This window comes from Chamaea fasciata, unplaced genomic scaffold (assembly GCF_029207755.1).
Source record: "Chamaea fasciata isolate MVZ Bird 193981 ecotype frontalis unplaced genomic scaffold, bChaFas1.0.hap1 SCAF_7, whole genome shotgun sequence".
Classification (NCBI taxonomy): Eukaryota; Metazoa; Chordata; class Aves; order Passeriformes; family Sylviidae; genus Chamaea; species Chamaea fasciata.
In genome coordinates this window covers 56,263,926-56,408,104 of record NW_027094092.1, presented here as the reverse complement: position 1 = coordinate 56,408,104, position 144,179 = coordinate 56,263,926, and the positions used below count along the sequence as shown (strand labels likewise).

Here is a 144,179-nt window from a genome sequence, read left to right as displayed (position 1 = left end):
ACCCTGAGACTGCAGCACAGCCAGACTCCATCAGAGAAATTCAGTGTAGGAAATTACTTCACACCAAGGAGATGTTTTGCAGGTGTTCACAGCTCTGGCAAAGAGTTTGTAGGAGCTTATAGATATTCTACGTGAGAAATCTCTACACACAGAGAAAGAGGGACACGTTGCTTTAAGTTGCTTTTATACTACGGTTTTGGGATTTATTAAGGACACAAAGCAGTTTGCAGGTTTCCCATAATAACTGTAATGCCAATTGACAATATTAGAGGTATCATGAGGTGCAATTTGAACCAAAACATGAGGACTTTTTAAAGGGTAGTTAAACTCTCCATCAGGAAAAAACCTGCTCCTGCTGCTGTTGGACAGAGCAGTCTCTATTCAGAATTACAGAAAGTAGGGTGATAAAATCACCTTCTTCCTACTCAGTCACAGTGCAGGTTTTACAGATAAGAAAAATATATCAGCTAATAAATTCCAAGTTAAATTTAATCTGTCTCATTGTGGACAGGACACCTGGGGAAGTTTCAAGCATGCATCCCTGTAGTTGGAGGTGACTGCATCCAGGAGACAAGACACTGAGTCAGGGGGAGACAGGTGCAGGTATACTCTGAGCAGCAATTCTCTCCTAATGGCTATCTGAGAAGGTGTCTTTGTTTAGTGAGCTCCTGTGGGCCTCTCCCACTTGAAAAATCTTCCTTCGTTCACCTAATTTCCCATTTTGCTCAGGGGAGAAATGAGGGATGAATGTGAGTGTGTCCTCCTGCAGATGGGAACCAGGGAACAAAGGCACTTGTGTGTGGCTGTGGTCACAGGGGGCTCTTGTGGCAGCTTCCAGGTGTCCCCCAAGTTTGTAAAGAGTGGGTGTGAGGAGGTGTGAAGTGTCCTGTGCAACGTCTGCTCTCTTTCCTGTGCTGGACTTGTCTCACCCAACATTACTGGACACTCCACAGCTCTCCTGCAAGCACATCTGGCTGTCCCCCAGCTCTGTGTGCACCCTCAGAGGAGCAGGTCTCCATGGAGCTGAGCAGCTCAGGGAAAGTGTGGGAACACCCTTCCTTAGCCCCCTCTTTCCCACCACCTCAGCCAGGGGCTCGCTGAAACCAAACTGTGATCGTTGCATTTTGGCTTGTCCCTCTGACTCTGGAAATTGTCAGGAGAGATACCTTGGGCTCTGCAGAGTCTCACTGATTCCACGTGAAGCCATTTCCCCTCCAATCCCTGGACAAAAGCAGATGGTTCTGCACATTTAATGTGTTTCTCTCCATTTTTTTTCTTTTTTTCAGGAATTAGGAATTGTCTCTCGTGAGATAATTTTATTTTTTTTAACGAAGTGACTCCAATTAAGCAAAGCACTGAAATACATGCTTAGCTGTAAAAGTCCACTGATATTAAGCAAAACACTTAATCATGAGCTTAAGTCCTTGGCTGAGTCAGGGCTGAGTATGCATTCCCCCTAATTTCAAGGTAGTGATCTGAATACTTATTTCCATTTCATCGGCCTTGAGACCTTTTTCTTTGCCTGTTATTCCTGAATGACTGCAGGGTAGGATTAACTAATGGGGCTGGGGGGAGGGGGGGGGGGGGTGGTGGAAGTGTTGGGGACTGCGTTTATGTTACTGGAAAGAAGCTAAACCCCAAATGAATCAGGCTGTTACGGAGGAGGCAATGCCTTTGTGGGGTGTTTCCACATCCCAGTGGCTGTTCTGTCCACTTTGTGCAGGGAGGAAGGTCACACAGAGTGAAAAACCTCATGAGGAGGAGGGGAAACTGCAGCATTTCTTTTTACCACGGGATTTGCTATTGTAAGGCTGTGGGTTTCTACAGCAATAATGCTTTGAGCAGCATGAGGAGAGGGGATTAAGCCTCACCTGCCCAGAGGAGTCAGTGATTGGGAGCATTACAGAGCAAGATCAAATTCTGGGCTGATTTGACCCCTCCAGAATGCGGGAGGTACTAAGGGTGAGAATCTGGGGGAGAACTGGTCCCCTCCTGGCCTGAGCTGTGCTGGGGGAGGTCAGTAGGTCTCACACTCGGTGGTGGCAGTGGAGCAGAGGTCACAGACACAGCGGATGGCCACGGGGTAGGTGTAGAAGGGGTCCACGTCGGGGGCACACCTGGGCAGCTTCACCGTCACCATCCTGGTCTCGTTGTAGGTGCAGATGCGGTGGTGGGACTCGATGTAAGGTGGCTCCAGGATTGGTTTCTGCAGGAGAAATGCAAGATGCAAGGCAAACATCTGGAGCCCCAGATTCCTCAAGGGGATTTTGTGTAAATAGAGGAGCTACCGGGTCAGGTGGATGGAAGGGGCCATGGAAATAAATTTTAAGCTCCATCCTTCAACGCTTGCTTCTTGGAGCCCTGCCATGGAGGGAAGTGGGTGCATGTACATGTTTCAGTTTGCTTAAAGCATAAAGTTCCAATTAAAACCTGCTTGGAGGAAGACAAAAGATTATCCCAAAAGCTGGGTTTTAGCAGAGTATGAGTGTTTCGACCAAATGCTGCCAAAAGCAACTGCTTTCTTCCAAAAGCATTGATTTTCCATTAAATACATTCTGCTGGAAACCCTTCATGTGCACAAGCTGCCTAAGAGCAGAGGTGCATCCAGGTGCCAAAGGCTGGGGTTTTTCCTCAGCCAGTCCAGTCTTCCCTGTCAGGCTGCACTTCCCAGATTTGTGTCAGGCCCACACAAATCCCAGTGACTGTACACTGCGGAGAAAGTTCTCGGCACAGCAGCCAGCATAGAAGTCTCCAATTCCTCCTGAAAAAATCAGCTTAGCCAGAGACCTCAGCCACCAGAAGATGATGGGAGCCTGAAGGCCAGGAAACCCACCCTGCCATGTGCTATCACAGTGGCATTGGCTTTGCTGAAAAATCAGTTTCTCCTTAACAGGGACACCCATTTTCCAAAGACTCCAGGAAAGGGCAGCACACACAGGAATGGGAGCCCACTGCCTAAGGTGACACATCCAGGAGACATTTTAATTTCTTCCTTTCCCTCTGTGCTGTACAAAGAGCCCTGCCTGGGAACCAAGAAGGACAGAGTGGAAGAGAACAGATGCAACACTGCAGCAAGAAGATGTGCAGACACCCTCCCTCTTACAAAGCCCCTATCCAAATACATCGTGGTGCCTTCTGGAAGCTGTTGAACCCACAGCCAGGTGCATTTAGCTGAACTCCACCCCAGGGGTACTGCAATACAGCAAGAGCCGCTGCAAAGTCTGAACTGCCAAAGGAGCTTGGGAGTAGGGGGAAGCAGGGGTCGAGACTCCTCAAAAGAGCCTCATCCCAGCGTGGAATCTGGCCACTGGTGGCCTCATCCCACCAAAACGTGAAGAAGAGGAGTCAGGACTGGCACCAGACCCCGACTCCTCCTCTGGTCATTTATGCAGAGTATTTGACTTCATGTGGACAAAATCCCTCTGAGTTACTCGAGGTTTTCTGAGTAAATTAAACAGGGATTGGCCCCTTGAGCTTTCCAGTTGCAGAACAGCAAAGAGAGTCAGAAACTTGTTCTCTGACATGTGTGTGGATATACTTATGCTCTTTCTTTCTCCCTCTGTACACCCCTAAAACTTAAGTACTTCATATTTATACAGGGTTGTGACTTAAAACTGGACCAAATTAGAAACAGATATTATCTTTGGGATTTGCTTTTTGGAACAAAATATATTACCCATCAATCGGGAGCTCCATCTTAATCTCCAAGGAATACTCTTTTTTTCCAAGCGAAGTAATAAACTCCCGCTCTCCTTAAGTGTTCAAGCTGTAAGAAGCTTTCAGGCTGCGTAGTAAGAGCATTACATAAGTGCTTCATTAATGCCATCACATGGCTTCCATTCCCCCGTGGGGCAGTGGGAGGAGGGAGGGGACAACCAACAACCAACACGGGCAGTGGCAGCCAGGGGAGCAGGACACTGCGTTGGGACCCTGGGCGCTGAGAATTTTAGACTTTCTGTGCGGACAGGTACTGACCCCCAAGAGAACACTACATTTGACCTGAGGCCTTGGAAAAGGCTTCCAAAATTGAACGACAGCACTGGGATTATGGGTGTGTAGAATAGAAGTGTGTAATATCACATGGTGGAAAACTTGCAGTTTAAGGTTTTAGACTATGGTAATATTTATAAAGCAAGACGGAGGTTTTAGGGTGGAGGCTAGTCCTTTCTTTATCACCTTCTTCTTCACGGCTCTGGGTGGTGTTTTGTAATTGGATAGAAAAGTCCGCATTGCGGGCCACGGGTGGTTGGTTATTTGGTTAAAAGTAAAAATAATTTAGGCATCATTTCATAATTGGACAGTTTGTCCTTAAAAGCCCTTGTAGAGAGATAGAGACAGAGACATTTTTCACTTTAGCTAGAACTCGCAGCTTGTGAGACTGTAACATAGATAAGAATTAATAAACACCTGACTCCGAGCACAAAACGACGTCTATCAGGCATTTAATCCCAGCTCTAACAGAAAAGAAGATAAAAAACCAACAAGTGAGTGTTTTTGGAGGGCTTTTCCTGGGGGGCAAGGGGTGTCCCTGGGGCACAGGCTCACCTCCCAGGTCTCACAGCGTCCCCAGCAGGCGTCAGTGGTGACCCTGAGCCCACGGCAGCCGGGTTTCCTGGCCAGGAAGGTGAATTCCCTCACGGCGCAGCCCACGAATGTCCGCAGGTCGATGGCCGAGGCCTTGGTGGCCACGTTCCCCCTGGACAGCAGCAGCAGCACCAGGAGACCTCCCAGGACCAGGCAGTGGAGCTTCATGCTGAGGGCAGAAAGGAGAGGAGGGGAGGGTTGGGAGAGCCAGCAACTCTCCCACTTGAGAAGTGCAAGTGGACGGGTGTTGGAGTTCTAGAAACTTAGAATTTGGGGGTTTGGGATATAGTAATACATTTAAGTCAAGATGGAGGATTTGGGGTGTCGTCTTTGTCCTTCTTCTTCACCTTCTTCTTCCTTCTTCTTCATGGGTTTAAGTGGTTTTCTGTAATTAGGTGAAAAAGGCCCACATTGCAGGCCTTGGGTGGTCATTGTTAGGTCAAGAACATAAATAATATAGGTGTCACCTTAGTATTGGGTGATTATCACTTAAAAGACCTTGGAAAGAGTTAGAAGCACTCCATTGTACCTCGTTTCCCTAGCTTGCTAGATTGAGCTCACGGTGTGTGAGTCTGCAAACACTATAAACAGATAAGATATAATAAACATTCCAAGTCCGAACTCAAATCTACGTCTCCCATGTCTTAATCCTGACCTTGGCAGAGGGAGAAAAAGAAGGTTAAACCCTCACAGATGGGCTCGGCTGAAGCCCTTCAAGGGGCTCAGCTGTAGCCCTTCCTCCCTTCAAACACAGAGTTATCCATCCTCACTCAGCCTGGGAGAAGAGGGGCAAGTGGAGGAATGAGTGGTCACTACTCCCAGAAGTGGGAAATCACAGTAAAAAGGTCTGTCACAGAACGCAGCAGTGGGAAGAGTTGCCCTGCAGAGGAGTGGGAGTGTGCCTGGAAGACACAAAGTCACCAGCCTGTGCTTCAGCCCCACTGAAATCTCTGTTTTGCAGATTTGTTTTGCAGCACATGCCTTTCTGCCACCCTGTTTGGGCTCTCCTGAGCTCACACAAAGCCAATAGCTGCATAGCTGGGAGCCAAACACCCCTGGATTTGTGCTATAATCTCAGCATCTCCCAGAAGTGTTACTTGAGTTGCCAGAACCAACATCCTGTGCCCTGGACTTGTCCCATTCCTCTCCCAGGGCTGCAGCCAGAGGGGCTGGCTGTCCCTTCTGTCCCTTCAGCACAGCTCAGACCCAGCACAGTTCAGACCCAGCTCAGGCTGCCAAGCCAGAGATCAGAGCTGGTCAGACAAGGGGGGACATGGCCAAGGTGACCAGAGGAACCCTGAACTCCTCACACCTAAGCAGCCCAGCATCCACCAAGACCCTCTGATGAGGGTTGACCTTCTGTCTCAGCAAAGAAAGCAAACAACTTCTCTGGAGCAGCTCCTCTCTCAAAGAAAAGTAGCTCTAAGCCACGAGATCCATTTTACAATTCACAGACTATCACTGCAGTTAAATACATCTATCTCAGAAAGTCCAGATTTGACACTTAATTTTGAGAAAGTCAGCTACTGCACGTGGCACAGACTGGTGTGTGCTGGGGTTTGTCCTCAGCTGGACAGACCAAAGTTAAGTGAGCTGGTACTGCCATTTGCCTGGCTGATGCTTGAGTCTCTAGGCTCCTGTTAAACAAGATGATTTAAATTTGCTAAATCAGAGCTTTAGATCAGCAGATGATGTTTGCATCATATATGTCACCATGTATACACTAGAGTCTTACATGTGACTAAGGAGAGTATGTTTACATATAACCTTCAACAGGGTAAAAAATGCTAAACATCCTTAATTCTAAAAGAAGATATGTAGAGCAAAATAGACAAACTTCAGAACAAATCAAACATTTATCCTTTGTCACTTTAGCAAATCCTGCTGCCTTATTCATGAGCCAGAGCCATGACAGGGAGCAAACACAGACGGGCACTCACCTAACTCGTTGGAGTCAGAATTCCTTTTGCAGTTTTAAATTGCAGATGGTGTTTCAGGATGTCAGAGTGAGCAGCAGGAGACCTGCACTGTAATCTCTGTGTTTGTGTTCAGTGGATCTCCCCAGCAGCTGCTACTGGGATGTCTAATTGCTCAAATTTATAGAAAGGGTCTTGTCAGTCAAGGCAGATCCTTACTTGCACTACCCAAAGCATCAAAGTCATTGACTGTAAAGCAAGGCTCCCCTTTCCAGCAGTGATTAGCTTCAAGGGAATTATTGTTCTTGCAGGTTATTGTTTCATAACCTGATCAAAAAAGGAGTTATCTCGATGAGTGAAATTATGAGCATGCACTGGGACAAAATGGATCTTCTTTTCCATGATGGAATATCAACACCTTTGAGAAGGAATTGGAACCTGGCTCTGAAATTAACATTACCCCTCTAATTAACAAGCCCTAAGTAAACCTCCTCAAGGGAGACTTCTCAGATACTTGTACCAAAAAAAAGCCTGGATTTTTGTCAACTGCTGAAGATCTTTTTTACTCGATTTCTCTGTACAAGCAAGGGCAAGGGCTGGGGGGAGGAGGTATGAGCTTGCAAGGAAACAAAGTGTTCTTCTCTTGGTGAACCAGGCAGCTGAAACACAGGTGAGCACCATTGTGAAAGGAAATTCAGAAATCATGTCGTCTGCCTTCACCGTGGAAACCCAATTTTCAGCTGTCCACAGGACAGGGAGCAGCTGAGGAACTTGGTTCTGTGAAAAACTTGCTGGCCAGTGAGTTTATAGAAGATGAGTGGGAGAGAGAAGTGCAGGCACAAGGTCACACCTGGAGAAAGTCACCTCCCTTCCTTTCCACCATGGATGGATGGTGACTTCCCAGCTCCAGCACCCAGAAAAATCCAGAAAAGACAGGGCAAGTGTCAGGGATTATGGACCCCTGAGGATGATGCTGTCAGAGGCAGCCGCAGCAATACAACCCAGCCATGAGAATAGAAAACACAGGGGAAACCTTGGCTCAAATAAAATCCATGCTACAATGTTTTAGAGGGGAAAACAAAATGAGTAGAGAGCAAAAAAAGAGTAGAGGAAAAAAACACAACAACCAAGCAAAAGAGCATCTGCTGATGTCCAGAAATGGACAAATCACATCTTATCCAATATGAAACAGTGATTACTATGAGCTTGTTAGTTTACCTTACAAACATCCAGTACATACTTCTGATGGATTGCATTCAAGCTTTCTGTAGTATGAGTTATGGAAAACAGCAAATTGCCATTGAGGAGATGAGATATTGAACCATTCAGGACCAAACGACATACACAACACTTGTCAAAGGTGCTGTCCATTTTTCAGGGTGAATAACCCATGGCTCGAGGTCCTTGTTTCACTGCCAAGGTCAGCAGCCCACTTTTGCTGCAAGAGCCGAGCTCTCACTTGTTCTCAAACCCCTGGGAGCCCCAGAGCACTTGCTGTGTTTCATTATTCAGCTTGGAGCAGCCACACAAGCTGGAATGTAAAAGGCTGGTTATTTGCTCTCAAGGTCTACCTTTGCTGTCTAAATTAGGAAACAGTGACTGGAACAAGTAAAACAGGGAAGGGATTGTCTGAAAAACAGAAAAGCGGCAGGCATTTAGTGCTGTTGCCCTATTGCCATCATGACATGGGAAACAACCGCTTCAAATAATTAATTCACTTAACAGGAACCAAAAGGAAAAAAAAAAAAAAGAAAAAAAAGAGAGACAATTTTCAATAAAAGATTTGAAAACTTAGGAGGGAGGGGTTGTTTAAAACCTATTCAATATTCTCCCTCATTATTGTTCCCAGTCTCACTGGCAGTAAGGGACTCCAGGTTCAAGTGAAGGGTGATCATCAGGTGAGACACTGGAGGAGGAATGTTGAATGAAGGTGTTGTAAACGTCTCCATCAGATCACCAGTCAATGTCTCAGACACCTTTTTCCCCCATTGAAACCGATAGGGAAAACCAGGAAATTCAAAGACAAATGAGATCACAGGGAAGTCAATAGGATCAGCCAAAACCTTGTCACTGATCTAAAACAATCAGCAACTTTCCACTAAAATAACCCTAAAACTACTTTTCTATAATTTTCACTGACCAAAAACAAAGCTAGAAAATAAACTGTTAAAGCTTTTTCAAAAATAAACAGTTTAAAAGTTTGCGACTTACAGGAAAGTATGTAAAAGTGAAAATACTGAGCTTAAGTCCCCTTTATTTGATTCTGGAAATGTGCCAGCAAAAATCAGCCCAAGATTAGAGGCAGGTACAGGAAATACATGCCAGATGGCAGATGAACCAACTTTGACAGATCCCTCTTCTTCTATGGATTAAAAAACCAGGTGCTGGAGTTTTTTGTGTAATTCAGCTTGGTTTCAGTGACTTCAGCTAAGTAAGATCCTGTTCTCTCATCTCCATTTGTACTGAACACCCTCTTGGAGTGAAACAACAGAGAAATTGCAGACTCTCACTTATTCTGTCTGCAGAAAAACCTGTCTCTTTGTGGGACAGACACCAATTCCCCAAGGATTTGCACTGTGTTTTGTGAAAAGCCCGAGTGCTGGCTTTTTCCCACGCAGAGTTTTGCTGTCTTACTGTACTGTGAGTTTATCTCATTTAAGTTAATCAATAAATATACCAGTAGGATTCCAATTTGGGTTGGTCATAAGAAAGGAGATGAGATGACATGAACTATTTAATGGGACAGATCCAGGGAAATTCCAGTGCTGAGTGGCGGCACACAGCAAGAACTGCAGAGAGCCATGCAGGCTATGGCAGGCCAAAAGAACCTGGTGACCACTGAGGCAAGAAAAAACAGTGACTAGACAGGAGATATTTAATGCACTGCACGTGAGAGGGGTTTGGAAAGGTGGGTGTTAGTTCAGAAGTGAGACAGAGGGAAAAATGGGTGAGGAGTCAAGGTGGTGTGGGCTGGCTGGCCAAGTTCACAGGAGGTGGCATCCAAGAGAGGTCAGGATTCAGTTTAGAACAGAGGGAGTCATAAAACTATCAGGCAGGATACACAGCTATAAATGTTAGATGCATTCTGATGAACTCACAGGAAAAAAAATAGAATCACTTTTCCCTATACAAGTTAACACCGGACTTCATGTCAGTAGCTTGTTTACTCTTTGCTGGTAGTTTTGGGGGGGGAGAAAAAAAAAAAAAAAAAAAAAAAAAAAAAAAAAAAAAAAAAAAAGATAACCTTTATGTCCTGAAAACAGCATTTCAAACAAGTGCATTCAGATTATTTAATCCATCCCCACAGCTGCTGCGTGTTTTTCTTGGAATGTGGCTTCCTGTCATTTTCTACGTTTTGAAAGAATGCAAAGAGTTGGTTTGTAAAGAGACAGACAAAGCAGGTTTAACCTTGAGAGGGTACGGCTGATCTGTAAATGAAAATCAAAGGCAGCAAGAAAAGCTCCTCGAAAGGCTCTGATAGAAACACTGCCAAGTGCAAGCACGGGGAGCAAAGTGCAGCCATCAGGAAATGTGTTCCCGGGCAGGAATTGGATCAATGTGGGCTCTCCCTGCCAACAATGGGACACCAGTCCCCGCCGAAGGGCTCGGGCACACAAAGCCATTTGTGCTTTAAAAGACTTTCGGCTCCTTTTGCTTCCTGGGCTTAACACAACACGAGCTGGCAGCGGCTGAATGAGCATTAGGGGGAGAAGGATGGAGTGAGGAAAGAGGATTTCTTGAGGCTGCTGTGGCAGTAAATCACAGCACGCTCAGTGCTCAGGGGAATGACCCCTCTTCCAGAGGAGATAAACACTTCTCGCAGCTTGTGGGGGTACCTGTGTTAGGCATGGCAGAACAGCCCAGCGAACACACCTGTAAAATGCAGCCCCGCAGGTCTGAAGTGCTGTGGAAAAGCTCTGTGCTGACTGCAGCAGAACCCCGGCTGTTTCAGCACAGACACTGCCTCAGCGGCACGGCTGTTATGAGGAATCTGTCAGACACCATTCTTCTCTTCCTTTTCCATCAGACTTGGAAAATGAAGTCCAAGGGTGAGGCTTAACAGTAACAAAAAACGCTAATCCACAGTTTGCTTGAGGCGCACCTCTCCTGGAGAGATAACACTCTTCTGCTAAAAAGGGCCTGTAGCTGTGATGGATTCAATCCAGGAGAGAACTAATGAAGGTCCTACAAGCACTAGGAGAGCTGAAGCTTCTAAAATTTGGTCGTGCACATCTCTAACATACAGGTATTGTACCCAAAACAAGGTAATTCCAATAAAGATAAATCCATAGCAGAACTGCAGGTTCACTTCAGAACCTGATCAGAATCTGATTTGGTACCATATGGACCCGATTTGATACTATAAAACTATTTGATACTGCAAAAACCTGATTTGATACTCTATGGACAAAAACTACAGTTTGAACACATTTACTGAAATTCCTTTTTTATGTGTTTATATGCAGGGTACCTCAGAAAATCTAATTTCCCAAACCTTAAACTTCGAGCAAAATGCTCCGCAAGTAAAAATCAGAAGGAAAAATATAAAGGCAAAAAAGGAAGTAAAGACTCTCCATTGTCAAGAGAATAACATGTTCCAACAAAATTTATCCTGACCCAATGGCAAAGGAAAGCAAAATATAAAATAAAAGACCAGACCAGTTTTTCTGATATCTGTCCCAGTCTGACTAGTGCAGATATTGATTGCAGACTCCGACTCTACTGTGGCTGTAAGTCACACGTTGCAAAGATTATCAACTGCTAAAGACACATTTCTCAAAGGCTGACTGGCAGGAAGAATTTACCTGCAGCAGGGGCATTCCTGGGGAGTTCCCTGAAGGTTTAGGGGTTGTGAAATATACAGTGGTAAGGGGGCAAACACCAAAACTCATCTCCAGAATGGGTGAGGAGGAGAGTACAGGTACAACACCGAGCCCAGGCTGTGGAACTCCTTTGTCGTGGTCCTTAGCAAAGTGAGGAGACTCATTTCTTAAGGCTGCTGTATCCTTGCTCTCAAAAGGTGTATTTGTCAAGCATAGCTGCTGACAATAAGCAATCAAACACCACTTCACCACACTGTTGGTAAAATTCTTTTCTCGGGCATTTTGGAAGCCTGTGCACCCTTACATTGTCATCAAACAGAGCCACATTTTCCTCCCTATTAAACGGTCCCTTCATGGTGATGATGCTGATCACATTCAGCCCAGAATCTCAATTCAAGAATTCAAATCCAATGTAATTGCTGAGTATTGATGTGGGAGAGAACTGGGCTCTCTAATTGTACACCAGGGAATTGCCTGGAGATTTGATCTGAGTTCATTGCAGTGTGGAAAAGATTTTTCCAATAAATACAGATGCTATGCAAACTTTCTGTGGCTGACAATAACCACTTTAGCTCAAGTCACTTTTGCATTCCATAGCTTTCTTCTAAAAGTCTTTTCTGAAAAGACATTTTAGTCTTTTAGGACAGACTAATGAGCAATGACACAGCTGGTCTGGGCCCAGAATTTGAAGATGAAGCTTCTTAATCAAAACTACAGAAATTCAAAGATACATTACCTTAATTCAGTAATTTCCCTACTGTTCATGGCCAGTGCACTGGAAAGCAGACACCTTGTCTGACTCACATCACCCCCAGTGCTCATGCTCCCTTTTTAACATCGCCTTTGTGATGAGTGAAGTTTGCAAATTAGACAAAGCTAGAAATGAAGTCTCCTTAAACAAAGCTACTGTCTCCTCCTGTGAATCCTGTCAGAATAAACTCATAGAACTATTGAACTAATCAAAATCCAGCCAGGAAAACAAACATGATGAGAGTCCCAAACCCCAGAGAGGCACTTGGCCAAATCAAACCTTGGCGCAGCAGAGACCCAGACAGTAACAGGCAAGAAGAGTCAGAAGCAGACGGAACCAAATCTTCCAGCCTCAACTCCTTTTACCCCCTGGGGAAATGTGGATCTCAGTCAACACTTTGAGTCCTCAGACTATTTCCAGTTTAGGTTCTTCACCCTGTTCCGACTGATCTTAACAAGCTCCTTGTGGGTGCAGATTCATCCCATGTCATGGGATGAGCAGAGCTCAAGAGGCCAGGAAGAAAAATAGGTTCCAGCAGTCAGAAACAAACCCCATCACCATACAGAGACAGCTGAGGTACCAGAGGCTGCGCAGGTTTCTGTTGTCTATCTTGAGTCACCAACTTATCAGCAACTGAAGGATCACCAAGGGAGGAAGATAAGAAGAGTGAGAGATAACAAAGTTCCATCTTTCACCTCTGAGCATCACTGGCACAGGCACATCACACTGTGACTGTCTCACCACCCTCTCAGGGAAAAATTCCATCCTAATTAACATCACAACATAGTTTACAGCTTATTTACAAATTTGATATCAGAGTAGTAACGATTTCACCTGAGCTGAAAGTTCAGGTCAGAGCCTGCACTCTCCTGCATATGGATTAATCAATAGAGATTAACTGGAAAAGTACCACAAATTCAATTTTATCGTGCTGATGCTACACACCTCTGCGTTGCTTCAAGCACGCTTTTTATTCTGCAGTCTTTGTAAGCTATGTCTACTTTAATTAGATCAGACAGATAAATCCTGATTAAAAAACCCCACTTCTGTCATTTAAAGACATTTTGAAACCAGACGTTAATTTATAAAGATTGGACAGTCCAACAAGACAAGTTTTGTGTTTCGCAGAGCTCCATGCAGTATTTGACTCTGACAATGTCAGCTATATCCTCTGTAGTTCAAGGGTCAAATATGTAAATCACGGCTGAGTATAACAATTTCTTGCTTTGCTTGCAGCTGGCATGTGGCAAAAAGATGCTGAAATCCAGCTGCTTAAAGCTTCGATCATCCATTTAAGTTTTAACCCAGCAGTGAAATGACTAAAAGGTATGTTTGCAGAGGTGTGTGCCAAACTGTACCCCGGGGATTCCCACTCGGCTCGAAGTACTCAAAGACTCTGAACTTCTTGGGCATGTAAAGAATACAACATACAGATGTTGCTCTATAAGGAAAATGCGCTACAAATGACTCACAGATTTAGCTGGAAAGATAATAACATGCTGGGTTTGACTAGAAACATAAGGTTAGAAAATTAAATTTAAGGTTTGCCTCTTTAATTAGCATCAGGGATCAGCTGCTCTACAGGCTCCAGTTTCTGAACACTTTATAAAGCATCACCCAAGAGCAACAAGCACTGTAGGTTAAATTTACCAGAGTTAGCAATGGCCAAATCTCCACTGACAGTGAGAGGGGAAAATTGCTGGTCTGTGCTTTCTTTAGAGCACCCTCCTCACAGAGATTGGCCACAGGATGCCAAGAAGACTCAGAACAAACTCCAGAGCCGCAGCCCAGCATTTACTGATTTTCCTGCTTTGGGGGACATTCCCTGCACAGCGTGAAGAGCACTATAATGTCTCTCTAAAGAGACTGGTACCAATGACAGCTTCTGGACATCACAGTTGCACAGCCTTTCTCAACTGAGAAATCACCTTATTTTTTTTTAATCCAAGGGGCCTGAGTGTTGACAGATAGATTCAAACTGGCTAATCTGCTCTCTTCCCCCATTTAAGTTGTTTAAGTGCATGCACAGGACCGTGTCCAGGCAAAGGTTTTCCAAATCTTCTAATTAATACATTAGAAACAGACAGTGGCTGCAGGCTGAGCAACACAGGTTTTGCCTGACCCAAGGGGAACTCTGGAATAAAAAGGATTCTTCATGTCACAGGAAAGTGGGAACTTCAAACCATGGTCCAAGGAACCCTGCCTTAAGTTTGGTGTTCTTGTCATCCTTGTCAAAGGGGTTTTTCTCACCAAAGCCATTGTGCACTAAATTTTCATACATTTTTTAAAAAGGTTCAGGACACTTCATCCAGACAGAGCATTATTCAGAATCTCTCCTCTGCCACACCTGTTTGGCACATGCAAATAGGAAATTACTGAAGGCATTAAATACAGCTCCCCACTCCTTCTGTTACCTTCTCCTCAGCACTGAAGAGAAGGACAAAAACCTCTCTAAACTCCACAGAGAGGTCAGCCTAAAATAGTCACAAGGACAGGTAAAACCACGGAATCATTAAGGCTGGAAAGATTTTTTTAAGATCATTGAGTCCAACTGTTAATCCAGCACTGCCAAACCCACCACTGAACCATGTCCCCAGGTGCCACAACCACAAATCTTTCAAATCCCTCCAGGAATGGTGATTTCATTTCCCCAGGCAGCCTCTGCCAGTGCTTGAGCACTCTTTTGGTGAAGAAATTTTTCCTCATGCCCAATCTAAATGTCCTCTGGCACAACTTGAGGTGGTTTCTCTTGTTCCTATTCCTTGTTATTTGGGAATAGAGACCGACCCCCACCTGGTAGAACTTCCCATCAGGGAGCTGTAGAGAGTGATCTCTCCTGAGTCTCCTTTTCTCCAGGCTGAGCCCCCCCAGGTCCCTCAGCTGCTCCTCACAGGATTTGTTCTCCAGACCCTTCCCCCCAGCTCTGCTCTCCCTCTCTGGACCTGTTCCATCCCCTCAAAGTCCTTCATGTAGTGAGGGGCCCAAAACTGACCCCAGGATCTGAGGGGAGGCCTCACCAGTGCCCAGCACAGGGGGACAATCACTGCCCTGCTCCTGCTGCCACACTGCTGCTGACACAGTCTAGGTTCCATTGGCCTTTTTGGGCACTTGGACACACCTGGCTCATGTTCAGCCACTGCTGACCAGCACCCCCAGGCAGTCAGAGCAAGAGATCCAGACTGAGCTCTTGACTGACATGGCTGAGACAACCCTACCCTGATGCTCTGGGCAATAGGAGTAAAGTGTTTTCTTGGACATAAGACATGTGACATCTTCAAAAATGCCTTGTCTCCTTAATTCCTTAAACATCTGATCATCTTTCAAGGCAGATAAATGTTTGACCAGATTTTGACTAGTCTTTTCACCGAAGTGCAGCACCTCCAGCTTTGAGACACCATTCTAAACCCACATTTTTCCCCAGTGTCCCCTGTCCTCTCAGGTCTGGGGCAGAGCAGCTCACTCCATGCAAGGTCCCTTTTTCCACAGTCTACAAAGTGCTGGTCCACTTCCATGACAGGGTGCCAAAACAGATGGTACACACCTTGCTTCTCAGCATCACAGTGACATTTACTGCAGTCCTGCAGTCCTGCATTTACTCTCCTGGATGTATTTGGTATCTTCTAAACAAAGCAAGTGAAGTCACACTGTTTACTTTCCATTGTTTTCTCATGTCAAACAATAGGTGAGCAGGTTTTTTTCACAAGACATCATGTTTTACGTAATTAATAACAATGGAGAGTCTCAAAGGAGAAAAGTTTAAGTAACAATGGTCATGAAATGACAACTACACCAGGAAAGGGCAGTTCCTTGCTCCTGAAAGAGGAGAAAAAAATCCTTTCCATTTCCCCAGTAGCAGAATAACATCTTTTGAACAATGCTGCCCTGTTCATAACCAAATTCTTTTGTAGGCAGACATTGTGTCTAGACAGCCTCAGAAAAACTGCCTCATTTAACATCCCAGGGCTGGGGTTCACTGCATGTGCTCAAGTGTTTACCTGAATGCTCAGGTACAGATCACAAATAATAAAATAACAAATAATCAGAGATTTATTCAGTTTTTTCCCTGGAGCTGATGGGTGTCATTGTAAAAATAGGCAGGAAGCAAACTGGGATCCCACATTCCCTCTGAAGCTCATATCCATAAAAGCTTTGTAGAGGTCACGCAGACAATGCACACACAATAGTGGGTGATATGAATAGGATCCATTTACTGCAGGAAGAGGAAATGAGTGCACGTCACCCCTCTTAGCACTGACCACTTTCCCACATAGACACAGCAGATCTGTCCAATCTCCTCACAGGTCTTTATTTTACTTTTGGTGACAGCAACAGGACTTCCATCATTGACTCTGGCAGGAAGAGAATTAAGTCCAGCAGTTTACAGAAGAGCTGTACTTAATCTGTCTTGTCATGTTTCTGTACTTGGAAAAGGCAAGATCTCCATCATTCAAGCTTGTATTAGTGCAGTCATGGTAAAAATAATATAATATTCTTTAAAAAAACCCCAAACCTTAGCCTTGGATAGAAAAACCTTAGCCTTGATTTATCTTTGAGATTTGAACAAAATCCCCTTCTGCCGAGAGACAAACTCGATTCCGGACTAACACAAACCTCTTTTCTGCATATTCTCCCCTGCAGGCACCTGATTCTTTGGGAAGTGAAGAACTCAGGGAAGTGTGTGGTGGGATGACACACCTAAGGACTGGGGGATCCAATGGAGAGTGGGTGAGGGTTACCCCACAGCCCTCTCTCCTCAGGGAAGGGAGGACCCATGCAGGGAGCAGGGATGTCCCCCCTGCATCGCTCACACTCCCACCCCACTGGCACAGGGATGCCAGAAACTCTTCTCCTCCTTCTCCTCCTCCACCTCCCCCTCTCACCTTCTCAGTCCTCCTTCTGAAGGTAAAGAGATAACAGCCCCAGCTCTGGAGAGAGACACTTCCAGAAAGTGAGATGCCTATTTGGAAAATGTATTAGCATGAACAGCCTGCTGGGGATAATGGATGGGAATGAGAGAACATGAACACATGGAAAACAATTCAAGGTTACAGTAAAGGAAAATACATTTTAAGGATGTGTTTTAGGGAGTTCATCTGCTGCCAAGTCAGGCAGCACAGAAGGAGACAAGCCAGTGTGGAAGTAAGGTCACAGAAGTTTAACTGGCTACCAGCATTTCCATAGCAAGCTTGAAATCACTGCTCCTAAGCCCTACCTGCATTATGCCCACCCTGGCTACTGGAAAAGAATGTTGTGATGGAAATGCTGTCCTTTCGTCTGATTTTTCTGTTTCTGGTCAGTAAAGCACTGGGATATAAAACTCAATCCATTTCTGCTTTGGACTACCCTGCCACAGTGAATGAAGTTTGGCCCAACAGCAATCCCATGAAATCAGGCTTACGTTGAAGCAACAACTTAAGCATTAGAAACCAAGTTTTATTTATTGCTGCAAGATCTGGATTCCATGCCCACACTCCCTGCTGCACTGATGATGAAATCAAAACAGGATATTCTACATCAGTGACTAATTGACACCCAAATTAAAACAAAAAAGCCACTATGACATTAAATGGCTTATTTATAGATTCTGTTTTACTAGATGATTAATTCAAGCATATAAATTTAATTATTTGATTTCAAATCCTAGTAATAGACTGGATATTGTCCCATGAAATTATTATATACAGCATACATATCATTGTCAATGACTTTAGAGGGGGTTGGTAAATTAGAAGAAGTGAGAAGCAGTTTGGTGGTGGATTTAGCTGCAACATAAATGATCAAAATTATTATTGGAAGGGGAAAGGAAAAAATGTGTCTGTGTGTGTGCTTACAGTCTAATTTAGTTAATCTCTTTTCCAAGCAACTGAAATCACAGGGCAAAGGGTACATTCTGGGCACACCTGATTCCGGCTGGAAGAGTGTTCTCTTGCACCTGAGTGCCAGGACGCCTTCTTGGTTTGGTCAAGTCTGAAGCACTCGATGTAAACCAGAGGGATTTTTGTTACTAGAGTGTATTTGAACTGCAGAGAAAGTCACTAGCACACACCCAGTGCAAGAAAGTCAGATGAAAAGCTCAGGCGAAAAAAACCAAGCTGAAAAAGTTGAAAGCTGAGGGACTAAAATTCCATGGGACAAGTGGCCACCTCTGCTCTCCCAAATTCAGAGAAAAAACTACAAGCAAGCAAGAACTCTTGCACGTGCTTGGCCTGTCTAAGCTGTATTAGCAGAAGAACCCAAAAGGCTTGTGCAGCTTGTGAGCTTCAGATTTTTGCAGATATTGATCAGAGAACTTTTTTACAATGGTGTGCAGTGAGAGGACATGGGGAAATGGCTTCAAACTGATGGAGGACAGGGTTAGACAGGATATTAGGAAGACATTCTTTATTGTGAGGGTGGTGAGGCCCTGGCACAGGCTGCCCAGAGAAGTTGTGGTGCCCCATCCCTGGGAGTGTTCAGGCCAGATTGGATGGGGCTTGGAACAACCTGATCTGGTGAAAGGACCTCTAAAAAAAACCCCATTTCTTTAGCTGACCACGTGGAAAGGCTTTTGCTTGGAAAAGGCTGAAATGCCCCCTGGCCTGTCGTTATGTTCCTCTTACAACAATCTCAACTAGAAGAGCACCTTTTGCTTACATTCAGCCCATTACAAGTCCTACACTTGTGTTTGCAAAACCTAGTGCAGCACAGGAGGGGCTGGGGGCACCACACTGCTGTAGGAAATACTCTTTTCTTTGGATTCCTGAGTCATTTCTGTCTGGCCAGAACTGATGTTTGAAATGTGCAAAACCACTAACCGTGACAATTATTGTCTGATGAGTGTCATGGAGAGCAAATAGCAATAATATCCCCTTGTGCTTGTGAAATAGTCTGTGGACTAACAAACTAATTACCACTGTCTGAATTCCACATTTCCTTCGTCCAGAAATCAAGAGTGTCCTTTGCCAAGTTGCAGTTTACTCCAAGATCTGGCACCTGCAGACCTGAGCCTGCTGCCTCCAAGATACCTGAAATGGAAGATTATGTAATGCAGATGCCCACATTGGTTGAAGACAGTTAAATAAATATACAGGGATTTTCCACTCATGCACATCATATACATTGCCAAACACCTAAAAAAGCAGGGGAGTTGCTGCATAGCCTTTAGGATGACAGATGAGCATAAGCTCAGTACACTTTGCAGAATTAATATTGAAACTTGAGCTGGATCATTTGTCCAGTTTGCTCACACAGCCCAACCACGTGTGCTGAAGATTCAAAAGGCAAAGATTCAAAAGGCAAAAATTCAAACCTGACCCGAGCCTGCTCAGTTCACAAAAGGTTTGCAGGTAACCTCTGCCTTTACTGCTGGAGGGCTGCACAAATCCTTGTCCAAACACAAGGTCTTCCCTTCCTGGCTGTCAGAGCCATTCTGCCCCAGTGTGCTCCTGCTGTGGCTGGGGCTCCAGGAATACTCACTGCTGGGTCACTGCTGCCTCTGTCAGGGAAGTGCAGAAGCTTCTTACACAAGGAAAAACTTGCAAAGTAAGAATTCTGACAAGATTCAGGTGCTGAATAGAATATTCCTTTCTCATTCTCGTTTTGAAAGCCATTCCTGGATCCAGGGATAATACCAAGTTCCCAGACACTTTCAAGTGGGTATCAAAGTATGAACCACTGTATAAAAACCAGGCATTGCTTTAAATGCATCTCAAGCTTTCAGTCCTTCCCAAGTGACCCCCTGACCTGCAGTGACTTCAAGGAGGGATAATACTGAATAGACAAGATAGACAGGGGGGAAACAAAGCCAAACAAACATAAAAATAGCGCAAGATAAAGTTTTTGTGTGACCATTTCTCATGTCATGGAAACTCCCAGAAGAGCCTGTAGTCACTGCTCACAGTGGGTTAGCACACTTGCTTTCAAGGTATTTACTAACAAATTCAGGATATTTGCTTAGGCTCCAGTGTTTAATCTTTAAAACCACAGATCAGAATTTGAGACCTTGTATAAGTGTCCAGTTTAACTCCCAAGCTTTTCCTTCAAGGTACACTGAGGCACTAATTAATGCAGCCTTAGGAACAGCCTTAACCTGCCCTAAACTACTTTTGTAGGCTACACACTTGGGATCTGAGGTCCAAGCTTAATGTAAGATAAACCAGACATTCTGCTGCTGTATGAGAAACCAAAACATCCCTGAGAAGGAAAGACCAAGACGAAAATTAGCAAAGCAATTATCGTAACTGCAAGTAGGAAACTAATTTAAGTTTTTCATTCCAATCCTGTAAAAGTTGATTTCTAACTTGCAAGTTAAGAAGACAAATCCTACCCTGGAGGCCAACTTACATGCTGCATGTTGGTTTTTTTTTAAAATTTCTTAAGAAAATACTTGGCTTGCAATAAGAAAGTAGAGAGACGTAAAGTTGTTAGGCAGTCTGAATATTGTCTTACAAGTATTTAAAGAGATTTGTGATAATGAGCTCTTCTAACAAAGACAGGCAAGATCCAACTGATTAAAGTTGGGGGGGAAAAATGGAAAAAAAATAGGGATTAGACTACGGGAATGAATAATGTAAAAAACGTATTTAAAAATCAGATGTTTAATAAATATTTTTTCATTTTATTGAGGCAACAAGCTCTCCTACTCTGCTGCTGAAGCCATTCACCTGCAGTGCCCCTTTCCAGGCTCTGTCCCTGGCTCTCTCCAGAGGGTTTCCCCCACGTATGTGACCATCTCCAGCCTTTCCCTTCACCTCCAAACTTCAACGCATAACAGCACAAGGACTGAAACACCAGAATGGTGCCATAAAGGAACAAATTCCGTCCCCAGCTGCCAAATGTAAGGCTCAGAGGGTTCCCAAAGAACACCGTGTGGCTTTAATGCCTCTCTCCTGCATCCACTGCTCCTGACCCCCCTCACCAGGGGATGTGTGAGGTACAAGGATACTCACCATCATCAGAGGACCTCTGAAAAAAAATGAACTTAATGAAAACTGAGTGTTTACTACAATAGTTCTGGCTGAAACTTAATTTACCACCTCATTGCTTCATTTTTGAGTTGGTTTTTTTTTTTTTTTTGGTCCAGACAAGTCCTTACATTTGATACATGCAGATGGGTACCTGACTGCTGCAAGGTTACTGTTGGAAATGCTCACGAGGTTTAGACGGGAAGAGGTGGAAAAAAAAGCCAAGCACCTGGAAAACACTTCATTGCTTCTTTATTTAGATGCACCCACAGTACAGAGCCTCTTGAGCATGTGCAAAAGAGGAAGATAACACATTTATAGCTGGGAGCACCATTGAGTTTGAGTTTCTTTGATACCATTTTTAAGAAAGTAAACTGTTTCCAAAGAATGACATTAGAATCCAAGAGTTTAAGACCTGCTTGTACTTTATCCAGAGGTGGAAGATATTTTTATTATTACTTGGATGTAGAGTAGAAGACATTTTCACAGTCTGGTTGGACCAGTCTATATATTTTCATATGCACCTTTTAATATATATATAAAAAAAAGTTTCGTTTTTCCCCCCTACCCACAGATAGTTAGATGCACCTAAGTTTAAAAACAGTAATGGGACCAGAGCATTCCTATGGGGAAAAATGAACTTTTGCTGCCCTCTCCTGCTTAAACAATGAAATGCTAAAATATTAAGATCTATGAATCTAAATGCTAACCTTGAAACAAAAAGCATGACAGGTCATTCGCTATACTACAATCAAAAATAGGACAACAACAAGAAATGTCTCGGTACTATTTATATTTGAAAACTCCTCATGGCTCCATGAGGTTATGAATACAACATATTTACAGCAGGTGATGCAAGTAACAAAAACTCTTACTCAGAGAAGTCGTGATAAAAAGCACACGCTTCTGTGGATGGGAAGCAACACTTGGATAAAAGTTTTCAACCAAAAGTCGTTCCATTCTGTTTCAAGATGCTGTTTCATAAAGTTCAAAATGGAAAACTGGGCTACATCAAATCTGCTGCACATACCAGCTAGGAAAAACTAATTCATGGCTCACTCCAGAGCTGCTAAGGGAAGCATATGAGCCAAATTTAAAAAGCTGTAAGTAAATAAAAACATTCTTCAACCTTGAGCATCATTACCTTTGTCTTCTTTAAGGGCAACTGCTTTGGGATACTGGTGTCACACAATTAAGAGAAAAGGGCATCTTTGTTTTCAAAGACAAAACTAAAAAGAAGTTATGTCAGTTTGACTTGGAGGGGGAAGAATCTCATCTTTCCCACTCCTTACAAAACAATAAAGAGCTTTTTAAAGCTCCTAATATCTTTTCTTTTCCATCGAGTGAGAGAGCCTAAGGCTGTACTTACGCACGCATAATGTAAGTACAGCTGCTGCATTTCTTACTCAAGCAGTTCTTGGCTCCAACACCCTCGATTTTTCCACATATGAGAACAGATAAAAAAATAAATTAAACCCTTTTACTTATGCTAACAAAACCAAGATTAAATTTACTGTAACCCTGCTAGCGAACGCTCCAATGGCACTAGAATACTTTTATTTAAAGCATTCCAACCTTTGGAAGAGAGACAAAAAACACTCAAAAGCAACGAAAGGTAAACAGTAAGGAAGACGTGCAAGATGAAGAAAGCAACGTGTGGTCAATTCAGAGTGCATGAGAGGAACTTTACTTGTACAGTTGTTACATCCCCATGACCCAATGCCCTCGCAGCTCTTTCCTGTGAGCAGACAGTGCTCAAAACCCTTCCCCCTGAGACCAATGTGGCCCAGGACACGCAGGACCACCCAACGCCTGCTGGACGAGCAGTCAAGAACAACACTGACACAAACAAAGGTGGTTGGTGGAACTCAAGAAGCAAACAAAAGTGTAATTTATGACGGCACTGATCACACTTGGGCCCACGGGCTGCCTTCCTCTTCCTCCTCCTGCAGCTCCAGTGGGAGCCCTGTGGGGCTGGACATGGCGCTGGCAGCAGGTGCTTCTTCAGGTGCATCACCCAGCCTTTAGAGTCAAGTGACTTCACAACAACAGCGCATCATCTCCTTCTCCTTAAAGGAACATTCCTTCTCAGAAGTGATAAATCATCTATAAACGTCAGACACTTCCCGCTGTCCCCGCGGCAGAGGCCACGGAATATTGCAACCCACCAGGTTCTCCTCAGGTTTGTATGATCAATAGCAGAATGACATGGCAAAACCAAAAGTAGTTATGAACAAACAACACTCACCTAAACTCTAAGTACAGGACAAGGTGCTTTTTCTAATTTCACATTGTTGTGTTTTACTCCACCAGGTGAAAAACAGGAAGTTTTATTCCTTCATTCTTTCTCAGTTTTTCACAATGGAACATAGTCTTTGAGCATGAGTTTGAGTCCACCCTCTTGTACTGTGAAATGATCATTTCACACAGAAATCACACTAGCAAGTTGGTTGTGGGTTTTTTTGTGGTAACAGAAATAAAAGACTGTCAAAATCAATGGGCTAAGGGACATGATTTGTTATAAATTTATTTAATCTTCAGTATTTCAGCTTGCACCTTTGCTTCAGCACTTTAAAATAAAATGTTTCAACTATGACAGTAACTGCCTAATTTACATTGCGTCCCAGTCAATGTTCTTAAAAGAAGCTCATAATAATCCCATAAAATCATGTCGTGTTTGGTGTTGCATATGACTAGTTCCACGTTTAGATTTTTTTTTTTTCCCAGAATTAACAGTGTCAAGTTCTTACAAAACCTTGAGTTTACAACATTTGTGTGTGCAGACCTAGGAGTACCAACTGTGACCTGATAATCCTGAAACAGTCAGTAGTCTGGGAGGGAATTCTTTTTTACCTTTTTTCCATGCCTGAAAAGAAGAAAATTTCAAATTCTACTGCATATTTAAATGGTAGGAAGAAAAATATACAAGCTTGTATTTATATGGTATTTCTATCAATGGCAACAGGTCATAAATTCATGTTTGCAACTATCACAAAGACTCATGAACACCAATTCAATTTTATACTGCAAATACTGCTGGATTGATGGTTTAGGATTATCAATTCACTGTTGTCATATGTCTATAACAGTTCAAAAGCATCCTGGAGAAAAATCCTGAAACACATACCTTCCGGTATAGAATAATGCAACTGCATTAGCTAAATATATACTGTACATAAGTCTTATCAGCATTTTACCTACCAAAGATGTAAGATTCCACTTTCAAATACAAAGCAGATAGCCAATAATGTATACTTATAATACAGCCCTCTTCTTTGTTTTTGTATTTTTTTTCCTCTTTTGTTTTAAACAATTTGGTCACAATGCACCTTTGATATAAAAGCATTTTAAACTTTATTATTAATACTCAGAACATTAGGATTTCCAGAATTTTTTTTTTCAGTAGCATTTGTAGAACCACTTTTGGTAACAAATACAGTAGTTAGGAATGAGCATCCAGATGAGAATGCAGAAGTGTATAATCCAGAATCCTTTCCAGCTAAGACCACAGGGCTGGTACTGTGATGAGTAATAGTACTAGAACCACAAAAACACTAGAGTATGTTTCTTAGAGGCTACATCCTCTTTTGCTGGAACACTTTATAAATACATATTAAAAAGTAAGGCAACAACTCCAAACTGTCCAAACTGCTATCTCAACTCAATTTCCAATTAGATCCATGACCACTGGAGATCAATTTCACACTTGTGTTGTTTAGCATGTGTCTTTATTCTTTCTGAATGGTCCAATAAGAACATACTGTAATAATTCATCAATTAAGTGTTTCTAAACAAACCCTGGTACGTGTGCCCAATGCTGTATCACTAATACCAGTTAGATATTGAAGTCCAGGGTATTACCACTGCCCTTTTTATTTTTTTCCAAGGATTGTGGACACTAATTTGGATTTGCAATAAATAGGTGCACGAATCCAAAGCTCCCTTTCCTACTATGTTCATCACCTACATGTTTTTTAATTCCTAATGGTCAAATTAAGGAAGCACCAGAGACAGCCTGGTACTAAAAAAATGCTCACACCAGTAAACAAAACTTTTATTCAGGACCAATGGTTTTCATGGCCCTGATCTGAATGGACATTCAACTTATGAAGATGTGCAAAAGGAAAAGGAAGTCAAATTACAGTAAAGTTATCCAGAGAAGGAGGATGTTACACAAACTCATAAGGAAGTGACAGTCTTTTTTCTCTTTTACTATAAATACACGTAACAGTTTAGCAGAAAGACAAGCTAAATTTAAAGATTGTTCACATTTGAAAGTTGTATTATACTCTCTGCTAACGATAAATAAGGAACAGGTCCTGACAATGGAATCTGACATTGCAATTTTCATCAACAGATCTTTGAAGACTGGTTTTAAAGAAGGGTTAAAACAATGATTATGTTTGCAAAGTTCTGAGAAGTCCATCTGTTGTCCAAACTTTGGATTAAAGTCCTTATTTTTTTCCTTTACTTAGAGACAGGTATATACAGTGCTGTTGTAATAATGAAACAAATGTGAAATCTACTGTAAAGTTGCACAATACAGAAAACTGTTGCTCCATCTTCTACTACATAAATGTGTGACTCCACAGGTTAATAATGCTGTTTTGTTTTTTTGTTAAGTTGGAATTATTCCATCACGTCTAAGACCTCTCTTTAATTCCAAATCCTCCAGTTTTTTCCACAGTTCTTCACGCTCTTTCTCTTTCTTCTTCTCACTGACAGATGAAATAAAACAAAGAGTTAGCAGGAGAGAAGACTGTATAATATTTATGTTAAAAAACATATAGTTGACATTAGGTAGTTGCATGAATTTTCTTGAACACAACTGCATTTTTCCTAACATATATTTGATTTTAATTTTTTTTCTTTTTTTTCCTTTGCTACCTACATAAATTTAACTAAACAAAGCAGTATGAAAACACAAGCTGAGCAAAGTGACAGTGTTCACAGACACCAATTTGCAATGAAGAATTAAAAAATGCAGTGGAATTTTATTACAGAACTAATTTGTCAAGACTATAAAATTCCATTATGCACCAAGTTATTTAATTATTTCTATGTTTATTTATTCAAGATTATTTATATCTTTATAAATCACAGTGGCTTTCTAGATAGAAAGCATTCTCTGATTCTTTTAGAATCACTATTTTTACTTACATTGACTGCTGGCTTCCCTATAGCTTAGGCACCAACCAAAGCAAAGTTCAACCTACAAGATGTGCCTTTTATTCAGTGAGTTACTCTTTTTCCACACCAAATTCCTGCAAGATCTATGTAGTATTTGCTTTAACAACAGACTTCAGTGGCTGATTCGAGAAAATTAAACAGCAAACCTAACATTTACTTTACCTGCATTGTTTGCTTTCTAAATTTCCTGTCTCTGCCACAGCTTACTGTGAAAAAATCTCCTCGAGACTGCAAGGCACAAAACGCTTTCAAGTTCTATGACATCACCTTGTAGGTTTAGATGAAATGGAAATCTAACAATGACAGATACAGAGATTCTCTGCCAGTCACATTACAGAAGTATTGAGAAGTATTTCAAGGGATTAGAAACATTCCTACACACTTTGATTCAGTCAACATACCAACATTTGGCTCATTTGTTGGGAATTTTGATTTCCCAAGAGGGTTTTACACATATAAAAAAGTACAAACAACTTTCAGATAAATCCCTGAAGAACAGTAAAAGGCAAAAATAAAAGAGCCTATTGTTACTGGAAAGTATTTAAAATTAAATACAAGAATAAGTGAAATAGCCTTACATTTTCAGGCTACTTACCAATATTTATCTTCTAATCATTAGGAAATACATGCCTGCTTACCTAAAGGTCTATTAGAGGATGATCACCTCATCCAACTTACCTATTTGACCTATCCCAGCCATTAATATTGAACATATTTCTCCTCAAGTTTTAAGTGGTATCAAAGCTACCCTTTTGAAATGTGATTTTATTAAGATGCCAAAGATTTTCTGAAAACATTAAGGTAAAAACCCTGGTTTATACATTCAGATTTTAAAATTATAAGAAGTAAATAAAAATGGCAAAATGCTTAGCACCAGCCTTGGTAAGAAATACAATGTCAGCAGGTGCAAAAGAAATTATTTGTGCAGTTCAGCCACTAAACCTCCCCCATTACCCAGACATGGGACACACCACTCCAGTGTCCGATCCTGTTCAGAACAGAATTTCTCATCATAAGAGGCAAAGTGCAACAAAAAGTGATTTAGATCACCAAGGTGCCTCCAGGAACAGCTGGATTAGATGATCACTCCTAAAATTCTTTGCCTTTTTTGCTAAGAAACCACATTGTTCTGTCTCAACTGCACTAAGAGATTGGCACTTATTTACCAATACGTACCAAGAACATCTGGCTTCTTAGTTTAAATATATCTCTAAATAAGTCTCTAAAAGTAAAATACCATACTAATGAACTAGCCTGTTATGTGCAGATTTTTGGGGTTATAAAACAAAGTGAAATGAAAGGTCAGTGTAACTCCAGACACACAAGTCAAAAAAAAAAACTACAACCAAGAGACTTTCACAGCGGGACTGCCCTAAAAACCTCTGCTGACATGCAGTGCCCTTTGCATTGCTTGAGGAAACCCTGAGTCACAGCCAAGGTATGACTTAAATGAAGTAGCAAACTGTTCAAAGTTCTTGAAATTTCTTCATTTTTTTCACCTAATCTTTGCATAAGGTGAAACTTATGAGAAGAGATTCTGCATTGTAATGGAGAAATAAAGATTAGGGAAAATAGGAGGAAAGACAAGTCACCACTGGAGTTGAACTAATGCTTCTATGAGTGGTGTATTGAATGGATCCTGCATGCTGAAAGACTCAGATACAGCAGGATCTCTGAATAAGAAATAAAAAGGCTGAGAGGTGTCTCTTTGCTTTAAGACCACATGCAGCCTACAAACAGCAGTTTGGAGAATCAAATCTTTGGGGTTTCCCTTGTGTGTCTCCAAACCTCTGTTTAACTTCTTTTTTAAAGTCTTTAAGCGAAGTGTTACCTTTAAACTCTTGTTTTCCTTTTATTATTGAACATCTTGACACACTTAAGTGTTTCGGAAAGCGGAGTCAAAAAGGAATTGCAAGAGCAATGTGGATTCCTAAGCCATGCAATGGATACTGTATTTAGTAAAGGCTAAAAGAATGACCTGCACACACAATCTCACATCCTGCAATGAGAAGCCTGATGAGCAGGCAAGGGCAAAAATGGTGCAGTGTCTATTATGTCTGAGATTATGCAATTGCACCTGAGTGTAAGGGGAGAACTAAACTGCAGGCCGTGTGCACAGCTGACAAAAGAAAAGCTGTAAAAAGTTACCGCTGACGATCTGACTTGTAAGTGGCTGTCAGCTCGTCAAACATGGTGCTGTTCATTTCCATAAATGCCTTCAACACATTGTAGACTAAAGCCACAATAGCCCTGTGAAACATGGAGAAAGAAGAAAGAAAGGAATCCATTAGCTTCAGGTGAAATCAAACGTGAAATAAAAAGTGTCTTCTCTTCCCAGCCTTTCTGTGACCAATTCTGTTCCTGCAAGTATGGTTATGTAAATTCTTCAATTTCAGTGAAACTACTTTTGATTTACATACTTAAAGGTGAGAATCAGCTTTCATGTCCCTGCTGACTACTGAAATGGAGCAGGCCAAAACTCTAGGGTAAAAGGCAACAACAGAAAGCTATTACATGTAACTACAGTCTCTTCCCTCATGCTGTGGAGCAATTCTGAATGCAACTTCAGAGATTCAAATCATCAATGCTGGCAGAAGGAATAGAATTCAAACACAAAATGAAAGTGATTCATATTTCCTTATGACTCTTCTATGAAGCTGAATATTCAGTGCATCTATGCAAAATACAAAGCTGTATTTGAAGAGTGATTTCCTTGTGCTCATACAGTTCGTATTCATTTTCCCTTTCACAGATCCTGATCCACTACTTTGGCTGTCATATTCAGACCCAGGGCTGCTTAAGAAGCAGCTCTTCAGCCACAGCCAGGAGGCAGTGAATCAACAGTACAAGTGCCAGGAACCTTTGGAGCTAATCCTTACAAGCACACAAACTATGTGCCATTTCCCACACTCCCCCGTCTCTCTCATCTCTTTAAATAAACTTTCATTTTTGTTGCCTACATGAAAAATTGTCTTCTAAATACAAAAATTCTTTAAATATCTCCTTTAATTTAGATGTGTCTTTACCTGGCTGATGTAACAAAATTTCTATGGGTATAAAAATTCTGTGAACTGGGATACTGGAATATTCTCATTACCAGAAGCATCCCAGTGCATAATATAAAAGGTTAGAGACTGGTACTGTGCCATGGAAAGTGTCCTTTTGTGACCAGTCTTAAGTTACAGAGGCTTTCCAGCAGCATTAGATTTGTCATGTAAGCACACAAACTTGAGAGTTTGACTAGGTACAGAACAAAAAGACCAATGTTTGAAAAGATGAAACATTTTACAGTAAGGTGTCAAAGGAACTGAGACCTGCACATAGCACAGCTCATTAAATATAGTGGGTTTACTAAATGCTAATCATGATGACTTAGAAAGACTTTTCAACTAAAATACAGGATATATGTCATCTAACTGTAATAGAATTTTTCACAGAAACACTTTTTACTAGGTCATTCAATTTAAAATAAAAATGCCTAATTACCACAATATCAATATAAAGTAACTGCTCAATTATTGTCCTAGAGAACAGCTGCATTTAAATAAATTTAGAAAGAAACAACTCAACCTAAGAATACACTGTCTGTATGTTTCATCGATGTTTTAAAAAAATGCCAACACCGAAAGTCTCCCAGAGGTTTCAGTTGATGATACAGCTACAAAGCTTTATTAATGCCAAGTGATAATCTTCTAGACAATTTACAATCAAGCTTAAGAGCCAACCCATTTATAAAAAAAACTGTGTAGGAGAAACACTTGATGAGCAGCATTTTTCCTTCGATATTAATGTAACATTTAATTTCTTCTTTTTTCCAACTTGTGAGATGGCCTATTTTTATCCCACAAGGTAGTGATTTTTTGTACACGTACCAGTTAATTAAAAACACTGAGACAAGCTCAAGTGCAGACTAATATATACTAGCATTAACAGAGTTGCACTTGCTCAGAGCAGCTTTCAATCTGCATCCCTCCCATTCAGATATTCCTCAGCGGACATCCCCTAAGTTTATCAGTGGGATGTCAAATGGTAAGATAAAGTCTAAATGCACAAACTTACGGATTCCAGTGTTCTTTAGAAATCCTGTAAAGGCTGGAAAACATGATGGGAAGTATAACATTTGAGTTCTCCTCTATCAAACTCATGATGTATTCATTATTCCAATAATACAGCGCTCTTTCAGCCACCTTCGAGTCAAAGAAATAAAATATTAACAGGAATTCAGATACCTGTAATTTTGTGATTTTCTGAAGGAAAAACAAATCACAGAGAAACTCCACGAAGATGAGCTAACAGGAGTCATTAGTTTTGGAATTCAGTTCAAATCAGCAGCATAACATGCATTAATGGAATTAGGTTTCTATCCTGTAACTCTGATCTCACAGCACCCACTCGCTATTTCCTGAGCAATGTGTTATTGCTCACTGAAGACTGGGTGCAGACAGTATCAGTGCTGCAGCTGAGGAGGGGAAGGAAGAGCAGAGAGAGAGACCTCCCATCACCCTTTCCCTCAAAATCAGGAAAAGTGCAGTTGGAAAAAACCCAGCAGTGCTGGGATACCAGAGAAAGGATACACGTAAAGGCCCAGTAGCTGAGCTGCATAAGAGAGGAGAAATCGTAAGTGTGGGGAAGGTACCAAGGACAGAAGGAAGATGCTGGTCTGAATTATGATTTAAAAAAAGAAGTAGTCCAAGGAAGAGCCGAAAACTCACATCTATCTTTGTGCCAGGACAGATCATCAGGCTTAATATGGAGACACTACAGGCCATGAACTCTATATCCTCTTCATATATCCATTTACATCCCATTCACTCCCCTTCCTCCCATTATACAATGTGATTAAAATAGGCTACAGTTTGTGTCACCTCTAACCAGACAGCCGGTTACGTGGTTAGAAGGAAACAAGCCAGAAAACAAGAACTGCACAACATTGCACCAAAAGCAGGGAGCAAATCCATCCTCCATGGTCTGTAGGGCCATCACCTGTCACCCACAGTGAGAGGGGTTCAAAGTCTGCTTGGACAAAGGTTAAGCATTTGTGAGGGGCTCAGAAGGACAAGTTCTGTGCTTTAACCCAAAACACCTCTTAACAAGTTATTCACAGAGTTCAGAGCTAACCTTCCACCCCAACATATCCTCTTCCACAGAAGACAAGTATTTAAAAACATAACATAAAATAATGTTTACATTTGTGGGGAGTTATGTTTGAAACTGAGACTATACATTCCTATACAAACAATAACCTCTACCACTGACCTGAAAATGAGGGCTAGAGACACACTTGGCAATTTGTTTAAACAAGGGTTCCTGGATTTTCACAAATTGGGATGGTTCAATTACATCCAAGATTTCCTCCAGCTCTCCTAGGAACATGACCTGAAGACAAAAAAGAAAGCATTGAATAAAAAACCTCCAAACCATCTTGTTCTGCAGAATGCTGGTAACCTTCAAATTCTACTGCTTCAGGAAGAAATGGAAACCTCAATAGCTCAGTGAGACCCTCTCTCAAAAAATGTCATCACTTCTACTGTTGCCAGCTTTTGGACTCAGTCCCTTAAAACAAGGACAAGTTTCTCCTTCAAGTGCTGCATTTCAAGTATTTCAAATGAAATTCAGAATTGCACCAGTACATACATCCATGCTAAAAACCTCGTCTCATATAAAGATCTGAACAACCAAGGCTTAAACTTTATTAACCAAGGAGATTCTCCTAATTTTACCTCATTTTTGAGAGCAATATTCAAAACAACAGTATTGCTGTTTCACAAAACCTCACTTGGGAAACTCTGATTTGCATCTGAAACAAAAATGCACATGTTTAACTGCATCTTTTACGTGTTTAGTAGGTAAACACCACATAAAGTATCTTTCATCCTCACTGGAAAAATACTGCCTTTATACATAAACAATTCCGAATATAACAGAGTTTTCCAACCTATCCTCAACTATATTTATTTTCTCCTTTCTAAAAAATTCTCTGCAGAAGTACCAGGACTTATTTTGTGAATAGAAACCACAGTTGTCAAACTTCTCACAGTCAAAACGGTTCAAAAACTAGAATTAAAGTACTGAAAAATCATCAAATACAAGTAAGAATACCAGGATTCACCACAGCATGTGCTGTCAACCACAAGTTATTTAAAGATTTCCTGCTTATTATGTTTTAGAGCAAAATAACTTTTTTTTTTGGTAAACTAACATACCACTTACCTCTTTCTGACTGCAGGTTTTTGGCCAGAATTTCATTAAACCTCTAATGACCTGAATTAGAAGGAAAAAGAAGTCAGATTATTTACTTTTCCCTCTACACGGTAAACCATTCATAGTGGGAAAAAAAAAAAAGTATGAAAGAAATATTTACTGGTTCTGTGAGTGAGGGGTCCTTCTCCAGAAACTGTACTATGCAATACGCCAGCTGTGAAGAGGTAAGAATTTACAAAAACAAAATTAGAACCTTTCTACAAAGAAACTACAAAACCCCAACTTTTTTTAAAAAGACATTTAAGGCAAGATGCTGCTCAGCTCTCTCAAACTACATCCAATTTTACACTGAGATGCACAGTTTGAACTGTGCAAATTCATTCAAAGTTCAGTTTTCAAGAAAGAAGAGGACACTTCACAAGAACAATAAGAGTGACAAAGAAGCACATAAAATAAAAATCAGAATAACTCGGAATTCTAAATACAGTCATCCAAGCAAAGTTTTGAAGCTTCTGCCACTCTCTTAAAAGGTGTCTTTTTACTAATTTTATACAACAAAGTCATGAGAATTCTTGCAAGATGAGTCGACACAGCTAAAACACACTTAGAAAGCAGAGCTTTATCACCATAAGAAATACTGCTCTATCCGAAAATCAGACAGAAAAGCTACAGGAAGCAGTTATCAGAGGGAAAATTACATCATGTAAGCTAGAGGTATAAAAAGATGTATGAGAGCATAAATGCAGTATTAAGGAATCTGTGAGGGAGAATATTAAATGTAAAAACGTGGGTATTAGTATTCAGAAGGTTGCCAGGGTGAAGAAGAGCCTTGACAGCACAAGACTCAGGAAACCCAAACATCCTCTTGGGAGAGAGAACGGGAAAGGCAAACTTGTGAGAATGAGAACAGAGCAGAAAGGAAAACCTAGAGAGTGAGCTTAACTACTAAATAAAATTTCTAAAATATTACAGATGTATTTTATGCTTTTAATTATCTAATCAGAACAGAAGCTAGATATTTATCATACAAAGGATACTGAAATAATTTGGAAAAAACCCATTGTATTTTTTTTCCACATTTAGAATTTCCCCCCACTTTTTATGTGCCTGTAATTAAATTTACAAAGCAACCTTAAAATATATACATGTAATTTTTACTGAACAGAAAATATTTTCATAATTTCTACCTGTGCATGGAAGAGTGATAAACTCCTGACAGTGTGTAAAGGGATCAGCACCTTCACCAGAAACTGTTTATGCTCTGCCTTGAGAGGTAAAGCAAAACCATTGATAATACTGGAAATTAGAAAAGAAATATTTGTTAGTGTCATCATCACAGAGAGCAATACTGAGGTCTGAACAAGCACTTTCTGGATTAAAATATATTTAGCAGTCAGCACCAGTTTACAAATAGCACTTGTAAACAGGTGCTGACTTTGGTCCTGCTTTATATTAACAGAGCACTACATATCTAGGTAGCAATCCAGCCCCCATTAGGAATAATCACATCAACAGCTGCACAAACCTGTTGCCAAACAGATAAGACCTTGTCTATGTGGGTCTGTAAATTTATGTAAGCAAGGTGGTCTTGTAAGTAATTAACCTACCAAAATTAGATTCACTCCAAACATTCACTCTAAGTGTGCTCAGAAGAAAATAATCCTCCAGCAGGTAAGGATGAAGTGTGCAGTATTTAATGGACTCATACACATAAAATCAATCCAACACTTTGGCTGTAACCTGCGTGTAGTTATATATTCTTGGCAAAGACGCGACAGAGATTTGCACATGGGCTTAAAGATGAGCATGTGCTCACATCTGTTTTCAGAATCAGGGATTATCATAATACTTTTTCCGAATCTGACACTATCCTGACATGTCCCCATGGGAAGTCTGAGTTAGATAATAAAAGACGACTCATTTACCTTCCTAAAATTTCCAACAGTTCAGCTACGCCATTGAAGTGTTCAGTTTCATAAACAAATCTAAAAAAAGAAAAGTTAAATATAAGCGATATATCAGTTTCCTAAAGGGTTCATAAGCAAAAAAGCATCTTCTTCCACAACTTACCGTAGAAAAATATTATTAATCTGTTTTCGGATAAATGCTCTAAGACCCAGGAACTTGCCATAAATTCTGTGCAAGACTGTTTTTAGGTAGTCTCGTTCTCGAGGGTCTTCGCTGTCAAACAGCTCCAACAGCTGTGTTTAAAGGAAAAAGAGAACTGAAACAGGAGACGTTTGACAAGCAGGACACACAGACTTCTGTATGAAACTGAATTCATGAAAACACATGAATGAAAGAATGTGACATCCCTGGTACCCAAGGAGTAGATATCCAGTATTTCAAAAATCTGCTGGAACCTCAGTACATCATCACAAAACTCAGAATAATAAATTTGTGATTAACTAGCTCCAAAATGCTGCCTTCCTTCTCCCCAGAAATAAATATGATTAGACAGTTTGCCTTTTACCACCCACCATTCCCTGACTCTGCAGAACCAGAAGATCCTCATTGCTCTAATACTTTGTTCTCACAACATTGTGTCAAGGTCACATTTTTCTAATTGCCTGTAATTTATATGATGAGCTCTTAAGCCTTCCTAGTGATTGCATGGCCTTCACGCTGCGCAAAGACTCAACAGGAAGGTCCATGCCAGCACTGGATCTGCTGTTACAAGATCTCCACCAATTGCCACAAATCCAAAGCATCAGAGACAATAAATCCTTCACTTTGAACAAAACGGTGCTTTCATTATCAATGCCAATTAAAAAACCAAAACAAAACAATGAACAAAGAAAAAAAAAAACCCTCAACAACAGAAAACTCCAAAATTTACTAAGTAGCTCTTAAATAAACAGCAAAATGATTATGTGAGACTCCGTCAAGGGGAAAAGGTGTTTAGTGTCTAGTATTGTACGAAATATATCCCAAACACTGACACCTGCAGCTGCATGAAATGAGCAGCAGGAATATCACCCGCAGATCTTTGTTTTTGCTCCCCTTCAATCCTCTGCTACAAAAGTATGAGCTTTCCCTTAGCCCCCTTCTTCATTTTTTGGTGACATCACAATATTGGCTATTTGGGCGGATGTTTAGAATAAATTCAGAGGTAAACTTTACTTAAAAGCAAAAAGCACAACCAACTGCCACAAATGTGCAGAAAACAGGGAATTTCAGGTAATTTTTAGTAAGCATAAGCAACCAGTATCTGTCTTGCATGAAAAAGAAAGTACCTGTCAACCAGTACCTGTCTTGCAAGAGAAATAAAGACAATTTGTCAAACAGGTCTTAAAAATGGGTAAGATGTTGTCAGAAAATCATTACAGGAGTGGCAGAAAACAAAATTATCTTAGATTCACAAACAGATAAATTATAAATACCTATTACAAGTAGATATGTCAGTGTATGCTTGCTACACCTGATCTCTGTTAAACTGCTACACAACTTTGAGGAGGTGAAAAAAGATAGGAAAAAATATGATTACAAGCTGTTAGGCTGTCTGCGATTTTGCCTTCTAACATCCAGGTCTAGGACTGATGCACACATTCTTCCTCATTGTTTTAAACACTTCTGCAGCTTGCAATGAGACCTCACTGTATTTTCCTTGCAGTAAGAATCTGTGATGGGAATTTCATGAGGGAAGTATGAGGTTTGTCAGCTGCCCTCCAGAGGTTATAAACACACTGCTTTGTTCAATTAGTTCTAGATTTAAATAAATAAATAGTCACCTCATCCTTCCCCAAATAGCACATTTCAGCCTAAGACAGCAAACAGCTGGAAGCATTTATGTTTTTCATCTTCTTACTGGATTGAAAAGTATTTTTATTTCCAGTTCTCTTATGCAGATCCTTTCTGGAAACACTGCAAAACTAAGACCCAGTCTCCCATTTTTAAAAAAATTAAATAAATGAGGCAATTATTTTGCTATGTCCAATTTGTTATCAGGTTTCAACAATAAAGTCTTATTTTTATGGACAAGCTGCAAGACTTCCATAATTTATGTTGACTACTCTAAACATACATAGAAAAGGGAAATTAATTTTCCAAAATAGCAACCTACATAACACAGAGACTTGTGGATATATTTGAATAGTATGTCTCTTAGCAACCACTGCCAACCATTTCAAACTGTACATAAGCAGGCTCTAGAAATGAACAGCTACACTGATAAATACAGTATTCTATTAAAACATACAGCTGAAAGCCAGAAACACAGCTATACTTAAAAAAAAAAAAAAAAGAAAAAAAAAGGCAAAAAGCAAGTAAACAAGCAAAAAGTTTGAGAAAAGTCCATTAAAAAAACCTGTAACTTTTTAATATATTTTTTTGCATACAGGCATCCTTACTGCCAAGAAAACATTCATTAAAATTAAAAAAAAAAATTGAAAAAATAATTTTGAGAAAAAGCTGACTCCAAATACCCCAAATGTCCCACTTATGTTGTCAGTGTCACAAGACACCAAAACGCTTAATGCTCTTAAGTCTCAAATTTCCTTCCTGTGTAAGGGATCTCAGTAGCAGATACTCAGGAGTTACTCCTGACACACAACAAACACAATAGGAAGCAGAAGGATACCCCAGTTCCTACAGTTCACCACAAAGTATTTACACGTGTGGAAATGTATCTACTTGCTTGTGTGTATATATATATACACACAAATATATATATATATATATATATATATGGCTGAATAGAACTTCTAATAAAAAAATGTGAAATTTTAATTGACACATTGTGCACAACAATATAAAAATGTGCATCACCAAACCACATGGCAAGAACATAGGAATCCTTAGAACTCCTTTGACCTCTTAATTGTTTTCTGATACAAAGGTTTTAAAATCTCATATTGCCCTCTTTCAGTAGATACTATTTTTCCATCTAGCAGATTTAATGAAAACTAGCAGGATTTAAGAAAAAAAATTACAATCCTTGGTTTAGACCCATTCTCCTGTGCCAAACTGACAGTTATGAATGTCTTAAAAGGGTGCGAGTGGGATGTTGCCAGTCATGACCAAGTTCAGCAGCACAGAACAGGAGCATCTGAGAATGATTTTTATTAGATTTTGAAGGAGAGCACATGTATTCATCCTATTGCAATCCTGCTCTATCTAATCAAACTAAAACCAGCCTGGAAAAACCTGTCAGGGATGATTTATCATGCATATTCTTTTATCTCCACCAGGTACTGGATGAACACATTGGTGCACCTCCTTGTCAAATCAGTACTGAGATGAACAAAAAGGAAACCACCAGAGGTTTGATCCAGATGAAAAAATGCTCTTGTGTTTAGAAGATGGATAAAATAAAAATTTAAGTATATCCTTTGCTTGTATAGGATGAAGAAGGTCTTGTGCAACGAGAAGGAAATTGAATTCCTGTCTTTAAAACTTTGAATTTAAGGACAGAAATTGCTCTTTTCACTAAATTTTTCAGGTATTCTTCCTCCAAACCACATACATGAACAGTAAAGCACAACTTTTATAGCTTGAGCACTACAGAGGAAAATAAAAGCTCCATGAGTGATAAGGAGCAAGAGAAAGGTCTTCAGAAATGCTGAGTATCTCCTGCCAACTCTGCTTTGTTTTCCATTCAAATGTCAGCCTGCAAGGAACTCCCTTTTCTAGCTAAGTAGACACCATTCTAAACTCCCCTGATTTCAAAAGCAAGCTACAGACAGCATCAAGCACAAAGTTCTTTTTGACTTTGCAGTTATACAAAAACTCACAAAGGGAAAAGAAAACCCAAGACAGGCCTGTTCTCAAATTTGAAGACAAAAGATGCATGTGTGGAGTATACTGGTTTAACCCAGAAGACAACTTCCTTCAACCACCTCTGTATGTATCAACAATATTAAGACACATTAAAACCGGTGTTTAGGTAGTCTTCTCTAGAAAGAGAGTACAGCATTTTGAGACTACTTGGTAGCAAACTTTTCATTTTTCAAGTTACTGTTTCAGCTCCCTCCCAAAACCAGTAAGTCAAATATTTTGATTGAGGTATCAAAACTGGATCCAAACCATCTATTTTATGTATCTATAGCAACGGAGAGTGACATATAAACACACATACACCTTTTTCCACTACCTCCATAGATTAAATTGTAGATGCTGGTTTAGCCTTTTTCTGTTGCAAATAAAGTTACACTTTCAAATTCTAAACAAAACCATTGCACAGGATTTTTTCCCCCCAAAGATGACACAAAGCCTTAAAGAAAACCCACCAGCTTACCTGCAATACAAATTTTTGATCTATGTATTTTTTGGCAATGCTGGGCTGAAATTCTTGGCTTTCCAAAAATCGTATGAAAAACTCATATACAAGCTGCAAAAAACAAAACAAAACAAACCAACAAAACACAGGTTTAGTTTATGACTTGATTAATCTTCATATTTTTAGTATTTCCCTAAATTATTTTGTTAGAAGATTAAGTGCTTGTACAGTACAATGGGTCAATATAATGGAAAATATTTTACTCCTTTATTGAACTGCCACCCTTTAGTTAAAATTAATTACATGAACTTTTTAAGCTGCCTTTGCTTATTTAACTCCAGTCAAAGACATTTCATCACCAAGAACAGCCACTGCCATCTTGTAATGCTTGTTATCATCTTGTAAAGCTTCCTAGAGTAATTGGGAAGCACATTTAAACTGCCCTCTGAACTGCTGAAGTCACATCAAATACAGACATTACAATTCTGAAGGGGTTGGTTGGAACAGTTTGGAAATATTTAAATTAAATTAGAAACTGCTTAGAGTAGTGTTCTAGTACAACTTGAAACACAGAAGAAGAATGCAAACCAGAATTTATTCAGAAGTTCCTAACTTACTGTAAAGATTAGCCTCAGGGCTGGAGAAAATCTGCTTATTTTCATGCAATTCCATCTCTACCTAAAGTCTTCAGTGGGACAGCAAGACTTTTCATTTAGTGGAGAAAAAGAAGAGTACAAAAACCAGGGAACAAGGAAGGGAAGTGAAACAGAGACTGCTGTGGCCTCATAAGACAGCAACTCTGATCTGTCACTGATAATGAGCTGCCAGCCAGCCATTCTCTTTGCAGAACCTTTTCATAAAGAGCAGCCATTGAAAACTTTTCCCTTTTTGTCTTTAGTGAGTATGAATATTGATACTGAAAGGAGAAAGGAAGCTTAAAAATTACATTTTAAAATCAGTTTAAACTTTTCCATGACAGCAATATGCTGCAAATCCGCTGCTGGTACTTGATAGCAACGTTCCCTGACTCCTCAAAGGAAGCAATGGGAAATCAAAAAGCAGCAGAGAGGTTTAGAAATAGGTTGTGGGAAAAGTGACAGCTTACATAACACCAACATTAAATCATCAGGAAATCAATTCCATCGACTTCTCACAAATACTTTGGTGAATTTCTTCTTGACAATAGTAAGTCATCCACTGGATAAGAAATTCCATCATTTCCATGCCAGTAATGACTTTCTGAACTACAGCACCAGTGTCACTGCATGTGCTGTTTCCAGGCAGGCAAAGCTCCTCAGAGCTGCCTTGAAGTTTTGAAGATTCTTATTTTTTGTGAAATTTAAATATAAATGAAGGATGAACCTACATTTCAACAGATTCTGAATTAGAGAGCACAAAAGAGTGAAACAAACCGCTCACAGGATTGTGCATGCAACTGTAAAATAAAATCCTCATTTCAGGCTGAGATCAATTTTCCTCCTTTGCTCACAAAAACTCCCAAACTCCACAAACTGTTACTCGAGCAAACTTCTTGTAAATTTACCAGTGGTGTGAGTCATTACCCTGACTAATACACTCAGGATCTTCATCTGTATTTTCTATAAAGGAATTCACTGCATCAGGATCTGCTTTCTCCAGATTAGTTTATGTTCTTCATTCAAAAATCAAAGAACCATGGAATGGTTTGGGTTGGAAAGCACCTTAAAGATCACCTCATTTCACTCCCCTGCCATGAGACACCTTTCCCAAGACCAGGTTGCTCATCCAACCAGAGTCCTATCCAACCTGGCCTACAATGTTCCCAGAGATGTGGCAGCCACAGCTTCTCTGGGCAACCTGTGCCAGGGCCTCACCACCCTCACAAGTCAAGAACTTCTTAATAAAGCATAATCTGAATCTCTCCTTGTCCTATTACTATCTGACCATGTAAAAGTCACTCTCCCTTGCTTCTTATAAGCTCCCTTTCAAGTACTGGAAGGCTGCAATGAGGTTTCCCTGGAGCCTTCTCTTCTGCAGGATGAGTAACCCTAGCTCTCAGCCTGTGCTCACAAGACAGATGCTCCAGCCCTCTGATCATCTTTGCACCCTCCCCTCTGGACCCACTCCAACAGGTCCACAATTGTCTTGTGCTAGCAACTCCAGACCTGGATACAGTGTTATTCCACATGGGGGTCTCAAAATCCCTTGTTTTGACAACTGAAATTCAGAGGAAGGGATGCTACTCAGTGAGCTTGAATCCTGCTACAAACACCTGGGAGCAAACCTTGACTCGAGGAGAGGAAGGAGGACTTAGATAGGGATGCAGCTTCTCATTCATTTTTCTGATCAGCTGCCAACACCTGTGCACTTTGGTATGAATATTAACCACCCTCAATAAAGCAAAACTGCCAGCAGCGTCATCCTCACAATGCTCTTGCTGAAGTTGATGAAAAACACTTGTGCATCGAAGCAGTTGGGAAAGCAAAATAATTTTTAAATCAATGAAGGAAAACAGGAGTATGAGGGACACCATCAATATAATTTTGAAAGAAAGCTTTAACATTTTGCAAGTATCACAAAGTTCTCTCCCATCTCTGTAGGTGCTATATTAGAATCACAAACAGTATTAATAAATGCTAGTGCCTCACAGACTAGTTCTGAATCACAGGTTAAAAAAAAAAAAGCTGAGAAAATTATTAGATACACTAAGCAATGACAAGAATTTCTTCTGAGGTAAATAATCAAAAACCTGTAAATGCGGCCACGATGCCTCCAAGGTGGGCTCATCTTCTTCTGGATCAAATTCATTGCTGTCACTAGGTGGGAGAGTTCTGAAGATATTGCAAGATACCTGAAAAGGCAAAGAAAGGAGGATGAGATCCGCAGTTCAAACAGGTAATAGATTTCAGGAACTCTGTATGTCTGTACCTGCTCTATCCTCCATCACTTAAAAACTAGTTCTTTTTCCTGCTGTCTGACAAGGATCTTTAGCAACAGCACAGGGCTAAGAAACCTGTCACTTTACAAACCTGCCACCAGCCTTGGCTTTTCTCCTCTCCTTTGACATTCCAGCATTACCTAGTCTGCCACCACGTTCCAGAGGAGCCCACCAACATGTAATTCCCAACCCTGGCAGGCATCAATGGGAGCCAAGACTGCTTAAGAGATGTAGGAAATACCATCAACTAGTATTTGTAAGTGTTGTCATAGAGCACTTGGTTATTTTTGTCTGTACAGAAAAACATTAATGATTAAGGTCTCATCTGTCAGCACTTGTTAGGAGTTGCCAGTTACATTAAATGCCTGGACACCTCATGCCAAGTACAGAACTAGGTACTAAATGAAAGCAAATAATAGTATTCGCTCGACACTTAGCCTACATTTTATTTCATGGCTGGCTCGCTTTGCTTAATCTTATTTAGAGGTACTTTGGTGAGACTGCCTGGCTTTGTGAGGTTCATGCTATCAGCAAAGACTGAGCCAGAGAGCTTTCCTGGGTTAATTAGAGTGCTGAATGGAGCGTACAGCTTATTATGCAGCAAATCTGATAAACTGCAAACATGCTATAGGGCCTCTCTGCACTTGGAAGGTGATGATGTGCCTTCCTTGTGCTCTGCTCCTGCGCATTTGACCCATCTCTAAGCTGGTTAATCAAACAGCTGGGAAAAGCAGCATGTTATCCCCTAATCTATACATGACCCCTTCACAGAAGTTCAGACAAACTAAGCCATTTAAGACACACAACTAGTATGTTCTTCAGCATCCTTGTTTCTTTTTCCAGCTTTATTGCTCCTGTAAATGTTTTAGTCTGTAAGGCATATTTTCAGTCCGTCGGCAACTTAGTGGGAAAGGGCACTTTAAAGCCCACAGCTGAAACACAATCCAAATACTGATAAAACCAGATTTAAATAGGGTGAAGTTTTAGAATTTGCAAGACAAACAGAACAGATTCAGGCACTGCATAAACAGAAAGACGAAGGATGTAAGTGCAGGAAAGCGAAGGATGTAAGTGCACACGTGGTGCACCCGAGTGAGGGATGCTCACTGAACACAAGAGTGAGCAAGGCAAACCAGCGAGTACAGAGAACAAGAGGCCACACTGGTTTGTGCTGGGACTTGTCCCTTCCTGCCACAAGAGGGTGTGTGCCACTGCAGTTCCAGTCCTGCAGGCTCTGCAGAAGCCCCACTCGGTAAAGCTCAGCACTGCTTTCAGCCTGGAGAGACACAACACTTACTCCAGCCCGTGCTGCTGGGGACTGAACTCCTCCCCACCCTGTACCCACACCAGCTGAGTGACTGCCAGCGTTCATTAGGAGAAGATCTTTTTCTCCCTTCTCCAGCCTCTCCCCCAACTCATTCACTTCTCTTAAGAGCCCCTTCACGAAGAGACATTTCTCATCTCATGAGAGGTCAAATAACTATTCCAGGAATACACACATGTTACAGTTTGTCTTTCCTCAAGGATTCCTGAGCTCCTCCTCCTACTATCCCTGATATGTAAATGCAGGGAGAGGAGGAGAGTGATCAGAATTAGCAAGGCAGAGTTTCTACGATAGAACACAAAAGAGGGTAGACAGCCCAAAGCATGCCCAAGTAAAAAGTGGGAAATGTACCTCCAATCCAAACATCTAGGATTCTAAAATAGTTACTCAGGAATTTTTTGTTAATGCTTCACAGTCAAAAATCCCAGCTCTCCCAGGATTTGGATCAAAATAAGAAACTAAGAAAACCAAAGGCAGCTTTTTTTTTCTTTTCTGCTTTAAATTTCATTTGAAACAAGAAAGAAAATTTTCTCCAGATTTAACTATACATGTATTAGTAAAACTTGTACCTACAGATCACTCATCAGCAGTTTTGTTTGGAAACTGGAACAAATACTGAATTATGGCACAAGCAAAACCAGCAAGGGAAAGTACATACTTCCAGAATGAAAAGCTAAACAAAGACAAATTCCTGTAAGACTCAAATTAAGTCCAACCAAGCCTCAAGCAGTTAGTGCCAAGGCCTTACCAGCACGACAGAAGTATGAGAGGTTTAGCAACAATTAGTTAAGTGCCAGCATTGACACCTGGATCTTGAGCTTGGGACAAAATTAGTGTGATTTCTGGAGAGTGCCTATTAAAAAATGCCAGTCTCAAGGCAACTCAAAAGCAGGGGTTTTTTTTTGCATAAGAAAATTAACATTAAAATGCAATGCAGGCTAGAATATAGTCCTAGTATGCAGTTTGCTCTCTTCAATTTTCTGTTTTGCATTAGGAGTAAAGATAAACTATGTGGAGCCAAAATGCAGATATTCTCCTGAGGAGAACAGACAGAACAGGTTATCTTTAAGTGATTTCCCCAGGTTATCATAACTTTAGGAGATAATGTGTGCCATTACAGTCACATTAATCACCACAACACAGCAGGATAGCTCGTTTACATGCAGTGTCAATTTATAGCCTGCTTATCTAAATCAGTAGCCTCTGGGTGGTTAATGTTTATAAGCCTCTAAGGGAGAACTGAAGGCAACAAGTCCTTCCATGCATGAACTGCCCAGCTGTACATTGGAGACCCAGACAGCCACCACACTAACACAGGAACACACCACACTGGATCTGTTAAGACCTTTTCTCAGATCGGCATAAGGCAGCTATTTAGTATTTATCCCTGGGCCCAAGCAGCATGCCAAAATTCCTTCAGCTGGAGAGCTGAATCATTTCTCTCCTGACCTCTCTTGGATCACCAAGCCAGAGGACATCCCTGCCAGCCTGCATACACAATCCCCAGTGATTCCTCTCCCAAAGCCACAACAAATGCCTATGGATCAATACTGACTTCCGTCTGCCACTGATTAGGAACGCCTCCAAGCCCAGATGATATTTTTGGAAGGCAAACCAGAACTCTGATATTCTAGAAAGTTGTATCAAGACAGATGTCCCCTCTCTGTCCTCAAAAGCACCTGCACCCTCTTCTCCTGTACTTCAGGTGAATGAAGGTACAGGTACAATGGCTGTACCTTCAGAAGCACACACCAAACTGGGTGTACAGAGTCCACCACAGCTCCTCCACCACGCAGAATCTGAACACCCAAGTGCCAGAAACCAAATAAACAAGCAGTTAAATCTACCCATTGGCACTGAATCAAAAACATCCAAGATCAAACTGGAAATTCTGAAATGACAGATTTCTAGACTGGAGATGCACGAAAACTTCTGAGCTCTGTGTCAGTGTGTCAGTCAGGCACAACCCACAGAATCACGGAGTGGTTTGGGTTGGAAGGGACCTTAAAGGTCATCTCATTCCAACATCCTGCCATGGGTAGGGATGCCACCCACAAGACCAGGCTGCTCCAAGCCCCATCCAGCCTGGCTTTGAACACTTCCAGGGACAGGGCAATCACAACTTCTCTGGGCAACCTGTGCCAGTGCTTCACTTGCCTTCTTAATCAAGAATTTCTTCTTAAGATCTGATCTAACATCTAACTCCAACCAGAGGCAAGACAAAAACTCTCCCAGGCAATTACAAGTCAGTGTCAATTCATTAAAAACAAACAAGACAGGGCAGGCTGCTCTGCACCCCCCCAAAGAGTGAGCTGCAATTTCTGAACAGATCTGACGGCTGGTACCTGGCAATGCAGAACTACAAAATTATGAATATACAGGTAAAAGCATCAAGCTTCAAGAAAGCTTTATCACCATATTTCTATTTGAAATAACTTTTAGAAAATAAGGTAGTATGAGGCTCAAGTCTGAAGTCAAAATTCATGTTTTGAGAAGTCCTCTCTTTGCCCCTCACTGGAGTGCTATAAAAATGACAATGCTGTAACAGAAACACTTCCCAAATTAAATTGCAGTTGAGCACTTCTACTCTGTGCTGTTTGAAACAAAGATTTTTATCAGTAATAGTCTTCCTGAATGAAAGCTGAAATGAAAACAAACACACACACTGCAAAGTTTAATATATTCTCTATATAAAACCAGGGTAAGTGGATGCCCATTTAGCTTACAGGGAACACCTGTTCTTCAATTAAAAATATGTGGAATCATCCAAATAAACCCCATGTACATATAAAATTGAAACCCAGTATCTCTGCTTACAATGTTTAAACTGCTGTGCATAATAATAACATAGAGAAGCAATAAAATGTAATTAAGTCATAACACAAAGCCATGCTAACCTGGAGACAACACTGGCCCCTGAAAAAGACGCTGGACTTGTCCTTCCGAAACATATCTGCATATATGGAGTTTTCTAATATTGTTTACAGATTTACATATTCTAGAGCCTGAAGCAACTGCTGCATTTACTCAGCTATAATCTCTCTATAAAACCTGCTGAACTGTTCCCTGAAGTTTGACTAAAGAACTGCTTACAAAATGTAGTATCCAATTTTATCTTAAAATGTTATAAACTGTTCCACCAGCTCTCTTCTCCTTAAGTTTCACTACTAATTTAACTACAGCACTGCTTCCGATCTTAAGGCTGAATCTGCCTGATACCCTGCTGACTCTTGTTAAACCACCAGATCTCCTTTACACCTGTATATACATTTGCATATGCAGTATGTGTCTATCTATAGAGAGGTATTTTTATACAGACACAACAACTCTCAACCTCTGTGTCGTTAAATGGAAAAACAAAGCTCCTAAACCCAGGCAGTTGTTAGTTTCTCTGTTTGTTTTTAATCCTGTGATTATTTTTGCTTCCTTCCTTTGACCTCCCACCTGTGCACAAGTGCACTGGGGTACATATAAAAAGCCAGGCCACCTCCCTCTTTTTTCCTGCATGTTGTCGGATTAATTTATCAACATTCACTTCTTTGAACAGTGCAGCGTACCAGAAATTCATATTAAGATACTCATGATAAGCAAGCCACAATGCTCAGGTTCTTTTCTGCACCACTGCTTGCCTGAATACAGTCTTTCAGGGTTTAATATTATGTGCCTTCTTTTGCCCAGGAGCATTACTTTTGACTTGGCTGAATCAAAATGAACTACATTGGATTGTGAACACAGTCAACAATCCAGATCATAGGCTGGGGGGAAAACAGCTCTTCTCATTTTCCCTTGACCTTTAAGTCTTCTAAAAATTCAATCAATAACCTGCAAGAATTTAGCTCCGGATCAAGGCTCCTAAACTTGTTAGCTTACCATCATCCACTTCAGTGGTGGTAGCAGCTTCCATCCATACAGATAAGGAAGCAGCAAACCTGAGATCCCTAGGCAATGCTTCTCTTGACAGAACTACAACAGGAGAGAGTTCCTAGGACAAAACAGCTGCTGCTCAGGTGCAATGTCCACACCATGTGTGTTTAGGAGTTGCTCTCTAGTGCTATCCCGCACAGAAAAAAGCAGTAGCTATACCGCTGCAGTGGGTGTTTTGCCCAAAAGAAACCGAATTTACAAACCCTGAAACTTCTCATAGAACCACAGAGTGGTTTGGGTAGGGAGGGACCTTATAGGTCATCTAATTCCAACACGCCCTGCCACAGGCAGAGACGCTTTCCACTAGACCAGGTTGCTCCAAACTCCATCCAACCTGGCCTAAAACAATTCCAGGGATGGCACAGCCACAGCTTCTCTGGGCAACCTGTGCCAATGGCTCACCAACCTAAGTCAACAATTCCATCCTAACATGTAATCTGTCCCTGTCCCTTTCCAAATTCAAGCCATTACCCTTTATTCTCCCCTTCCAGTTTAAAGACACCACCCCTTGTTCTCATCTTGTTCACCTTAACAAGAATTAAGGTGGATTACGACACTTTGGATTTGAACTAGAAGTGTTAGCCCAGACCCCAGCCCAGGCAGCAGCCCTGGGTACAACCTTCTCACTGCTGGAAACTGGAGCTCTGCAATTCCACTCTAGGTCACCTAGACCAGGACTATATCTGAGTACCCTACCAAAAACCCCATTCATCACTATCTCCTTGTGATAGGGAGAAAAAAAGCTAAGTTTCCAGATGATTCAATTGAAGAGTTACTCATTTAATGTGTGCCCAGATAATTCTGTAATACAGCCTGAAAAATCATAGCAGTAGCTCAAGTATCTTGGACAAATTAAAGCACAGTATCAGCAGAAAGAGCCCCTCACCTCCAGAGCAGGCAGGAGATCAAGTGAAAGCCTGCCAATGCTTGAACTTGAACTCTAGACAGCATTACAAAACTCATGGTGTCCTGGACTCCTAACTAAAGAACAAAACATACAATTCAAAACTCAGGAAAACAATCCCTCAGAAGAAGACGAACACTGTACTTGTCTGCAGACAAAACGCTTTGAAGGTACTTAAGAGGATGACACAGCCAAACTAGGGTGTGGGGATGTAAAGGTCCTTTAAGCAAATAAATAAATAAATATAAAAATAAATATAGCTCAAGTGCTTCTTGGAACAAGAAGGTGTTTTTCCAGTTTATTTCTTTGCTTTAGACCTTCACACTGAACTGTTATGCAGATAAAGTCTGACAGATGCAAGGCCTACGTAACCAACCGCAGGAATAACAGATCCGAGTAAATGTAATTACAGACTGCCCAGGAAAATTATTAGGGACAACTGCTGCAAGAGGAGCTGCCTCCAACTGATCTTTTGAGAGGAGCACAGAACATCAGAGCCTCTTTTTTTAATAAGCATCGTATGTTTAAAACGAGCTAGGTGTATAAAGAATGTGAATAACAAAAACACATAACAAAAGTATTTGGAAATAATGCATTAAAGAAATCAAAGTTAGATTCTTTTCTTGCTTCTACAGAATTGATAACGCTGACATTAAAGAAAGAAGAACAGAATTTAAAATTTTATATGATTTTTTATGTGTTTCTTTAACAATAGCATGTTTGCTCCATTATGGCTGCTCCTACGTGACAATTTTAAATCAAAAAACATTGGAGGGGGGGGGGTGTCAAAGGACACTGCATTTTCCTCCAGAATTTTAGATGGCTTCAAAATCTGTTCCACTTCCACTGAATCAAGTCCAAGATTAATTCCTAGTATTTTACAGAATTCCTGAACTTATATAAAAATTCCCATGAGAAAGGGATATGATTTGTCCATTCTTGTTAGAGTATATGATTTCATTTACTTCCCTTAAACTCAAAATGACATTCAGTATCATATTTTGAAATCTAATACAAGAAGCAACAGGAACATACACACAGGGTTTTTGTTAAATCAGAAAGGCAACACTGAATATTGATGGACCTGCAGAAAAATCTCTATCCAAGAACATTTTAATACAGAAACTCTGAAGATGTCATACTTAGTCATAAGACACAGCTAAAGCTATAGAAAATATAAAAACCATAATGCCTATGAAGTCTAACAGCTAGAACACTTCCTAAAAATAGGTTCCTCAACATGCTAAAAAAATCATGGCTTAGCAAGATATTCTTTATGTTTAACGGGTCTGTCACAAACAAACTCCTGAACAGACTCTGCCCTCACATCTGTTGAGACAAACCTGCAGTAAAAACGAATGCAGTCTCTCTAGATTTATGTCAGTAGAAAGAAGGGGGGGGGGGGGGGAATAAAAACCCACACCAGAATCCGACCTTTAAAATGCATTTTTTGTGTTTATTTGGGTATTGATTTAACCAAGTTTCTTTCCCTGTGTTGCCTAACGCAGCTTCTGCACCACACGACATCTCCTATGATGTTTCACTTTGGCTGTACAGAAATTACAGTCTTCTTTTACTTGATTTGCCATTACAGAAAAGGTAAAGATGACAATGGGAAGCCAGAGGCATTTCAGCACTTAGAAAAGAGAACAAAGTATCACAATTCCATTCTAAAAGATGTATCTGAAGAGAGTTTCATTAGCCATCTCCTGTGGGCTGGCAAACACACACTGATGTTGCATAAACGTCAGCACCCGGGTTTACAATTTCTAAAGAAGCAAGTAGGAGAGCTGAAAGGTTGCTCACCAACAAAGAGATTCATCTCAGTTTAACAGCTTGACAATTTTTTCCTCCAATTTTAAATGAAATAGATCAGTTTCCTCAATCTATGTCTTAACATCCATAAAACACTAACAGCTCTACCACATACACCCTTCAGGACACCACAGATAATAACAAACATTTATTTCATTCAACTACCACTACTTAATCTACCAGCAAAAATCAGTATCATCAGTTTAAGCCTCCACATTTTGCTCAGACAGGAATAAATTTTAGATTAAGTGTCGAATTATTGGCTCATAAAGTCCTATTACTGGCATTTCCTTCTTAGCAGAGTGTGGCTTAATTGGGAAGGCCATCCTCCCTAAGACTTGCCTAATTCTAAAGAATGTCATCTCCCCTTCTGAGCAACACATCAAACTGCAAGGGAAGCATGCTGAGCAATACCCTCCTGAATTAATCTGTTCAGCTCATGGCCATTAACACAAATCCCAATTGCTCTCCCCATCAACTGACATTGATGACACGGATGAGGCCTCTGCAACTTGCTTTGGTGGTCATTAGGAGAATTCTGGTTTGTTTTATTTTTTTTTTAATAACATGCCAGACACTGTATCAAGCTAAAGAGTGGTTTAAGGAAGCAGATTTGCACACAGGTTGACAAACAGCCAAGAGGTTTCACATTTAGCTATATACAACATCATATCACATGCTCAAGAGGAGAAGATGAAAACATGTGATATTACAAGCATGGATAAAGCTTTTAATGGCATAATTTTTAGATGGTCGTCATGAAAAACATCCATAAATCATCTGGCTACCACAAATGACTTTTTCAAACCCTTCTGTTTTAGAAGCAATTAAAAATCTCAGCTCTTCTGAAGAATTCTACTGGCAACCTTTTCCTAGCCTAGTATGTCTAGAGCCAAACACCTTTTGGATCACTAACAGAGATCATTAACATAGACATAAGATTATAAAACCTTAAAGCAAAAAAGGCTCTTCCACAGATATTACTTTTTTGAACATTTTACATGATTTAGATGAGAAAACACTTTAGCTATTAATCCTTCTCTATGAATATTAGTAACTCTAAAAATACCAGTTTTAGACTGGTGCACCTTTTTTTTTTTCTGCTCCTGAATGATGCTTAAACTCACAAAATAACTTTTTTCCCCTTCACCTCCACATCACAGTAGCCCAAAGGGACAAGCAGGAAGTATCAATTGTTAGATTCATAAACACTAAACATAACAGGGTAGAGAACTTTCAAAGGGACATAAAACAACTGAGCTCAGTTTTGATCAGTTTTAAGATCCTGGTCTTTCAATCAAAACACTCCCATGACAATTGTGGCAGGCAGTCAGGGAGGATGCCAACTTGGTCAGGACATAGATATTGCTGTTTTCTTCACTATCATGACAGCTCTGAGACTGTCAACGTGACAGCTCCCCTGTGAACACAGGTGGAGACCGTGGTGAAAATCCCCAAAAGCACATGAAGGAGGTAGTTGCACTCATGAAGTCAGCTGTGGACATTTAAGTCTGTCTCAGTGTATGGTTAGGGACACTAAACTGCCTAAAACAAGAACATACTTACTGCAAACAGCCAAGTTATACCAAAAAACAATGCCTCAGCACAAAGTGACTAATGCCATCTCTTCACCTGGCAGTATGTGCTGTAAACTTATTCTATATACTGTTAGAAGAACTATCTTTCCCTGTAGGGCCTATGTAACTGTGCTCAAAATGGTGAAGAAGTCATGCTTTTATAGGCAAAGACCAGCAGGAAAAAATAGCATTTTTACCAGTCTATCTGCAAAAAAAACCAAAATACCTGCAAGCCTCCAAAGCCCTGGTGACGTGGTTTAGCAGAAACACTGCAATAGCATTTGTTGGAACAATTGCCAGGAATCATTCATGCATCTGCTATGGATTCACTCACACAAATTCAGAATCAGAGCATTGCATCCTGCTCCCATGGAATACAACCAGCAAAGTGATTTTCCAGCAGCATATGCACCAAGAATACCACTGGTTGTGACAGGCACAATTAGGGGACTCCAGCTTTCAACTGCTTACACCTTCACCAAAGCTCAGGTGGCTGTAGCAGGCCAGAGTTCCATCCAAAACCTAAATTATAATTTACAATTAAATTTACTTACAATTTTCTTAGGAAATTCTTTAAGAAAAAAACATGTTCACGTCCCTAAATACTTAGGCATCTTTTTACTTGTAAAAAAATCCAGGTTTGGGCAGTCAGGGGCCACTGGGTAGGCAGACACAGGACATGAGAATATTCACAGTCCTCCCCTGCTTCAGAACCCCAGCACTAAAGAGAAAACAGCCTGGGTTCAGCACCACAAATGAAAAGTAGAGGAAAGCAGAATGAAGAAGGGAATGATGAAAGGAAAATATGAGAGAAGAGATTTCTATCAAAAAGGAGCTAAGCTGAAACCGGAATTTCTTAAGCTCCATTAGTAAATATCTATGAAATCCACTGGAAACATTCAGGCTATATCTTGATTTCCAGTTAACTCCTCCATATCATAGATACAGACAATATTTAAGGAAATTATTCAAAACCATGCTTTTCAAACTCTTTAGGCAATACATCGTTTCCTTAAGTTAAAAACTGTTGTGTGAATCAATACAAGTGACTGCAGGGACAGTAGGACACGATACCAAAGGGGTTTCACATGTCTTCCACAGTTCAAGATCACATTGTTTCACAGATTATGATTTATGACTCAAATTGAACTTTATAAACAATTACAAATCAAATTCTTCTTGTTTCTTGGGGCCCAAGCGAAGGCAACACTAACTTGCAGTTTTTATTCAAGAGATGTTGCTTCAGTAAACAACTATAACCAAAGTCAATGCAAGAATACAACCTCCGTAACAGAAATGCTAAAAAATTACCAAATTCTCTGAAGGGATGAGTTTGGAAGCATCTGCTACACCCAGAAAAGGTCCCCCATTATATTGAAGCTATCTGTGCATCAACATCCTTTCTATGCAAAGGATGTGATATACTTTGTTCATCACAAGGGGTACACATTAGATTAAACTAACATTTGCAAACCATTTCGATTCTACAGTGTGGCACCAGCAGAAAAATTGAGAAAAAAAAAAAGTCATTCTGTATTCTGCCTGGTATTTGAATGGTGCATTAGTTCACATACTGAAGAAATAAAACAGCAAGCAATTCATTCACAAGACTGGTCCAATGCAAAAGGGGGCAAGAGAGGGTGAAGCAGAAGGGGAAGAATCTGATCTCATAATTATAGGCTTTCTGACAATGCATACACACAAAGAAGCCATGTTAAGATTTTTTCATACACCCTTAATTCTGGTTTTTTCCCTTCATGATTAACTGCTTGATGGTTCTGTCACAATTTACAGCTATTTTTAAGTATTACAGACAAGCAACACAGCATGTATCTGTGTGTCAGAAAAGAAGTGAGGAGCATACACAATGCAATGCAAAAAGAATTAATGTTTTTCTTCTCACAGCACATAGCCAGAGGATCCCACGATCACACAGTACCATTAGGAAACTGACATGACCAAATCTATATTTAATTAATTGCTTTCTCATTTAGTGAACAGGTTATAAGGGTTCTGTACAGTAGCACAGAACAAACATTTTAAAGCAGTGACTGATTCTGCCAGTTGCAATGAACATTCTTCACCATGCAGCATCTGGTACTGTTTCCATTTTTACTTTGAAAACACTATTACTCAACAATTTATATACACAAGGTATGGCTTTGTAGTTGAGCAATCTTGTGCACTCTAACAGCACCTGCAATGAATCCACACAACACAACCAGGACATTTTCACAACCATCCTATACAGCATTTTTAGCATTTTAAAATTAATATCCATGCATACTTTAAGTTATCTTTGCATAAAGCAGATACTCAAGAGCTTGGAAAAAGCTAAAAGGAAGATAAGAAACTTGCAAAAATTATTCCATTATATATACTGGGAGGAGGGGGAAGGTAGATTGGTAGAAACATAAGGGACTCTGATTTTATGGCTGCTGGTTTTCTCCATCAGGAAACAATCCAGGTTTCCTTTCATGCATTTGTGACACTATAATAATGATTATCTAGTTGACTTTCATTAAAAATAAATAAAATTTAATATTTTTGTCTTTGGAGAATTAATCTCCAAGCAATGTCTATTAGCAAATACAGCCAAAGGCATCATTTAATCCACCTACTCCAGGGTTCAATTTCGCCCACAGTGTGTAACTGGAATTGCAAGTGGATTTAAAAAGAGACCATGAGAAAGAAAGAACTCACCATTCTAACTACTTCAGGGTAAGTCTGCTCTGTCAAACAGCCTCTGCTTATTGTAATGTAGTCCACCAGTTCATTAAGAGTGGAGCGCTTGTATTCTTTCATTTTAAGGTCTGAAAGCGTGTCCATGAAGTCAAAAATGACACAGCACTGTTGAAGTTTCTTTAGGAACAGTTCAGGCTGCTCTGAAGATGGAACGTCTATGAAACAAGAAAGGAAATCTTTGTGAGTCTGGCATCTTATTATACAAAACAGGATTTCTTTTTGAAGATCAATTTCAAAGGAAAGCAGTATTCATACAATTCTTGTAAAACAGAGCTCAGATTAACAAATGAACCACTTACAGGAACTGTATTACTATTGTGTGTTTGAGATCTTGAACGTATTGTAGAAGGAATTTAATCATCAACTGCTATTACAAAAATAAAGTTCATCAAGAAAGTTCAGGCTGAAGCAGAGGATGGAAACACACCAGCATTCAAGACTTAATTTTACAATAAACAACTATTTTGACTGGAGGCTGGTATTTACCATCATTAACTTAAACTCCAAAGAAGGATGAAAGAACTGTCAAACACATCCAGCTTGATTAATTTGTATTTCTAAAAACACTGTGTCATTTATAACCCTGTATGAATATACATGAATACATATATATGAATACACAGTAAGACCATAATTCCACAAACAAGTTTCGAGTTTCAATCATTACCCCCACCTTGACACTTCCCATAGCAAAATCAATTTCACTGAAATACGGAGAGGATTTTTTTTGCTGTACTATGAACACATAACATGCATCAATAGGAACATTTTCACAAAAAATAGTATGTGCTTAACCAATAAAGTAAGCAGAACTCACTACTTTTGCTGTTTTCTTAATTCTCAGCAAATGAAAAGATGTAATACAATAATAAAAGGAATGTCAACTTCTTAGCTGTTGGTTACTTTACCAAATGCATCAAAAGAATACAGAGACAGCTTCATTTATCCAATGTTCAGGTACACAAGAGGATAGCAATAGCAGAAAGTTGCAGAAATGAAATCCACGTTTTTACTCTGAAGGTCTGTCCTCAGACTAGGGAGCGCTTCACTTCCTTTGAGCTACCTGGCTTTATTTAAGGCACCAATGCCTGCCTCAGCACCAAAATTCACTGGTTGACTTTCCTGATCTTACTTTAAAAAATCTTTAACAGTAAAGAATTTATGTTTATTTCTTAAAACCTGGACTTCTAAAAGGCCAATCTAAGATAGAACGTCTCATTGCTGACACAAGAATAAATCATAGTAAAGAATACTTGGCAAATGCTGGGACGTGTTAGTAACTGTATGGTAGTTTTAAGTAGTTTTAAGGCTTAAGTACCATGAATCTGTTTTGCTTACACACAGTGCTTAGATTTAATTAAAACCAGTGCTTAAACACTAAAAAGAATGAACATGGACTGCAGTACAAATAAAGATGCAACAGTTTGTTCAACCTGTTTCTGCTTACAGCACTGAAGTAGTAACAGGATTCAACAGGGAATCTACATGGGAGAAGAAACCTCCACAAACACCTCTGGAATACTGAAGGTCCCAAAACCAGGCACCCTAAAGCCACTCTGCTGCCCAGGTCTCTCTCACACATTCAAACTCCTGAGAGGAGGCAGAGCTGAAACCTGAGAAGAGCCAAGCAGACACAGAAACTCAATAAATGCCTTCACCTACAACAAAAAAATTCATTTCTATACACGACCTTTCGAAGGTTACAGCCCTACAGGACATAAAGGGCCTGGAGAAGCTGAGTTCTGTGACTGCTCTCTTGACTACCTGCCTTCAAATAATGGAGAGATGAAAGCACTTCAGAATTCACCATTATTAACAGGCAGGCAACAGTTAAATGATGAAAAATTTAGTCCAAAGCCAGACTTCTATACAGGCTGAAAAAAAGAAAATAAAAAGAAAAAAAGAAAGTGTGATTAGTTGCTTTTCAAAAGCTTTATTTTTAAAACTTTCTTCTTTATTACACCTATAATCCACCACAGACCTTGAAAATATTTAAAAGGTATTAATACAATCTATGTTGTTATACGACCATAATGGGGTTTTGGTTGCACTCTTCTAAATGACTTTTACATGTTTGCTTTGACCAAAAAGGACATTATGTTTAAGAAAAACAGGCTGAAATCAAGTGGGAATCCATCAGGATACAATTCAGCACAAGTTAAAACCAGACTCATATATATGACTCAAGATTATACTCATTTTAAGCAGGGTTCATATTAAATAAAAAAACTTTTAATTACTAAAGCATTAAAATAAGTCATAAAAGTTTGTTTTCTTTTTCTTTCTCCAGTTAAGTATCTGGAGGTGTGGGAACAAAACAAAAAATATAATTACATTCTTCTCAAGAAAAACCACTCTAAAACCCTTCATGAAATTCACGCCAGTCTGGCTACGTCACCAGGCCGTATGAACCATAGGGGAAGCCAAGAAAAACCAAACCACAGCCAACCAAAAAACCTACAAACAAACAACTAAAAAACCTCAAAGCCCCACAGAATAAAACCCCACAAACCAATTGTTCTGGTCATATCTGCTTTTCTTTATTAAGCAAATTGCCACTCACACTAGGGAATACAACTCTAAGGAGTTTCATTCAGTTATTTTTTCTCAGTGTTCCTGGGAATTTGGGGTGCCTTGGAAACAGGGTAACACCTAATGCCAGAGGTTTTTTGTACTTAGAAACAGGGGAGGTATAGGAGAGTAAATATACCTAAAAAATTAGGGGGTCCTAAGACAAGAAAAGGGTGGTACAAACAAATAAAATCAGCGTTCCATGTCCCCAGCATTTCCACACAGACCGTGGGATCAGCTGGTTTGAGATTTTGGGGTGGGGTATTTGGGGCACACACCTACAGACCCCACAGCAGAACTCTTGAACTCCTTCATGCAGCATCTTGCAATGAAACACACAGTTCCTTACAGATGTTCACAGTTGGCCGAGGAAAGACAGAAAACCCTCTTCTTCTCAGCAGATACTTAAAGCTTCCCATGGATTTTACTCCCATGCTAACACACAGCCAAACATTTAGGTCCCAAAATTTAATAACCTGTAATATTACCACTGTATCTACTTCCACATAAAAGAACAGAAAATTGAGCAACTGCTCTAATAAATCTGTGTAAATACACATAATACTTTAATAGCCTATGAAATAAAATCAAAGTGACACTATTAAGTGGCATGTGTGATTTGTGTCAAATGCACAGAGGAGTATACATTTATTAAAACTGAAACTTAAAGCAAGATAAATTTCTGTCTGGATGGCTGTGAGAACTCTCCTCATTTTCAGGTCTTTGCTACAATTTCATTTTAAGGCTTGTCAGTTTTCTCTTTAGCCATTTAAAACTGTACAGAGCTTTTGAAATACAGCGAGTATTCAGAGATTCAAAGGAAATCGGCTTAGTGAAAGCATGCACTAGTACATCTGAATGCTGATTATCAAGACAGAATCAGAGCTTTGAAGTCAAGTTTTTATAAAGTTATCAGAAAAAATGACAGGAAGTGCTACATTTTGTTTTTTTAGACGAGGACCAACACTTTTTACTGCAAGGGCTGAAATACTAATTCTAAAATGGCTAAAGCAATTCTGTTTCTTTCTTAATAGCCTTTTCCCAAAATAATCCTAATCCAACCAGCCCATCCCTTCTCATCAGTCTCTGCCTTCTGCATCCTTTTATCATCTAAAGACATAAAAATCTGATAGCGCACTTTTATTGCAAGTCTCTAACATCAATAAAAACCATATTAACGTTTATACTGCATTCATGTTTTAATTAAAGTAATTTACAAGTAACTCATTTTGGATTATAGGCAACAAACTGTGCACCAGAGAAACTGCATCCAGGGGAAGTGAGCTCTGGCTCTTCTCTCCCTGGTAAGTGAACAACCAGGGAGGGGGAGGACCTGGATCAGTTCCCTGATCCACTCCTGCCAGTAGTTTTGCAATGAAGGATACAATGCTGGGAAATGAGAAGTGAAGATGAAGGGACGGATTGAGCTGCTCAAAGCAGCACGGCAACTGTGGGGAAAAGGCATGGAATTGCAAACACAGGGTAGTATAGGGCCCAAAATTGGAATAAAACCAGACAAAATACGCAGATTACGTATGAAGTATTAAGCAGAACTACAGTTAGCTCACATATGCTACCCTTCACCCACACATGCACTATCAGAACATTTATGAATCATTAAAATCAAAATGCTCTCAGAATAACTATTGCTTCCACTATATACTTTACTGGTATTCATTAGCTTGAAAGTGACATTTGCATAGAGAATTAGCATCATCTTCTTGTATGATAGTAAAAGCAAACACCACATTAAACACAAATAATTAAAAATACATACTAAAACCAAAGTACGTCCAAAATGGGGAGGAGAGACTGATAATAACATTTTTATTCACATTAATTTTAAGAACTTCCTTATAATGTCCCAGCATCTGATAAATCTGTATTCACTCCACCTCTGAGACTGTTTCCTCTTTCAATTAAGTTGCAAAAGTTCAACTTTCCCTTTCAACTTAACAGCAAAATAATTAGTCTTCAATTTTCATACCTTCCAGTTACTAAGTAAACCTAGCACAATTCTTTTTCTAGCTAAGTAAAACCTCCTTGTGACAAAAAAAATCTCCCAAACCCCTCCTGCTTTGCTGCCGCTCACCAAATCACATCAAATATAACCAAGTACTGCATCAAGGACCCACCTGCACAAAGAGGGCAGTGGTGCATAAAACCCTGCTCCAGCTAACCCTCACAAATCACTATGAAGATTTTATTTTGGAAGAAGTTACCTTTCTAGTTTTTCATTCCAATAAAACTGGCAAATTTGAATTTGAAAGCCTTTTGGTTTTCTTTGAGAAGCTGACTTCAAGAGAAGGTCTAGCGACACCCAGCTCAGAGCTTTACCTAACTTACAGTCTGGAAATACAGAACAACCACGTTTCTTTAGGTAATTTTCACAGCAGAATATTGGTCTTAACATGCCAAGAAATAGAAATGTTTGCCCTCTTTTTCTTACACAAATACTTCTTGAGAAAAATAATCACTATCCTGATTGCATTGATTTAATTTTCCTAACTGGCTGTCAATATTATGAATGCTTTGCCAAGTCAGTAATCAGTCATTTACAAGAGGTGCTTTTCTCAAAGCTGTTTTCCCAATCCATTCTCTACACTTAATAATTATACAGGCAGGGCAGCAGTTAGGCACTGTGCTCCAAATACGTAAAATCTAACCAGTACAATTATTCACACAGCAATAAATACAGTGGGACAAACTCAAGCTGACTTTCCTGAGTGAAAACACTCAGAAAGAAAAAGCACATTACCATACCATTTCCAGCACGTTCAAACTGCATGATTAGAAATGCAACACAGGACATAGCTCACCAATTTCCTCATAAACAGTGTCTATACAGATAATCTGTCCCAAAATTGAGAATTATCTCCCTGGCCATAAATCTGCCCCTAATCAAACTGAGCAAATTCTCACCAAGGGGGAGTCTCCTGGGTAGTTCCACAGGGATCCTGGATCCACAAATCCCTCCACTGCTTTTAACACTCCCCCGTCATTTCACAGATACTCAATAAACACCATTTACTGGGGTAGGTATTCTAAACTCAGTGTACATCTAACACATCATTTGAGTGCCTTGAGTGCAGATGGGGCAGCATTACAAACAACACGGGGTACTCCTTAACAGATGCATTCTTAGTCATAAAAACTGCCCAGATTTTGTAATTAACCAAAATTCTGCTTTTACTCACAAAGGTGGCACCTCAAGTTTCAGCCCCTGAAAAGAACAATACATGGATGAAGGGCTATAAATTGACAATTAGAAGAAGAATTTAAGAAATAGTATTTTTAAAAATTATACTTTTACACTTTATGAAGTTTCAGTTGAACCTTCTGCCTACTTCCACAGCAGGCATGGTGCAGGCAAGAATTTAAGTCTCTTCATTTTCATACAGCTCAATCCAGAGCCACAACAGTCGAAGTTTCAAGGAAAAGACTCCTTTGGGCTACAGTTTGTTAACCTGTGACCAACACTTGCTCATTCTCACCAATGATGTCTGTGTTGTGAATATCTTTCAACTTGGAAGTGAACCAAGACCACAAGTCTGGTTGTCAAAGCTATTTATGAGCCATAACAAAACATTCTTTTATGAATACTAGCCGCAAAAGGTCTGTATTAGTGCAAATTGGCATTGATGATGTGCACCTTCAGGAGAGCAGAGAGACTCCAAGGAACCTTGGGTTTTACAAGTTTGGGTGTTCTCACTCATCACTGACCTACGTGAAGAATCTGTTATGAAACAGTTACATCAAACATCTCAGATAATGATATGTAATCAAGGAAATACATGGTGGAGAGTGAGAATTCCTGAGCAATTAATGGAAGGCAAGACTGCCAGGGTATTTTGGTACACCAACTGCTGTCCCACAAAAATAGAGACTCACGAGATATTTGGCCTATATAGCATCCCTTATGCTTGGACTAATAATCACCAGTCAGCAGAACCCTGTCTCTTCATAATCAAGAAGCAATTCCTCCACGTTTAGGTAAACTGACAACATTTTCAACATTTCCCCATTCAAGAACTGGGATGAGTTTAATGAAATAACCCCAAGACAGTCAAAGGTTATCTATTCTACCTGCAAGTCCATTCAAGCCCTAAATGATCCAGGTCAAAGGAGGTTTAAAAAAAAAAAAAAAAAAAAAAAGGTAAGGAAAAGGATTCAAATGACAAGATTTCAGAGCAAAATTGATGGAAAAAGAGCAAGTAGATGAGTGTACCAAAAAATTTCAGCAGAGATGGAAGAAGGGCAAAGAGGCTATGAATATTATGAGGAGGGTAGACAGAGGGAAGGAAGTTAAAGAAGGCAGGGAAACAACATAAATTATTAAAAAACCAGGAGAGAGAGAGAATGAAGTGGAGCAGGAGACTTGGAAGATAGAGAAAAAATATGTTTGGAGAGTATGCTCACAATGAAAGTAGAATATTTTGAAAGGAAAAAAAATAGTAGCTCAAAGTGTTTAAGCAAAACAAGAATGAAGGAGTTAGAGGTTAGGGGCTAGATTTGATTAAGCTGCCACATATCTGGAGGTTCTCGACACTCTGACATCTTTAATATATCCAATTACATTACTTAGGGTGAGTTTGCCTAGACATCAAATTAACACTTATATTTTAGCCCCAGGCTGATCAAAGGTTTTGTGGGTTGCTTTCACTCTCTCCCACCTAGTTTTTACTAATATTTCAAAAACAATTATTAGATTTCTTTTTTTTTTTTTCCAGGGAAGCAAGAAGGCTGGCAAAACCACACACAAATATTATTTCAATTCCCCAAATTGAACACACGGCATAAAGTCCCAAAAGAAGACAAAAATACTTTGCTGAAACACTGAGAGTTACTGTGGCCAGTTTCTTGGACTGACTCAGGTTTCTTTTATACTGGCTCAGAAAGCTCATGCCAATTGTTTTAAGTAGGTTTTTACTGAATTGCACTTTCAAAGTACAAGCCACCCTTCACTCAGCCCAAGTCACTGAGTTTGCTGAACAGTCACCAGAGAGAGCTGCTGCCCACCAGAGAGAGTGACTGTCTGTCCTGCCACTTGAAAACTCTCACCTGAGGTAGTGAAAAAGTTACCAGGATATCTTTGCCACACACCTTCTGCCTAATATCATCTAGCATTACATATGAAATACTTAATTCTTACCTTTCAAAGTCTTCTCTAAGAAGGGCAGGGGAAAAAGAAACAAGGTTCTTCATTAAAAGAAAGAAAAAAAAACACAAAAAAACTCCCCAGTGTTTGTTTTCTAAATTCTATATGTATATAAACATAAGCATATTTCCATTTATTTTTTTTTCTTGGATGGTTTATTGCTGCTGGTTTTTTTCTGAAACTAATGGTTTTATTTGGCCAGATGTATAAAGAAAACCCAAACCTGGGAGACAACACTAAAACCCAGTACAATCAGCTCAAGCTTTGCAACTCCCAGAGCTCTTAGAACATTCTCAGAGTAAAAATCAAAATATTCACAAACTGAGAAGATCTCCTGAATTTTAGCATCTTGCTCAGTTACAAACACAAGACTGACTCTCCATGGGAAATCCTGCAGCTGGGTTTTGTGAGGCTCCAGGATTAGTCCCGCAGTGTCACTCCTTACACCTTTGCTCAGTTCTAGCTGGTAATGCCCCCAGTGCAGAGCCCTCCACCAGCTCCTTCCAGCCCTTACCAGGAAGAGCTGCACATCAAAATTAAAGTCAGGTTTTTCTGTAGACATTTGAATAGCAAAAGCTACAGGGAGAGCAAATGCAAAGATGAATTTACCTACCTGCTCAGCTCCTCTACCCTAAGTCACATCCAAAAGACCAGATGCAGGAACACCATTTAACAAAGCCACCTTGCTTTCCACGGGATTTCCCAAACACCCAACACAGAGCAAAGCTACACAGTGGAGCTTAATGCTCCATGGAAGTCACCCTACTGCTGTCTCCCTTTCCTTTAAAATCTCTAACAGTTCTTGAAAGTGCTTTCTAGTGTATTTTTAATTGCCTAGCTGGTCTCTAGGACCCTGCCATCCTCCACCCACTCCCAACTTCTTAGTAGAGCACTGGAACCCAAAGCATCAATAGAGACACCAAGTCTCAGCTCATTATTTCAACTTGGTCGTGCTGTGCTCAAATCTCTTTTATCTCATACTTGTTTTCTGCTCATTTTAGAGAGAATGATGGATTACGCTGAAGCTTCAGCTTTATCTTGCTACAATGTGTATATTTTTTTTTTCATTGCAAATTAATGGCAATAGCATGGCAAGACCAACCGTTTATAATGAACAGGACATTGTTTCCAGGTTTCTTAGATGGCAAAAAAATTAAAAATGTTTATAACTTCCAGGACACTAAGAAACACCTCTGCAAAAACCCCATGATGGCCTCCTGATCTAAGACAGAAGAATCCTTAAGAGGATTACTGTCTTTCTTTTGATAAGATTCTTACCAGATCACATTTTTTTTTCAGCATGACATGAGAGCCCTGTGCTCTGTAATGATCATGAAATATAAAAACAAACACGTCACAGCAATCTTACAGTTACCTTCCACCCTAAATGCAGTCCCAAGGCAGTGCAGGATTTGCATTGCAATTCATTTTTTCAGTGCATTAACTACATAATGAAATAATGATAAAATTATATATCTGTACATGTTTCCTGTAAGAATGCAAAAAATGTATCTTGCTTAGTAAGTGCTCTGAAACTGCCATCTGTCCAAATAAAATATGCAATATTCATTTTGCTTCAACTGCAGAGCTGCTCTATGAAATTCATACAGAAATGCCCAGACACCTGCAAAAAAGCTTGAACCAAGAGTACAGGAAATCCAACTCATAACTCTTGTCCGAGTAGGCTCAGAGCAAGTACCAGAATTGCTATTTTGCTTGATACTGACCCACTAATTTATCCCAGAAGTCATAGGAATACTTCATTCTAGAGGGAAACAAATAATTACGTGAGAGTTGTTCTACATACATAACCCACTGTCTGAGAGCTCAGGCTTATATTTTAAAATATTCACATTTATTAGCTTATATAATATACATACATATAAAAGCACACATTTCTATAGCCCTGTTTATACATTGAGAAGAGTTTAATTGAACCCTGAAAACATGATTTCCATTCCTTTCTCATTTGGCAGCGTAAATTTAGTCAGCAACATATTCTACTTTATGCTAATTTACCACAATAGTCTCCCAACATTTTCCAGTAACGCGCTACGCAATCCAACTGTTCACTCTCTCACTCCCTCCACTGAGAGGACAATGTGTGTCATGGAGTAAGGATTTTATGGAACTGCACATGTTAAGACACTATGTCTGTGTAAGAAAAAAACCCAGTATTTAGTAAACATACCCCAAAGTTATGACAAAAGATGCAGAAACAAGCTGGGAATTCACTCTAAAGTCCCCAAATGGACACAGAGGAAGCTCAACTTTTTATATATTCTTATTCTCATCTCCTTTTTCCCCGTATAAGCTCCGGCATGACACAACAACAAAATCATGCGGTTAGGCCTTCATTATTGATAAAGTTTTTTAAATTCTAATTTCAGCCCACTGAGATGTCCAAGATGAGAACCAACACCTCAAGCTGGATTCAACGTTATTCCAAAAGCCAGCTGGGGTTGCAGGGGATGCTCCATGTGCAGCAGCAGGTCCCTAGGGGACAGCAGCCACTGTGTTTCCTGAGCACAAGAACATAATCCCTGCTACCTCCCAGCCACGGAAAACACAGGAAAACCTGGAGGGATGTCCTGATCTGCAGGCTGGGATAACAGCTCAGAAACTCCAAAGCATTACTCAGAGGACGGTACGTGAGGACTCTGCAGCCACAAACAACCCGCGTGGTTTCCTTGTCACAGAGGCGGCTCCCGGAACACTCCCTGCAAAAGACTCCCAGCCGTCCTCACACACGGTCACTGTGAGCCTCACACTCTGTTATCCAACTCCTGGTGACAGTAACTCAAACCAGCCAAGCTCTCTGCTAAGGGAACACCCTTTTTCATACTGCCAAGCCCAGTACATATGTCTAAATGACAGAAAATAAATATATAAATCTACTTTATTTTGCTTTTGCAACTGCTGTAGAGCTCTCTCGCATTGCCTGGTGCACAAAAACACGCTGCCATTCTACACCACTTCTACAGCAACTTTTTGATCTTCAGATTATTCAGGATCTGGAAGAACTCAGCAATAGAAGGGAAAAACATGACATTTATATAATACTTGTCTATAACCTGTCAAGTTAATATGTGCTATGCTGGGTATTTTATGTTATTATGTATTATCATTACATATGTCTATGTAAAAATAACAGCTATTCCTTTAGAAATAGGATCTTGTCCATCACAGAATGGCTCAGCTCAGTTCCAAAGCTATGTAAATGAGAAACTCATTTACTAGTAATTATCCACTTTTAGAGTCTATTGCTCTGTTACACCTAAACCAGGTATTTTTGCTGAAACTTGCAAAATTGACTGACATAGAATATAAGGCCACTTTTCTCTCTTTTAAACAGGAACTTTTTATTTTGCTTCTTGAAATGAAATAGGCATTTTATCTCCCTACCATGGTTCTGGAGAGCAAAGACCTAATTTCAGAATATTTATAATTGTCTAAACTTTTATCATAACCTCGCACTATCATAATGTACATGGACTTTTTTCAGGAGACCTTTACTCCTAACCTCTACAAAAAAACTGAAGAAAATAATGCAGGGTTTTACAGGCAGAACATTTTCTACCTGCTTGTGTGCAAATCCATCATAGGGGATTTTGTCCCACAGAAATGCTGTCTGCTCCTGGACAGACAAATATACCTGATGATCACTGGGCCTTGGCACCTGAATTTCTCTAGAAGTTATTTAGACCTTCTACAATACCACTATCAGTCTCCAACAGCATATTGCTGTTAAAAAGAAATATTTGACCCGTAACAAATTAGAAGTACTGTATTAAGTTCTCAAGAACAAGCCTGAGAAAATTAGAAACTTTACAGAGAAGGTTATGGCATGCAAGTAACAAAACCAAAGGTATAGCTCTGCTGGGCTTTGAGTCACTTTGCAAAGCCTTCTTAGCTTAGACTGTTACAAATATTAACCAGACATAACAGTTTAGGCATTAAATATAATTAAAACATTTCCTCTGTGGTTACCAAACAATACCCTTCATCATCAACTGCTACCCTCTCTACCTCTTCCAAGCTACTCATTAGTTAAGCTGCTTCTCTGTTGAAGATGATAAAATGAAATTAGATTTCCAGCAATATTTATCCCCAGCTGTGCTGTGGTCACAAACTTCATCTTGAAGGTGGCACCCTGGCCAAACTGAAGTCAAGGAGTGTTACTCTGGTTCATTACAACTGTGATTACACCTTTGCTCTAATTGGCAGAAAGCTCATTGCTTACTAATGGAGGGGAAAAAAAAAAAAGGGAAAAAAGAAAAAAAAAAAAAAAAAAGAAGAGCAATCACATCAGTTATGTGTTCCACGAAAAATTAATGGAGAAAAACTCAGCAGGAAAAGTGTGTGCTCTGCAGGTTTATACAAATAAAGGTAAATCCAGAAGTGAGGGGATTTAAATACACTACTGGTGAATCAGCGTAACATTCTGAAAGCATTTTTATAGAGTCTTTGCCGGTACAGATCAGCAAACATGCTTTGTATCTGTCCAAAGGAATACACAGATCACACCTTCCCTGCCTTGCCCATACTCTTCAGAAAGCAGCCAGCTCACCACTAGACCACTAGTAAGAAGACTTCAACTTACACACATTCTTTGTATTTAAAGATAGGACTTCAGGTGCATCCCTCATGCCTTCTCTTTCTCCCACGAAGTATCAAATTCACTAATACATTATTAAATGGTGAGTGAAGCAAGCCATTCACAATAAAACTGAGTATTTCAAATAATTGCCTCCACTGGACTGAGGTTTATCAAGAGAAGGCAGACAGCATCCTAGGTTCTCTTTACACAGAGGCTGTACCAGCAGGCACATATACAGATGGCCCTTCCCCAATCCAATAGCTAACATGCAGCCAAAGTAGGTCAGTGGGCAACAAAAGAGTTTTTAACTACACTAATCCAGCAGACTCCAGTATCCTATGAAAACAGAGAAGGACCATCGAAGCTGTTGTGGTCCCAGGACTGTTGTAACTGTAAAAGCTAGAAAGCAAAATCCCAGCCCATCCAGTTCTCCTCCCTGTACCTCACATGGTACTTAATTATTTAGTCTCAGAGATGCCAGCAGTAGTCAACTAATTGCCTTCAAGCAAATCAACTGAAGCATCACTCGTGTGTGACTTATTCCTGCCTCTGACAGAGGCATTAATGTATCAATCCTGAGCATAAGAGCTAACAATCTAGCGAGCTGCACACCCACACCTCTGGTTCCTGTCATTTTCAGAGGATACTACAGCTTGTTTCATTTTCCTTTCAATGCCAGCCTTATGCTCTTGTCAAATGGGAATAAGAGCCCAGCTCAGGAATTCCTTTGGCAGCACAGGCCTGTTGGTTTGAGGGTCTAATTTGGTGTTGCTTTTCGCCGTTCCTCTGGGCTGCTCATACCTCTGCCTGTTCCCAGAATTTCTTCCAGTCCTGTACTACTCCTGTAACACTCCTTTCTGAAGGGTGCCTCTTGTTTCTCTCAGTCTAGAGCTGAAGACCTCCTCCAAGCCAGCCCCCAGCTTCTCCAAATGCCATCTATTTTTACCTAGGCGCTGCCGTCTCATCCGGATGCTGCTAATTGGCCCCTTAGTCACAACTGGAAAAGTAACCTGGCTGAGTAACTCCTTGTGAGCTGCTGCACTGAGGAATCTCTATGCCTCACGCTCATTCACACAAGGAAGCTTCCAGTAAACTTGTTCCAGGCTTTAACACAAATTAACCAATTTAGCTTCTAAGATTTTACAGCAGCGTCACTTACACACTTTTTTGTTGTGGTTTTGTTGTTTTTTTTTAATAACGGTCTTCCTGCACAAGACATTTAAAGTTCTAAATGCTTAAGAAAGCACGATATAAAACAAGAGATAACTGCAGCACAGAAATCAACTTCACCCTGCCTATACACCAGGGTTTTTTTCCCCTCCACATATTACCTATACCAACCAGTAAACTTGCAAGGATTACACAAAAGAAATGACAGAAACCCATGTAAATTTAGATTTTTTTGAAGACTGAAACAAGCAAAGACAATACACACATAAAAGCAACCCATTGTGAGGAGTGTGCTTTTCCACACGGACTTCTTTCTTATGGATGTGACACAGCCCAGCTTGCTACACAGCTACAAAATGATGTTACAGACATCTCAGTGAACTCCTCTTGTTTCTCAATCACTTTGCTAATGAAAAGTTGAAACATCTTGGAATTTCCTCCCAACTATTCTGCTTCTGTATAGTTATCAACCAAATTGGTACAAACAGGAAAAACAGATCATGAGAAAGACAGACTAGTTAGGTAGCTTTTACTAGGAAAACACTGGGAAAAACAAATGACTAAATAACCTGAATTCACCTTAAATTATTTGACAGCCTCTGTAATACTTCATTATCCCAATTTAAATTGGAATTTAAAATTTAAACGCTTGGTATTTAAAAGCCATTACTTTAGAAATATTGTACATAATTAGAAAATTACCATTTTATTAAGAGAACTTGACTCGTTTTTACTAATAAAGACCACAACTGTTTAATATTTATATTACGAATCCCTTCTAGAAATTCTGATGTTACCACAGACAAACATATCACGTGTTTTTGTCAAAAACAGGAATGCAACTCTCAGATTTCCTGAATATCACCCGTAGTAACTAAATGCAGAGTTTTGACAGATTAGTAATCCTGGATTCAGTGCAATACTGAGAGGATTGATACTATTTCCTAGGAGGAAAGAGATCCTGTTCCACCTTATGAAGACAGCTCAGGCTGCCAAGAGTAAAGGGAAGGACCTTCAGCTGTGGATCATTAAGAAACAGCCATTAAAAAAAAACGGATGTTTTGGAGAACACAGCATCCGGTAAAACCATGGAGTACTTTTTCCATGCTGGACTCAAGAGAACTTAAAATCATTTATTCTGCAAATGAGAAACTGAATGCTTCTATGATAGTTTGTTTTGCTGAGAAAGGGACTTCTTTTCACTTGAAACGAAGGCTAAAAGGATCTGCTTTAAATGTGATTCTGCTAAAAAAGAAAGAACACATACAACAGACTGCAAAATCCTTGCCCAGCAAACCACCACGGTTAGCTGGCACATCCCTACTTCCCACCCTCCCATCAGTGTGGTTTGGCTGGGGTTATTTCTCTTTTTAAAGGAACAGTTCCATATTGCTGTGTACAGCCTTGGTTCTTACAGAGGACTCAAGCCCCAGAGCCAGGACTGGAGTTAATTACAGAACAGTGGTGCACATCTCTTTGGGTTCAAACACATGCAGGTACCTCAAAACCAATGAGGAATCCCTGTTTGCCATGACACAGCACTGGGAGGGACATCCAGTGCCTGGAGAGAGCAAGGAGTGAGCAGAGAGGGAACAAGACCCTGTAGGACACACAGAGCCCATCACAAGAGCACCGGGCAACCTGGGCCTCAGAACCCAGCTTGAGAGCATCCCTCCCACTTCTCCAACCCCCAAACCTTTTTGCTGTTCATCCAAAATACTGGAAAAAATGTCTGGCAGTTTCTAGCTGTGGACACAATGTGATGGGACAGACACAGTCACTCCTAGTTACATTGTTCAACTCTCCAAGAAATGGTTCAGGCATACCAAAGTAGTTTTTGCCCAGGCAAAGGCCTGATGATTTTTTCATCATTTTACAGGAGGCTCCTCTCATCCAGCCTCTGAGGCAGACATCTTTCTCACTGCACACAGCCTCACCTGGGCATCCAGGTTGTCTTAGCCTAATGCAACATTTCAATCAGGATTCAGCAAGGCAGAGGAAATTAAAAAGGCTGCTTGTGTAATGAAGAGGAAAATGACAGGTTCTTCTGCTTTGGGCACTACTCTTCCCACTCTGAGATAATCCTTCCTTGAGGCACCAGCACTACTTTAGGGCACTCATGAGGCAAGTATTTACTCTTGACCCTCCCTTCAATAACTCAGATACCTGAGAAAAAATCAAATTATTCCAAAATTCAACCAGTTGGTAGACAGATGTAAGCTCATGTAAAGGCATTTTGAATAAAGTCATTGTAAGGGAAACAAAACTGTGTTAATACACAGTAGCGTGTTATCGTACAGAAGTTCACCTGTTCAGGAATAAAATTTTATTATCATTTCTCCAAAGCCTCACCATCTCCAAGAAATGGCACATCACGTAAGTTGTGAATGTCGTTCTGTTTCCAATGTTACAAAGTGCTCAGACTTTAAAAGGCTGAGGGAAAAGTGGCTGAGCCCTCACAGCAAGCTCAGACACTGCAGTTTTCCAGCAGCAGCACTTCCCCTCTCTCACTTGCAGAAGAAATGGGCTGGAGCAGAGCTCCCTCTGCTCCTCTGTGCTCGACCCAACCTGCCCCGGTATCAGGGAGCTCCAGTTCCCTGCCCTGCACCTGATCCAGCTCCTCTCACACAACAGGTCTGTCCGGTTCCTCTCTGCTTCCTGATTCTGTGACTGAGCAACACACTTCCCCGGCTTTTCCCCCTTCCCTGATCATCCCACCTTTTCCTTGGCACCAAGCTGCCATTAACCCTTACATTTCAGCTAGGTCTAAAATAACAATCATTGGTCATTTTCTGGTTTTGGGCTTCCTGAGCCCTTAAAGCAAATAAAAAACCAACCAATCACAACAACAACAAGCAGGGAGTTTATTTCCTCATTGTAAGTAATGAACTCTTTGAAATCTGTAGGAAGAAGTTTAGAACTATTTGAAAATTTTAGGGGGGACAAAATAAAAATAAAAGAAACAACCCAAAACCACCCTGTGACCACAGTAAATGTCCGACTTACAGTATTTGAAACTCCTAATGCTTTCTTAATATCCACAGGGGAGAATACACAGGGGGGTATGAAATTCCCACTGGACTGGTATTTTGAAATAAAGCTACTTTTTTATTATGCCTAATAAGCAATGCTGATGTCCATTCTTAAACCAAACTGAAACACAGTATTTCATTCCCATGAAAAATATTGAAGAACACATTACTGGTACAAAAACTTCTGGATTTTTCACCTTCACATAAAAACTTTGAAAACTTTATTTTTTTGAAATCGAGAATTTGAAATCTAATTTTTTTTTAAAACTCTAGTTTATTTTTTAGTGCAAATTTTACCTTTAGTCTGAGCATAATTCTCTACCTCCAACTGGAGGAGAATCAACTCAGGCCCTGGCATTTTCAATGACAATTTCAAAACTTGTCTTCAGCAAAACAATGGGTAAAAAATAAACTGAAAATCTCTCTTCTGGATTAGAATACAAATACAGTCACTCTTAACATCCTCCAACACAATGATCAGCCCTTGCTTTACTAAAATGTTACCACAAAACACACCAGCCAGAGTAACACAAACATTAATACTCATCTTCCTTCACCTTTCAAATACTGAACCTAATTCAGCAATCCTTGATCAGGCAAAGCACTAATATAATCAAATGAGAATTACTTCTGAGCATCACAAAAACTGGTCTTACTTCTGGAAAGCAGGGAAAACTGTTACAACGTGGGGACTGATCCTACACTTCTTCAGATTTTGGGCCTCTCAAGCCTAGGAGAACTCTGCAGATAGGATCAGGTTATATGTTGATTTAATTTCTGCAAACTGTCTCAAAGCTCTAAAAACCAGAAAACAAAAGTACAATTTTGAAAAATAAGGATCAGCTTTCCTCTAACTCCACTGCTTTGCAACAAGCATAGACAAAATATTCTTAAATGGTACCTGCTAAAGTAGCCAAGTTATAAACCAAACCAGAAAGCATCCTACTTGAAACTTAGAGCCTAAAACACAAACCACTAGAAAAGGCAAATAAAACAACATCCCACCAAAAAGGAAACCCTAATACCTTACCCTTTGTTTATACATGAAAACCTCACAATTAGTCACTCAAAACTATTTCAGAAAATACACCTTTTATCTATACAAGAAACTATAATAAAAACTTCTTATTTTTACAGACCTCTCCAGCTTGAAGAGTGTTACCTTCATTCCATCCACAAGACGAGTATTTCCACAAGAGGAATATGAAATTTCCATCAATACAGCACTCCAAGTAACATCCCTCCTTCTAACCAGAGTGTTTACTGAAGGTAAGTTCAGAAGTCCAGCTCTAGCCTATAGTCTAATTCACCTGTCTAACGAGTGAATTATATTCATAACTGGATGGTGATTAACACTAAACAATCCAACACTCACACAAACAGCACAGCAAATCATTCTTTTCAAACTGCCAATCGCTGAGGTCAAAACATTCATGCTTTTAAGTCAAATTACAATCAACTTCCTCCCCACCCATTCTATTATTTCTTATTCATGCATTGACAAGAGCATGGAAGCCACTTCACAAAAAATCATGGGTCTCTTCGAAGAACCTACACTATTTAAAGATCAAACTATTTAAAAACCAAAAGAGGGACAGGGCTTCTTGATTTTTAAAAACAAAACAAAGGAGAAAAACAAAAAAACCCAACCAAGCAAAACCCAATCAAATTTAGTTTCCCCTTTGATTTGTTTTAGATACTTCCTTTTATCCCCTCATCATTTTATCCTTTACAGTGCCCCTCAACTAAAGCACCTTTAGGATCAAGAGACACATTTGTCTTCTACTCCGTATGTTTTTCAGAAGTTATCCAGACTAATACAGCAACACCTTGAATTACAAGCAATTCACAGGGTTCAGTTCTGGTCTCTGAGGAAATGTTAGGTTTAGATTTTAAAACTGTAGCTGTTAATAAAAAAAATAAGAGGAAATAAAAAAAGAAAACTGCTTTTCTCCTCTATTGGAATTCATGCTGGAGCCCCTCTTTATCTTTCCAAACTGCATTAATATAATCAAGTATTTTCCAACAAAATATCATCAACCTCCTTGAAACACCACTCCTGACAGGGAAGACACCATTTCTGAAGGACTTGTAAGAGCTGGAGTTTTTGGTGGCGGAACCCTGCAGCAACGCTGCTGACCCAGGTCCCTGCTTACCCAGCCTGGATCCTCAGGGCAGCCGGGAGCCTTGGCCACGCTCCGGCACGGAGGCGGCTCCGCAGCTCCGACAACTTCACTCCAGTTTTCCTGGATAAACATGCCGGCCAGTCCTTTCATCATCTGCATAATCCCAGCCTCTCGGATTGCTGCGCTGCAATACCAGTGCTCCAGTGAGTTTTCTTGTCTGAATTACGGCCACGCAGAACATGACCGGGGGTGTGCCAAACGAGATGATTAAGCAGCAAAATACGACAAGGCTTGAGTTAAATTATTAATATTCCTATCTAGCACTAGCCACAGAAACGAGGGGTTTGTGCAGCCAATAGCAGCCGTGCACAAAGCAAGCTCCTCCACTCCGACTCGCTTTCAAAATAAAAGCAACTATTTCTTTGGAGCAATTTTATTCTTTGGCTGCTTCGACGCTGAGCTGTATTTCCAAATTGCTTCCTTTTTCAAACTCTACCTTGAGACAGCGTTGGAGGAAACTCTTAAGGCAGCCTCGAATTACAAGCCTTTATAGTCAGAGAACAAGAGCATAACCATTTTTCAGCAAGATATATTGAACAGCAATTCACTGATATAAACATTTCATATATTTAAGAATAGATAGATATCAAATCTCCATAAATTTCAGATTCATCAGCACACTGTTTCATGTTCCCAAACTTATTTAAAAAGTCAAACAACAAGTTTTAAGGAGTTAATATAAAATAACAAAACATCCAGGAAACCTTATTTAACCTTATTTTGCTTTCCTCTTTTTTTTTGGATGTATGAATATGTAACACATGACAATAAATTGCTGCATGCTGCACTACCAAATTAGCAGAATAAACACTGAAAGCCCACACAGATGAATTTTTTGATGCCATAAAAGATCACTTCACAGTGTAGGAATGTGTTGTTCAATATTCCCTAAGACAAGGCATTTGCTACTGAACTCCTTTCAGCTGACAATGAGGATCTCCAAAGCATTTGGTATCAGCCCTGTCCTCAGCAGTAAACAAAAGAGGGGAGAAAGGGCAGGCAAAGATAGCTGTGCTCAGTCAGGAAGTGAGAAAATAGAAGAGCTTAAGCAGGATCTCAGTTTAAAATTATTTTAACGCTATGGCCTTTCTTTAACCTGGTGAGGCTTGCTAAAATGTGCTAAGGAGAGGAAAAAGATCCAGTGAAGCAACAAAATGAACTATGGATTTCAGTCAATTTTTTTTACAACCTTAAGAGTACACTACTCTTAAGAGGAAAAATTAATTATTTTGCATAATAAAATCAGGAATTACTCTATATTAAAACCCCAAATAATTTTAAAAATTTATTTCTTAAAAAAAAAAAATAGAATCTGATTGAAAAGCAAAAGACTTCGTGTTCAAAATGAATCAACAAAGCAACACTGCTCCAGTCTGGATCCTTGAATTTCACTAGGCACTTCATCACCTCCAATCAAGACTTTTTTAAATGTTTGTGATAGTCTCATTTTTGAAAAGAAAAACAGAAATAATTCAATCAAGTTTGTTTCTATTAAAATAAAATCAGAGCAATCTTTCAGTTACTTAGCTGTAATAAAAGCAGTGAATCTTAAAGAGTTAGCAGAATGTCGTATGTAATTTTTATCTTGTTTTTCCTCAAACCTGACAATAATAACTCTTCTTAAAGACTGTCATTTTTATGCTGTATTAGTCACAAGATACCAAGGTAAAAGAATGTTGAGAAATAAAAAGAGTCAGATTAAAAGCATTCATTAATTCTAAATGCCCAACTGAAGACGTCCTGATTTTTCTGGATGTTTACTTAGCACTCTGTGATATTCAGGATTAGTTCCCACCAAGTTCACTTGCACTTTGAGTCATCATCCATTCTGTAACTCACCACCTCGTGTCTCAGGCTGAGCAGCAAAAACAGCGAGTGAGCAGATCTCATCAACTAGCAGAGATTCACCCAATTTTGATTTCACCAAAATTATTTCCTAGCAGAGGAAACAAGAGGCCAATTCCTTCAAGGAAGCATCCCACTGGTCTACCTCATGAAAGCCTCACTTTTCTTCCCAAATTCCTTCCTGCCTTTCCAACAACTTTCACAGCTTCAGAAGTGGGAAAAGCTGGGGTCTTAGAGCTGCAGATTTAGGAAACTGCAAGCTGGAAAAGGCTACCAGAGCAGGTAGTTTAACCTACAGGAAAACGGTCCCTAAGATATCCTACACAAGCAACCCTCCATGAATTTATGTGGCAACGTGTGCTCAACTACAACGTAACTCCCAAAATCAAGAGTCACAGCTTACTAGGAAGCTCACAGAGAATTTATCATCCATTTAAACAGCTCCTGCCAGCACAGACTTTTCCTCACTATTAAAACCACATGGCTCCTGCTTTAGCCAACAGCATCAGTCCTTCAATTTTACCAGTTCTCCTGTTTCCGTAAGACACTATGACCATATCTGCCCAGGAGCCTTTTAATAAACTACGCAAAATTATTTTTAAATTGTATTGCATAAGGCATTTTCTCTGGGTTTTCCATCATTTAATGGGTCTACATCTCTCTTAGCCTCCTACAGCTCCTGCAGGTTTGGCCATGATGCATCCTCATATGGATCTTACCAGAGCCCCAGCCAGATCTAACAGTGATGCCTGTGTCACACCTCAGAGGAAACAAACCACCCTCATCTGCTCCATGAGGATCACACACGTACACTCTGGTTAATAACAGATGCCAAACTGCCCGGTCATTCTTAATTATGATAACTCTATCTAGCTGTTACACACAGAGTAATCTTCTGCTGTCTCAGAACTCCGCCAATTTTGGGCTGGTGTTCACAGCCAAGGAAAAAAGCTGACCTAGGGCACAAAAGCCACCCCTGATAAACAGCAAGGGACTACTAGGGATGTGCCAAGCACCATTTCACATGGGCAAACATGCTCTCTTTCAGAAATACGTTTTTATAGACTCTGAAAAACACCCTTGAAATGTAAGAAACTGTATAGAGCAATTTTAGCCACATTACTGTATAGTGTAGTAGCAAAAAAAAAAGTAATCAAACAACAAAGAATGTATTTATGAAAACTGAAAACTACTTTCTCTCAAAAGCAGAACCAGCAGGCGAGACAGATCAACACAGACCCTCTGAAAAATCTCTTGTCATTTCTTTGCCTCACTTTAAAAATGAATAATATCTTTCTTTCTTTTTTCTTTTTTTTTCACAAAGTCTCCTAGGTTTTAGTTAAATTTGCCTACAATGAAATGATCATTTCTAGAATAAGTAGGCCAAGGAGAACTCCATTTTCGATTTAGATGCAAACAGGAGATTGTCATTCATTTGAATATGATTTTGTGGCTCAACGTGAACTTTGAGTGCGACATGCTGAAAAGATAATGTTTTTCCCCAGTTTCTATAGCACCTGCTAGAAGCTTCAGGCGCACAAAATCAAACCTATTCCAAAGCTACAAAACATTAATCACCTCTTTTGACATTTTGCAGGTTAAGTATCAAACGTGCTCTACTGGAAACGCTTTGTTACCCACGCTTTGTGCAAACCTCTGCCTCAGAAGCAAAACTATCTCCCTTGAAGTTAACTATTTAATTACCTGGCACAGAGATCATCTCATCAACTCTCCCCATTGAACAGGTCATGAAAGGAGCCCCACTTAGAAATTAAAAGTTCATCCTCCCTGATAAATCAACTACCCTGGCCCCTAAGCAATGGATTCCTCAGGCCTTTTCTCTGTGTTTACTCAGGCTGCACAACACCTTCACACTACTTTTATCTCCCCTCTCCATCCCTAAAAGAGAAAATGACCAAAAAAAAATGTTGGGATACTGCATGTCATGTGTCCCACACAGCATCTCACTGGTCGGAAATGAAATGGCTAAAGAGCCTTTAAACTCTGGCTCAGCAACAAGGTGAGAAACCAGGGCAGCTTCCAGGACTATCCAACCTGCAGAGGAGGCTCGTGCAGGGATGAAGAAAACTTCCCCTTTCGGATCCTCCAAGAAGTTCTACACACACCTAGCAGAAGGCCAGGCCCAGAAATGATGCTTAGGGTCTTCTTATGGTGCCTCCAAAGGCTGCAGCACAAATTAAACTCTTTAGTAGGTATATTTTCATTGTGTTACAGCTTAGAAAAACATTAATAAAACACTGAGCTTTCTGAAAACTTCAGAAAGCAACACTCCACAGCTTTCAGCTTAACTTACATAATCATGATCAGAAACAGTATTGCTCCCTTTATAAATGAAGTTCAAAATGTTGCATAAACTGGCATAATTTCAAAAAAATTTGTAAGATAGGTGGGAAGAAAAAGTAGGGCTTGGGCTTGGATTTCTTTTGCCCTCCCATCAAGATTACCAAAATATTTGTAGCTGAACTCTTTTTTTTATTCAATATGACCAGCAGATGACATCCAGACAGTAAGGACCTTTCTAAACTGCACATCCTCTGTCATATTTGTCCCACTAATTCTCCCAGTCATTAAATGTCTCTTTTTTTAGGCAAGCTTACTAAACAGCTTCTTAATATTTTCAAGTAGTTTTGGTCCAGGTAGCATCTGCCAACCTCTGAGCTACATTTAGCATCCTCCCACAGCTGAAGCCTAACAGACTTCTCTATTGAGACTTAAATCAGCAGCCTCTTTGTCTCCATGCAACTGCTCTTTTACTGAAAATGGTATGGCAGCACAGAGAGCACAATATGAATTTAAGCAGGGAAGCTGGGAGAAAACTTCTTGTTGTCTGAAAGGAAAAGAAAAAGTGAAATCCTACTTACTTCCTCACTGGAAAAAATAAAATGCAGGCCCTCCCTCCCTGCAGCCATATGGATGCCATCACAGTGGCAAACGCAGGTGGCAAAACAGACATTTCAGTGTTCAGAATCACTCAGTGCCCTGTCAGGCAGCTCCCATCCCTTCCAGGGAATGGATCAGATGGAATCATTTTTAAGGGCCTGTACCAGACAAGGCCATGTTTTACATCTTAGCTTTTTTTTCTATCAAGGAAATGCCTACTCATGTAAATAAGCTTCTCCTCGCTGGATTCTCTTCAATTTTAGAAATACAGCATACTGAAATTCCACACCAATCTTTTTTTTCTGTTTAGTATTAGAAGCATGTGGCTTTTTTCAGTATTATGCATGCTGTTGTAAGAACAAACATTAGGACTCATGAGCCAGATTTACTTAACATTGCTGATCATCTTGTTTCTTCTAAAATATGAAACCAGGAATATTTGTGTTCAACACAAACTACTTAAAACAAAACAAAAAATAAAAATACTTGTGGACTTTGAACCCAGGCTTGCTATGCAGTGTAGTTTCATTAACAAAAGACTGTGCTTGTGCTGTGCAAGCCTGCCATTTGACATGATCATTATCCTCATTCCCCAAACACCTTATAAAATCAGATTATTTATCACTAGGTGAAACGACAAATCCATCACCCCCTAACAAATGGTACCTAATACCTTTATGAGACAAACACAGACACCTGGCCTTTAACAACTTGTTTTATTTAAGGAAATAAAAAGGTTTTTTCAAGAGTTTTTCTCCTTCCATTACTCTAAGGAAGCAATCCCACAGAAGCCCTTTGTGCAATCCTTAGCACTCCATGTGTTAAAGCCACCCTAAACAATCCCAGGACATGCTCATTTCTCCCAGGACAGACTTCAAGACACGTGTGTGGATGCGCACACCCCCTCCCTGAACCCAAGGTAAATCTCCTCATTTTAGTGCATCCACTCATTCCCAAGTGGTCAGTGCTAAAAAATGTGCACTCCAGTTTCTACCTTAGTCATGTACAAAAAGGTAAACATTTTGAAGTTCAATTCAACTTCACACAAGAACAATAAAACAGAAAATAAATCAATTCCTTTTGCTTAACACTGTAGGAGATGTTTACAAGATTAGCCAAGTGGGAAATTTCATCTTTAATTTTATCTTATTTCTAGAGATGAAATACTACAAAACCTCTTTGTTTTTTATTATTTGTTTATTCCATGGGCATGAAAATATGAGAAGTGTTTAATTTTTTTACTAGTAATTTCTTTAATCGGTTATTTGCAAAATCTATCAATCTGACCTCAGAAGTAAATTATCTGCCCAAACTTTATAACCTTAGATACCATCCATCACACTACATTCTCCCCAATTCCAAAGATTTAGTTCTGTAGGAGATAAAGTGGATTAAAGACATATTGAGGATTATAGATTATGCAGTTAGAACAAACACAGGCAAGTATTTCAAATAGCTGACCCTACAGAAAGGAATCACATTCTGTTCTCAAGATGATATACAAAAATAGAAAGCACATTCCACTAGGAAAACATTTACTTAATAATTTATCATTTAAGAACTACTACTGTACAAATGGAAGTACAAAAGACAGCATATTGAAATCCATGTGAAGACACATATGTAATAATTACAAACACATCTTCAATTTCAATTTTGATTGGATTTACAAAGTTTACTCTGTTCCAGAGTGAATCACATTTCAGTTTTCCCTGAAAGTCCTACGTTTAAAACAGAGTCCAATTTTTTTGGATAGAAGAGGCTGACACACACAGTGCTGCCAAAAAGCCTAGAAATAAAAGCATAAAAATCTCCAAGTATCCAACTGGAAAGGAATGCCAGTGAGATGTAAGAATCAATTTAGTCCAGACATTAATAACTTCCTTAATGATCTAATGATTAAAATAGCATATAGATAACATCTTCTGAGGATATTAAATAAGAGAACTTTGAGTAGCAGTAAAGTCAGAAATAACAGAAAGGAACCTAAGCAAATTCCTTACACAGCCAGAAAATAATGTGAAATTCAGTTTGGAAAAACATCAGCTAACACATCTGGGAAAAATAATCCCAAATATAGATACTCAATACGGACAAGAAACCTGGGAAACAACAATGCATAAAAACTGCACTAAAAAAAAAGAGGGAAGGAGTGTCTGTCCAGCCACTGAATCTAGGAATGGGGGGAAAGCTGAATTACTTCCCTTTCATCCATTTGACAACTCTCCCAAAATGAAGCATACACAGGTGGGTGCTCTATTCCACTCCTTGTAGCAGCTCTAGACATGAGATAGGTCCTGTTCCTTGAGACATTTAAAACTATATGGACAAAAAATACTATCAAGTACTGAGTGCTTTAGCTTAAAATACCAACTGTAATGAAAAACAGTCTATGAATTTTTAATTGTATATGATGTGGTGTTTCAGAGCTTTTTTTTATATTTGATACAGCAGGGCTCTTTAATGCAGAAGTACAATACTTCTCCAAAAGCAAATAAATATGAAAATACGCTCATTTCCAAACCATTTGCTTTTTATTGACCATGAAGTTTTGGCACATCTCACCACAACTGAAATCACTTTGAAGATTTTGGCTCTCAAATGAATTTTTGCCATAGTGCAATGCCTGTTCATGTTGGGAACAACAGAACAAAACAAGGGAAAACAAACCAATGCTGCACTCGTGTCAAATGAGGTCGCCTTAGAATCTATATGAAGGGCATGGCAATCCTCCTCCCTGCAAAGTCCTTGATTAATAAAGTTTCTGCAAGAGGAATGATTGCTCCTTACCAAGCAGGAGATAAGAGAAACTTGCTTAGAGATACTCAAAACCTGCTTCTAGCCATTTTTTTCCCCCTAGGTATTATGGCACTTTCATTAGGAGAATATCCCAAAAACTTTAGAAAAATACTTTTACATTGTTAATGGAAATTAGAATCTCCTCAATTCCCTTACACTCAGTATCAGCTCAGAAGCATATACAGAAATTCTGAGTATTATTTGGGGTTTATAGATTGTTTTTTCTGCTGTGAGGGTGGGGATGTTCCGCTCAAGAGTGTTAATTGGAAGATTCTGTCCCACTTGAGATTATGGGATACCTGAACCAAAGCTTAAACTTGGCTCACGAACCAAGAGCTCCAAATGCTGTTTATTGAACTTGATTGTGCACATTATGGATGTGGTAGTTTAGGGACAAACAGGACAGTAAAAGAACAGGAACAGACTTGTCCTAAGAAATTCAACACACTTCTCTTGCCACTGGAATTTCCTACTGTTAAAGAGAGACAAAAATACTAAAAAAAAAGAGATTCTGACAAGATCATCGACTCTATGGCTGTTGTTTAAGAAAAAGACAGAATCCTTTTTATTTATTATATGGGACACTTGTTTGTTCTTCCTGAAATTAAAGAAGAGTGAGAAATTTCACTCTGTGACCTGGAATTTCACAGTTAATGGGAGGATGGAGTAAACATAACCTCAAGTACTTTGTTCCTCTCTCCTTCCTCACCACGATTCCCGCTGACTCACGGCAATGAAGCATTTAAGCTTTTTCCAGGAGCCTTTTTCCCTGCCTGGCTTATGCCTAACCCACAGTATAAGGACTCATTTTCTCATTTCTCTAATATTAATACTCACAGCAGCTCCTTTTACTTGTGACTACAGAGATTTAATCTGGCAGCTCAGATCATATTCTGAAGTAATTTACAGCAACGGACACTTCTTCTGATATTATGGCATCCAATATATAGGCTAACAACCACCCTGAAATGCTGACTTCTTCTTGAAGGTCATCTAAAAAGCCCTGCATCCCAACCTTCTCCCACATACATAATGGATCTGCTCCCACACCTTTGTCATCCAACCACACCACAACACTTTTCCAAGAGCCAAGCCCAGGTGCCAGACATCTAGTCGCGGTCTCCAGCACTTAAGGCACACAATTTTGGAGCTGCTCTTCTTAGAGGAACTAAGAACCACTTATTTCCATCAGCCTTCCTAGCCCTAAAAAGAAAAACTGAAGCAGCATCTAGTCCTAAGTAAAACAGTTGTTCAAGTCTGGGTACAGTCAAAAACAGACACAAGTTTTTACTAAGATTCTCTATTAAAGACAAATCACAGCAGTGGCTATTTTTCTCTCTCTCTGCCTCACCTTTTCATCCTTTCTGCACTTTTTGAAGATGAACAGAAATTTCAACCACTGCAGTTTCTTAGGACCAGTGAAGAAGGAGGTTTTGTTTCCTAGTAAACAGGAGGGGGAGGGGGGAAAGCAAGAAATACTCACGAGAGTCCATGGGGGAGAAAGGAAAAGGAAAATTATTGCGTGAATAACAGATACAAAAGACTGTCTTGCAGCAAGGTCTGATTACTGCAACAGAGGCAGGATGGAGCTGGCATGTTCTTCCCAGGGTGGATCTCCATCCTGACAGGTCTAGTCTTGCCTCCAGAAGTGCACACAAACAACCACTGTAACACATGGACGGAGCTGAAGATGAGCAGACTGATTTTTTTTCTGTATAAATACAGATACTTTTATTATATTGAGTTTGCCAATAACCTCTGCAACCCCCTCCACCTGGAGTGCTCCTTTTAACACGTGTGAGTTTTATCACCCTCTTGTGGAAAAATATGTTATCATATCCGTCAGAGGGTGCAGGAAGAAAAAGAAGTGGGAGTAAGGAAGGCAGTGATAAGGAACGAGCAAAGAAGAAAACAGGAGAAGTATGGGCTGAGTGGAATAAAGGGAAAGTGAAGGAGAACCCAGATGACACAGTACCACCTCAACTTCTACAAAAAGCTATCCCAAAAATGTTATTTGAAAACATCAGGAGAGTAAGCTGCCAAATTTACTCTCCCTTGGTAACACTGACAATATTCAACCAATAAGTTTTATTCTCTACAGCGATTCAAGTATTGTCTCAGTTGTAATCATCATCTTTTGCATTTCTGTTTACACATAGATGGGAAAACATATTCTCTATAAACAGTTTACCCTATATGAAATCAGAAAACACTAACTAGACTTTCTAATTTATACAGAGACTGCATATATCATCTGTGTCCTGCTGTTGGAATGTGAAAGTGGAGAGCACATGAGCGAAACTTGCCAAGAAAACTAATGGAAGTTTATGCGTTCACAGTACATCCTACTGGGCAACAAAGGAAAAATAAGAATATTTAATTCCTCTAAGATCATCCTTCCCTTGGTTTCCGACTATCCACAGTATCAACTTGTAATACGAGAAATTTAACTTGCAGTAGATTTCCTCTGCAGCATAATCCATATGACAAAGGCATTGAAAGCAACAAACAAATTTGCTACCACCTACACTGTAAAACTTGAAAATCCAAGCTCAGTACAACCACGTGCAAAAAAAAAAAAAAAAGCCAAGGAAGTCATAATAACATTAAACTCATGACACTGCAAAGAAGCATAGAAATCCCAAACAACAAAAGCACAACTCAGACTATGTAGCTTTACAAAAAATACATCACATACAATGTATCCCTAAAACTTCCTGAAAACCTTCCAGGAATCCCACAGGAAACTACAAACCACATCCAACACAAGCTACAGTTACTTCTTAACGACACAAACTTCTTTTCTGATACACCTCAAAAGAGTTAGAAACTCACTAACAATTCTAATGCCAGATCTCCTTAACCTTGTGATAAAAGGAGACCCAAAGAAATGCTTCCCCCATTACCCACACTACGTTTATGCCCAGCCACCCTTTACAATGAAAAGCATAAAACAGATAACCATGCAACTTACATTTATTTCATTGTTTTAATCAAAATTTGACAGCAAAGAACGCCTCCAGAAAACACACAATTTCAACCCAACCTTATTCTTCATGATGGTATCTGATTTTTCAGAACAAAAATTGCTATAACTGAGTAATTTATCATATCTCCCGCTGGGGGTCAAGTTCTAAAACTGATACTTTTAACCAGCAGGGGCACACAGGCGTCAGCATTTACTCATCACCCCTGAGATACCAGGGATGGTTTACTTCAACATCTGCAAAATACCAACAAGTAAGGACAGCTGAATCTTCAACTCAAGTTTTGCAGGAGATGCACCTTTTCCAACTCACAAAAATCTTCAGAAGTACCCTAATTACACACAAACTTCTCTAATCCTAACAGCAGACTGCTTGTCTCCACATCTCCTGTAACTCACTCAGTTCTGAAGTACAACATTAAGGTATCAGAACAAGCTCTTCAGCTCGGGGAACACAAGAAGCTGCTGTTACAGAAGAGCTGGCACCATGTCCAACCATGTAAAACAGACTTTACAGCAATCTGATATTCTAATTTTTCTTTTAGGAAGCTACCCAGAAATGATCCATTTCACTTTTTTTGCTTTCTGCCCCTTTAACCGGGCACAGCAACTCTGGTATATTATTTTTCTTCTCTGCCCCAGACTCTTGCAGATGCTACAGGAAGGACCTTGCACTTCACACACAAGGAAAACACCACAGTTAAGAATCTGTCATACATGTTGGAAAGGACAAAGAGTGGTAAAAATCAATAAAGAGAATAAAAACAAAATAATGATCCTCTTTTATAAAATGTACTAAAAAAGAGTTTTAAAATAAAATCTCAAACACTCTGTTTACAAGAAAAAAAACCCAGCTAATATCAGACATACTGTGACTTGAAAAATAAACTTCCTACAGAAAATTCAAAAGTAAATTGATACTGACAGGTGTATAATTTTGAAAATGTATATACTCTTAGATTTGTTTAATATAACAATTAGTAGAAAAAACACTGGTGAAAAACCTTCCATTACTGTGGATCATTATTAGTCCCGATTTCCCATCAGTCTGGCTTCAAGACTTAGCTGAAAACAGACAAAATTTTCAACCAAGTGCAACAACTAAGGGCAGAAAAATATTTTACACTGATTCTTTGGACAGCTGCCTTATCTTTTGAAACGCTTGATAAAGATCCTCAGACTGTAGCTGCACTATTTTTAACTTTAAGCACAAAACCACAGACACAGAAACTATCAACCCTACATAAATATCCACCAGCATTTCAGATCTGTTGAATTAACTGTTTGAGAGGACACAGGATCAAGCACATCACTAAAATCAGGAGGAGGTGGAATGTTTCTAACAATCTGTTTTACACTGTGGCCCCACAGACACTTCTCTCAGCACATGAGAGGCCACACTTGGCTCGAGAACTTCTCGAAGTTCTGCCACCAGAAAAATCCCTCCTGTCACTGCACCTGCAACCAGAATGACACAACCAGGGAGGTTTCAAAGGAAAGGGAACAATGCCATGTCCAGCTGAAAGAAGATTCTAGTATTTTTCTAATAGATTTGCCTTAACCTCTTGTGAAGCAAAAATTGCCCATTTGCTGATACATGTGAGTTAAAGTTACCAAGATCACAGTAATCCATAAATACCCACCCCACCAAAACTCCCTGAACTTCTCAAGTCCTCTCCTCTGTTACTAAGGGTTTTTGCCTGATTGAGCCAAAGAAACAGTAATAACTTGAATGAAAAAACTGTAGGTGAAAGGAAGTTACCCTGAACCTAAAAATAGTTGTGTGTCCTCCTCCCACTCCCCAGAAAGCATTAATGAAAGTGCTCTTTTCTCAGAGAGGCAGCAGCTTACAATGGATGAATGTGAAAGGACTATTGCCTTACTATAAAGCTCTACCAATGAACAGAAGCAATATTCCATCTTAAAAACAGCAGAGAAAACTAAATAAACTCAAAACCTAAACTTTGCATAAGACATTAAATATATCTATAGCTTATTTACATACACAGATATATTACACACATGTAATATACACAAACACAGATTCTATAAATACACACATAATTCCAGAGATATGGAAAATGTGCCCTTTCACAACAGTAAAGCTCCATAACATAATCAATTATAAAGGCAGCACTATACTTCAACAATCATGTGCACTACATAAAAATAATACCTTGGCTGAAGCAGAACATGTACTTGTTGAAGGTACTTCAGGAAAGGAATATAAAGGAGGTACTTATTACAGAAACAGGAGGTTTTATTACAGACTCATAGGGTTACACTTGGGCACAGAAAAGAAAATGGCAATATTATTAGAGAGATAAGTATTGCTGGGAAACCTTATTAAGACATACTGTACAAGCACAGACTGAAACCAAAAATCTTTCATGATGATGGCCAGGTTGGATGGGGCTTTGGATAGCCTGGTCTCTGGAAGGTGTCCTTGCCCATGGCAGGGGGCTGGAACAAGACGATCTTTAAGGTCCCTTCCAACCCACACCACTCTGCCACTCTGTGATTCTATGATAAAGTCTAAACATCCTGCAGAAAATGATCAAGATTTTAGACTCAATCTCGTGAAGAGTACAGAAATACATTTTACAAAATTACAACTTACTTCACTTGAAAATTATTAAAAAGAAAAATGAAAAGGCGGGAATCATCATCACTAAACACTTCCAGAAGCCAGACTGAGAAATTCCGGAAGTAAAACAATTACACTGGAGGCTTCAAAAGCAAAGCAAAACAAAACAAAACCACCTTCCCCCCCCAAAAAAAAACCCAAAAAATAACCCACCACCACTCTGGCCATAGGAAAATTGCCAGTCCTGGAGAGACTCAGAATTGAATAGAGAGAACTGACAAAACACTGGAAGATCAGGGGTAACTGACAGAATTCCTCACCAAGGGCACTTTCACTCATACACTGTCCAGATAAGAGGGTATTTCTTTTACTTAACCAGACCATTCTCTATCAATGCTGCCCTACAAAACTACATTCCCAATGTGGCAGACAGTAACAAGCAACCAAAACAAAAGAAAAATTAGTAATTAGTGTATTGCCCTTTCTTTAGAAATGACCAGAAATCTTTAAGATTATTAGAAAAAATATTCTACAATCAACAGATGTAAACAGATTATAAAAAAAGTTGAAGTGCATACTCAAAAAACCAACTGACAAGAGCACAAAGAAAGTGAAGAAATTTATTACTTATGACTAGAACATCATACATATTCATTTTAAAAATACTAAATTGGCTAAGTCCTTCTTCCTTTTGAGATTGTGGCCCTGTTCCCAAATCTTACACAGAGATGGCCTATTATGTCCAGATTTATACCAATCAGAATGCGTATAAAATTCCTAGAAGTAGTTCCAGGATTCATCTCTGATCATGTACATGCAGCAGCTCAAACCAAGTTCCAATGTTTCTTCCATGCAATAAATTAGGTGTCCTAAGATCTATTTCTAATTCTGTAAATAAAGCTGAATTTTATTTTGGGAAATCATAACCACTCTGACCCTAAATTCCTGTTTATACATGAGAAGAAAGCATTTAGCTTGGTGATTTTATTAACAGTTTACTGATATTTGTATATCTGATATCTGTAAAACATACCAAATTTCTCAAATGAAGAGCAGCACAGACAAGATAAGCAGGCAGCTCCCATGGAAGCCAAGAGAAAACAGAAGTTCTGTCTTTCTTCTTCTACAACTCAAATCATAACTATTTCCCACATGAAGAGTTTTAGGTGGCATCTATGGGTCTGACAAAGCCAGACTTTTTTATGATAAAGGAATATTTCAAAAATTCAAAAGTAACTGCATTTGAACAAGAAGGTGTACATCTTGCAGTTCTCAGTCAAGAGTCTTTTTGAATTATTAGGATTTTTTACCATTTAGGAACTTCAGCATTTGCCCTATAGATAATATTCATAAGAAAAACGTATAATAAAATCTCAGCTATAGGGAAATAATTTAATGATCAAAAGAAAATAGCAAGTAGAAAGAGATTTTTCCCTTTCTGACTATGCAATGCTCTTTTGTTGCCACTACACCAATTCTTTAATGCCATGGAAACTATCTGATAAATGTATTAGAAGCTCAATGAATTTCATAATATTGAGGTAGCAAAGCAATTGTTATTGTTGACAGGGAATTTCTGCTCTGAGCACTTATTTTAAGGAGGAAAAAATCATCTAAAAATAAAAATCATACTTTGAAATTTTTTCAACAAAAATATACAACAGTTGCTGAGAACATGAAAGTAACCTTCAGTAATTATATTAAATCATTGGAAAATGTGGAAGGATGACAGTAAAAAAAACCCCACACCTTGAATTACAAAAATGGGATACAAATGACTTAACAATTAACAGTCTCCCTCTTGGATGGTTTGCTCTGCCTAACTTCTGTATTTGTAATGAGGGCAAGGGGGATGGGCACGGTGCCGCGAGCTGCATGCAGCTTTTCTGTGCAATTTCTCAGGATGCTAAATGTGCATTCATAAGACACATAATGTGTTCAATCATCTCTATGGATGTTTTCATCCTCTGAACACTCCCCTATCTCTACAGACACTGGGACAGAAACATAAAGGAATTCCCCCTCCCCCTTTTGCAGGTAACACTGAAATTGCTCTGTTTTCACATGTCCAGCACTACAATGTACTCTTTTTCCAGCCAAATGCTCTCTAACATTGCACTCCTGCTGATCCACCTCTAGAGACTTCTAAGTAAAAAGAGCAGCTATACAAAATGAAAGCAAAATAGCCCTCCAATAAATAATACACCTATCCAATGCATCCACAACCCTATTTTCCTCTACAGAACCAGCAGAGATTTGAGGCACGCCACAAACCCAGTTAGCAAACCTGGGAGGGAATCTAAGGCACACAGACGGAATTACTCAATCCCAAAAAAAAGGGCCCGTCACCAGGACTGCTCTGCCATAAGCCAGTTACCTCAGGCACCTGTCAGCCTGGGTGATACCAGCAGCCTCTTTAAAGTAAAGCCAAAATCCATCATGCACTGCAGGATGCGCCAGGGGAAAGCATGCAACCTTCAAAAAATTGCATGTGTGAAACATACAGAAGAAGAGCACACACAGGCAAAATGCAATTGTGTCACAGCTCCCATGTGCACTTCCCATCCCATTCCTCTACGCCTGAAACAAAGAAGAAAACACTGGGTTTCAAGTGTTATATCGGACAAAAGTCAGATTTTAAAACATAACTTCAAATCAGATTTAGTCATAACACAATAAATAAAAATATAATGAAATCATCTAAAAAATTAAGTCTTAACTCTAGGCAAACAGTTGTTTTTTGACTTGGGGTTTTGGAAAGCCTGAACTCAGACCATCAGAGCCTCAGAAAGAACACCTTTTTCCAAAAACATTAAATGTTTGTTTACAAACTGATAACATACAAACACTTTTTTGAAAAAATACAAGAGTGACAACTTCATTTCTCTATACTTTTTTTTCTGAAATGAGCAACACTGGTAATTCCAGCTGTTTCTATTACATTTCCTAAACAGCAGCTTATCCTTCAGACTTGTACACAGCATCAAAACATAGCATCTCTCCTATTTTTCTTAACCAAAATATTTTTATTACCAAACCAACAACAACAAGGCTGGTTTATCTATCTGTTTTTGCACCACAGGCGTGTGTGCTCACAGAAGGCAACAGACTGCATTAAAACACTACCAAAACAAGCCATTTCACTATATGTGACTCTGCCCCTAGGGAAAGGAAGGAGAACAGATAAGATGTGACAGATGTGTAGTCACATCACTTAATACACTACTGGAAGGTGCTCAGATCATTATGGTGACAGGCAGAGTATAAAAACTTGCAAAGAATGGACCAAGCAGTTACCCAGTTTTCTGCATACATGATTCTTGTTATCACAGAAGATGCTGAAGGCCACAAAGTGCTGTTTGAGATAAGGCAGCCTGTCAATGTCAATACGCAATATATCCACTAAAAAAAAAACCAAAACCCAAAAACACACAAAACAGAAGGAAGCGTAGCATGTATGTTCATGTAAGCAAAACCCCTCCATCGTGCATATGAAATCCATCTGATGAATATGAATTTGAGGTCTGTCCTCTAAAAATTTCCCATGCTGAAATAGTTCTGAAGAGGTTTAATTAAACTTGAAATTCGCCCAAACCAGGAAGCTTATCAACTGCACATCTCCAAACTAAGTTCAGTTTTCTGAGACTTTAAAAAGCTATTTTGCTGGTATCTCTTCTCTATTTCAGTTTAAAAGACAAAGTTTTCCAGGATAAAACTGGAAATCATATAGTTACTGGACAGAAGTAATAGGACTGGTCAATTGTTGGAAGGCAAGTGTAAACCTAAGAGTTAAAAAATAATCAAGACTTCCATGAAATTCGTCAAGAAAAGTAAGAAAAACACAGAAGAAAATCATTTCGTCACTTCTTGCAGACTTAACAATCCTGACTGTTACATATATTAACGTAGGTCAAAAATATTTCCAAACAGCAGCATGATTTTTTAGCTGCCAGTGTCGCTTCAGCAGGGACCAGCAGCACTGCTGTTCAGAGAGATTCTTAGGCCCAAATCCCACAAATTAATCTGCATAGGTGGATCCCTGCACCTCTGGGAATCCGCATTAAGGCAAAGAGGGAAAACCAACACCCAGGATCATATTCTTCATTTGAAGCTGGACCACTGTAACTCATTATGACACTAATCATAAATGTCTCACCAACACTCTCTGCCCCCCATCTGTTTGTTTTATCTTATTATAGTTTTATATCTCAATCCTCAGGACTGGCTGCAGTAGTCAAATTAAGCACCTGGCCACAACTGTGCTTCTGCAAGGCAAAGTTCTCACTGTTTTACCTGTGCTTGTGCCCATGCCTGGTTTACTCCCTGAATGGGACTACAGAATAGAGTGAAATAATTACAACATCAATTTCTTCATTTGTACAAATACAAATCTCAATGTTTTCCACTAATCCCATCGTTTAAGCCAAAGGATAAACTCCAGTCACCTTCCAAAGCACAGCAACTGGTATGAAAAAACCTGTGTATCAAAAATTACCTGCCAAGTGTAAAACTGAGCTTTAAAATTATTTCAAAGAAGCATTTGCTTCTTAATCATATTGTCACAAAACAACAAAAGAGTTCAACAACAAAAAGAAAAAAAATTTAAATCACAAAATAACCTGAGTTGAAAGAAACCCACAGGATCACTGAAGTCCAACTCCTGGCCCTGCACAGGGCCACCAAAGAACCGCAAATAATATTCACTGCAGACCACAAAGTCAAATCCAGTGGCACCAACCAACCCTAAACTGAGAAATACTGAATAAAAGTCACCATCAGGCACAGTGCAGGGGGGCTGGGTGCACCGTTTGTTTGACTCAGGATATTCCACTTGTGCATTCTTACAGGGAGCCACAGAAAGAAGCCCACAATATTTTAATGACAACTCCACTGAACTAATCCTAGAATGCTACTTTTAATTAAAAGACATACATCAAGGTGAGAGGTGTTGGGGGGGGGATTGGAGTTTGGTTTTTATCCTGCAACTACTGTATCCTTATGAAGTGGGGTTGAGAACTAACCAAAGTGCAGTTCCACATTATTACACATTTCAATACTCTGATTAACCAATTTGTCAAACAAGGTAGATGAGAGAATGTGGGGAAGCCCAAAAATGAAGAAGAGGGACAGACATAGTGTTAAACCTAATAAACTTCCTATTTTCCAGAATTATCAGCACCAGCCATGCCTATTTTCACTACTTGTAGAAGAAATTAAGAATAGCAATGAAAAAAATACACAGAAGTAAATAAATCATTTGACAAATCAGTGTTGAAGACTTCTGAAAGGTGATTTCCCCTTCCTCACCAGACATACTGAGAGGTGCTTTTGACCCCCGTATTTGTACCAAAATTCAGTGACAACTAGAATTCAGGGGAGCATTCAAGGTATCACAGAGATATTGACATCCTTTTAAGAGCAGTATGCTGGACCATATTTTTCCTTCTCAAATTAGAGGTTAAATCTGCCAGTAGAAACACAACCAGCACTGGGATATGCAAGATCTCAAAGCAGTAGAACCTTGCCTAAGACCAGATTGGCAGCATCTTTCCCTTTGGGAGGCTGCAGCTCATGGGACCATTCCATTTCAAAATCCAGCAGAAGGCAGGACCTGGGAGCTATCCATGCACAAATGGTACGAGAGGGGATGCCACCACCTCCTCTCTTGCTGTAGGGGCTGCAGTTGGCACCACTATCACAGGGTGCAGATCCACACACCAAGGAAAGATACTAAAAACCAGTTTCCTTTGGCTCACAAGTCCATTTACCCATAAATAAATTACTGCTGATTTATGTCAGCTGCTGAGGATTCACAAACCAGAACACTCTTGCACAAAGCCTGAGAGCCTTGAAAATTCAAGTCATGGTACGGGTTAATATCAGCATTTAAAACTTCCAAAAGTATTGCAAACAATTACCACACCCTCAAGCCACAGATAAAATATTTTGTAGAGCTTAAATACATACATGTATCTGGCATGAAACATTTCTCAATGCTGGCAAAATTTCCCTGTAATTCCTGATGATAGAAGACTTCGATTTTACAAGTTGGTTGTAGAGCAAAAAATAGTTTTATTAATTAAAAACTGTGTTTGATCTTACCTTTCAGCAGAGGCAGGGGAGTTAACTCGATAGGCTTGCCCTGAGACCTAAACTGGGAGGAGCTTTGTGACCTCTTCTGTCTGGCTTTTCTGACGGACTTCCGAGAAAATCCGTCTACTTTATCCACTGATGGAGGAGTAGTTGGTGCTGAGGACATATCCCTACTGAAGGAAAGCACATGTTAAAAATGTGTTCCAAATGAGTGAAACGGGTAAAGTTTAAAAAATATCTTCTTCCTGCACTACTCTCCTGTTAAAAGCTCACAGAGAAACAGTTAAAGAGATCAAACCCATCTTATGGATGGAATAAGCTTAATGGAACTTAATTATTAGTGTAGTAATTCCTCTTGCTTACTTCTTTATCTGTGTCTCCCATTTGCCAAAAATTTCAGACCTAATGCTGACATCACTGCATCCAGAACTTTGTCAGAACAGAACTTCATACACCTGTAGACCTGACTGAACCTTTAAATTATGCATTCTTTGAGATGAAGTCATTTCAACTTACTCTGCTGAAGAATGGGTACACAAAAAAGTACAGATGGTTTTTTGGCATTAAGGTCACCCAATGCACAGGACAAAAGCACGGGACAGAACAAAAATTCCATTTATTTGCCACACCTACCTACAAGATTCTACAGAAATTCAAGAAAGTATAGTAGAAAGTACTGCTGTGTTTCACAATTTCACTAACACTGAGAAACTGTACATATTACTCCTTTATTCTCCATTTCAGAAATACTCAGTTATTTTCCTGTGAGTCCCTTTATACGCAGTTATTCCATGTCCTGGCATTTCTGGACGACTGGCAGCATGGTAGCTGTAACTGCTCTAAGGGCATGAGACAGACAAGGTTTGCAGGGAGAGGCAGAGAGCCAAAAAAAAGCTTCTGCAAGCAAAAGTTTGTTTGTTTCCCAACTTCGGCCGGCCTAAGCACCAGGCATTGCTTCTTTCTACAAAACCTGCCTTGGTGGTACTCCCGCAGCTGATCCTGTAGCACTGAATTAATGCATCCAGCTATTTTATTTACCAGCCTGGTCCTGCCTGTTAAAAAGGCCCATCAGAGCTTGATGAAATACATGAGTAATGCTCAAGGGAGAGGAGACAGGAGGAATTCAGGCCTACACGTTCCAGGCAGCTGGGTGCACAGTTAACTCCACCAGCATGTGCAGCTCCTCTGAAATCAGCGGCCTCATCGGCATTAATGACACAACCATTACCCAGGGCAGCAGCTCCGCTGATTTCGGCCAGGACACACACGCCCGTGCAAAGTTAAGCAGCATCGGCGTAAGCATTTGCAGGCTCAGGGTCTCAGAACGTGTCCTTGGAAAGCATTACTCATCCCCAGTGTCTGTTGACTTCAATTACCAAAGTGACTCGTGCGCCGCAAGAAGTTGATTCCACAACGTACAGGAACACTTTCGAGTACTTATTATTTTTATTGGAAATATCTGGTTCCTCCTGTGCTTCACAGATTACTAAATCCACTGAAACAGGCATTATTTGGCTTTGTCTTTTGTAAGAAAAGCTTTCGAAAGCATGATTTGTTGCAACAGGGTAAACAAGCTCCAAAAGATAAGAACTACATTTAATGCAAAATTACATATAGGTGCACTGAATCTATCAAAAATGGGGTGTAAACTCCATAGCTTCTTCAAGGAAGCATGTGCAGCACCCAGAAGCTGAACTGTGCAGCTGGCATTACAATAATGAAAAAACCCCTTAGTCCATCTTTTTGATTTCTCCTGAGGTATTCTTTCACTACCAGCTTAGGCTTTCTAAATATAATATACTATCAGCAACATGAACCCATACCTTAAACTGGTCTTGTTTATCATCCAGGCAAAAAAAAAAAAAAAAAAAGAAAAAAAAATGCCACCATCACCAGGGCATTCAGGCCCCAGCCAAGATTAATAAATAAAAAAGTCAGATAAACTGGAATAGAATGGCCTGTACTTTAGTAACCCACTTCCAAGATTTCAACAGCCCACCAAAAAACACACAAAGTTACCTGTTACATAAACCAAATCCTGAAAATATCAGCGAAAATATATTTCCTAAACCTGAATCTGTTTGGCCCCATCTCATCTCACCAGAAAGCTTCCCCTCCTCATCCCGTGCACCATTAAAGTGTAACCATCCCTGCAGAAATGTTTGCACGCTCTCTCCAAATTAAATTACAAAAAATAATAATAATGGACAGCGACTAAAGTAGATCACTTAAACTGCAGGATCATTGTGTCAGCAAGGAGCTTTACTGACACTTCCCTGCTGTAAATTTAGTAACAGTTTCCCTAACCTGCTCTATAAATTATTAAAATCTAATTCTAATTCAACAAGACTACATCCAGCCTAACAACCTTACAGTAAACACTGATCTCTTTTTTTTCGCCTCCCCAAATGAACATTCGCTGCCCTGCATACACTATCACAGGGAAATACTCTGTTTCCACCAACAGTGGGGGGGAGGGGGGAATAAAGCCCGAGATTATTTATTGTGTGCGAGGGGGAAAAGCTGCAAACCCGGCCACCGCTCCCTGCTCTCCTCCGCTCCGTTCCCCCAGTATTTTGGTAAATAAGAAGCCACGCTCATCAGATCCGCCGGTCCCGGGGGTGGTGGGGGGGGATGGGGGGGGGAAGTGAAAATACCGACGGATATCGGCGGGGAAGGGAGCAGAGGCGCAATTATCCGCTCCCGGCTGTCATTTCCAGACGGGATCTCCGCAGCTGGAACATGTCCTCCCGCAGCCCCCCGCGCCTCCCTCCGCACCGCCGGGCCGGCGATGGAGTTACCTTGAGGCTCCCGGTAGAGAAGCCGGAGACGGAGGGAGGCGGCGGCGGCCTTGGCGGAGCGCGGCCGATGCCTGGCGGCGGCGGCGGCCCGAGTGCGGTTCTCGCCGGGCTCGGTCGCTGCCGCGGCGGCGCAGGAGCCCTGTAGGCCTCGGCCTCGGCGGCGGCGGCAGCGCGGCCTCCCCGGCGCAGGGCGGCGTCGGCGGCGGGTTCAGGCGCGGGCGGCTCCGCTCAGTCCCGTGCACTCCCCGCTGCCTGCGGTGCTGCTGCCTCTTCACATTCCCGGAGAAGGGCCCTGCGAGGCGGGAGGCAGCCGAGCCGAGCCGAGGGGGAGCGGCGGGCGCGGGGGGGTGCAGTGCCGGGCAGGGCGGGGAGCGCTGCTGTTCCGCCGGCGGCTGGCGCGGGGGCGAGCGAGCGGGGGGTCCCGGTGGGCGTCGGGGTCTCGCTCCTATTGTGGCTCTCAGCGGGCTCCGGCCATGGCACTCGCTCGCACGCACTCGCTCTCGCTCACAACCGAGCGCGCTGCTGCCACCGCCCCCCGCCCGCGGACCGCCCCCGACCGCCCACCGGAGCCGCCGCCGGGACGCGCCGCCTCAGTGGCGCCCGGAGCCGCCTTGGCCGCCGGGAGCGCCGGGAAAGGGCCGCCCCCTCCCCGGCAGCGCGGCCCCGCGGCCCTCGCCGCTCTCGGCCGCGCCTCGCTCGCCTCCCTCGGCCGGGAGAGCGGCGGGGCCCGTCGGCCGAGCGGCAAAACCCGGAGCTGCTGAGGGGAAACCGCGCTCAGGCTGAGGTAAAGCCCCGTGGGAGCCTCTCGGGGGGCGCAGAGCCGCTTCCCGGGGCGGGCTGCGGGCGAGGGGCCGCGCTGGGTGCCGCCGGAGGGGCCGACCCGGCAGTTCTCGCCTTTGGGAAGCGGCGGCTGCGCCCCTCGCTCTTCTCCGCTGCAGCTCGGCACCCTTGGGCTTCTTAGCCCGGTGTGTGATCGCTGTCTGCATCACTTTTTTATTTTTTTGCCCCCAAGTATATTTACATATACTTGGAACTAGGGATCAGCATAACGGCTGCTTGTAGAGAGCATGGTGAAGTATCATAAATTTTGTTTAAATTTACCTACCCGATGGCTTGCTGTTTGATGGGTTTGGTTTGTTCGTTTGTTGTTGGGGGGTTTTCCCAAAGTGCGTCTAATGGCTACAGGGTGACGAAGCTGGGCCAGGGTGTGCAGCACACGAGTCCTGTGAGGAGCAGCTGAGGGAGCTGGGGATGTTTCGTCTGGAGAAGGGGAGGCTCAGGGGTGATTTTAGTGCCCTGCAACTCCCTGAAAGGAGGTGCTAGCCAGGGGTTCAGTCTCCTCTCTCAGACAGCAAGTGACAGAAATGAAGGGACACAGTAGGGGATGTCAGGGAACATCCCTGCTGAGCCAGGAGAGGTTTAGGTTGGACATTAGAAAGAATTTCTGTGCAGAATGGGTGATTAGACATTGGAATGGGCTGCCCTGGGAGATTGGTGGAGTCACTGTCCCCGGTGGTGTTTAAGGACAGACTGCATGTGCCATGGTCTGGTTGACAAGGTGGTGTTCAGGTTGAACTTAATCTCGGAGGTCTCTTCCAACCTAACTGACTGTGTGATTCGCTAATGGTGTTAATATGAACGTTACATTTTAAAATAGGCTCCACCGTCTCACCTATATTTCTGTCAGGAACAAAACATTGACGTCTATGAGTAGCAGCCCTCCTGTGTTGCCATGACCAAATCCCTCAGATGTACAGTCTCTTTCTTAGGAAATTAGCTCAAAGGCACTTGGTTGCTTTGGTGGGTCGGTCACATCCCTCCTGTTTGTGCAGGTACTGAATCCTCTCAACATTCCTAACCCTGCAAAGGATATCTAGTTCTTGTCCTACTCAGCCTCCTGACTCAGCTTTTGGCATAACAGAGGAAGTGAGACTGTGTCAGACTTGATTCAAAGTCATTTAGGCTGTTGTCAAACTACTTTCAGAACTGTTAATTTCCAGTCAGTTCTCTAGTCCAGGTCCCGTTGAAGAACCTGGAACACTAGTTAAAAGCTCATGGCCACTGAAGTATAACTATCGTGGATGTGAGGGGGTTTCCCTCTCATCTCTCCCATATACCTCTTTGTGTCTTTATGATATATCTCTGCTATGTTGTATTTTTTACCTATAGACAAAGCAGTTTCGCTTCCTTTCAGTACATCCTGGTGTGGCACAGTTTTAAATCTCTTAAGATGCTTATGTCTTCTCCTTGTGTTGTCTCAAAGTGATTTGTGTCTTTTTTTTTTTTGAACTGTAGCCCCCAAGGCTGGACATTACTAAAATTAAGGCCTCAGCACCGCCAGCATCTGCTGTCCTGCCTGTCACAGACCCCATTCCTGTTTACACATGCCAATACAAATGCTTTTGAGTCAGTCTGATCTATTCACAATCTTGCTGACCTCTTTTAGCCCCGCATCCATTTCTGCTGACCTCCCAGGCCAGGTATTTCTCCCTCAAGTAGACAGTAATGCTGCTTGAGAAATTATTTCCTGCAACAGCCCTAATGCTATGCCTTCATTTTTATTTTATAATCAAGCAGTCAAGACATCTTTTAAAATGAAATTCCACGTGATGTTAAGTCAGAGAACTGGAGAATTTGTCATCCTCTGTAAATCGATTTCCCTTCTCGGAAGAATTGTATTTAAAAAAGCAACACTAAGATTGAACTGTGCCACAGTTAAAGAATGGGTTGTGCAACTCTAAACTTAGAAGAGTGATTTGTACGTATTTGGAGATATTTTAAACTTTAAATTTGCTTAAACTAAACCAGCTGAAATAATCTAAAGGCAAACAAGGATGGATAACAAGGAATGTGGGTTAGAGTTATACCAATATAAGGTAAAATATGGCAAAAACACTGTAACATCCCATTAGAGAGGGACAGAACCTGTATTTGTAGATGTTTTGCTATTCCATGTGCTTAATTCTGATAGCTCAGAATTCCTCAGTTCTGTTCACTGTCCTGTGTGCTGCTTTTGATGTGAACAGTGCAATGAGCAGCTCATAAAGTCACTGGCAGCACACTCTGCAGAAGGGAGGTTCTAGCACAGCCTGATGGCTACTCTGGCACTTTAGGTGCAGTTGAGCAGGACATTTTACATGATTGGACTTCAGGCTTCCTAGTATGAGATGAATCCATCTTTGTAAAACACCGAAAATCAAAAACTGAAGCCTGTGATGTGGCTATCTATTAAAATAACTGCCATAGAAGGGATAAAAATCAACAGGGCTGTCCAAGTCCACTGTCCCGTGCACACAGATGATTTTACTCTTCATTCTGACTTTGTGTAATAAGTACAGAACTAGTTCTTAGTACAGCTGAACAAGTCGGTAAATAACACATTCAGCTAATTCATTTCTTAGATGGTTATCATGTGCTCTGTTGGTCCATTTTGGCTATGTAAAGCATTTTTATGAAGTGTTTTATATCAGGTGATGTTTGGACAGTAACAATTCAAGAAAAAATACAGGCTTTATCAGGGAATAAACAGAAATCTTACCTTTGTCACGTGGCCATCAGATTTTATGCAGTGGGCTTCCCATTTATATCCTTGCTTTCTTTTTTCTGCTTTAATCTGTGAAGTCCTCATCTGTGATGAGATTTCAGAGCACAACATAAAATATGAATGTAAAACTGCTGATGTTTCAAAGGGGTACTGTTACCTCTCCTTCTCCTGTTCTCTGTTTTGCCTGTATTTTGTTAAAATTGCTGCTTTGAAAAGGGTTACATGAATCCCAAGCAGAGATGGAGAAGAACTGAGTACTACAGGTATTTTACATAGATGTGTATCTGTATACGTTTATGTATGTGTTTGTATAAATACACGTAATACCAATTTGCAAGAATAAAAATTAGCTTTTCTCAGATGAAAGTTCACATGACCAACATCTCCCATACAAGTGTGTGGGCATGTATATGAAAACATGTGCACATACAGTACCTGGAGCCCTTCGTGGAGATCTACGAGCAATAATAAATCCTTTTGATCAGTGTTTTTCCATTGCTATCAAAGGTACAAGACAAACCTATCCTTTTTAAAACTTACACTGCCTCACTCTCCTACAAAAGGGCTTTTTAAATATAGCTGGAAAGGAATTTTCAGGGCCAGCTCCTCACCAGTTCAGCTCTGCTTTTTAGCACCCAGACAGTCGGAACAGCAGTCAAGAGCCCTCCAGAACAGAGATTTTTGTACCAGTGACTCAGATTTGTGCCACTTCACGTTTTTTTGTGTGACTGGAGTTCCACTATAGACCATCTGTTATGGCCACCCAGGCAGGAAAAGGGAGCTCTCATCCACACTGGCATTCTGCTCTTTGCAGAGCAGCTTTTATCCAACAGGATTGCTGCAGAGATACCACTGTGGAAGTCCTGCTGTATTGAGTGATAAACATAAATGGATCTAGCTGGAGCTTGTTTCACCTGGCACATGTGGCATGTATTGGTCTACAGGAAGGGTCACACAATGCTGCATAAAGGATCTCCTATATGTCAAAAGGAACATTATCAGGGTATCATGGGATTAGTTCAGATATTCCCAGTTCCAATACTAGGAAGCAAGAAAAGACTTGATCTCCCCAGAGAACTAATTATTCAGACCATCAGGAAAAAGGCCAGCCAGAGAAAGTGTTATGGAGGGAGCAGCAGAGCTGTTTGAAGAGGCAAATCAGCATGTGAACGAGGCTTTTCTGATACATCTTTTAACAAAAATGAACACTGTGGAATGCCACATCAAAGTAACTGTCCTGCTCCATCACTGTGATTGAAAGGGCACAATCTGAGACTTCTTTTGTTTACTTTTGAATCCAATTCACGTGTAACAAGAAAGCTAAATTCTACTTAAGTCTCTTTACCCTGATTCATATTTCTGGTTTTGGGGAGGAATGGTTTGGCTTTTAGGCAGTGTTTGCAATTGCCTTACCACGTTTCTCTAATAATAAGCAAGTGCTTGTTACTCCTTCCTCCTGCTCCTCCTGGTATCAGCTGTGCCGTGGCACTGTCAGTGCCCTCAGGAGCTGAATTCCCGGTGGGTGTGGGGTAAGCATTTTAGGGTCATAGACACAACTACCAGAATGGGAACTAATTCTTCCTCTCTGTTTATAGACACTGCGTCATTTGAAGTCTGTTTCTGTAGTCAACATGGCAAGATAAGTAGGAGCTTGCTCGCCTCGACAGCTGGCTAGCTGCCTCCTCCAGCACAGCACTGCTCTCACTTATTCCCCAATTCATGGGTTTGTTCCTACTTTGTTCCCCTCCCCCAGCGTCTTAACTTGCCTCCAGGCCCTGGGCACTCCTTCAAGCCAAGTTTTCTGAATTTTTTTTGTTCCTTTTCCTTCACTGCCTGTTTACCTCTTACCTTCCTTGGGCTTTGCGCTGCGCTGCTGGGCCAACTCCCCTCCCCAACTGTCCCTGCCCGCCCCAACTGTCACCCACAACTGCCTCAGAAGGTTCTGCTGCTCCCCCTGCTCCTGGGGCAGCACCCACAGGGCCCCTGAAACTGCCTGGAAACAGCCACGTGTGTTACGTGGTCCCCTGTGCCACTGGGGGATGTCAGAGTCTGGAGAAACGAGCTCAACTTTGTGCTCTTTGCCTTATGATCAAGTCTCCTTCAAGGGAGCCGACCAGAAAGATGGAGAGGGATTTTTTTGAAGAGCATATAGTAACAGGACAAGGAGGAATGGCTTCAAACTGAAAGAGAATAGGTTTAGATTATGTATTACAAAAAAATTCTTTGCTGTTAGGGTCCTGGCACAAGTTGCCCAGAGCAGCTCTGGCTGCTCCATCCCTGGGAATGTTCAAGGCCAGGTTGGATGGGGCTTGGAGCAACGTGGTCTGGTGGAAATTGTCCCTGTCCATGGCACTGGTTTGGAACATGATGATCTTTCAGGTCTCTCTCAACCCAAACCATTCCTTGGTTCTGTCTCCTCAGTTATCTCTGCAGTTAATGTGTTACAAACCAATATATACTTTGCCATAAAACACCTCTTCAGGTGAGCCCGTTCTCCTGTGGCCCAGCTTCCTACTTAAAACATCACCCTGGAATGAACAAATGAGTAAAACACCCCTGTGTGTGTGTGGTGAAGAAAGTGTGTGAACTGTAGCACTTCCCAATCTCCACTGGAGCATCACCAGCTCCCTCCCAAGCTTGGTGCATCTCTCATGATCATAGCAGCAGTTGATAAAACTCTTGGATTTTTCCACAAGTGCAGAGACCCTGAGGATGGAGGAGGCTGAGACAGAGATATCTCATTCTCTTTGTTGTAAAAGAGAACAGGGAAGTATTCATGTTATATTTTTTTTAACCTGCTCTGTCTCTGTCTCGTGGTACAGCTTTAACCTACTGGATACTTTTTAAATTTTCAAATTATGGCAAATGAAAGTGTTCTATAGTCAGTGGCTCCGCTCAGCATTGTAAGGAATGCTCAACATCGGAGGGGCTCTAGCAGCACTTAAGTTTAAAATACAAGTCTTAATGGGTTCCAAATTTTGCAGTAGGGATGAACAGATGTGTAGAAATACTGCCAAAATGAAAAGGATAGAAAAAGAACAGTAATAGGAGCATTTTCTAGAGCCTTCCAAGATCCACTATCAGGTAAACAAATGGGATAATTTTGCCACTGAGAAAATTACATGAATTAGGAGTTTGTAGTTCTGTCACAACCCTGCACAGGAATTTCAGATACCCTATAAATGACCACATACCCTATAAAGGAATTTCAGATACCCTGTATTTGTGTGATACAGGAACTGGAGTTGAAATCCAAAAACTATAAATCCTAGAAAAAGGCAGAAATTCATCAGGTTGAGATGGAAAATAGCGAAGAAACACCTAAATAATCTCCTGACTAAGCAGACCACACAAAAACACTGGAACAAGAACAAAACTGGTGTTCTGTGCAAGCACTGGAAGTTTAAAAACTTGAAGAGATGAGGATGTCTTACTTTAAAGGAGCACTCCGATAGGAGCGGTTTTAAGGAAACACTGAGAAGAAATGGCCTTAAATCCTCTCCCATGCTTGATGGCCAAAAGAGATGAGGATACCAAGGTTAGGAAAAAGAATAGCAAATAAACAGGAAATATACCACTGTACAAATCCACCGTGCATCCTTCCTTTTCTCTGACTCTGTGTAGTTTGGAGAAAGCCAAGAAATAGGATGGCTTGGTACAATTCCCACGGAAGGAGAGGGTTCACACACTGGTGGTCTTGATCTTAGAATTAAAAAAGCTTCATGCTGAATTTGACAGAGGTTTGTCAAGATCCCCAGTGGAAGGGAGACAGGTGAGTCAGTGAGTTATTTATCAAAACTGATTTGTATTTTTTGTTCTTATGTTATCTGGCAAGATGGAATATTGCAAGCTTCCACATCCTGTTAGGGAGGCATAAGGTTTGAATAGGTTCAATAAAGCAAAATTTTAAAGACTAGATGCTCAAGGGTACTGAGGAGATTAAATTGTTCTCATATTTTAATGGGCTGCCTTAATTGCAACATACATGACACATACAACATATTAATGAATTCAGAAACCTATCTAAATACTAAATAAAATGCACCACTATCAGCTTTAAAAGTCTGCTCTATAGAGAAGTCTAAACACCAGATTTAGGGTAAGATGACTCAGTAAATGCAGAAGTGGAGCCAGTATAAAATCTGTGATGTGGTAATATTTGGCATATTGTCATTATTGAGTGACTTCTTTGACATGCTGTGCAGTCCCCACACTTGGGGAATTTTCAACATTATCCAGTGTCCAGTGGGACCTGGAAGAATTTATAGTAAGAATCAATAGCCAAGACTTGAGTGAGAGCTGATCAAAAACAGAGTTGAGATTTCTCTTTTTAAGAAAGGAGAAGTTAAAACCACACTTTGCTGGGGCACCAAGTGGCACCAGAGGACACCTCTGGAAAATTTGTCTTTAGCTATATTTAGTACATCCAAAGAAATTGTAGCTCCCACTTGAGCCATTTCAGCTCAAATACAAATAAATTAATATTTTAGAGAGTTGTGTGCTTCTGAGTCATGTTCATTTCTAATATGTGCCTTTCTAGGTGAGCTCCTATCTCAGAGCAGATTCATTTCTAACTGGAATTCTATAGGTGTGCACCTGTACTTCATGTGTTAAAGTCCATCAAAAATACACTAGGCACTGAAATTCTAATATTGAAAGCTTTTAGTACAATGGCTAATGAGAGCCCTTCAGACAAGCACTTCCCAGCAAGTTTGTTTTAGAATAATTACAGTTTCTTGCAATTACTGGCTTTTAATAATAGGCTGTTGAGACATTTTTTTTTGTTCCATAATCTTTGTAGAGTCTTTTGTTCTTGAAATTTTATCACCATCTTGATGCATGAGTGTGAGATACTCCAGGGAAATGCTGTTCAATGCTTGCTTGAGTACAAATTTAAAATGTATTTTTTTTTATCTTTTCTCTGATTTATACCTAGGTTCAAATGCATATTACGATCTTGGGTTGCTTCTTGAAAACTCACTGCAGCTTCATTCAAGATCTTAAAATATTATGTAAGTCACATCCTGGAAAATGTGAAAATAGATTTTTTTTTTCATCCTCTACATAAAGCATCCTTTCTGAGTTACTAAACTTTCTTCCAAAGTACACTGGTTTTGATCCAGAATTTCATTCCATGACACTCAAACTGTTCTGATTGCATCAAATGTCATTCCACCCCCACTGAAACCCACCTCAGGCCTTCTCCCAGCATGATCCAGCAATTTTTTTTTGGGATGTCACAGGAAGTTACACACACTACCATTCTGGTACACAACAGTGAATACACTTTGGAGACCTTTTTCAGAATTCCTGGTAGCATTGCAACTCAGCAAACTGGTTTGATACATCTGTGTAAGCAATTTAACTTGTCCCCTGTTCCCTCACTGCTTTGCTTTTGACAAATTGACAGAATTCTGACAAGTATACTCACCAAAGCTTCCATACAATGCCCATCATCCCATTCAAATTGTTTCTCCACAAAAAATACCAGTAGTGTTAGTCCTGCTGGTGATCATCTACAGGATATTTCAACCTCAATGCCATGTATGCAGATTTTTTTTTATTTTATTTTAGTTGCAAAAATATTTGCCACCTGAAATATTCTCCACTAATTCAAGCCATTAGACAGAAGTAGAAGCAAGGTTGTCTGCTTTCCACAGAGATTTACAAAAATCCTCATTACCTCCTGGGGAAAAAGGGTTAAAAGACATTTGCAGAGAAAAGTGGGGCATCCATTGTTGCTGCATGTTTAATTTTATTTGATTTACTATTCTTAACTTCTTCCCTTGTTGGCAAAAACAACCTTAGCTGCTGCTCATGCTGTTTGCCAGCATCTCCATCTGCATCTTTGGTTACTCCTCGGGTTCCTTCTCCTGCGTTTGCAGAACGCTGCTTGCCTCCCCTGTGCTCCCATGGGAATGTTTCCCCTTTGTGGCTAACGTTCACAGCAGCATGAAGTTACTCTCGTTGTGGATGACATTTTCCTGCCGCTGCAGACACCTGAGCCCAGCTCCCCCTGAGTCTTTTACGTGGCCTTGGTGATCACTGCCAGTGATAAGGGAATGCCTCTGTCTCCTCTTCGGAAGTCTTGGATTCACGCTGGGAATCCACACCCACGTTTCAGTTCTGCCAGTAATCCCAAATCCCCCGTGGGAGAGTTTATCTGAATTAATCTCATCTTGTAATTTTGCTATGTGGGTTTATTTTGCAGCTGGACCATTCCTTATCTTACCTTTCGTAAGATTTTTTTTTTCTCTTGGGAGTGGTTTCCATAAAACACCTCGGAAAGCATTTAATTCCATCTCAAAGTTAGTGCTGCATTTGCTTGGAATTTCTGTCTGGCCTGTTTTCTGCTGACCTTTACTTAAATGATTATGTATATGCATGAGTGCATGTGTATTTGTAGTGCTTTCTATCTTGCTCAAGTTTAATTTTACCCCATAAGGCAAGCTTTCCTCTCGAGTGTGATGTCCCAGTTGTTTTATTAGGATTGTGACAAGCCTGCTCACACGAGGCACATCCACAGCACATCTGAGGGAAAGCAAACATCCTGTGTTCCTCAGCCTTCTCTAAACCCCAGCAGATGGCTGCTGCTTCGGCAAACTGTGCGCACTAGCATGGATCACATTTCCCATGCAGCAGACTTATTTCTGGAATCCAAACCCAGTGTACTTCCAGGAGGTGGGAACATGGATCCAAGGCACAAAGTGGTTTAGCCCAAATCAGCCCTACATGGTGACTCTCCATAGTTCAGCCCCTCTTGCTTTTTGGGAAGGATGTACAGCAGGGCTGAGCCAGCTGAAGTTGCAGGTAGACTGGTAATAGCTTCCACATGCAGGTCTTTAAACACCAAGCCTGCAAGTTGTTTGTGTATTAGGATCTGTGTTTGTTTCTTTTTCCTCTCTGTGATTAAATATTGTGTGGAGATAAAGGGTGTTTTTTGGAATGACTGGGTTTCCTTGTTGCTCAGAGCCTGTCCCTGCTCAGAATCCTGGCAGGATCTGCAGGAGGTGATGTGTATCTTCTGTACCTCAGGTAACACTCAGGGGACACGTGCCACAGACAAACGTCCTCACCCTGGTTCCCTGACGTGTCTGTGCTTAGTCCCCAGTCTGGAATCAGGGGCACTTCAGTGTCCAGGTGAATTAGCAGGAATCACAGAATCATGGAATGGTTTGGGCTGGAAGAGACCTCAAAGGTCATCTCATTCCACCCGCTGCTGTGGACAGGGGCACCTTCCACTAGACCAGGTTGCTCCAAGGACCATCCAGTCTGGCCCTGACCAGGGATGGGGCATCCACAACTTCTCTGGGCAACTTTTCTCACCTTGAAACTTGACCCTGGCATGTTTGTGGTGTGTTCAGGGACCCATTGCCATTCACATTTTTTTCTAAAAGGAGGCACCAAAGGACTTATTTGGGCTGCAAGTCCAGGCAAATAACCTCTACTAGGTCTGTTGAGGATGTTGTGTCCTGAGGAAAGGGCACAAAGTTTGGGAGGGGGCTTCATCTTTTCTTGCTTAAAATTTTTCTTCGCTGAGCAACAGGCTCAGTCTCAGCCATTTGTGCCCACTTTCCATCTCATGTTGGAGTATTTAGCATCAAAGAAGGCTTTTGAAACAACACCTGCCTTCCTCTACAACTTGTGCACTGATTTCTTTGCATGGATGATCTTCAATGGGCTACACATCTGCTCTGTTATATTCGGAGGCCCTAAAAATGATGCCATTTGTTCAGAATCATAGAATCATTAGGGCTGGAAAATACCTCTAAGATCATCAAATCTAGGAAGAAATTCTAAAGAATTACAAAATTTCTGATGTTTCTCCTCCAAATATACTGATTATAAAAATGTCTGTGTGCAACTAGGCTAGCATTAACTATCCTTCATCATCCAGAACCTCTCTGGCCATGCAAACCCAATGCACAATTAATGTATATCATGGGATACTTTTCTCCATCACACCAATGTAGAAAGCTCCCAGTGGCTCTGGAGTGCATATTTCCATTAAGGATTCAGTAGGCTAGTCACAGTCCAAAACAGTGTTCATTATTTTCTAAATCAAAGTTATTCACACTTAAAATTTCCTTTAGAATTCATTGGTGGTTTGTTGTTTTTTTTTTAATAAACTGGTGTTAAACCCAGCACACTGTTGGTCAAAACCTCTGACTAGCTGGAGTAAGAGATGAGATTGTTGATCCTGTCTTCCAACAGCTGCTTCTGTACTTGAAGAGGCACTCCCTAGATGGTTATGACTTTTTTTCCCACTAATGGGACTCAAGTGTCATTGACTGGGTTAGGCAGCCAAAGACTTTCTTGAGGTTTTTTTTTTTTTTTTTTTTACAAAAGGTTGTGCTCAGAAAAATCAATATTACAGAAAAAAGCAACCTATCAACATTTCCCTTAATATACAGAGGAGTTTCCATTTGCTTTATTTTATTATGCATCCTGGCCACAGAAGGATGGGCATTGAAATCAGGTGGATAACCTGCAGCCATGGAACTCTGCCAATAATTTAGTATATTTTGCAAATTGCAATATTTCTGCTCTTGTTTTGGTTCTTTAATCGAGAAGAAAGATTTACAACTGTTGTATTGACCCACTCAAAGGTGTTTGTAAATAAAGTCTGAACCACAAAGCTGTATCTGTTGTTGTCCTTTTTCTTACAGGTTTTCACCACAGCAGTGCCTCTTGGGCTTTTCCACTGAGTTTTTCAAACTCAGCAAAAGCATCTGTGAACCATTTTGCCTGCTGCAGTGAGCCACAGTGGTTGTGCATCTGGGAAGGGGGACAACAGTACAAATAATGAAAAATGAAACAAACTAAAAGTCATAGAATCTTTTTGGTTGGAAAAGCCCTCTATGATCATTGATTCCAACCACTGATCCAGCACCGCCAAGCCCACCACTAAACCATGTCTCCAAGTGCCACATCCACACGTTTTTTGAACACTTCCAAGCATGGTGACTCCACCACTTCTCTGGGCAGCCTGTTCCAATGGCTGTCAACCCTTTCAGTGAAGAAATTTTTCTTAATACTTTTCCACCTCTGAAAAAATCTATGGTTTGGGCACAAGTGGGCTTGAGTAAAATTGTTATGAATGATGCCCGTGGTCAAACGAGGCATCAGAATCATTTATTCCTCAACAAGAGAGCTGGAATCAAGCATAAGTATCTGAAGGCAGCCTATAAGAAAGATGGAGAGGGACTCTCTATACAAGAGCCTGGACTGACAGGACAAGGGAGAATGGTTTCAAAATGAAAGAGAATAGGTATAAATTGGATATTAGTAAAAAAAAAATCTTTATTGTGAGGGTGGTGAGGCCCTGGCACAGGTTGCCCAGAGAAGCTGTGGCTGCCCCATCCCTGGACATGTTTAAGGCCAGGTTGGATGTGGCTTTGAGCAACTTGGTCTGGTGGAAGGTGTCTCTGCCCATGGCAGGGGGTTGGAACAAGATGATTTCAGGTCCTTTCCAACCCAAACCATTCTATTGGTTCCACTTCTATTGATGTTTGCCATAACCAGAAGCAAAGGACCACGTGCGCAGCCTTGCAAGTTTCAAATGGGAGAGAAGCTTCCTATGAAAATCCCGATCGGAGTCACAGCCTAAAACACACTCAGCCAGAAGCCTTTGGTGAACACTGAGCCTCTCACCTTGCTGCTCCATACTCATGCACAGATCCTACACCCTATGTATATCCCACATCCAGCTCAGGATGTAAGTGCTGTGGGTGCTTACACTGCCCAAAATCTCTTCTACTCGGTCAGGGCCTCCAGCAGTGGCACAGAGGAGGACAGCAAGATCCAGCCCATCAGGCCCTTGAAGAGGGCAGTGACCCTGTGTGGCTATTAAAGAAGGTAACAGTAGGCTCAAGCTGTTCAGGAGAGAAATACAAATAACTCCCTACGAGCACAAATAAGGCACATTCAAATGTGTTTAATTGTGCGTGCCTGTCTGGAAATCTGGCTCATCATTCCTCTTTCCATTTCTCACTCAGAGGGTCACCAGTGCCTGAAAACACTGATGTGCCAAGGAAACCAATTCCTTGTGGGGGCATGACTCTGCTCCACACAGACATTTTCCCTTCTGTCACTTGGCATAATTCAGTATGTGACTTGAAAATTCAAAATATAAACAAGAGAGATGAACCAGGGCCAATCATGTTGCAAGCAGAAGTCTCAAACCTTCCCAGTAAGTGAAGAATACCTCTCCTCTAGAAATACCACCCATTTTTCCATTCTTTTCAGCTTAACCAGAACGATTCCTTTGCAGCTTTTAACCTATGAGGAAACGGGGGCAAATATACCATGGTCAAACATGTGGGAGGCTATAAAATCACTCAATGCCTCACAATACACAATTTATCAGGCAAGCTTCTCCCGTCTCCTAGTTGTCCTGTTCCTGTGAATTGCCCATTGCTTTTCTTTCTTCCTCAGGATCATTTTCTCCTATAGCTTTGTTGTTCTTTAACAGTTCTTTCACAGTTAAAAACCTTCAGTGTATTTAGGCATCATTCTAAGAATGATGGTACTGTCCCCACATTGTCCTTTAGTGGCTTCTGGTCACTCCCATGTTCCAGGATGCACCAAGTTACTGCAGCTTTCTCCTGAAAATTGATAAATTATACACCTGAGCTAAACAAATTTAAAAAGGCAAGAATTTATGGGAGTGCAGAGGGCATGATCCTTTCAGAGAATTATTAAACTGAATTAACAAGAGTGACAATTTCTTAACCAGGAGGGAAAGCAGGGAGAAGAATTCAATGAAAGTTAATACTCCTGGCTAAAGAGTTGAAAGGTCCATTCTACTTTTTGTCAGGGAAATTATTTTGAGGAAGAAAAAAAAAGAAAATTTTATAAGTATATGAAAATATACTCAAATATATGAAATATTTGAAAGTATATATAAGCATGAAAATATTTGTGATGCTTTAGTTAATGAGGAGTTGTCATCTCTTGTGAAGGAAACCCAATCCTAATTTTATTATTTCCTGTTCTGTGGTCATGTATGGTGTAGGAAAGTTGCTGAATGGTTAATTTTGGCCTCTGCCATTATAATGTACCTTATTTCTAATTGCAATTATGTCCAATTTTGGCTCCCAGGCATTCATCCTGTCATATGTTGATTACTGTAATAAATATTGTCATTACTGAATTTATTCCTATATGCAAACTGAAGATCAGATTCTGCAGTGCTCACAGGCTGTTTCAAGCAGGATGAGCAGCCTCTTCAAACCCTCTGTCTTCTCTTTTGTGGTTTCCCAGCCCAGGAGAGGGGAGGGGAAGGACTGCAGGGTCAGTGAAGAAGAGGTCCTGGAGACAGGCTTGTACTTTTGGGGATTGCTTTTTTCCCCTGTACATTTTGACCTCTGCAGGGAAAATATTGATGAGTTTAGGCATCCCACTCAGGTGGTCATCCCACCAAGCCTGAATTCAGCAGTTCTCACAGATGTGTGGCAGGATAAGATATTCTCATATTCTTGGCTGTTAATTAATTTTACTACTAATTGTGATGTCTTCACAGAAGCCTCTGTTGCAAAAGAAATTTTAAACATGCTTAAGTGTGGATGTTTCTCACATGTAAATAGATCTCGGTGGCACACAGGCTGTATTAAATACTGTATTTGAGTTAAAGCACTTAAAAGAAAGGACAATTCCTTGTAGTGGGCTGAAGCCAGGTGCCCACCAAGCCACTCTGTGAGTCCCTTCCTTCAGCAGAATAGGGTAAAGGGGAAATAAGATGGAAAAAACCTCATGGGTCATGATAAAGGTAGTTAAATAAAGCAAAGGTCATGCATGAAAGCAAAGGAAAACAAAGTATTTATTCCCTACTTCCCACCAGCAGGCAGAGTCCAGCCACTCCTGGGAAGTGCTTCAGCATGGAGCAGTTGTAAGGATGGAATGCCTTCCCTCTTTTTGCAGTCTCAGCTTTTATTGCAAAAGCTTTTATTCAAACCAGGCATCAAATGGTTTGAAAAATCCCTTGGTCATTTGGGGTCAGCTGTCCTGGCTGTGCCCTCTCCCAAATCCCTGTCCACCTGCAGCCTCCTCGTGAGAGGAGGATGCTGGAGAGGCAGCTTGATGCTGTGGAGTGCTGGGCAGCAGCAGCCAAAACACCAGTGTGTTATTTATCAACACCTTCCCAGCTACCAATACACAGCACAGCCCTGTGAGGGCTGCTGTGGGGATAATCAGCTCCACCCCAGCCAGAGCCAGCACAGCACAAAAAACATCTTCAGCCTTCCCATGCTGGAGGCTGAGAATGCTCACAGCCATTTCAGACCTGTCCTGGTTTCCAAGAGTGATGATTTTAAAGGGACTGTCAGTGCCCTTGGGGCACTAAATACAACACTGCTAAAGTGTTGGTAAGCAAACAGAGCCGCAGGAGAGATCCATGAGTTTTTCAAACTAAAGTGAAATGAAACAGACTTGGTTTATCATCTCTTCCTACATAATGCACAATGGCACCAAGCACAGACGGGCTCCTGCACACACTTCATGCTGTATCCCAAGTGTGTGTGGTGCTAAGAGCTCCCACAAATTCTAAAACCCACACAGGAGCACAGCAGGCAAGTCAAGTCACTGCAGCAGAGGACAGAAGGCAACAGCCCCTGTGTGCCCCATGGTCTCTCATGTCACACCATCTCTTCCATATCACCCTCAGCCTCGCTGTTCTTGTTCTCCCATCCAGCTCCTCAAGGACAAGACATACAAAAGAAAACACCAAAAGGTTGCTTCAGTACCACACATGGTAAAAAGCCTCCATTCATCTTTGTCTTGAGGCTACAGAGGATCATAGCCTGGACTTTGCAGAGGGCAGAGCTTGGTAAAAGTCCTTGTTCAGGGGAGGGGAGTTGGGCTAAGCACAGACTTCTGCCCCACTGCCCCAATCCCCAGGCCCAGCTCCTGCTGGACTGGCACAGGAGGTTCCCTGCCTGTGTTTCCCTTGCCCTCGCACTCATTAGCAAGGAAAACAGAGCTGGCAGCAATCCCAGCACTGCGTTTGCTAAATGGATCTATTAAAATGTAAACAGAGATCACGTTGCAGGGCATCATCATAAAATACCCCGGGTGACAGCTCAGCTGGTTCCCAAAGCTGGGCTGGCTGAGCTCCTCTGGCACATCTCGGCCACAGCAATCCTGACTCCTCCTTCTCTCTCCAAACATTTGCCCACTGGGTTTTTTGAAGGCTCATCATTATCTGTCAGTGCCCTGCAGCTGCATACCAACAGGAGCCTCGCTGCATCTCCAGCACATTTTGGAGCCATGCAATCTCTCTGAGGCTTTCTGCTTTAGGAAAACAGGACTCTGGGGCTTCAGAGGCCCCTTGCCATCCCTTCAGAAGCCCTTGAGTTTGCAGCTTAGCATTGATGGAGCACAGGACAGGCCACACGGGTTACACCTGCCTTCTGCCTGATACACATCTAGAGGTTTTATCACCTCTTTGTCTGACTTCCAAATGAAGATTTCCCTGCTCTCTCCCCTGCTGCTCCTCCTCGCTCTCCTCAGGGGCTCTCAGGAAACCACCAAGCCATTGCTTTATTCTCTTTCAAGAATTCTTTAAAATCATGTGTTCTTTCACCTCCCTGCCACCCAGTCTGCAGAAGCTTGGCAGAAATTGGAAGGGGCTGGGGAAAGGTTGGGGATTTCTGGTTTGATGACCATGACTTGCCTTGCTGCTGTTCTCATCTCTTTCCCCTTCCTTGAGTGGTTTACTGCTTCAGTACATCAGCTGTGTGCTCTTGTCTCTCTGTCCTTTGGGGTTCCAGACCCCAAGCTTCAAACCTTTAAATTAACAAATTACCCCTGCGGATGACAATATAAACAACTCAAGAGGCCAAAGCAGCAGCAGCCTTGTGGAGCAGAGGAATGGAAGAGAGGCAGGAGTTCCTGATTCTGATGAGCTCTGGCATAGATTTCTTACGTGCAGCTGGGGAGGTTTTTGCCTCACTTTCCCTCTAAAACAAAAAATGCAGCATCCACTCCCTGTTTGAGACACTCCAAGGACAATCCACTGTGTATCCACAAAACATCCATGTACAGAGCTGTTCATCTGTGCAGGAAAACCTTGGGCCCTGCTGCTCACAATGAACACCACGAGCAGGTGGGAACACGTCAGAAAAAAGTTACTGGCACTCAGAGAAGACTTTCCTAAGGAAGCTAAAGAGACATGCTGTTTTGTACCATTTTCTAAAAGCTAATATAATATTTATCAATGGGTTTCAAGACCATTCTGCTCATGGAATATATAGTATATTATATATATAGTAATTAAATATTATAGCAATTATAGGAATATATAGTATTTAAAGGAATATTTAGTAATTAAACCCTCCTGATGGAACAAAATGCATATTTTTTATATTAAAAAAAATCTGTGCTTTTAGAAACCTAGATTCCATTTGGGTTCTGAAGTTTAGAGGTTTTCATTTCATTGCTTGAGAATAACTGTGTAATGTAACTTTAAAAATTAGCTGGTTTATTTTACTTATACTGGAGATAGTGGGAAGCAGGGGGGGAACCCAGCTTAAATCCTGTCTAAAATCTGGGAAAAATAATCTTTGAGTGACAGAGGACCATTTTCTTCCAGGAGATTAGCAATAGTTTATTATTCCAAGTATATATTTAGACTATTCCACTTAACACAGTTGCTCTGGTATCAACCATATTAAAACCTTCCTGATAGCTGTTTGCATTCATAAGTGATTCCAAGCTCCAAAAAGTGGAGCAAAGTGCCTCTCAGACCACCATCTGAGCAGGGGTGCTCACACCTGATCTCTCTGCACATTCCAACAGGTAACAGGGCAGGTGGACTCAATGCCCTGCACTTCCCACTCTTCTTTCAATATCCTGCATGAAGCCCCATGGCCCAAAAGATCAGCCAGCAAGAGAGTGCTCTTGGAACACTGAGTGACATTCTTGCAGTTTGACATTAAAAAATATTTCTTTTAAAACAGCATATTTCCTGTTTCTTTGGTGCTGTCCCAGTGCTTGTGTGGTGAGCCAGGGAACTGGAATTTTCCTGGTAACTGTCAAGTTCACCTTTGCCTAAAGAACAGAAATTGTTTGAGAGCAAGAAGAGCAAGGCAGGGAACAGGAGGTTGTTAGACATCACAGAACCATTAAGGCTGGAAGAGAGCTCTAAGATCATTGAGTCCACTCATCCACCCAGCACTGCCAAGGCCACCACTAAACCATGTCCCCAAGTGCCACATCCACCCCTTTTAAATCCCTCCAGGGATGTGACTCCCTCATTGCCCTGGACAGCCTGTCCCAATGCTTGACAACGTTTTCTGTGAAGGATTTTTTCTTATGTCCAATCTAAATCTCCCCTGGTCCAGTTTGAGGCCATGTCCTCTTATCTTGTTCCCTGGGAGCAGAGGCTGACCCCCACCTGCCTCCCCACTCCTGTGAGGGGCTGGTAGAGAGTGATGTCTCCCCTGAGCCTCCTTTTCTCCAGGTTAAGGCTGAGGTTACCCCCAGTTCCCTCAGGCGCCTCTCACTAGACTTGTGCTCCAGACCCCTCCCCAGCTCCATTCCCTTCTCCAGACTCACTCCAGCCCCTCAGTGTCAGAACTGGACACAGGATCTGAAGTGTGGCCTCACCAGTGCCCAGCACAGGGGGACAATCACTGCCCTGACAAAGACCAGGTGCCATGGGCCTTCTTGGCTACCTGGATTCTGCTGTCTCAAGTGTTAGTTCAGTAACACTCGTTTTGCAGTAAGATGACACCAGATTGCACAGGAAGTTAAAGCATCTTTAAAAAAAAAAAATAGGGAAAAGAATGGGAAGACACAAACACAGCAGCAACTGCTCTCAGCTCTTGCTCCTCAAGGCCAGCCACACGTGCCAGGAAATTTATTCTCCTAGACCTTGGGTTCTGACCCCGCAGAATGCTCTGGTTGGCACCCACATGAGCTGTGCAGAGCTCCCTGTGGCCTTTCTCCCCTGAGCTCCTGACCATGGCACAGGTGGAACCCCAGGATCCACACGGAAAAGCTGCGCCGCGGCTGAACTCGCCCGGCGGCCTGGAAAAAACGTTCAGAACTGGAAGGGTTTTGTATTCTGCAAACAAAAGGAAGTTCATTTCCTCTATTAGCTCACCATAGCATTATGTGCAAAAACACGCCTGGAGCTCTTGAAATACCTTCACTTATTTCTGCATCTACCAAATTTATTTATAGAGCCATCTGGAAAACACTGGCTCTTCATTTACAAGGTACTATGGAGCTTTTTGGAATTGTTGCATCAACAAAACTCTGTAAAAACACCCCCACCTACAGAAATTGTCAACCATAATCAAACCTCAGGAATTTTTTTTGTGTGTGTGTATTTAAAGAATATTGACAAGGGAGTTGAAACTGCTGTATTAATGCATAGATAGGTAATTCTCCACGTGCTAATTTTGCCATACTAGTAAATCTATTAAATGTGTCTAATAATAAATCAGCAAATGGGTCTAATACAGACCCCTGCAAGAAACCACAAATACTTCAGCTATGTCTCGTTTAAATGCAGTCCTGGGACATTCTAGCAGCTTAGAAAATAAATGGGAGCAAATTTCTTCTATGAAATAGAATAAACCTGCTGCCTTAGAGCATCTGAAACAAAAGCAAGGTGAAACCTGGGGGACAGGAGTGTCCTGGCTGGCAGGTGGGGACCAGAGGGAAGAGCAGCTCTCACCCCCTGCACATGGCCCTGAGCTCGCTCGTAACAACTGAGTTACAGCTCACTCACTGTCTAGGCATCCTGGCAATAAACCACAACAGAAATGTTAAAATAATAACACTATTAAGAATAAATAAGGATTTGGGCTTATTTTAGCCAAAATGTTTTAACAAAGCACCACTATTCATTCCTTGGCATGTGGTCGGATGCCTGTGTGCTCCTATTACTACATCCCTGAATTGCCTTCATACTTTTCTCCTGTTTGCAACAGTTAGGACTCCATAAATTCAACCCAACTATGAGAATTCCAACAATGATTTAATCTACCTGTGGCTTAATACCACGCACATCTAGAAAGCTTCACAGCATCCTTATTTGCTGCCGTGTTGATGGGTTGCTATCTCAAGGCATCCTCCTGACCCATACAGCATTATGTGTCTTCATTTATCAAAACAAGATTGTTTTATAAAGTGCTCATTCCTTTCTAATAAACACTACGTTGTCCAGTGCTGGTCTCAGCCAGTCTTTGGTTTTGGGGGTATGAAGCTCAACCACCATCCTAACTGATCCGAGGAACATCCCCGTTTGTCCTGATCCCTCATTTATCCGTCCTAAACTGAGACAATTCACCCAGATCATTGCTAGAGTGAAGCCCTGAGCCTTTCTTCTTCAAATGGTGCCCAAATTACTGTTAGAAAACACTGCACTCTGCATTCTCTAAATGTCTGAGTGAAAAGCTTTCAAAGGAACCTTTGAGATCTCCATGTACCAGTCAGAGCTCCCAACAGAGAATTGTGTCAGCCTCAGTTTCTTCAAGACACGATTCTACCTTTCTGCCTTCATTTTTCATGTATCTGCATTACTAAAATCAAAGACATAAATCAGAACCGCTGTGCTTGGTCTATGGGCATTGCCCTCCAGAAGTCCCAGTGAAAGTTCAGGGAGCCACTTACAGCTGTTTAGCCTAGTATGTGATATACAATTTATTTTAGTCTGGACCTGAAGTAGTGAGGGCTGCCACACATTGTACTTGCAGGTATTCAATCCCTTTAAAAATCAAGAATTGCTGTATTAAAAACATCCAGAAAACTGGACTCTCGGTCTCTAAAACTGCTTCAGCTTTTATCTAATGTACTCTCCAAATCGGTAAGAGCAAATATATTATCTGGGATGCAACAGTCCTTCAGTGCCCTACTGTGTATTTTGAGTTATTGGACCTTCTTTTTTTCCCCACTTTTAGGACACTTCTCCAAATGAGCATTTTAAATCAGCACTGAGAGCTCTCCTGAACTTCTCCCAGCATTTCTCACTGCCAGTTCTGAGTTCCTGCAGCCACAGCCTGCTCAAGTACCACCTTTGTGGGACTGGAGCTCCATCAAATCTTTAGTCAGAGCACAAGACAGTAAGACTGAAATTGCTATTGAAAGTGTAATCTATTCCCTTAAAAATATTGGTGCCAAGACTGAAGAAGAGTACACAGAATAGTGTTTTCTGACATTCTATTCCCAGAAAAGTAGATAACTTTCAAAATATAGATTTCAAAGTATCCAAAGGCACGAGGAGGAAGGCTGCAAGAAATACACGTGCAGGAATCCCAGCAGGACAGAACAGCCTGTCAGGAAGCTGAGGCCACGCCTGCAGTGGCAGTGACTGCAGGTATCCCCTCTCCCCTTAGCCAACATACCTGTGCCAGGTCACAAACTGGTGCAGAAAAGGGAACAGAAACCAAGAAGTTATCAAAGACCCTCAGAATTGGTTGATAGGCTATCAGCAAATAACTCTGATAAGGAACTGGGACCTGTATAATCACCCCAACAGCAGCAAGGTCACGGACTGAATTGCTGCCTTCAGCTGCCATCTCCACACCAAATCCTGCCCTCCTGCTTTTTCGTGGCACTTGGAATCCCCAAATCCATTGGTGCCTGCCGAGTAGGGAGCAGGAGTGGCTCAGGCAGTGGCTCTGCTCACTGCTCCTGGAAGTAAAGAACACCCAACCCTGGCCAGTGAACACCTTCTGCCTCTCACACACTTCACTGCCAAATCACACAGACAATCTCACACAGACAAACCTCATCTCACAGACAAACAGGAACTGGCTTTTATGCTTAAAGGGTGTTTATGTCTTGCATAATTTATTTGAGGTCCTATCCTGCTTACATCAAGCTCAAGAATAAGCTCTTACATGTATTTCAAAAGGTAGAGGGTCCAGCTCCTTATCATGGAGCTTCCCTAGAGAGCTGGATGCCCTGTGGGAGGGTCAGCTGGGGCCAACCTCCCCTTTTTCTTCCCTGTCTCTGCTTCCCACTCTCCATTTGGTGTGATGTGGAAGTGCAGAGTCCAGCAGCCCATGCACAGGGCAGGAGAGCTCCCAGAGGAAAGGAACAGGACTCATCTCTTCAGAAAAGAGGGTGCCAACACAACTTGCCACTACCCCGTCCGAAAAGAGACCAAGAACAACAGAAGAGCATGTTGAGGGGGTGGAGAGAAACAACTCCAAATTAACCATGGCAAATGCAGACAAGCTTTAGGAGATGGGCAAGTGTGTCAGTTCCTTCAGGAGTACAAAAGCTTTGTTAATGAACGCTGCAATTAACTGCATCCATACCCAATGCTCTCCTGAAAGACGAGAGCCTCTCCCCAAAACACAAATATTTAAGGGTGAGTGCCGAGAGGATGGGACGAGGCTCTTTTCAGTGACAGGACAAGGGGCAGTGGGCAGAAACTGATGCACAGGGAGTTCCATCTGAATATGAGGAAAAACTTGTTTATTGTGAGGGTGGCAGAGCACTGGAACGGCTGCCCAGAGAGTCTGTGGAGTCTCTTTCCTTGGAGATAGTCAACACAATCCTGTGCAACCTGCTCTGGGTGAACTTGCTTGAGCAGGGGGTTGGACCAGATGATCTCCAGAGGTCTCTTCCAACCCCAGCCAGTCCAGGATCCTGTAAGACACAAGATGCAGATCCAGGAGTGTGCAGGGACTGAGTCAGCACTTCCCATGACAAAATGCATTGCTTCACACAACACTCTGACCTACAGAGCCACAGCACGGCAGGAGCCAAGAGAAAGCTGTCATTTAGAACAGCGTAAAGCTTGCATTTTGTGTCTTTAAAATGTTTTACTGTATCCGTTTCTCTGCTAAGGGATGTTTGAATGTAGAGATGCAGTTTGAATAGACAGGACGTGCCATATACAATCTGGCCACAGAATGGCTTATGGTAAGCAACTGGCTATATAAATTCCACCCAGAAATGAATTCACAACTTCAGATTTGTCAATTTCCACCCCAACCCCAAAGTGTGGGTAAAATCCTACACTCAAGTAATTGATGAAGTTATCCACAGACTACGGGATGTCATCCTGAATGTCTTTTACTTGAAAAACAGTGGTGAGCATGCAAGTTTAATTACAGAGAAAAGAAAAAGAAACCAAGAGTAAATTTCAGGAGGTGCCAAATGTAAGTAAGTTAATTTTCATATGATTACAGCAGGGTAATCTCCTGCTGCTCAGATACATCGTACAGCAGGTTGACTATAAACTCTGAATAAAGATGGACACTGGTTTTTTGCATTTAAGTAGTCTATCTGGATTTCTGCTTTTCATTTACTGGAACAAATCTGATACTGCTTCCGGAATTAAAGCTTCCCCTGGGGTTAAACAATTCACACAGTGATGATTTCCAAAAGCCACTCGCACACAGCTTCAGTTACGTAAGTTTAATAAAGATCAGATCTGGACTCCTGCAAGGCCTTTGACAGAGTCCCCTACTGCATCCGTCTGAATTGGAGAGAGATAGGATTGGTGATGGACTGTTGGGTGGATGAGGAACTGTTGGATGGTCACATCCAGAGGGCAATGGTCAATGTCCAGATAGAGATCAGGGGGTCCCTCAGGGGTCTGTGCTGGGGCCAGCATTGTTTAATTAATGGCACAGACAGTGGGATCGAGGGCAGCCTCAGCAAATCAGCAGATGACACCAAGCCCAGTGGTGCTGTGGACACTCCTGGAGGATGAGATGCCATCCAGAGGGACCTGCACAAGCTCAAGAAGCAGGACCATTGGAATCTCATGAGGCTGAACAAGACTGAGTGCTGGGGCTGCACCTGGGTCAGGGCAGCCCTTGGTATCAATCCAGGCTGGGGGTGAAGGGATCTAGAGGAGCCCTGCCCAGGAGGGCTCAGTGCTGCTGCTGGAGAGGCTGGCCAGGAGCTGGCAGTGTGCGCCTGCAGCCCAGAAAGCAAATCCCATCCTGGGCTGCATCCCCAGCAGCAAGGGCAGCAGGGCCAGGGAGGGCATCCTGCCCCTCTGCTGAGATCCCACCTGCAGTGCTGCATCCTGCTCTGGGATCCCAGCACAGGAAAGATGGTTCACAGGAAGCCACAGAGATGCTCAGAGGGCTGGAGCACCTCTGCTGTGAACGCAGGCTGAGAGCTGGGGCTGTGCAGCCTGGAGAAGGCTCTGGACAGACCTTACTGCAGTCCTTCCATACCTGAGGGGGGCCTATGGAAAAGATGGAAACAAACGTTTTAGCAGACCCTGCTGGGATGGGACAAGGGGTAAAGGTTTTGAACTGAGAGGGTAGATCCAGATTATATATAAGGAAGACATTTTTTACAATGAAGGTGGTAAAACACTGGCACAGGTTGCCCAGAGAGGTGGTGGATGCCCCATCCCTGGAAACATTCAAGGTCAGGCTGGATGAGGCTCTGAACAAACAACCTGGCTGAATTGAAGACATCCCTTCTCCTAACAGGGGGTTTGGACTAAATGGCCTTTAAAGGTCCCTTCCAACCCAAACCATTCTGTGATTCCATGACTCAGAGTTTCTTACCAATGCTGAAGCCAACTTGGAGATGTCAAAATTAACCTAAGAGATAAAATACTGTCGAACAAGTTAACCTGATTTTGGGTCTATTATTATTTATGTGATCACACATGGATTCTGCCTGTGCTCTGTGGTCTGTGAAATAGTGTCTGCAGCTCACAGAAGCAAGCAGTGCTAATTACTTGTTCACATGTGGTTTCCATCTATGTTTATTTTATGGATATTAACCTGAAATTAAGTCAACCCAAAAGAAAGAGGAACAACAAAACTGAGTATTTTCAGAGGCAACACAAGCCTCAGTCTCGTGACAGCTGCTGTGCCTTTGCGGAATTTTAAGATACAGACACACATTTTTTCCCTTCCGCTGCTATTTCTGTTATGCACGTAAAAGGGAGAAATCAGCTTCCCAGGGAAAATCATGGCTTCAGCTGTAGCTGATACAGAACAAATCAATATCCACCTAATCCAGACACAAGATCACAGGCACAGGTTGCATGCTGCAAACTCTTCAGACCCAGAACTCCCACCTCTGCTGCTTTAATTCAGAGGCAGCTGGCAGAGCACACTGGAATTTCACTCAGCAGACACTTGAAAGCAAGTGGAGGAAACCACAAGCTCCCTCTCTGCATTTCTCTACGTGCACACAAACCTGTCTTCAAGAAATCAAGCGTGAGACAGACCCGATGACTTTACTCCACTGAATGTGCCAAGATACCAGGAAGAGTGGATAAACACCTAAAAAGCAAGATATACACTGTACCTGCAATGAAACAGGTCTCAGAATCATCCTTCAGTCCCTCACCCCCAATCTGGCACTAAACTAAGTCAGGACCATGAGGGCTTCACAGTGAACGCAGAGTCTGAAGGTCTTGGTCCACTCAGTTACACAATAGGCAAAAACCAGTGACCTGGGGAAATAAATCTTGAGAGGGAACATGATGCAGGTGAATGGGGAAAGCAACAGACAAGGACGTTGGGGGCAACATGAATTTAACACAAGGAACAAAAGAAAGCGTAGAGAGCTGTGATTTTCAAACTGGAGCTGCACTTTTAAATAACCAGCAGGAACAAAACCAAGTGAATCATCTTACTTATCACCAACAGGCAAACCCAAACCAAACAATGGATTCACAGTTGTGGCTAAAGGGTATTAAGAGTCTGTGAAACATCGTGTGGAAACTCGATACTTGTGGTTGAAAAGGATTCAATTCCAGAGATGATTCAGGCATCTTCAGCACAGCTGTAACCATACACTAGAGCATGTTCTGTACCTCAGAAACTGTTTCTAAACTCCAGGATAATCCTCTAGACCTGATGTTCAGGACTTGTTCTGAAAGAATTACCTATCCACCCTCAAGGGGAAAAAAAAAACCCCAACCAACCCCTCTTAAATCCCTTGCCAGCTAATCTATAACAAGAGAAGTTCTTAAATTCTCTGGTGCTGGTTTCAGTTGTAGTGCACGTGTGTAACTACAGTCTAAACACCAACACCACTTGCCTGCAGTGGACCTGGGAAGGCTGGAGGTGAGTGCGTGTGCAGAGCCAGGAGCACAGGCTGGAGTCTGCCAGCAAAGCAGAATAAGCATGAAGTCTCACCCATTTTACAAGTACAGGGTTGGTTTTGCACCATTCAATGGGTATTTGGTGGAATAATAAAACAAAGCTCTCCTGGGGAGATGTCCAAGCATAAACGTCTCTGCAGAGAGAAACATTCTTTGAAGGACCCAGGCCAACCTCTAAAAGGTTTAACTAAAGTCTCCTCATATCAGTCTGTTCCTCCATAACTACAGTCTCTGAAAGCAGTGTTCATTTTTTGGGTTTCAGCATCCCCATCTGGCATGTGATACCAGTTTCTTTCAAGTCAGGGTTTGGGATTTTAAGCACCACTGGTGTAATTACGCCCATCAATTTCTCCAACCCACCAAAAATCTCCCCAGTCTTCCAGGTGCACTTAGTAGGAGAGAATGAAGCTGCTTGCAAAATTCTTGGGTATTTTCATGCAGGAAATAATGCCAGTTTAACAGTTCTCATACTCATACAAATTAGCTGCAGTTTGGTTGAATACATTCACATTTGCTATGAAAAAGATGGCTCTATCAGCTGCTTCTTTATGAGCTTGTTCTAAACCAGTGATGTGACTGTGCAAAACTACTTATTTTCTGTTTCATCGAGAAGTAATTCCTTCAGGCATTAAGATGTGACATAAAATCTTTTAATAAATTGAGCGATTTCATTAAGTTTTCTGTGAAGAAAGCAAAAGACAGCATGGAATACAAAAGCTTTTAAAATGTGCCAGGGAATATCATTGGGAAGGTAACAAACTATGCAAGCCACAGGCCTGTATAACACATTTAAAACATTGTCTGAGACATCAGATAACCACAGAAACAGTTTTATATAATCTGATTTAATATCGGTTGTTCAAGAACTCAGGAGCAAACATTTACTTTTTTCTGATTAATATTAGCAACTTTAAAAAAAAATAAAAGGCATTCTTCTGATGACTGAAATACATTCCCAGGGGGAATTCAAGCACCACAGTTCTTTCCACAGAAAACCTCCAAGTAAAACATGGCCAAGTATTGCCTGGAGAGAGATTAAACACCAGGAATGCTCTACACAGCAGAGATTCCCACTTTAGGCATTTCACTTTTTCCTGCTTTTGAGGGAGGTGTTGTGAACTCTCACTCTCTTCTGCACGGAAGAAGAGATCTTCAGAGATGCTTTCTTTGTGAGGGACCTTTCCACAGCCCCGGGTTTCCATAGCAACAGCTGAGCATCCTCTCCACCCGTCAGCAGAGACTCATCCGTGGGGCTCCAGCAGAAGGAGCGGACGGTGGCCGAGTGTCCCCCACGCAGGGTCCCCACCAGGCTCAGGCCATCGGTGCTGCAGCTGAGCAGGTGGATGTTTCCTGTGGAGGTTCCCCCAACCAGGAAGAGTTTCCCTGCCTTTTCGTGGTACAAGCCACCCACCAGGTAATGCAGGCTGTGGTTTTCCGCGCAGACTGACTCTCTGACATCCAGAACGTGCAGCAGGGTTATCGGATCCTCCGTGTCCAGCTGGGCCATGTCCCACCAGCAGAACCCCTCATCGTGTGTGGTGCAATAGACTTGTTTGTAACCTTCCCCAGCCCAGCCAAGAGAACTCACTGAGGAATCTGAATTGCAAGTCGATATCAAAGCATCATCTTCGTTATCCTTGTTGATGTCAAACACATTGACCAAGCCATCGGTTGACCCAGACACCACCAAATTGGGTTCGGTAGGATGAAAGCCGATTTTGGTGATGTCATCGTTGTGGCTTTCAGAATAGACTCCCAAGGGCTCTTTAGTGGCACTGGCACAGTCTGTCACGCCTCTTGCATCCCAGAACACCAGAAACGTGTCCTTCTCAGCTTTCTCCGTGCCGGCACAGACGATGAGGTCGCTGCAGCTGACATCGAAGCTGATGAAGACATTGGAGGGGTAACCAGTGAACACCTGCACGGGCTCCTGCGAGGCTGAGCGCACATCCCAGCACCTGACAGTGCCCTGGCTGCAGGCTGAGAACACCACGCTGTCACAGGTGTGCGCGAACCTGACCCCGCTGAGCAGCCCGGGCCGCCCGCGGTATTCCCGCAGGAACTGCAGCGTGTCCCTGTCGTACACCCGCAGGGATTCATTGGAACAGGAAACGGCCACGAAGCGGCTGCTCCCGGCCTGGGCAGCTGTGGAGGTGTGGATGTCCAGCAGGTAGGAGGGCTCCTCGCTGGGCTCACAGCGCCTGGCGATGCGCAGACCCGCCAGCTGCTCCTCCACCTTCTCCACTGCCGTCATCTCCCCGGCCTCGGCACAAACCTGCAACAAACAAAAGCCAAGGAGAGTTTTAATTACAACATCCTTCAGCAGTGTTAGCTTTAAGAACACTTAGGAGGAAGCATCTCGTGCAGAGGTGATGCACGGAGCTAAAATTCAATTATCCTGATGTCCTCCCCACTACAACTTCATTCACAGGAACACAGACCAGGAAAGGGCTCCCTGATCCAAGGAGTTCAGCCTCGTGTCTGTCAGCACTATACCACATAATCCCCTTAACAGATTAAACAGTCTATCTGGGAATCCTGGGAAAGTCACTTAGCTAAATTTGCTTTATTATTTTTATAAAGCAACGTGATGTTCTCCACAAGTGGAAACAAAATGAGGAGGAGTAAGTCTTGTTCTAGGAAGCACAGCCCACAAACAGCTGCATCAGTACAACCGCAGGAGACTTCTACAGTGAGCTCCTGTGCTGAGGGACCTGCACAGGGGAGGCAGAGAACAAGACCAAAATTACACAGCACTACAGCCTGCGATGGCCTGGTGAGGTAATTTTACAAGTATTTAGGTGCCCAACGACACACAGAAAGACCTGCCAGCATATCAGGGACCACCTAAACAGGCTGTGTGACCTGTGGAATTCACTGCAATTAAGCACCTCGAGGTTTTCTGAGCCTCCTGTAAAACCACAGAACACTGGCTTTTAGTGCAGCTGATAAAAATCTTCCCTTCAGAGGCAATTCCTCTCTGGCACTACTGAACCCTCCTAGAAACCCAAACTATTTCAGCAATGCACTTGAATGCAAACTTCACCCAGCAAAACCAAAATTAAACGAAATTCTTTTGGATCCCTTCACAGATTCACTTCTAAAATATACCCTTAAAAAAAAAAGGAAAAACATAGTTTTCCGTTCTATAACACAACAGAAAATTCTGTTCTGTAATTGCAATAAAGACTCCATCAATTCAGGAAAAGCACAGCACCATCTACATTTTAATTTAAAGAGATATTTGCAATGGTTTTAGTGGTTCACAAACTACAACCATCTTTTAAAGGAAGATGTAGGTATGTTATTGCAGTTATCCACTTCTGTCAAAAACACAGGCTCAATTAGACCACTATTCTGTGTTTAAAAATTGAAGGAATCACAGCAGGTTTAAAGGAGTCAACACTCCAGTGATTTCTCACTGGTACTGGTATTTCCTTAAGGTCTGGACCAGCAGCCAACCCCAGGTACCACATGCATGAAAGACCCTAAAAAAAAAAATCCAAAGAGAAATTGAATAAAAATCAGGCAGACACAGAATGCAAGAAAATATTGTCATGCCTTCCCAGCTGTTCTATCATCAATTTTTCTGCAAATTCTCCAGGCTGGAATTTTAGGGATGGGATGTGTAAGTTTCCGTGTATGACTTGCTTTAGTCGTAATTATTTTAATTGTCCACGAGAGACCGGAAACAAAGGAAAAGTTGCTATGACAAAGCTGCATTCTCCTTTTTTTTTCTCTCCTTCTTGGCATTGTTTGTGGTTTCTGGGGTTTGCTTTCCCTCCTCTGGTTTGGTGCTCACAAATATTCACGACACCATGTGACAAACCAGCAAATTCTTAAAAAACAGCTTAGGCAGGCACACATAAAAACTTAATTCCCAAGTCACAAATAATCTCACTAAGCGATTTGCCTCAGTAATATCCTGACAATGAGGTCCCCAGGTTAATCTCCTACATCAAAGCAACCTTTCAGAGCACGTCTACCAGTCATTTTTGCCATAAAATGCAGACATCCTGTGGAAACTCCTTTCCCCTCTGAAGCAAAGAAGTTCAACGTGTTTTCTGGCATTACTCTGTGTACAACCTACCCGCAGAACTTGTTCCTTCCTTACTTTTCTGGGTATGTCCTCAAATGAAACAGGCTTTTACTAGAACTATTACATAAAGCCAACTGTTCTCAGACGCTGTTTGCTGCGCTGCTTAAACACAAAACTGTTAAACAGCCATGCAAATTAAGAATATAAACTGAAGAAATAAGATATTTTTACCATTATGAATTAGGAAAACTGCTTAATTCAATTTACAGAAGAATTACAATGGAAGCTTCTATTTAAACAGAGTTTCAAACACACACGCTTGAGGGTGGAGAAAGGAGTTTTTGTAAACCAGCTCTCCTGCAGTGCTATGGTTACTAAAAAAAATCAGGTTCTCTCTGTAAATTTCTTGTAAGAAAAACGTAGTTTTCCAAGCTGACCTGAATTTTAAGCTCTAAATATTCAGACTTTGTCTGCTCAAAAGGCCAAGTAAACTCAAACAGACATGTTCCTGACAAACGTCATCCATTTGGAAGGCAAGCTGCAGTTGTTTAAATATTACTGACTATGATAGAGAGTATCTTTCAATAAGCAGTTTCTACAACACTCATGTCAAAGCTTTTACTGCTGGGGAAGGCGAGAGAAATCCACAAATACCCAGAAGTTGTAAAAAGCCAGAGTCTGCAAAAAGAGGTTCATTCAGTTTTAATAGTATTTTCTGGGAAATAAAATTAGCTCAACACAAGTCATATGCTTTTGCCCAGAATGACTTAAGTATAGCTGTTCTGAAATACCAGAAAAGGCTGTTCATCTTTTCAGACAGAAGTGCAATTTCTACCATCAGGAAGGTGAAGGGCTCAGTTTTCAACTCTATTTTCACTGCAACAACTGAGCCTTAAAGCTGTGTTCAGTGGTAGCCAGGTTTTTGCTAAAAATTCAGAAAAATGTCTGCCTTAGTAAGAAAGTCTTCAGACTATTATGAAATTGTGATTGAAGGTTATATAAACAATTCATGCTCAAACTTCAGGGTGTAGCTGCCAGCCCTTCCTTTTTAGAAGGGGAAGTCACTGTTGTATTTTTGATGGGAAAGTTTAAATGGCAGGAATAGGATCTGTGTTAAATTTATGAGACAAATAGGAAACAATGGTCTTCCAAACACAATAGAAGATAACTAAGCCCTGGACTGCAGCCACTCACAAAGCACACGGTCCTCTGCACTGAAGCACTTTCAGTTCCTTAAGTTCAACAACAGAGATATCTGTTTTCCAAAGAATCCTTTGGCAAAATCAGAGTCTTTGAAATGTTTTGGACACAGCACAACAGCCAGTTGTGATGATCAGAGAGGACTGCTTATGTTTCTATGACAAACTCTCTGGCACAAAGAGTTGTACCAACAGCTTGCTCTTAGACTGCTCCAGCCTCAGAAAAAATCACAGAGGGCACTGGCCAAAAGCTCTTCTTTCCCCATGGTTCCGCCCCTGCTCAGAATCTGAGGCACTTCATTAAATTCAGGTTTTTCACTTTCTCCAGCAAGGTCACCCACAGTCTGGATCTACAGTCTCAACAATGACAAAATCCAGGCGATGCCAAGGTGCCAGGAAACCACCACCACCACCAGGATGACACACCAGTACCTGGTTAAAAGCGTCTGGCCCTGGCCAGCCACTTGTGCTTGAGACAGAGGTGCAATCCCATCCTTAGGGATCAGCATTCCTTATGTGGAACAGCTGAATCTTTCAGCTGTGTCCACACCTGTACCCCCTTGAGCCTGGAAAAGCCACCTTTTCTAAATTAAACCTGAAACTTCAATGTTATTAAATCTAAACTTTGGGAACTACACTCAGGTGATCTGTTCTATGAATTAAGTACACAGTTACAGGCAACCCCTGCACATCTCCTGGATACCACAACTACCAGAAACAATAAGCTTCTCAAAGGACACTCAAAACTCATTACATCTTGGGAACTCAGAATAAATACCCTTCTCTGAAATAACCTAAAATATTTTGACCTCCAGGGCATGCTACAAGGCTCCTTCCAAAAAGAAATAAACTCCATGTTTAGAATAGAAGGCACGAAGTGGAAGTGATGCCAAAGAGGCAGGACAGGATTTTCAGATGCCTTTGTTATATGTTTTTCACTGGTGGAGTGTGGAAACAACCCCACAGCAAGACTAGGAGCAAACAGTTGTGCCAAAGGCAGACCTTTCCTACAGGGGAGAAATGAAAAGCAAGTACCTGTCTGCACAAACTAAACACTTAACGTTGTCCCAGCACATATTGCTGTGCTGTTTGTGCAGTATTCTAAACGTTGCAGCTCCAGTTGAAGCCAACAGGCTCATCAGTCCTCTTCAATCCAGAACGTTTTTCAAAAGATAAACCAGCAAATCATAAGTTATTTCCCTTTTCTTTTCAGTGGTGTACAGAAGATGCTGCCAAGTTGCATAGTCCTCCTTTCCAAAAGGGAATGTTAGCTCAAAAAATTTATAGAGATACAAATTTTCCTTTGAAAAATACAGGGGAAAATGTGGAAAAATGGCACATTCTCAAAGATTTAATCACTAACGTAAGCGTAACTTACGAGTAGGAGGATAGAAACATGTAATAAAAATGAAAAAGACCTGTAGTTCTGGCAATCTTCTTCTGCAGAGGTCAAATACCAAAAATAGCAAGGGATCTGAACAGCAGCAGATGAAATCTTGCACTGTTCTTTCCTACCATAAACAATACAAACAGACCCTCCCTTTATTTTCACAATTATTAAAAGTCCCAGAGCAAGCCGAGAACAAACACGGAGCTCTGGGCAGCGGGAGGCAGCTCGTGCATGCACAGGACATGCGGTTTGCATTTGGGAGCAGAGCTGCCAGTGCAGGGAGAACACGGCAGTGCAGGGAGAACACAGCAGTGCTGCGCTTCCCCAGAGCAGCAGCCTGCAGAGCCCTCTCCTCACTGCCACCACTCCCCAGCAGAAGATGGACCAGCAAATTATCCGAGCACAGAGGGGAAGCGCAAAACACCCCTGAGGAGCGCACAGTTTCTCCAGCACACACTCTCCCATAGCTGGGTTTGTTATTTCACCCAAGCGGAGGGAGAAGGGGTTTTTCCAGCATTCCCACAAAGCCTGCTGAAGGCAAAGAGCATTTAGTCATCAGGCAGGAAGGGAATGAAATGCACGAGAGGCTACGCTGAAGTGCAGAGACGAGATGTAACTGCCAAGAGAATTATTTCATCCTCTCCAATCAGCTACTTCTCGCTTCCAAATGTAAGGCACAGTCAGAGAGAAGCTCCATGTAATTCCTCATTTGCAGTACAGAGGAAATTGTATCAGTAGAATAGAAAGGAGAAAAAAGATAAAACACAAAGTCTATGGGAAGATCAAAAAAATTGGGTCTACCAAGCTACTTGCCTTTCATGAAATCAATTCCTGCCCTCCCACCAGGACTGAGCTTTGGGGTACAGTCCTGTTTAGCAATGGAGAGAGGAGCTGTAGGTGGGAGAGGGAACCAAGGAAATGGCCTTAAACAGTATTGGTTGGAGGGAAAAAATAAGAGTCAGAGGTAGGAGAGAATAAAGGGGAAAAGGCCCAGGTGCTCAGTGCTTTGGGGCTCAAAAATTAAAAATAAAAAATTAAAAATGGAAACTACAACAGTTCTGAACTCATCTTTTGGGGCCATAAGAAAGTGTTCACACCAATACAGAAACAAAACCTTTTTTGAATATTATACTGGACATCCATAGAGAGAGAATGCAAAAACAACTTTTGAACTGGATCAAGCATAGCCTTAAAGGCATAGATCACAAAAACCATACAGTGACTATTTTCCTCAAAAAGAAAACTTTCAGGTTGGTTTGGGGTTTGGTTTTTTTTTTTGTTTTGTTTTGGGTTTTTTTTGTGTAAGATTCTGCATTCAAACTAGAAAGGCCTATCCGATATGGTGGAGACCTAGAGACCTAGAACATTTAGGCATGCCTTCAGGTCCCAACTGCAATGAATTAACATTCAAACTTGAGTAACTGAAAGCCTATTAACAGAAATTCATGAACCAAAGAGATGGTAAAGAGCTGCAAGAGATCAGATGACCAATTGAAGAAGTGTAGGATAATCCAGTGTACAATTTAAAAACTCAAATAAGCTAGAAAACACGATACAAAACTATAAAAATGCCAAATTACAAAGTTTGGCTTTAAAATTAAGGCAGATTTATTACAATGTGATGCTCAGATTGCTGACCTACCTTCTCTAGAACTATTTAGAAGACCCTGACATAAACATGGGAAACACAGTTTCTAAAGACTCAAAGAAACTGTGTAAAATAATAATTCAAACACATTTGAAAATATCCCTTTTTCAGTCTTCTCTTTTCATCCAATTCCTACTACCAGAGGAGCCACAAAGGTACTTGTCCCCAAAATTCAACTCTGCCATGAGCAGCTGGACTCAAGCAAGAACTTCCCTGAGAGGGGAGCTTTCCTTGTAGTGACCTCAGCAGGTAGAGGATGTGGCTGCATCCAGGTGTGGGTGAGGTGGTCATCCAATAAAGGAGTAATAAGAGGATAAGAGATGCTCTATTTTACTCTTGTGGCTATTCTCAGATCAAGCTGGCAGGAGCTGCAGCAGAAGCAATCCTATTTTATAAAGGCAGGTCTGAAAGTGTCCCAGGCAAAGGGTAAGTTACAGAAAGAGATACTGCAATTGGGATATTCGTATCAATTCTATATATTATACATATTATGTTTTCTTCTTTTTTTTCTGGTAAAGAATACTGGATTTAAAAAGACTCTGAAAGTTCATCTATGCCTAAATTGCACTCTCAGAAGCCTCTGAACAGGTGAACAGCAAATGTTGCATCCTCAGGTAGATTCTAGAGAACAGGAAGACTGTCCCAGTGCCGGGCCTTGGCTTTTGCACTGCGCAATACTCTGACATGGGGGTCAAAGATAAGATTTGCTATCCTGCCAGTCTGCTGCAAACCTTGAAGAGAATCCAAGTCTCAGCCTTCTGCACTTGTGCTTATCTCATCAGACCACAGCCACCAGAGAAAAGTCATTTCCTTTCTCCTGTGAGCACCTCCCACCGAACCCATCATGCTGAGATGGTTCTGGTAACCACAGAGCAAAGAAGATCCAGGACTAATCGGCCTCTCAAATAACACACAGCCAACAGCTGCTGGAAATCAAACACGGAGGGTACAATGGTCACCCGCATGTAGCACTAAGCTTTGACCCATTCACATTTCAACACGAGCAGCGCAGAGGTTCGTGCTCACTAACAGCATTTTCCTTTGTGAAGAGGTCCAGCAGTTTTGCTGACTTGGTGCTAGAGCTATGCATTGAGATGGTCAGCTCAAATAAGACAGAAATAAAGTGTTATCTGAGTGGAGCTGAACAACAGCCTGGCCTACAAACACCTCCTAGTCCTGACTTGGCAGAAGAGCTTGCTAAGCAATTCCCAGCAAGGGCCAACATTCACAACTCTTCACTTTCCCAATCAGTGAAACAAGGACAGTATTTGCCCAGCCCACAGCCCTTGTGCACAGAAACCTTAGCAAGTACAGTCAGCAGCACGCTTCCACAGAAAAGCCTTGTTCTGAATGTCCACACTACAAGATCCAGTGCAAAAGTCACTGGTGACACCGTGGTGCACCTGCAAATTCCACAATCTGAAAGTGCTCTGATGCCATTTCAAGTTTGGGATTACAAGAAAAGACTCCAAGAGTGATGATTTTCAGGGCCATTTTAAGCTAACAAAGCACCACATGAACAGGCAACACCAATGATCCACCCTACAGAGAAAGGTGAAAGGAAAAAATTACTTACACAGCTGCATGAATAATTTATTGACTCTGAAACAACACCATTTATTTCCTTCAATTTAGACACTGCCACTTACTACCAGCATCCTCATTTAGAAGAAACCTGGAAATAAGTAAGAACTCTTCCCAAAGATTAATAAAATTTGCTGAAATTCTTCCAAATAATTTATTTCTACACCACAGGAAGCCTGGTTCAGCCTGAATTTTGCAGCACCCATAATATAAGGATACAAAGAAACTTTGCTGTAATTGGAGAAAGAGCTTCTATACCACACATTGGTGCCAAAATAGCTACAATGACACAAAGTAAATGTTTTATTTACTGGAATATTTCAGTAATTCTTTCACAACAGTAATTTACCTTAAGTACACTTCATTATCAGAGCTCATTCTTCAAAACACAAAACTATCACGTTTTCGAGACTCCTTTCTTAACAACCCAAGCTTAAATCAGTTGCTGGTGAACAGGTAAGAAGATGCATGTGTGGATGGAGGGGAATACAAGACAAACAACATTTATCTGCTTGGGAATTCTTAGCCCCACTCTAACATCACTGCCCAAGCAATTCTCTGCAGTTCCAGATGTATTGCACAGGCACAAACATCTGCCAAGCCTAAGCAGGGAAAATGACTTCTCCTCGTTTTCCTCATCTGCCTCCCCAGAACTTGCAGATCACTAAGGTGTCTTCACCAGTCACATCCCACAACTTCCATTCTTTTTATATTTAGCTACTCTAGAACATCCCCACGTCGAGGTAATTTGTCAGACCCTCTCCGGTTTCAAAGCAACAAGAGAAACTTGAGATCCCTGCGTGCCCGTGACAGTTCACAGACTATCAGTTTCCAAAACATGCTCTTTGTGCCCGGTCTGACAGCTGGAGGCTCTGCTGAATCTTTATCATGCCCGAAGCTCAATTTTCAATGCTTTGTAGCAGACAAAAGGAAAAGATGTCATCTAAGTGACAAGAGGAGGATGGAAGAGGCTGAAATAAAGTGTTTCAGAGCTATGTTGCCTTTATCCTGATCAGGAGAATTTCAATTGGAGTTTCCAAAAAAGATGCTAAGGCATCAAGGATGTGGACATTGAACGCATGCAAGACACTCTCTTCAGCTCTTTGTTTTCAGGAGCCTTTAGACAGTGCTTACTCTTGAACCATACACAGAACTCCAGCAGCTTCACCAATGCCATAAAAGATTAAAAAAAGGCCCAGTTTTTACTCTCCAGGACACCCAAATGCACAGTGATTTTCCATACTCCACTGGAAGTTTAGTTTCAACTGTTTTTTTCACTCTTTAAGTGATTTAGGACTCAGTCACAAGAAATAAAATCATGAAAGGGAAGGACAAACTGTGCAGGTATTGATACTCCAAGCTTTCTGATCCAGAGATCTGCTGTATGCAGCAACACAGATAATCCCTGATGGCAGAAACAGAACTCCATGTTTTTGTCAGGACCCACAAACCCCGAAGAACCTAGGTGGGGAATTTACTTTTCTGAGATCCACTAACACCTTCCCAACGTCTTCAGCAGCTTGTTGTCCCAAAATAAGACAGGGAAAAAAAGCAAAGTCAAGAGCTTTTTGCATTTTAATAACCCTGCTCTCAAGCCATCTTTGTTCTCAACGCTTAAGTAAACCCATATTTCCCAGGGTCATAGCAGGCTCCCAGCAGAGCCCTTTGCTGAGGCCAGTATCTTGATAACTGAGCCATCATCAAGTGCAGAGAAGGAAGGCTTGGATGATGCAGGTAATGGAATGTTTATTTCCCAAGAAGTAGCTGGATGCTGTGCCTTGTGTAGCTTGGCAAAGACAGAGACTGAGCAGGGATATGATCGCTATCTACAAATACATCAAAGGAATAAATGCTGGGGAGGGAGGGGAGCCACTCAAGAACAATACTGGCACAAGAATTTAAGAGTATAAACTGACCATAAATAAAATACGGAGCAGAAATCATAAAGTTTACCTTACAAAATACTTCCCAGTTATAATAGTGGGGGTAAAAACTTTTACTGTCTTCATCTGCTTTTATAACCCCGCCAGCTTGGCACCCACCACTGTCCTTGCACAGCAAAGAACCCAAATAGGAAGGCAGACTGAGAAACAAGCAGCACTGAGATAAGCTGCCTCATCATTCCTTTCTGGAAGATACCACGCTGCCAGGCAGACAATAGCGAGACACAATATTTGCTCAGTCCATGGTTTCAAAAGCAGCACTAAGACCTTACTAAGAGGGCATGTTATGTGCACAAGAGAGCCCGCAGCTTCCAGATTAAGGTGGCCTCCTCTCCATGCTCCTAGAACTGTGAGGACAGCAGCCCAAGGAGCTGAGCGTGCCCCTCCACACAGCCACATGTCATGCCAAGGATTTGGGGTGGAAAACTCCAAGAGTTTGGGGTGGAAAATCGCAAAGGTTTGGGACCGGCTGCCAGGGGCTGTCATTCCGCTCTCGGCCACCGGGTGTCGCCAGTGACCGCCCAGAGCAGCTCGCAGCTCATTACCCGATCCAATAATAATTAACCCGAGCGCTAATAAAGCACCGATTTGGTTTTTCTTCTTCCTTTTAAAAGCCTCCGCTCCTCAAATCAGACCCTTCATCAAAATCACAGCCTTCGCTTAGAACTGCCTAGCACGAAAAACGAAAGGAAAAAAAAAACCCAACCAAATTCAACTAGGACACAACTTTTCTTTCTGAACCATCAGAGGTTAAAAACATACGCGTTCTTTATTAAAGTCTCATTTGGTGACTTTAATCCACAGATTTTGATCATTCAGACTTCATATAAATGCGAGACGTGGCTCATATATCCACACGAGGAACACATGAACACACAGAGAATGACTGGCTTGTGTGCATTTGTATTTGCCCTTTTAGCATCCAGCAGGCGCTGAGTCCAGAAACACCCACCGCCCGAATTTCCTCGGGAACAGGGATGAACAAAGCAAACCCAGCAACTACAAAACCTTTCCTCCCTCAGTCTCTTACACTCATGTCTATCTGTCACAAACACTTCTGCTTCAGGAGTGTTCAGTGCACACGCAAGGTAATTGTTGCCCAAGATATTCAACCACTGGAATTAACTTTTCTTCATATCTGTTTTTCTCCCTTTCAAAACTGAGTCATGTACGTCCTTAGATATCCTGACATACACTGAATAAACTCAAATAAAATTAAATAAAATCAAATTCTCTTACCTTAAAAAATTCCTTCATAAACTGCATAAAAACTCAAGTAAGTTAGAACTGCAAGTAAGAGCCGCATGTTTCTAAACAAGAAATTTTGCTTTCACAGCTGCTTGTCCCTTTTGATTGCACAAAGGAATAATCACACTTAATTCCAGCTCTCACACTCATTCCCATAGCAACAAAGATACACAAATTATTATTATGAAAAGATCCTCAATTTACTGAAAAGTGAACAATATCTGAGGCTTCCTATTCCAGGTACAGCAAGCATACAATTCCAGTTTGCCAAGTTTAATTAAATTCTGGGCTGTCTTTTCACCAATTTAACTGCTTCTCATTAAAAATAAGATACTTTTGTATCTTATTTTTAATGAGAAGTGGAGCATTGGTTTTGCCTTGAAATTAACAGGCAGGGGAAAAAAGAAAGATCTCAGTAGTTATGGTGAGCTGCAGAGAGCAGTGCAAGTGAAAAGCTGGTAATCAGTTAAAAATACAAAAAAAAATTAAGTTTCTGCAGAAGAAAAAAAGCAATTGCAAGAAAGGTTATAAATAATACAGCAAAACAATCATGGTACTTTAAAACTAATTTTGGATTTGCATAATTTAATTTAAATCAGGATAAAGAACTAAGAGTGTTTTAATGCATCCACTTTTTCACAGATAAGATTCAGTTGCCATATAAAACAAAGAACCCTTTCATTTTGATGTTTTTCTTAGGTTTTCATTTATCTGGAAAACTACAGAATTTTTTAAAAAAATAACAAATGCCCTTTCAAGGCCACAGTGCATTCTTACATAAAACAAGTCTCAAAGAGGAAAACAATAGGAACTAATAAGTTTTGAAAATGTTTTAAGGTCACCTCAAAACATTTTCGGCAATACAGAGCAGTGCAATCAAAAATAATACAAAACCCTGAAAATATTAACGATCTGGAGGAAGTGCTTTCAGATTAATGTGAAAAAGGAGTGATAAATTAATGTAAAGTCCGTAAAGGGTATAAACAACAGTACAGATGGTTTATGTTGCAAAGGAGATCAGACTAGATAATGTAATAGTCCTTCTGGGCTTTAACACCTGACATAAATAGAATCAAAATTTATCAGATTGAAGAGTTTATAGCTTAATATGAACTTGTAAAAATGGACAGCTGCAAATATTTGCTTCCTGCCAATGCTTCTGAATTATTTTGACTGTTGGAAAGACTCATCCTGTAAGACCTAGAAACAGGACAGAAAACACATTCTGGGAACAGCCTAATGGAATTACCCACTGTTTGTGTTGCAATTTAAATGTGATTTTTACAGCCCTGTACACTGGCTTAGCTTCTTCTTTCCCACCCCCAATTCCTGCTTTGTTATCACTGAAATATTTTGTTAAAACTTGCACCGAAGTATCAGCTAAGGCAAAAACACATCATAGAAACAATTCGACCAAGGCAATATTTTGGCATCAGACATCCTTCACTCCCAGCCTAAAGCTTTATCTACCAAAGCACCCATCTCTATCCCATCTCCCAGTCCCTCCACCTTCCGTTCACTTTAGCTAAAAAAGCACTGTCTCAGTCAAGTTAAAGTTAGTCATGTCTCAAGTTAAATGCAGGAGGAAATGAGAGAGGAAAATGCACCAGCAAGAATTTCTGTAACTCCTTTGTGTTTAACTCCTCTGATAAAGGAAAGGGGACACTTGCAGGACATGAGAAGGGGAGGGATAAGGGCGAAGTGGGTGCTGGGTCAGGCTGAAGGTCCCTGAGGAGGGCAAAGGTGTGTCTGAGGTTGAACTTCCTAACCTCACATGGGCAATATGCTCTTTTTCTGCCTTTCTTATGTCCTCCACTGCCCATCTTGCACCTGAACTGCTCTCAAGTGCAAAAGCACACTCCAAAACCTTGCCAAGACCCCGATTCACAACTGTCAACACCTCTTTTTAATGTCTGCTGTGAAAGCCACTCACACAGGAGAAGCTGAGCCCCATAAAAACCATCTTTTCACTCACCAAACAAACCCAACTCTTACGTTGTCTGCAGAGACAGCTTGGTATCAACACAGCTGAGCAGCACGGTAGTGCTGATTTCCTTCTGTTTTGCCCCTTTTGGGGATTTTTTTTCCCCCAGAAAAGCTTGGAAATACCATTATTTTTATACTTCCAGTAAAAAAAGCACACCAAAGCTGGGAAATGCTGCCAGCAGGTAACAACCATCTGGTCTCTCAGGAGACCTCCCACGCAGTCAGGTACAGACCAGACCCCAGGGCTGCCCTACAAAAATGATGCAGTGAAAGAAAAAAAAAAAAATTAAAAAATCATCTTGAAAGGTTGAGAGAATTGGGATTGTTCAGCCTGGGGAAAAAAAAAAAAAAAAAAAAAAAGGCTTTGGGATGATGTAATTGCAGCCTTCCAGTACCTGAAGGGAACCTGCAAAAAAGATGGAGAGAGACTATTCACCAGAGCCTGGAGGGACAGGACAAGGGGAAATGGACTCAAACGGATAGAGGGCAGGAAGAAATTCTTTGCTGTGAAGGTGCCGAGGCCCTGGAAGGGACTGCTCAGAGAAGCTGTGGGCGCCCCGTCCCTGGAAATGTTCCAGGCCAGGCTGGATGGTGCTGGTCTGGTGGAAGGTGTCCCTGCCCATGGCAGGGGGCTGAAATGAGATTTTAATGTCCCTTTCAACCCAAACCATCCAATGATTCTATGCTCTTTTTTAAAAAACATTCAAAAAGCCACCTGAACGTCATCAATCATCCCATGCACAGAAGAACTCTTTTGTGGAAATAAAAAAATTAATGTATTTATTTCCAAAAGATCTGAGACAGGTCAGGTCAATGACTGCAGCGGCTGCCCAGGAACTCTGGGCCCATTTTTCCCTACAGGGCGGTTCCCTGGCCCCACAAAAAAAGATATTTGGAGGAAAACACAAACAGCTACACCAGTCTTTGAACAAACATGCAACCTTTACACAAGCACCATGTAAGATTAGCAGCTAGAAACCATGGGATTCACATGAACACAAACCTGTTCAGTTACTCTGCTGACAGAGAATTATCTCCAAGGAGCTGCTCTGCACACACACTGCACTAAATCTGATCAGTCTCTCAAACAGGAAACCCACTGAAAATATTAGGAAATAAAGGGCATTAACATAACTTACTTCTGAGAACAAAGTTTTTAAAGATCTAAAAACCAGCATACTAGGAGAAGGGCTTGTGTTTCTGCATTCCTTCAAATATGTAGCACGTCTCTAGGAAAAATTCATTTAGAATTATAGGATTATGACCAATATGAGCCAGTAACATAACACAGAATTGACAGTTCCACTCCCTGTATCTTGTAGGAGAAGTTAATTCTGCAACACAGCATACTTTGTAATATCTGTTGATTATATAAAATATAATTCAAGGATATGCATATCACAGCTTTGAGAATAATTTCTGTAACTACTTTTTTATCCAAAACCATAGGAAAGTCGCTTTTCCTTTTCCCCCCGAGGAAGTAAAACTACCAAACAAAAAAACCCCAAACTGCAACTTCCATTTCTTCTTCTGACCTTTACCAGATTTGTTTGGCAATGGGGTCTGTTGTTGTTGTTTAGACTGTTACTATCATTAATAAAATCCCCATCTGCACCAAACCTGGGTGAGCTCAGCTGGTGCTTACCAGCACAATAAAATAACAGGTGTTTTATTGAACCACAGGCTCATCAAGGCTGAAAAAGACAATTATGATGAAGTCCAGACATTAACCCAGCGCTGGCCAAGGCCACCGCCAAACGTGTCCCAAAGCACCGCATCCATGTGATTCCGAACACTCCCAAAGGATGGTGATTCCACCACCGCCCTGGGCAGCCTGTTCCCTGCCGGTGTTCCCTACCTGGATCCTTATCCCTGTTCCCTGCCGGTGTTCTTTACCCGGGTCCTTGTCCCGGGTCCCTGTCCCTGCCGGTATTTCTTCACCCGGATCCTTATCCCTGTTCCCTGTCGCTGTTCCTTACCCGGATCCTCAACCCTGTCGCTCCATGGGATTCCTGTCCCTGCCGGTGTTCTTCAGCCGGATCCTTATCCCGGCCGTGTCCCGGATCCTTGTCCCGGGTCCCTGTCCTCGTTCTTCACCTGGAGCCTTGTACCGACCCCTGACCGTGTCCTTGTTCCTCACCCAGATCCCTATCCCGGATCCTTGTCCCGGTCCCTGTCCTTGTTCCTCACCCGGATCCTTGTCCCGGTCCCTGTCCTTGTTCCTCACCCGGATCCTTGTCCCGGTCCCTGTCCTTGTTCCTCACCCGGATCCTTATCCCGGTCCCCGTCCCTGTCCTTGTTCCTCACCCGGATCCTTGTCCCGGTCCCTGTCCTTGTTCCTCACCCGGATCCTTGTCCCGGTCCCTGTCCTTGTTCCTCACCCGGATCCTTGTCCCGGGTCTCTGTCCTTGTTCCTCACCCGGATCCTTGCCCCGGGTCCCTGTCCTTGTTCCTCACCCGGATCCTTGCCCCGGGTCCCTGTCCTTGTTCCTCACCCGGATCCTTGTCCCTGTCCCTGTCCTTGTTCCTCACCCGGATCCTTGTCCCGCTCTCTGTCCCGGTCCCTCAGATCCGCCCCGGCCGCCGCCGCGTGCGCGCCGCGCTGCCCCTGCAAGCCCCGCCCCCGCCGCCCCATTGGCTACAGCCGCCGCCATCTTCCGTCCATGGAGGCGGGGAAGGAAGCTACGCACGGGAAGGGGATTGGTGCAAAGGCGGAGGGGGCAGGGCCGGCCGGTAATCGGCGCGGTTTGATTGGCTGGCGCGGGGAAGCCCCGCCCCGGGACCGCGGGCGTGGCTGCGCTCGGGCATGGCGCGGGGCTGAGGGAACGGGGCAGAGGGAGCGGGGGCGGCCGCGCACCGGGAAACGGGAATGGGCTCCGGGAAACGAGAATGGGCTCCGGGAAACGGGAATAGGCTCTGGGAATGGGTTCGGATGTGCTCCGGGAAACGGGAATGGGCTCCGGGAAACGGGAATAGGCTCCGGGAATGGGTTCGGATGTGCTCCGGGAAACGGGAATGGGCTCCGGGGTGACACACGGAGCTGCGTCCTCCAGGAGAGCAGGAACACAGGGGATTATTTTCTAGGAGGGACCCAAACACGAAGAAGGACAAGAAGGTTAATTAGGTTTCCTTTTCCTTCAGCTTGCCGTTAGGTTTTCCCAGATCCTTATTTTTTGGTTTTTTCCAATTAAACTTCCAAATAGTATTTTTATTCTTTTTTTACTTACCAATTACTAGGCTAACACATCTAGGCTATGAAAGGGAAGATGGCATAACCAGCATTTGCTTCTTTTAATGTTTTATTTAATATTGCCCCAAGTTTTATAATTCAAAATTCCTTGTTCTACTCTGAATTTACTGTTCAGCACCGATGAGTAGCATTAATCCATAACCTTGGATGGATGTTATTCAATGAGGAAAGTAATTTGTACCTTTATTTTCATAGCAGTTAAAATAACATGTATCTCTTTTCTGATAAATGATGTGAATAATATTACCAATATCATGGACAAATAAATAATTTCAAGACTTTTTTTTTTTTAAAACATAGAAATATTTTCATTAGCTTAGTTTGCACTTTGTTTTTTTTAAATTGGAATCTAAGCATTTGAGCTCACTGTGTATTGTTCCAGCAAGATAAAAAAAGCTTTAGCTAAACCCAGTGACAAAGTCAAGTTACATGAACAATGACTATAAAGCAGTATAAAAACCACCTTGTAGTTCAGTTTAATGTCACCTTAAAGCAGAAATTCAATCAGAAGTCTTCAAAACACTGACAATTTCATTTGTCTGTCACTAGCTGTGTGCAAAATTTTAATACTACGTGCTCCAGCATGACTGTTATTTTTACTGTTTATACTGACATAGGTACATAAATAGTGCATGTATTTATGTTCTACAGGTGCAATTACTTTTCTGTGAGCAGAGATGACCCTTTTCTGTTGATCACTGCAGCATTTTGAGTAGTTTATTAGAACCAGAAACGCACATTCTTGAGGAGTCGCAGATGCACAACTCACCAAACTCCCAAGAAGTGCCCCCTTTTTGTTTATTTTTGCTCCTAACAGTTCTTCGGTTGACATTTTTACAGTGCACTGAACACAGGAAAATATTTAAATACATCAAAGCACAAAGACCCAAACTACATACTTATGTTTTCATAGTGAATACTTTTTCCTCATTGTGAAGCCTCGTCCTGCCAGAGCTGTCACCCAGAACTAAAGCCTGCTCACACTGCTGAGATTAACTCTGAAGATTTCCAAACAGGAGGCAGATGATTGCACTGCAGACACAATATGCATTATAAGACTGTATTGCAAATGCCAGTGTTACAATAGTATTTTCAGCTGGTAGTTTTTCATCTGAGTTTCCCGGGGCAGTTACCACAAATTCATCAAATACCTTCTGTTCATTGTTCACGTGGTAAAAACAGCTGCAAGATCAGCTGGAATGCCACAGTTTACAGCCACGGATTTGGTGCCCAGGACTCCCAGAGCAGTGCAGCTGCATTAACAGCAAATACCATTTTTTGGATAGCACACCAATGCTGCTGAGTCACAGTGTGAGGCGTGTCTCATGGGTAGAGATGCAGCTCTGAAGTTTACCACAGGAATTGCAGGGCAGATGCTCCAGAGATCACTTGTAACTCTTGACAGATACTTTACACACATAAAAGCTATTTTGAGAAAGAAATCTTTAAGATCCCTAGCTTAAACCAAAGTCTAAACAAATCTGAGTTTCAGTGTACTCTAAGCCAGAGGTCAAGAACTCAAGCAGCAAATTGTCTAGAATGAGAATTTTTTTCTTTTTTTCTGTGTTTCCATCTACCTAATATGCCAAGGTTATTTTTGTGGCACTGTAGTTTGACTACCTTTACCAACTCTTTCACTATAAGGGTTTGTAATTAGCTGGTGTGTGAGAACAAAGTGTTACATACCAGGGATCAATGAGCATAACTCCATCAGCAGATTCCTGCAGCTGAAGTAGCAGAAGTTAATGTGGTTTGCTGGAGAAGGGTTTATTTTTAGCATCTTCAAAAGGTACAGCTCACTGGTTTCACATTTCAGTTCTCCTCTGTTCGTTGGGGATAAGGGGGAGCTCACAAACCTCTCTCCAGCATTTTTTGGCAGTTCTATCTGCAGGACTTGACAAAATGTACAAGTGAGGCAAATTTATTATGACTGATGTTAATCAAGTTTGGGGATTTACTGAAGGAACTTCAATGCTTAATTGCCACTTAGTGCTCAATAAGCATTTAATAAACCAAAATCAAGGGCTGATTAAATTATATACTCTAATTCCATAGTAGAATAAAAAGAAGTTTTGATTGCAAAGTCAAGTTGTTGGGTAAGGACACCATTTTTAGAGGTCACCTCAGTGTTAGCAGTGCCTGACTTCACATAAATCTTCCTTCCTTCGTCCTGCAGTAACAGAGCTGTGTCTTTCATCTCTTTGCTACAGCAATTCTTAATTTTAATAATGCTGCTGTTGGTAACAGTGCTGACATTTCTCATACCTGCACAGGGAGCCAGGTTAGGATTTTCTGTTGGATCCTGTTGAAAGCAAAAAGCTGAGCCATGCACTGCAGGCTCCTCCTCAGCCTCCCTGGTTCCTGTTAACAGTCCCTAGGGGCTGAGTGGATGTTCTAGGCACATCCAGACTGCAGACATGTATTTCTGTTTTCCTGATCATCCTCACTGCCTCAACAGCCCTGCTAGGGGTGTACGTATTAAAATTTGATTTTTTTTTTTTATTGGCAGTTTTGTTAGTGGCAAGAATTCCAGATTCTTCCCTGAAGTGCAAAGATCAAGCTGGGCACTAAAGCAGGAGCCTTCCTTCCACCTGAGGGGTAGCAGAGGGCACCTGAAGTGCACAGTTCACCTATAATGCATTCTCAGGGTTTTTTTGTTCTTGCACAGAGGCAAAGCAGTGGAGCAAAGCTTGAGCCATTACCCTTCTTGCTGGCTTTTCCCAGGAACCCCAGTCAGCCCACCCACGTGTGAGATTCCTGAAGGCAAGAGGCATGCATTATAATAAAGCAGCTCAGATCTGCTGCTTACTGTCCTTTGGGAGGGGCAATTTCTTGGGAAGGAAGATTTGTCAGATTCCACAGGCTGGACAGGTTTCTGATGGGAGGGCACCACCTTTATTTTTGCTTCAACACCTGATCTCCTTCCTCCAACTGAGACAGGTTGACACAGAGATCACTTACAGAAGACTGGCCCCCAAAAGCCCAAGTTCAGCACTAGGACACTGTACCAGATGTGTATTTCAGGACTCTTGACCCTAGAATACAGTGTCTTGTATATAAATTCTAAATTTATATAAATAGTCATTTATTTGCATTGACAAGAAAGAAAACTCACCAACCAGAGGTTTAAAAAGGTGCCCAAACAGGCCACTGAGTGTAAAGAGCCAACCTGACCCGGAGCATTTATGATTTTTCTCTCAACTGTACATTAGTGAGGTTAGTCGACCTGAAGTCTAGACACAACAGCAACACTGACACACAACCAGTGCAGCAGGAGAGAACTGAACTGCTGCTGCAGGGCAAAGCACAGTGCAGTGCTAATTGGCAGTGCCATTAAATCACTCTGAATGCCAGACCTGCTGAGTCTGTGCTTTTACCACTGTCTTAAAGAGATTAGCAACTTTTACACCTTCAAGCCTCATTAAAAGTGATCAGAGAAAGCATTAGGTCCCATAAACATCACCTCAGAGAAAATATTCTCACTCTTAAAGCTGAAAGTGTCAATTTGAGTAAAAGCTTTATTTAATTTAGAGTTTCAGCATCTGCAGCTGATGAATGTACTGCAGCCCACAGCAACCAGGAGCCATTACAGCATGAAAAATGCTGCAAACAGTAAATCACCAAAAGCAAATTATTAAAGTACCTGCTGCATGCAGTGAAGCATGGGAAACAGCATCCCTAAATTTCCAGTTTGAAAATCTTTGAAAGTTAGGGGAAATCTGGGTCATCATGTTCTGAAATTGAATCATTCTATAGGAGGCAAACATGGTTACATCCCTTTGCCTAAGAGCATGAGGTAAGCAATCGCAAAGGAATTCTTCTTTACAGGCATTATTTTGGCAATCTTCCCAAGGCAGCTGTGGATTTGATTAGCCAACAGGACTGAACTCTCTACAGCAGGAATTCCCACCCACATATGGCTACTGGCATACCAGGAGACATGGAAAAACGTGCTGAGTTAAATAATTCAAGGTAATTTTTCAGCTGACGTGGAAGCAGAATGTACTTTCTGCTTATGCTTGCTAAGCTACTGCATCTAATTAGCCTACACGTTTAAGGGGAAAAAACTTTCAGAAAACAAACTTCAGGGTTTGCTTTGGGGTTTGAATCCATCCACAAACTCAAATCTTTTCCCTGAGCACTGGAAGGAATAAGGACAGTAACACAACTGAATCCAACAGGAGTTTATTACCCACGCTTTGCAGATGAAGTTAGACACTTCAGTAACCAGTCAATATAAGCTTAAGTATTAATTGACAACTCAGAAAGTGTACAATGAGTACAAAGTCATTAACAAGAGTATAACAAAAAGTTCTGATGTATTAATTTTTAAAACATCAGTTCTATACTATTATACAGCAACCATTATATGATCCTCAACAAACTCAGGGCTTGCATCTCAATTGTTTTGTTTTGTTTTGTTTTTTAAATCAAGTTCTCCAAGAGGTTGAGAGACTGGGTTACAACTGCATTATTTCCCAAAAGGCTACTAACATACAGCCTTACCGTACACAGACAAAGCTGGTTTGTATTTTATCAACACTTCCTTTTATCAGGGAATGCAGTAACCAGAAAAAAAAATCTATACATAAAAAATTAAACTCCAATACACAATAATATATATATATGTATCTATATTGTACTAGAGATTTCATATAAATCAAGTGTAGGCCAAATTTTGGCATAATTTTTAAGTGCATTAATATAAAATTCCCCTCAGACTCTACTCTTACTGT

The 144,179-nt window shown here is 41.3% G+C and overlaps 3 protein-coding genes and 1 long non-coding RNA gene across 9 annotated transcripts; 1 reads left to right on the top strand and 3 right to left on the bottom strand.

Annotated features, from left to right (window-relative positions):
• Positions 1 to 2,017: 2,017 nt before the first annotated feature.
• GPHB5 (glycoprotein hormone subunit beta 5) lies at positions 2,018 to 4,752 on the bottom strand. Its single transcript, XM_066186938.1, has 2 exons — positions 4,546 to 4,752; positions 2,018 to 2,206 (listed from the first exon to the last, which is right to left on the bottom strand). Exons 1-2 carry the CDS (start codon positions 4,750 to 4,752, stop codon positions 2,018 to 2,020), a joined length of 396 nt encoding a protein of 131 aa, XP_066043035.1.
• A 17,928-nt stretch (positions 4,753 to 22,680) lies between these two features.
• PPP2R5E (protein phosphatase 2 regulatory subunit B'epsilon) lies at positions 22,681 to 95,087 on the bottom strand. Of its 3 annotated transcripts, none has more exons than XM_066189002.1 (14): positions 94,560 to 95,087; positions 91,768 to 91,931; positions 53,789 to 53,985; positions 41,353 to 41,454; positions 38,643 to 38,735; positions 34,478 to 34,608; positions 34,333 to 34,392; positions 33,595 to 33,703; positions 32,568 to 32,621; positions 32,417 to 32,467; positions 31,463 to 31,582; positions 30,266 to 30,393; positions 28,370 to 28,456; positions 22,681 to 25,734 (listed from the first exon to the last, which is right to left on the bottom strand). In XM_066189002.1, exons 2-14 carry the CDS (start codon positions 91,922 to 91,924, stop codon positions 25,635 to 25,637), a joined length of 1,389 nt encoding a protein of 462 aa, XP_066045099.1. In that variant the 5' UTR covers positions 91,925 to 91,931; positions 94,560 to 95,087; the 3' UTR covers positions 22,681 to 25,634. The 3 variants fall into 3 exon arrangements, with proteins under 3 accessions (XP_066045099.1, XP_066045097.1, XP_066045098.1); XM_066189000.1 differs by having other exon boundaries at positions 28,355 to 28,456; positions 94,560 to 95,074; XM_066189001.1 differs by having other exon boundaries at positions 28,355 to 28,456; positions 91,768 to 91,928; positions 94,560 to 95,074.
• A 27-nt stretch (positions 95,088 to 95,114) lies between these two features.
• LOC136292791 (uncharacterized) lies at positions 95,115 to 113,031 on the top strand. The gene is made up of 3 exons (XR_010721963.1): positions 95,115 to 95,343; positions 103,040 to 103,115; positions 112,900 to 113,031. It is a non-coding gene; the product is annotated as an uncharacterized lncRNA (long non-coding RNA).
• An 8,759-nt stretch (positions 113,032 to 121,790) lies between these two features.
• On the bottom strand, positions 121,791 to 138,763 carry WDR89 (WD repeat domain 89). Of its 4 annotated transcripts, none has more exons than XM_066186935.1 (2): positions 138,052 to 138,763; positions 121,791 to 123,431 (listed from the first exon to the last, which is right to left on the bottom strand). In XM_066186935.1, exon 2 carries the CDS (start codon positions 123,408 to 123,410, stop codon positions 122,241 to 122,243), a length of 1,170 nt encoding a protein of 389 aa, XP_066043032.1. In that variant the 5' UTR covers positions 123,411 to 123,431; positions 138,052 to 138,763; the 3' UTR covers positions 121,791 to 122,240. The 4 variants fall into 4 exon arrangements, with proteins under 4 accessions (XP_066043032.1, XP_066043031.1, XP_066043033.1 ...); XM_066186934.1 differs by having other exon boundaries at positions 138,173 to 138,763; XM_066186936.1 differs by having other exon boundaries at positions 138,384 to 138,763.
• Positions 138,764 to 144,179: the final 5,416 nt, after the last annotated feature.

Bases quoted from the DNA above. Each gene is read 5' to 3' on its own strand.
- GPHB5 (XM_066186938.1), bottom strand. From the start codon at position 4,752: ATGAAGCTCCACTGCCTGGTCCTGGGAGGTCTCCTGGTGCTGCTGCTG. The intron at 2,207-4,545 runs GTGAGCCTGTGC...TTTCTCCTGCAG, and splicing joins GACGCTGTGAGACCTGGGAG to AAACCAATCCTGGAGCCACC.
- PPP2R5E (XM_066189000.1), bottom strand. From the start codon at position 91,924: ATGTCCTCAGCACCAACTACTCCTCCATCAGTGGATAAAGTAGACGGA. The intron at 33,704-34,332 runs GTAAATGAGTCG...TCTAATTTCCAG, and splicing joins CTGTTGGAAATTTTAGGAAG to TATTATCAATGGTTTTGCTT. The intron at 31,583-32,416 runs GTAAGTGGTATG...TTTTGTCTTCAG, and splicing joins AAACCTGCAGTCAGAAAGAG to GTCATGTTCCTAGGAGAGCT.
- WDR89 (XM_066186935.1), bottom strand. From the start codon at position 123,410: ATGACGGCAGTGGAGAAGGTGGAGGAGCAGCTGGCGGGTCTGCGCATC.